Below are 104,426 nucleotides of genomic sequence, written 5' to 3'. Positions count from 1 at the left end.
CACTACGCCGCCAGGGACTCAAATCCTGCAGTGCCAGACGTGTCCCCTTGCTTAAGCCAGTACATGTCCAGGCCCGTCTGAAGTTTGCTAAAGAGCATTTGGATGATCCAAAAGAAGAAGATTGGGAGAATGTCATATGGTCAGATGAAACGAAAATATAACTTTTTGGTAAAAACTCAACTCGTCGTGTTTGGAGGACAACGAATGCTGAGTTGCATCCAAAGAACACCATACCTACTGTGAAGCATGGGGGTGGAATCATCATGCTTTGGGGCTGTTTTTCTGCAAAGGGACCAGGACGACTGATCTGTGTAAAGGAAAGAATGAATGGGGCCATGTATCGTGAGATTTTGAGTGAAAACCTCTTTCCATCAGCAAGGGCATTGAAGATGAAACGTGGCTGGGTCTTTCAGCATGACAATGATCCCAAACACACCGCCCGGGCAACAAAGGAGTGGCTTCGTAAGAAGCATTTCAAGGTCCTGGAGTGGCCTAGCCAGTCTCCAGATCTCAACCCCATAGAAAATCTTTGGAGGGAGTTGAAAGTCCGTGTTGCCCAGCAACAGCCCCAAAACATCACTGCTCTAGAGGAGATCTGCATGGAGGAATGGGCCAAAATACCAGCAACAGTGTGTGAAAACCTTGTGAAGACTTATAGAAAACGTTTGACCTCTGTCATTGCCAACAAAGGGTATATAACAAAGTATTGAGAAACTTTTGTTATTGACCAAATACTTATTTTCCACCATAATTTGCAAATAAATTAATAAAAAAATCATACAATGTGATTTTCTGGATTTTCCCCCCTCATTTTGTCTGTCATAGTTGAAGTGTACCTATGATGAAAATTACAGGCCTCTCTCATATTTTTAAGTGGGAGAACTTGCACAATTGGTGGCTGACTAAATACTTTTTTGCCCCACTGTATACGTTTGTTTTTGGGATTCATTTTTAAAATATAATTATAAAAAATATATATATATATTTTTGAGTGTACATATACCAGGCTTGAAACTTGGATGATTTTCACAAACAATTGTTTAATGTTAATCACCAGTATTAAGTACATAACCAGTGCTATTTACAGCATTCAGAACCCAGACACACACACAAGTACCTCCAAAATTGAAATGTCTGTATTTACCAGTGTTGGGGAGTAGTGAACTACACATAGTTCAACTAGTAATTTAACTACATTTTGCAGTATTACATATACTTATTCACAAAGTAGTGAACTACTTTTTCAAAGTAACTATAGTTTAATTATGGGTAACTTCAGTGTACCTTCTCCAGTGTGAAGTAATTGGTAGCTTGGTAAACTATATTTGAGTAGCTTCCCCAACACCGGTATTTACACAATTAGTGTAAAAAAGTGAAGGAAATGCCAGAAGGCAAGGCAGGTACAAAGTTCCGGTGTCCACCTCAAACACTTGCTCTTCCAAATAACATGCACTGTATTTGCTACAATCTCAAACATACTGTTCTTAATTTAATTATACACAATTTAAACACAGCCATAATGATTCACTCTTTTTAGTGATCCACTCCTCAAACTCTATTTTGCTAACCTGTTTCCAGATCTGTTTGTGCTGTCTTGCCAACACCTATGGTCTTGTGCAGAAATAAATCTGGGACCAGGCTATTGTTTTGCCACTGGCTCATCCACAATTATGATTGCAATACAAAGAATATGATTCGATCTGTACAAGTAAACCTGAATAATTTTTTTGATGAACAATGAACGTGAATTTAATAGTCTTAATATTACAGTCAATAAATCTTTCAATCTGTCATATAAACAACACGCCATCAAACTGATGTTGTACACCAAACCGCAACCGTAATGATGGCAACCATGTACTAGCTAAAACACCTGAATCTGGTCTGAAGCGGTATTAATCGATCTTCTATCAGTTTGTGGTGGCCTGGCCGGGCTCTGAACCAGGTCTGAGGCGAGCGGTCAATGGTGGCATAGGCCTTGGACCATCTGAAGTGGTCTTAAGCTGCCTTGTATCAGACAGTCTGTGTGGGCCTAAGTCTGAAGCAGTGTTCAGCCAAGCCTAGTCTGACCCTGAACTAGGTCTATCTCGGTTTGCCTCTCACAGCTTGGCCTTGGGGGTGCTCTCCAGCAGCATCCTCATGTCCAGCAAGGCCTGCTCCAGCCTCTCGGCCATGTGGGCCGCATTGGTCTCATTGCAGCTGTTGAACGCCGACACGGCAAAGTTGATGTGTTCTGCCATGGGGTTGTAGCACACGCCATAGCCGTCGGGTGCCACGGGTCCGAAGCACATCACACAGTCAGTCTTGGCTGGCACCTTTGGGGGAGGAGAAAGAAGGGGGGAGCGGGCAAGCTTACTTCTTACGGTATGAGCATTAGCTAGACCTCCTAAGTAGCCTCAGTAGCTAGACCCCCTAAGTAGCTAGACCCCCTAAGTAGCTAGACCCCCTCAGTAGCTAGACCCCCTAAGTAGCCTCAGTAGCTAGACCCCCTAAGTAGCCTCAGTAGCTAGACCCCCTAAGTAGCCTCAGTAGCTAGACCCCCTAAGTAGCCTCAGTAGCTAGACCCCCTAAGTAGCCTCAGTAGCTAGACCCCCTAAGTAGCCTCAGTAGCTAGACCCCCTAAGTAGCCTCAGTAGCTAGACCCCCTAAGTAGCCTCAGTAGCTAGACCCCCTAAGTAGCCTCAGTAGCTAGACCGCCTAAGTAGATTCAGTAGATAGTCATTAGAAGTTAGCTACATAGGGATCTAAGCTTGCTGGTGTAGGTATAAAAATGAGCAAACCAAGATGACACTTGGCTGACCCTAAGTGTCGGCCACTGACAACATTAGCTCAATAGCTAATTGTTAAGCTTGGCTACACCTGTCCCAATCGTGCAGGGCAGACAGACACGCAAGGAAAGAGTACTTCAGTACTATGGCACAGTGTTTTATCAACCAATTACGTCAGACTAGCAGTAATTCATCCAAAATGGTTTAATAAAAAACACTGTCACTGCATTGTCATATGGTTGTTCAGCCACCATATTGTGTTGCCAGATCGTAAAACAACAATGAGCGACAATGAAACGTCCCATAAGCTATTTACCTGGCTAGTGGAAAGGTTGTAGTGGTTGGCCACAGCGTACGAGGTGTCCATGAAGATCTCAGGCATGGAGGTCAGGTCTTCGATGGCCTGCAGCTTCAGCCCCAGAAGGTGTCGGTCTATGGCCTGGCCATGGATCGCCTGGACACAGCCAAACCATAGACATACATATTTATATCTAATATTCATACACATTGACGATGTGTTTAGGCTATATCATTGATCCAAACACACTGGGCAAACACACTTGACTTGTGCACTTCAAACCTTTTAATGTATTTTATTATAAGGGACTGCTAGTGTTCAATGAATAGTGATTTTTGAGGTTGGTTTGGTTCATAAAAAAATAATCACATTTTTTAATTTCGATTCGTAATTTAATATATATATATATATTTTTTACATTAAATGTACTATGCGGATTGAATGCTGTAACACAGAATAAAACAATGAATAAAATGGTAGTGACTGTCCATTACTGCGTATCACTTATTAACCATCATTTATTCACATTGAAACATCCTACTAAAGCAGTTGCGTATATTACATTGGTTTAATTTGATTACTTTATTATTTCATTCAGTCATCATCTTATCTCTCTCTATAGAGCTGCCTATGCTGTCTGACAACATCACTATTTTAGTAGTTCTTCAAAGTAAATACTAAAAGTAAATACTAACTATCAATCCCTTAGATCACGTCTTTTCAGGAAGAGATACCTCGAAGTAGCTGCTTTCTATACCTCTCGATCACACGTTCTCTGTGTCTGCTCCACACTACTGAGGTATAGCAATCTCCACACAGACCGGGCGAGTACGCGGGCACGCAATGGATTATGGTCATTGTAGTTAATTACCATGTTTTCTGTGCTAAACTATGTGGAATATTGGCCTCCCTACTACATTGCACAGTTCGGGCTCGATCTTATTTATCTCTAGAGAAACTACAGCGCAATGTGTGCATTGAGCTCACAAAAAACAAAAAAATACATTCAAATTATTAAACCGACGTTTGTCAATTAGATGTTTAAAAAAACTAAAACTAACTACAGTAACTAACTATGGGTTAATCGCTCAGCACTAGTGAGTGCAGTACTCTGTCACTGATGAAGGTTGAGTAAATAGGGTGCCATAGGGTTGGGGTCAATTCCATTACAATTATCCTTAGTGCTTTTCAATTAAGAACATTTGGAATATGGTTTAATTTCTGAATTGACTTGTTGGATTCAAACTTCTAACTTGTAATATCTACTGTGTGAGAAAGTTTCCATTCTGTCAACATGTTCTGGTTAAATCTCATGTATCCTATGGAGAGAAGGGCAACGTTCTGGTTTCAGTCAACAGATAAGGTAGGACAGCCGTGGATTAGGCAGGAGTGAGGAATGTGGGCCGAGGTCAGGTCAGATGAAGGGAGAAGGAACAGTCCTATGACATACACACATAGGAGGCAGGGCCATGACTACACCAAGGAGAGGCACCACTGAAGTTCCTGCCTAGCAACAGTTTCAAGCAGACCACCATAGTCCCTATGCCCAAGAACACTAAGGTAACCTGCCTAAATGACTACCGACCCGTAGCACTCACGTCCGTAGCCAGGAAGTGCTTTGAAAGTCTGGTCATGGCTCACATCAACACCATTATCCCAGAAACCCTAGATCCACTCCAATTTGCATACCGCCCAAACAGATCCACAGATGATGCAATCTCTATTACTCCACACTGCCTTTTCCCACCTGGACAAAAGGAATACCTACGTGAGAATGCTATTCATTGACTAAAGCTCAGCTAAGGATCCTGGGACTAAACACCTCCCTCTGCAACTGGATCCTGGACTTCCTGATGCGCCGCCCCCAGGTGGTGAGGGTAGGTAGCAAAACATCTGCCACGCTGATCCTCAACCCTGGAGCTCCACAGGGGTGCGTGCTCAGTCCCCTCCTGTACTTCCTGTTAATCCCACGACTGCATGACCAGGCACAATTCCAACACCATCATTAAGTTTGCAGACGACACAACAGTGGTAGGCCTGATCACCGACCACGACGAGACAGCCTATAGGGAGGAGGTCAGAGACCTGGCCGGTGGTGCCAGAAGAACAACCTATCCCTCAACGTAACCAAGACTAAGGAGATGATTGTGGACTACAGGCGAAGGAGGACCGAGCACGCCCCCATTCTCAACGACAGGGCTGTAGTGGAGCAGGTTGAGAGCTTCAGGTTCCTTGGTGTCCACATCAACAACAAAACTAGAATGGTCCAAACACACCAAGACAGTCGTGAAGAAGGCACGACAAAGCCTATTCCCCCTCAGGAAACTAAAAAGGTTTGGCATGGGTCCTCAGATCCTCAAAAGGTTCTACCGCTGCAACATCGAGAGCATCCTGACTGGTTGCATCACTGCCTGGTACGGCAATTGCTCGGCCTCCGACCGCAAGGCACTACAAATGGTGGTGTGTACGGCCCAGTACATCACTGGGACTAAGCAGCCTGCCATCCAGGACCTCTACACCAGGCAGTGTCAGAGGAAGGTCCTAAAAAATGTCAAAGACCCCAGCCACCCCAGTCATAGACTGTTCTCTCTACTACCGCATGGCAAGTGGTACCAGAGTGCTAAGTCTAGGACAAAAAGGCTTCTCAACAGTTTTTACCCCCAAGCCATAAGACTCCTGAACAGGTAATCAAATGGCTACCCGGACTATTTGCATTGTGTTCCCCCCCCATGAATTCCAAAAACAAACGTATACAGTGGGCCAAAAAAGTATTTAGTCAGCCACCAATTGTGCAAGTTCTCCCACTTAAAAAGATGAGAGGCTTGTAATTTTCATCATAGGTACACTTCAACTATGACAGACAAAATTTGATTTTTCTTCTTCAGAAAATCACATTGTAGGATTTTTAATGAATTTATTTGCAAATGATGGTGGAAAATAAGTATTTGGTCACCTAAAAACAAGCAAGATTTCTGGCTCTTACAGACCTGTAACTTCTTCTTTAAGAGGCTCCTCTGTCCTTCACTCATTACCTTTATTAATGGCACCTGTTTGAACTTGTTATCAGTATAAAAGACACCTGTCCACAACCTCAAACAGTCACACTCCAAACTCTACTATGGCCAAGACCAAAGAGCTGTCAAACGACACCAGAAACAAAATTGTAGACCTGCACCAGGCTGGGAAGACTGAATCTGCAATAGGTTAGCAGCTTGGTTTGAAGAAATCAACTGTGGGAGCAATTATTAGGAAGTGGAAGACATACAAGACCACTGATAATCTCCCTCGATCTGGGGCTCCACGCAAGATCTCACCCCGTGGGGTCAAAATGATCACAAGAACGGTGAGCAAAAATCCCAGAACCACACGGGGGGACCTAGTGAATGACCTGCAGAGAGCTGGGACCAAAGTAACAAAGCCTACCATCAGTAACACACTACGCCGCCAGGGACTCAAATCCTGCAGTGCCAGACGTGTCCCCCTGCTTAAGCCAGTACATGTCCAGGCCCATCTGAAGTTTGCTAGAGAGAATTTAGATGATCCAGAAGAAGATTGGGAGAATGTCATATGGTCAGATGAAACCCAAAATATAACTTTTTGGTAAACTCAACTCGTCGTGTTTGGAGGACAAAAAATGCTGAGTTGCATCCAAAGAACACCATACCTACTGTGAAGCATGGGGGTGAAAACATCATGCTTTGGGGCTGTTTTTCTGCAAAGGGACCAGGACGACTGATCTGTGTAAAGGAAAGAATGAATGGGGCCATGTATCGTGAGATTTTGAGTGAAAACCTCCTTCCATCAGCAAGGGCATTGAAGATGAAACGTGGCTGGGTCTTTCAGCATGACAATGATCCCAAACACACCGCCCGGGCAACAAAGGAGTGGCTTCGTAAGAAGCATTTCAAGGTCCTGGAGTGGCCTAACCAGTCTCCAGATCTCAACCCCATAGAAAATCTTTGGAGGGAGTTGAAAGTCCGTGTTGCCCAGCAACAGCCCCAAAACATCACTGCTCTAGAGGAGATCTGCATGGAGGAATGGGCCAAAATACCAGCAACAGTGTGTGAAAACCTTGTGAAGACTTACATAAAACGTTTGACGTTTGATTGCCAACAAAGGGTATATAACAAAGTATTGAGATAAACTTTTGTTATTGAGCAAATACTTATTTTCCACCATAATTTGCAAATAAATTCATAAAAAATCCTACAATGTGATTTTCTGGATTTTTCCCCCTCATTTTGTCTGTCATAGTTGAAGTGTACCTATGATGAAAATTACAGGCCTCTCATCTTTTTAAGTGGGAGAACTTGCACAATTGGTGGCTGACTAAATACTTTTTTTGCCTCACTGTACCTACTGTTCACCTAATACCTTTTTTGCACTGTTGGTTAGAGCCTGTAGGTAAGCATTTCACTGTAAGGTCTACCCCTGTTGTATTCGGTGCACTTGACAAATAAACTTTGATTTGATAGGTGTGCAAGGAGTTGACTCCGCCCAGTAGAGGGTATACATATGTACTTGTGTAAACATGTCATTGTCTTATGCAGCTGTGTGACCCAGTGGGTGAATAAACTTGGTTTGAGCTTTATTAGTCGTCCGTGAGTTTTTGTTTGTCAGACAGACCGGAATCGAAATGGAATTGACCCCAAGCCTGTTGTGTGGGTATCTATCCTTTCTATTAGACTGTGCAGCACTCACTCACCATGTCAGTGTATGCCCGGTGGGCTTTCACAGCCTTCTCCAGTAGGGTCACTTTTTCTATATTCTGTTTGGCTGGGTCGTCCATGGCCTTGACGAAATTAGCAGAGTCGATGGAGCAGGAGCGGATGGTGTCGGTGCGACCCAGCTTGAACATACGCAGAGACGCGCTCTCATAGGTGGCACAGCACCGCTGATACATCCTGAGAGAAAGAGATCCCAGTTATATCGCATTGGTACAGTTTAAGGCTGGTAGGAGTTAGGTTAGAGAATATTTTGCTCTCTGGTGCCCTCAACTGGTCATTGCCAAACAATGCAGGCCTAAAAAATCCCTAACCTAATCCCAGGCCTAAATCACATTTTATTTGTCACATGCGCCAAATACAACAGGTGTAGACCTTAGTGAAATGCTTACTTACAAGCCCTTAACCAACAATGCAGTTTAAAAAAAAAAAAGGTAAGAGATAAGAATAACAAATAATTAAAGGGGTATCATCTCATGCAAGACCAAGGGAGTAATCTCTCATCACCTGTTCATGTGGAAAAGCCCACAAACAAAAAGACAATTAAAACAACGCAGAGCTGAACCCCACAGCTCAATCAGGTGGAAGAACATTGACTATCCAGTAGCAGATCACTTTGTTGAAGCTAACCATCCAATCTCCTTCCTCAAATACACAGGCATTGAGCATGTTGCTCTACTAAGGAGAGGAGGTAACATGGAGATCCTACTACAACAAAATCTAATAACATTGCCATCTAGTGGTCTGAATATTGACATTTGATCTCAGGCCTTTCTTATGAACAATTCTCTATTTTATGAACAAGTCTTAGAAATTGATGTATTCTTTCTACAGCTTATTAGCGTAAACCCTGTTGATGATGCTTATTATGCATTAAGGTTGAACCAAAAGATTACATGAAACAAATATAAATGAAATAGGAAACAATTAAATATGTGAAATTTAATTCAACAATAATGTATGTTGATGCTAATATTATGTACCATACTCAATTATGTTTCCATATGATAACAATAGCCTAATATATTTAATATTGCACAAACTATTGTTTAACAGTTTCACACAATTCATTCTAATTAACTTAATCATTATGACACACCCCTCACTATTGTCATTGGTTGCACTGTTTGTCTTCATTACCTGGTTCAAGTATTCATGACATTACCCTGAAGAAGGCACAGTGATGCCGAAACGTTTGTGATTTACCCAATAAATTATTGGGAGTTTATATAGAGTGTGCGACTCTATTTCTATAGTTTATTCTCCGTTAGTCAGCACGTCCACACAAAAAAAAAATTCTGGGTGTGCGCCAGCTGATATTTTTATTTAACAATGCAGGCATGACATAGGTCTTGTATCCTTGTTGAAAACCAGTGTATCCTTGTTGAAAACCAGTGTATCCTTGTTGAAAACCAGGATTCACTAAATGTGAAGCCTGGGGAAGTTCATGGTAGAAAGTTGGCTAAATAGCGGTGGGAATCTGCTGTAAATCAAAGGTGCTTACTAGATTAGTGTCGTATGTGCAACAGTGTGTGAGGATGGCCGGGAAATCACTGATTAAATCACAAAATATGTTGATCAATGTCGATTGTGTGTAGAACACACTTTTGGCAAAACACAATTCAGCTTTTCCTTCAGGGTTTCTTCCATTTCCTGCACTGTTGTAAACTAGCATACTGAACAACTCCGCAAAATGTGTCCTACCTTTTCTAAAAACAGTGATGATAACATAACACGTAGCACCAGCAGTGAGCACCAAAGGCATGTGGGAGAGGGTTCTTGAAATGTAACATCCAATAAAAAAAGAGTTCCATTCAAACCGTTTTGACTAAAACACAATTCTCTAAAAGTCGAAGGGAGGCGTGACAATGTGATTTTGGAGGTGTGGCTACACGAGACTATTTGATGTGTAACTGAAATAAGAACGGAAACATAATTAGCATAGTGCGTATCCTCACCTGTAGTAGGCCAGCTGTAGTCCCATCTGGATGAAGGCATCGGGGCTCATCTTGTGGGTCTTGGGGACGTTCTTGCCAAAGTGGGAGAAAACAATGACTTTGACATCCAGGTCATGAACCATTCTGGGGGGTAGATGTCACAACGCAGAATATTACACGGAAGGCCTATACAAATATATTCATTCATAATTGAATACATCCAAACTATTTTTCTGAAATATATCCATAGGCCTGTATAATATTTAACTAAGGTCTGGAAAATAAGACTGGTTGATTCAGGTGTGTTAGCGCTGGGCTGGAAAAAAAGCCGGGACCCCCTGTAGCCCTCCAGGACCAAGGCATGTATGTAGCAGAGGAGGCTGGTGGGTGGAGATATAGAAGGATGGGCTCCTTGTAATGGCTAGAATGGTATTAATGGAACAGAGTCAAACGTGCGGTTTCCATATGTTTGATTACAGTGAGCCATTACTGTGAGCCCCCATCCTCCTATATCTCCCCCCACCAGCCTCCTCTGGTATGTAGCACGTAGCTAGCTCTCACACATAGAACTAGAACACACCTTTCTATGTATTGTATATACAGTTGAAGTCGGAAGTGTACATATACTGAGGTTGGAGTCATGAAAACTCGTTTTTCAACCACTCCACAAATTTCTTGTTAACAAACAATTGTTTAAACAATAAACAATTGTTTACAGACAGATTATTTTACTTATAATTCACTGCATCACAATTCCAGTGGGTCAGAAGTTTACATACACTAAGTTGACTGTTTCTTTAAACAGCTTGGAAAATTCCAGAACATTATGTGCTTCTTTGCTTGACATCAGGGAAAATCTAAAGAAATCAGCCAAGACCTCAGAAAAAAAAATTGTAGACCTCCACAAGTCTGGCTCATCCTTGGAAGCAATTTCCAAACGCCTGAAGGTACCACGTTCATCTGTACAAACAATAGTACGCAAGTATAAACACCATGGGACCACGCAGCTGTCATACCGCTCAGGAAGGAGATGCGTTCTGTCTCCTAGAGATTAACGTATTTTGGTGCGAAAAGTGCAAATCAATCCCAGAACAACAGCAAAGGACCTTGTGAAGATGCTGGAGGAAACATGTACAAAAAGTATCTATATCCACAGTAAAACAAGTCCTATATCGACATAACCTGAAAGGCCGCTCAGCAAGGAAGAAGCCACTGCTCCAAAACCGCCATAAAAAACAAACAGACTACGGTTTGCAACTGCACATGGGGACAAAGATCGTACTTTTTGGAAAAATGTTCTCTGGTCGGATGAAACAAAAATAGAACTGTTTGGCCATAATGACCATCGTTATGTTTGGAGGAAAAAGGGGGAGGCTTGCAAGCCGAAGAACACCATCCCAACCGTGAAGCACGAGGGTGGCAGCATCATTTTGTGGGGGTGCTTTGCTGCAGGAAGATCTGGTGCACTTCACAAAAAAGATGGCATCATGAGGTAGAAAAATTATGTGGATATATTGAAGAAACATCTCAAGACATCAGTCAGGAAGTTAAAGCTTGGTCTTTGGGTCTTTCAAATGGACAATGACCCCAAGCATACATCCAAAGTTGTGGCAAAATGCTTAAGGACAACAAAGTCAGGGTATTGGAGTGGCCATCACAAAGCCCTGACCTCAATCCTATAGAAAATTTGTGGGCAGAACTGAAAAAGCATTGTTCGAGCAAGGAGGCCTACAAACCTGACTCAGTTACAGCAGCTCTGTCAGGAGGAATGGGGCACAATTCACCCAACTTATTGTGGGGAGCTTGTGGAAGGCTATCAAAAACGTTTGACCCAAGTTAAACAATTTAAAAGGCAATGCTACCAAATACTAATTGAGTGTATGTAAACTTCTGACCCACTAGGAATGTGATGAAAGAAATAAATGCTGAAATAAATCAATACTATTATTCTGACATTTCACATTCTTAAAATAAAGTGGTGATACTAACTGACCTAAGAGAGGGAATTTTTACTCTGATTAAGTGTCAGGAATTGTGAAAAACTGAGTTTAAATGTATTTGGCTAAGGTGTCTGTAAACTTCCGACTTCAACTGTATCTACACTCTCACATGTTCATGTTCTGCTTGGCCTTCTCAATGTCCTTCTTGATCTCTGGCGTGATGTTAAAGCGTAGTTTCTGAGGCATCGGCAGGGGGACCATGGGGGTACGCACCATCTCAGACTTCTTCCTGGTAGATCACAAACATGACAGGAAACCCTCAGGTCATGGTACTTGTTAAGGGAATTAGACCTGCAGACACGATGGCGCAGATCAACATTTCCCACAAATCTTCCATTGAAGTCAATAAATGATTTTGCATGTCTGAAGTAGAGTTGGCCAAAGATTGACAGAAGATCTCCTTTGTTGCTGCTCTACACAAAGCCAGCACCACAGGGATGAGCGAGTGATTGAAGAGACTGTGTTTTGTAAATGAATGAGATGACCCAACAGTGTACTTACGTGTACTCGACGACGTGGTCAATCAAGGACACGATAGGCGGGCCTTCAGCAGGGGCGTGCTCATACATCAGACCACATGACCCGTCCTCTCCAATGATAAACTGGAAACGGGAAAGTCAGGAACACTTGACAACACAGACTCAGGGATTTCAGTCAAATAAGTTCAGTGTTTAAAAAATAAAATGCAGTACCAGTCAAAAGTTTGGATACAACTACTCATTCCAGGGTTTTTCTTTATTTTTACTATTTTCTACTTCAAGAAGAGGAAGATACATACAGTGTGTATGTGTGTGTGTATTCTGTGTGAGTTAATGTACATGTTGCCACTGTTCCAGCAACTGCCCCCACCGTGGAGCATCGGTGTGTGTGTGTGTAGCGTCACCTGCAAAGTCTTGTCGAACCAGCGGTTGCCACTGTTCCAGCGACTGCCCCCACCGTGGAGCATCTGGACAGCGGCTCGACTGCGGTAGAGGTCGTCTGAGACGCAGGGCATGGGAGCATCCAGACACACTGTGAAGATGCTCTTCTGGATGGCCCGCACAGAGTCTTTGTTCGTCTTATCTAAGTGGAGAAAAGGACGAACACCAACCTACTTGTTATTCACACTTACCCAAACCCAGTTGTAAACACAGTTCTAATCTAATTTGACTCCAGTTCTAAACCACTTCTCACCTCTGACCCAGTTCTTCCACATCAGCACAGTTGAAGTGAATGGATTGAAAGAGAGGAAACCACTATATTGAGACAGCCCCTTTCCCTGTGATGGGTTCTGACTTCTAAACTTGAAAAATTTAAATATCCTTATTTACATTTACATTTAAGTCATTTAGCAGACGCTCTTATCCAGAGCGACTTACAAATTGGTGCATTCTCCTTATATCCAGTGGAACAGCCACTTTACAATAGTGCATCTAATTCTTTTAAGGGGGGGGGGGGGGTAGAAGAATTTATTACTTTATCTTATCCTAGGTATTCCTTATTCCTTATTCATGTTACTGAGGGAGAGAGGGGAATGTAGAATGTTTACGTTCTGTCAGAACATGATCATGTTAGACATCAGATATCCTATGGAAAAGGGGAACGGGCCACAGTCTGGTACAAGTCAACAGGAAAGCCGTGAGTTGGGGAGGATTGAGGAATATGGGCCGAGGTCACGTCGAATGAAGAACAGATCTCACTAAAGTCCTGTCTAGCAACAGAGGTGTATTGGCTGTCCAGATGAGGAGGAGACTCAGCATAGGAGGAAGGTTTAAATACCAGTGCTTGTGTAAATAAGTCTTTGTCTGTTCAGCTGTCTGACCCATTGGGTGAATAAACTTGGTTTGAGCTTTCCTTAGTTGTCCATTAGGTGCTGACAAACTGAGTAAAAACTAACAGCTGCCTTTGCACCATCTCATCTACTTGTTTTCTCACCCTTGATGAGGTTGTTGTAGGCCTTGCCCCAGCTGTTGCGTTGGTTAGAGGTGAGGATGCCGATGGGCTCCTTGTTGGTCTGCAGGGACGAGCTCCAAACCTTCTCCAGTTGCATGTACAACTGGTCTACCGTCAGCGGGGTGCCATCACTGTTGTACACGTCAAGGACAAAGAACTGATGGAGTAGAGACAGGAGAGAGAGTGAGACAAAGTATGTATTCACAATTAACTTGTAGACAGAAGAAAATGCTCAACCTGGGTCATGAGCCAAACGGTCTGAAACAGGGTGAGACTACTTGGCCTTGTCCAATAAAAAAATGCTCAGTTTTCAGATGCCCGTTTCCTGTAGCGTACAATAATGACCACCACACTGATTTAGCAAGGTGTACAGTAGCTGTGATGTCTAAACAATCAACTGCATCAGAGTTAAAGAGTGTGCAGATGAATTATTTTCTTTGTAATTACACATTGACAAAGCGTGAAATAAACACCTTTGGACTACACTAAATTCCATAGGTCTTTCTTGGTTTACCTGGAAGTTGTGCACCACAGTGATGTGAGTGGGAGGCCTGGAGCGATGGGCATGGTTGACCGAGTCCCTCTTCAGGCCGGGGACGCGCCATGAGGACAGGATCTGATAGTACTGGTTCATACACAACTGCTTCCCACCCAGGTACTCCACTGGTAACGTCTCACTGTGGACCGAGCAATGAGAGGTGGATGGTCAAACATACATTTACGGACTCATTGAAGTTCTTCAACTATTAAGATAGAAATTTTCTTGAACATTCAGTCATAAGGCGTATATAATGATATCATAATTATGACAAACGGTAACGACAACTGATGTCAACTTGTGGCAATAAACTTAAAGATCAACTATGCAGGAATCACTCCTCCATTTCCTGGTTGCTAAAATTTCAATAGTTCACCTAATTTCAGTTTATGTGAGAAAACAAGCCAGTATGGTATAGAGAATCATTGTACCATCTAAACCGCTGTGAAATATATTTTTGTTATTGTATTTTCAGCTGGTGTACAAAACCCAAAGTAAAAGATTTAAAATAGGAAGCATAGAAATAGAGCACATGGAACAGATCTACTGCTTCTTAGACTTGCTGTCAATGAGATACAAATGTGAGTTAGAGACCTGTCAATGTGATTGTTTTTCTTAGGTCGCTCAAAAAGTTACATATTGCAGCTTTAACAGTGATTAAACTGTGATCTCTAAGTAAAGCTAGATAAAGCAGTCTGCTGCCAACCAGACATATCTCAAGTGTGTGTGCGCTGTTTATTTGAGACTAAATTGATTTTATTGATGTATTATATTAAGTTAAAATAAAAGTGTTTAATCAGTATTGTTGTAATTGTCATTATTACAAATATATGTAAATAAAAATCGTCCGATTAATCGGTATCAGCTTTTTTTGGTCCTCCAATCGGTATCGGCGTTTGAAAAATCATAATCAGTCGACCTCTATTTTGAACACTCAGTGTGTATTATAAAACAGTGAGGATGAATCAGATCATTTTTATTATATATATCTGTATAATATATTTGGCTATACTATATTTATAGCTATATATACCATGAGGAATATATATATATATATACATATATATATATATATATATATATGGTATAGTTATATAGTATAACCAAATACACTTAAAATAGTGTAAACAAATATATTATACAGATATATAATAAAAATGATCTGATTCATCCTCACTGTTTTATAATACACACTGAGTGTTCAAAATAGAGGTCGACTGATTATGATTTTTCAAACGCCGATATATATAAATAAATTAATAGAATATATATTTGTAATATTGACAAATACAACAATACTGATTGAACACTTTTATTTTAACTTAATATAATTCATCAATAAAATCTATTTAGTCTCAAATAAATAATGAAACATGTTCAATTTGGTTTAAATAATGCAAAAACAAAGTGTTGGAGAAGAAAGTAAAAGTGCAATATTTGCCATGTAAAAAAGCTAACGTTTAAGTTCCTTGCTCAGAACATATGAAGGCTGGTGGTTCCTTTTAACATGAGTTTTCAATATTCCCAGGTAAGAAGTTTTAGGTTGTAGTTATTATAGGAATTATAGGACTATTTCTCTCTATACCATTTGTATTTCATATACCATTGACTTTTTATAGGCACTATAGTATTGCCAGCCTAATCTCGGGAGTTGATAGGCTTGCGCAATGCTTGCGCAATGCTTGAATAAACAGCGCAATGCTTGAAGCACAGCGAAGAGCTGCTGGCAAATGCAGGTAAGTGCTGTTTGAATGAATGTTTACGAGCCTGCTGCTGCCTACCACCGCCCAGTCAGACTGTTCTATCGAATATCAAATCATAGACTTAATAATATAATAAATATAATAACACAGCCTTAGGTCATTACGAGCCTTAGGTCATTAATATGGTCAAATCCAGAAACTATAATTTCGAAAACAAAAAGTTTATTCTTTCCGTGAAATACGGAACCGTTACGTATTTTATCTAACAGGTGGCATCCATAAGTCTAAATGTTGCTGTTACATTGCACAACCTTCAAATGTTATGTCATAAATATGTACAATTCTGGCAAATTAATTACGGTCTTTGTTAGGAAGAAATGGTCTTCACATAGTTCGCAACAAGCCAGGCAGCCCAAACTGCTGCATATACCCTGACTCTGCTTGCACAGAACGCAAGAGAAGTGACAATTTCCCTAGCTAAAAGAAATTCACGTTAGAAAAAGATATACTTGTGTACTGATTTTAAGAAAGCAATTGATGTTTATGGTTAGGTACACATTGGTGCAACTACAGTGCTTTTTTCGCAAATGCGCTTGTTAAATCACCTGTTTGGCGAAGTAGGCTGTGATTCAATGATAAATTAACAGGCAACGCAGGTCAAGCTAGATAAACTAGTAATATCATCAACCATGTGTAGTTAACTGGTGATTATGTTAAGACTGATTGTTTTTTATAAGTTTAATGCTAGCTAGCAACTTACCTTGGCTCCGTGATGCACATGCGTAACAGGTAGTCAGCCTGCCACGCAGTCTCCTCGTGGAGGGCAATGTAATCGGCCATAAACGGTGTCCAAAAATGCCAATTACCGATTATGAAAATGTGAAAATCGGCCCTAATTAAATCGGCCATTCCGATTAATCGGTCGACCTCTAGTTCAAAACATTAAGAACACTATCCTAATTTCGAGTTGCACGCCCTTTTGCTCTCAGAACAGCCTCATTTCGTTGGGGCATGGACTCTACAAGGGGTCAAAAGCGTTCCACAGGGATGCTGGCCCATGTTGACTCCAATGCTTCCCACAGTTATGTTAAGTTGGCTGGATGTCCTTTGGGTGGTGGACCAGAATTTATACACACAGGAAACTGTGAAAAACCCAGCAGCATTGCAGCTCGACACAAACCGGTGAGCTTGGCACCTACTACCATACCCCGTTCAGAGGCAGTTAAATCTTTTGTCTTGCTCATTCACCCTCTGAATGGCACGCATACACAATCCATGTCTCCATTGTCTCAAGGCTTTAAAAAAATCTTTAACTTGTCTCCCCCCCCTCATCTACATTGATTGAAGTGGATTTAACAAGTGACATCAATAAGGGTTCATAGACTGACCAGGTGAAAGCTATGTCATGGAAAGAGCAGGTGTTCATAATGTTTTGCATTGTCAGCGTATAGGCACTATCAATGCTAACTTTCAAACACTAACTTCTTAGCATTCGTGGCAGAACTTCAATGCAAGTTAATGGTATTTATTTTTTTAAATTTTTGTAATCCATGTAAAAAATCATATATAAGTAACTTAATTGAGCCAGAAATGTTAAGTAAGCATTTAAAACAGTGACCAGCTAAATAAAACCAAAGCTTAGATTGCTGTCATACCTTACATACCGTGCCTTCGGAAAGTATTCAAACCCCGTTACTTTTTCAAAATGTTACGCTGCAGGCTTATTCTAAAATAGATTTAAAAAAAGAAAATCCTCAGCAATCTACACACAATACATAATGGCAAAGCGAAAAAAGTTTTGAAATTTTACCAAATGTATTCAAATAGAAAACAGAAATACCTTATTTACAAAAGTATTCAGACCCTTTGCTATGAGACTCGAAATTGAACTCAGGTGCATCCTGGTTCCGTTGATCATCCTTGAGATGTTTCTACAACTTGACTGGAGTCCACCTGTGGTAAATTCAATTGATTGGACATGATTTGGAAGGGCACACACAACTGTCTAGAAAAAGTCCCACAGTTGACGTCACAACAAAAGCCAAGCCATGAGGTCTAAAGAATTGTCCGAGAGCTCAATGACAGGATTGTGTCGAGGCACAGATCTGGGAAAGGGTATCAAAACACTTCTGCAGCATTGAAGGTCCCCAAGAACACAGTGCCCTCCATCATTCTTAAAATGGAAGAAGTTTGGAACCACCAAGACTCTTCCTAGAGCTGTCTGCCCGGCCAAACTGAGCAATCAGGGGAGAAGGGCCTTGGTCAGGGAGGTGACCAAGAACCCGATGGCCACTGACAGAGCTCTAGAGTTCTTCTGTGGAGATGGGACAACCATCTCTACAGCACTCCACCAAATCAGGCCTTTATGCTAGAGTGGCCAGACAGAAGCCACTCCCGCATGGAGTTTGCCAAAATGCACCCAAAGACTCTCAGGCCATGAGAAAGAAGATTCTCTGGTCTGATGAAACCAAGATTGAACTTTTTGGCATGAATGCCAAGTGTCACATCTAGAGGAAACCTGGCACCATCCCTACGGTGAAGCATAGTGGTGGCAGCATCATGCTGTGGAGATGTTTTTCAGCGGCAGGGACTGGGAGACTAGTCAGGATCAAGGGAAAGATGAATGGAGCAAAGTACAGAGAGATCCTTGATTAAAACCTGCTCCAGAGCACTCAGGACCTCACACTGGGGCGAAGGTTCACCTTCGAACGGGACAATGACCCTAAGCACACAGCCAAGACAATTCAGGAGTGGCTTCAGGACAAGTCTCTGAATGTGCTTGAGTGGCCCAGCCAGAGCCCGGACTTAAACCCGATCGAACATCTCTGGAGACCTGAAAACATCGACACCCCTCATCCAACCTGACAGAGCTTGAGAGGATCTGCAGAGAAGAATGTGAGAAAGTCCCCAAATACAGGTGTGCCAAGCTTGTAGTCTCATACCCAAGATGACACGATGCTGTAGTCGCTGGCAAAAGGTGCTTTTAGGGCCTGAATACTTATATAAATGTTATATTTTTTTATATAAATTAGCAAACATTTCTAAAAACCTGTTTTTACTTTGTTATTATGGATTATTGTGTGTAGATTGATCAGGGGGAAAAAAACATATAAATACCTTTTAGAATAAGGCTGTTACGTAACAAAATGCGTTAAATTCAAAGGTTCCGAATACTTTCCGAAGGCACTGTATATACAGTACCAGTCAAAAGTTTGCACACACCTACTCATTCCAGGGATTTTTAAAAACTTTTTAGTATTTTCTACATTGTAGAATAACAGTGTGGACATCAAAACTATGAAATAATATATGGAATCAGGTAGTAACCAAAAAAAGTGTTCAACAAATCTAAATATATTTTGTATTTGAGAGATTCTTCAAAGTAGCCACCCTTTGCCTTGATGACAGCTTTGCAAACGCTTGCACATTCTCTCAACCAGCTTCATGAGGTAGTCACTTGGAATGCACTTCAATTAATTTGTGTAATTTCTTTCCTTCTTAATGCGTTCGAGCCAATCACTTGTGTTGTGACAAGGTAGGGGTGGTATACAGAAGATAGCCCTATTTGGTAAAATAGCAAGTCCATATTAGAACAGCTCAATTAAGCAAAGAAAAATGACAGTCCATCATTACTTTAAGACATGAAGGTCAGTCAATCCGGAAAATGTCAAGAACTTTGAAAGTTTCTTCAAGTGCAGTTGCAAAAATCATCAAGCGCTATGATGAAACTAGCTCTCATGAGGACCACCACAGGAAAGGAAGACCCAGAGTTACCTCTGCTGCAGATGATAAGTTCATTAAAGTTTCCAGCCTCAAAAATTGCAGCCCAAATAAATGCATCAGAGTTCAAGTAACAGACACATCTCAATATCAACTGTTCAGAGGACACTGTGTGAATCAGGCCTTCATGGTTGAATTGCTGCAAAGAAACCACTACTAAAGGACACCAATAAGAGACTTGCTCGTGCCAAGAAACACAAGCAATGTACATTAGACCAGTGGAAATCTGTCCTTTGGTATGGGGGGTCCAAATTTTAAATTTTTGGTTTCAACGCAGTGTCTTTGTGAGACGCAGAGTAGGTGAAGCGATGATCTCTGCATGTGTGGTTCCCACCGTGAAGCATGGTTTGTGCTTAGTGGGACTATCATTTGTTTTTCAACAGGACAACGGCCCAACACACCTCCAGGTTGTGTAAGGGTTATTTGACAAAGAAGGAGCGTGATGGAGTGCTGGCCTCCACAATCACCCGACCTCAACCCAATTGAGATGGTTTGGGATGAGTTGGACCGCAGAGCGAAGGAAAAGCAGTATATGTTGGAACTCCTTCAAGATGATTGGAAAAGCATTCCAGGTGAAGCTGGTTGAGAGAATTCCAAGAGTGTGCAACGCTGTCATCAAGGCAAAGGGTGGCTACTTTGAAGAATCTCAAATACAATATATTTTGATTTGTTTAACACTTTTTTGGTTACTACATGATTCCATGTTTTTTCATAGTTTGATGTCTTCACTATTATTCTACAATGTAGAAAAGAGTAAAAATAAAGTTTTCCAAACTTTTGACTGGTACTGTATGTATGTATAAATAAAATAGTTCCTGGTTAGCCAGTTTGGCTAAATATAATCAGGGTTAGCAGGATTAGGGGCAGGATCCTGTCAGATCCTGTCCAGTCAGATCCTGGTACAATCTGAGTCAATTTGACATGGTTCTTTCCTTGCATTGAATTTTGCTCTCTGATTAAATCGTGTCGTTAAGACAAGACGAGGAGCACTGGCACTCACTTGTCAATCATTGTCTTGAAGTCCAAAACGCCAGCGATCAGCTTGGCAGCAAACCTGGGTGGAGAGATTTGAGCAAGATGATGTTATTAACAAGTTCAAATCAAACTTTATTTGTCATATGCTCCGAATATAACAAGTGTAGACTTTACCGTGAAATGCTTACTTACAAGCCCTTAACCAACAGTGCAGTTCAAGAAGAAAGTATTTACCAAGTAAGCTAAAATAAAAAGTAACACAATAACGAGGCTATATACAGGGGGCACCAGTACCGAGTCAGTGTGCAGGGTTACAGGCTAGTTGAGGTAATCTGCAAATGTAGGTGAGGGCGAAGTGACAATGCATAGGTAACAAATAAACATCGAGAAGCAGCAGTGTACAAAGGGGGGGGGGGGGGGGGGCGGGGGTGCAAATTGTCCAGTGGCGATTTTTATGAATTGTTCAGCAGTCTAATGGCTTGAAGTAGAAGCTGTTGAGGAGCCTTTTGGTCCTAGACTTGGCACTCTGGTACCGCTTGCTGTGTGGTAGCAGAAAAAATAGTCTATAACTTGGGTGACTGGAGTCTCTGACAATTTTATGGGCTTTCCTCTGACAATGCCTACTATATAGTTCCTGGATGGCAGGAAGCTTGGCCGCAGTGATGTACGGGGCCGTTCGCACTAACCTCTGTAGCGCCTTACGGTCAGATTCCGAGCAGTTGACGTTTGGTCAATGCATTTGACTGAATAGGTACGAAATTTGCTTCTAAAAATGCTATGGATAATTAATTGTTTGTTATTTTAATTCTCAAACACTATTATAGGACATTTGGGGCATAAGAAACAAAATGCGCAAAAATAGTTTGATGGATCTTTTGAATCGGACCTTATTGCTTTTATCTTAATAAAATAAGATAAAAGCTGACGTAAGAAAGGTATTGAAAAGTTCAGGAAAACATCAGGGATGATCATCAAACAATCTTTGTGAATGATCGTTTGTGGAGAATCAATTCATTTCCCTCAGTTATTCTGTGCAGATTCATCACTCACAGCTTGCATAATATGCTCAAAGCAGAAGACACGTACGTGTTCCTGAGAATCCTAGCTTTCAGGAAAGGTATTAGCTCCAACCATTGTAAATCTAGAGCAGAATTCGTAGTTAAGAAAATGATTTAAAGATGCGCCAGAAAAAGCTTTTACAGCTCCGTTAGTCCCAGCCACAGATATCAAAGGCTACTCAGGTAACCACGGTTCTATGAACTGAGCAGCAAATTCAGCTGACTGAGTAAAACAACGCATTCATTCGGGTTATTGCTGCGAGCCAACAATTAAATTGGCGAGAGATGCGCAATGACTACGCCTGGACTAAATCATAAAAAATATTGCAAGTGTGATATTCTGAACAGTGCACAACATAATTGCAGTGAGATATAATAACATAAAAAACCCTTATAAACTAGTAGAAATGACATAAAAGTTAGGCCCGACAAAATTGATTCACTGTTAAATGGATTTTCTCCCCAGAAAAGTGAGGTGAGTGGGAAAAAAATAAAAAGACATGAATTGGATAAGGAAAAACAGTAGGTTAGCACATTGTCCTAGGCTCTTGTGCAGGCTCTAGGACTAATGTGAGCTTCAAGAGTTATATTATTCCAGGTGAAAACTTACACTATTTGTCTTTTAAAAAATGCAGATGTTACAATGTTGTTATAACCATGAGAAATTAAACACAATGGGAAATATAACTTGTGACAGTTTCTTTATTCCTGAGAGAAAACAAAGTGCAATCCAAACTCAGAATGTAATGTTATGTATAGAGTAAGAGACCATTTAACATTTTTTTCTAATTCAAGAATAAATTACAAATAATAGTAATCAAATTAAGATGTATAATAATGAGTTCATTACCTGAATGCATCTCTATAGGCGTTAACAAAATATTCACACAAATATGACTAGGCCTCTCGTAGACTAGGCCTTGTAGAAAGAGGGTCAATCAAGTTAGGTCTGCTAAATTAATGTACCATTGGAAAAAATACATAAATCCAGCCATAGAGTATAGCCAACCATCAAAATATTTTTGTTTCGTTTATAACATGCACAATTAGAAGCATCAATCTATATTGATCAGGCGTGACTAAATTCCAGCCCACATCCTCCTTTGATTGTCTCGTCTAGCTGTCACAAAAAGCTCCCACCTTGGAGACAGTCGATCACATCATTGTGGATCTGCTGAAGTGTGTGCGTGCCACTGGCCATGTACTTTGCTGGACCTGCTAGCTGTTCTCGGCAGCGAATCACTTCAAACAAATTCAGTCTTGGTGTACCGGAAAAATGTAAGTGATGGATCGCAAATCACCATGCAGCTGACACACTTGATTTCATCAAACATTTTGACTTCAATTTGGTTGCTCAAAATACTACCAGCTTGCACTGTGTCTATGCTGATCAATGTCCTGATCTCTGGCCAGTCAATTGGTTAAATTACATTATTGTTTCGTCTATTAATCGTTTCTAATAGATCTGAAAATGATGCAATAACCATGAATTTGACCGACTGTTTGTTTATAATGAGGGACGTTCCACATTTAACCTGGACACATAAATTGTAGGAATTTGCACTGGCTTCAGTCATGACGGTGTGAGCGTGTGCGTTTCACTGTCCAATCCAAGGCTTGAACATGATCTGAGGCTGTTTGGTCTCTTGTGCATCAACTTGGGAAAGCCTCAAGAGAGAGCGGACAGTGCATTATAAACAAAGCGCTGCATATATTGCCCAAAAATAACAGGGGTGTGGAGAAAAGTAAGGCGGGGCATCCGTTAAACCGTGATTCAACTTTGTCCGGCCTAATACATTTGATAAAACCCCCTAGGGGATTATTAGCGTGATCAATGAGGTGAAAACAACATGGTCTTAGCTCAGACAACAAGCCATTTCTCTGCCATGTCAATAGGCCATCTAAATCCTTTACACATGTAACCTATGTCAACAGGGACCCATGTGCTGCAGTGCTTACTTCAGTGATCCGCTACTGCACTTTTATTTATATATATTTTCAGAGAGATTGAGAGAGGGGGGGGGGGGGGGGCAGTCTGAAGGGCAGTGTGTACAAAGGTCTTATGAATCTCAACTGACCCCATAGTGAAATGTCACCCAATTGGCAATATTGTACTGGAAAGGTGAATGGTAGCTTGAGTTCACATTAGCAGGTGAATGACACATGGCCCCGGTTTTGTGTCATGGTGACATGTCTGTTACATGAAATTACACACTCGAGTGATATGTGAGTAGAAATGGTGTTAGAGAAAGTGTAAAGGTTGTAACACAGGAGTAATGACTAGCAATGACTGCTAACACTAATACACGACAGCAGTGCAAGAGAGGACGGTATTTACATGACAGTAAGAGTGCGTTCGTTAATTCACTCTGGCTATCTACTCCGATTCCAGAGCACTCTCGTCTGTGTGTGCCAGAGCGCAGAATAACTGATGAATTTACGTAAGCTCAACACCAGTTGAATATGGCCGGTGTTATTAAACATTGGCAAAAAATAGTAATTAAATTGTTGCCAGTGTAACGGATGTGAAATGGCTAGCTAGTTAGCGGGTACGCGCTAATAGCATTTCAATCGGTTACGTCACTTGCTCTAAGACCTGAAGTAGGGTTTCCCCTTGCTCTGCAAGGGCCGCGGCTTTTGTGGAGCGATGGGTAACGACGCTTCGTGGGTGTCAGTTGTTGATGTGTGCAGAGGGTCCCTGGTTCGCGCCCGTGTCGGGGCGAGGGGACGGTTTAAAGTTATACTGTTACACCAGCAGCACAGATAATCAGCAACGCTCAAAATAACAAGAAAAACAGCCTAACCAGCTCTCTCATTTGTGTCTGGCAGTAGCTTGCAAGCCAGCCAACGTTAGCCAGTTAGCTTGGGTGCTTGACTGCCGTTGTGAGGCCAGAACGCTAGGATCAACCCTACTCCTCAACCAGAGCATCCAGTGTGCGCTCTGAACGCTCTGAGAGCGAAACGCTCTGAATTTACGAATGCCCAGAGGGCACTCTGACACTCCAGAGTGAATTTACAAACGCACCCTAAGTTACCTAAAGTATAGCTGCAGGAGACAGCATAAACACAACATAGTAATTGCTAGATTGTGACTATTGATAGATCAAATCAAATTTTATTAGTCACATGCGCTGAATACAACAGGTGTAGACCTTACAGTGAAATGCTTACTTACGAGCCCCTAACCGACAGTGCAGTTAAAAAAAATATGGATAAGAATAAGAGATAAAAGTAACAAGTAATTAAAGAGGAGCAGTAAAAAATAACAATATATAGAGGGGGGTGCCGGTACAGAGTCAATGTGCAGGGGCACCGGTTAGTTGAGGTACTATGTACATGTAGGTAGCGTTAATTAAAGTGACTATGCATAGATGACAAAAGAGAGTAGCAGTGGGGTGGAGAGGGTGGGGCAATGTGAATAGTCTGGGTAGCCATTTGACTAGATACAGTACATACAAGGATTCTGTAACAAAGGTGTTTCTAATGGTAAACATGGTAACGATGTAGCGGTAGTGGTGAGGAATTTGTACAAAGCTGAGTGTTATGTTTGTCCCTACTGGCGTCTATGTGGGGAGGGCTTGGTTCATCTCACCTCATCTGTCCCTGGCGGTCGCTGAACTCCAGGCGGGGTAAGACCACCCCGGGACTAGAGTGGACCACTACGGGCATCCGGTAGTCCAGATAGGCTGTAGTCAGCCACCAGTCTGACAGCTGGGGAGAGACGGAGAGAGAGAGAGAAAGAATGGCCAAATGAAGAGATGCATTACAAAAAATAGAAAATAAGAATGAACCACTCAACTTTGCCCTTGACACGTTTTTATTGTAATTCTGGTCTTGTCTAAAGAATGTTCCCGTTTAATAACAATGTATCTCTGTTCAGTTTGTGGAATTAATCCATGGTACAGGTTTCTAATCATAGATAAGTGGCATTCAATTTTATTTTAACAATAGCAGTCTCTGACACTATAACCATAGGCCACTTGTACAACAACACCAAATTGCTAGCCTTGCCTTTGAGTAGGGCTGGGCGATACGGCCAAACTATCCTATCACTGTATTTTAATACAGGGTTACAGTTTGATTTCAGCCAACTCACCCAGTTCTCAGTCTTGCGGGCCCTTCTCTCCAGGCCCTTCTGCAGCCTCTCCCCAACCCCCCCAGCCTTCTGGAACTCTGCCAACAGCTCCTTGGTGTGGTTCAACTCCTCCTCATCCACGATGGGCTCCAGGGTGGCCAGGTACCGCTCGCACGTCTGCTGGAGGGCGGGCACTGGGAGCTTGGGGAGGCCCTCCTGGTGGCTCAGGTAGCGCCCGGGGATGCGTGTGGGCGCCACAGGCCTAACCAGGCGGCCACAAGGTTTCACCTTGTACCATAGGTCCTTAGCCTGGGAAATAAAGAGGTAGGGGAAATACTGGTCAGAGCCTGAGGATCAATTACTGTAATGTAGTTAGTTATATTGTATTCTGTAGCCATGCAGACATGAAAACACGTTCTCTTTAGCCTGTAATACTGTATGACTAGTAGCTAGGTATTCTGCAGTAATTACATGTTGACTACCAAAGTTGGTATCAAAGAATTTAGCTCTGTGAAGACGATATGACTACCTACTGGTTGTTATAGGCAATATCCATTGGCTAATACACTCCCCAACAAACCAATGAAGGAAATAATGGTAAAAGGTGAAGAGAAAGTGATATGAAAAAAATAAAATTGTGACACGGTCACATGACATGTCAGAGCTGTCAGAGACATTCAACATATAAAAACAGCAAATTGCGAAAGGCTAGCTATAGCCAAGAATTAGGTAAACAAATGAATTAGCCAAATAAAATTGTTGCTGTGCTGTCAGATAGGGGTTGAAGCTATTATTGCATGAATCCAACCAATTGTTATTGGTTCATGGATCTTGTCTGTTTATTCTATGGTAATTACATTTTTTTTTTTATTTTTTTTACTTTCGCTATTTTAAATGAAATGTCATATGTGATCTGTTACAGAAAGATGGGATTATGACTAGGGTTGCAAAAGGTCGGAAACTTTCCATGGGAAATAAAGCCCGGGAATATTGGGAATTTTTCATCAAAAAACATTAGCTTATAACAGTGAACTTATATTTTGGTTAAACTATCCCCAATTCAATGGAATTGCAGCCCTCCGCATGCACAGTGCATTCTTCTATCACATGTACAGCTGATTCTCAAGATCTTGCACACTAATGAGATGCTATTGAGCTCACACTACTACACTGTCTGAGCCAAGGACTACATGCTTTCTGGTAAGTTTTGATTACAATACTGGGTGGGGTGAACATACTTCATATGACATATAGTTGAAGTCGAAAGTTTAGGTTGGAGTCATTAAAACTAATTTTTCAACCACTCCACAAATTTCTTGTTAACGAACTATAGTTTTGGCAAGTCGGTTAGGACATCTACTTTGTGCATGACACAATTTTTCCAACAATTGTTTACAGACAGATTATTTCACTGTATCACAATTCCAGTGGTTCAGAGGTTTACATACACTAAGTTGACTGTGCCTTTAAACAGCTTGGAAAATTCCAGAAAATTATGTCATGGCTTTAGAAGCTTCTGATAGACTAATTGACATAATTTGAGTCAATTGGGGGTGTACCTGTGGATGTAGTTCAAGGCATACCTTCAAACTCAGTGCCTCTTTGCTTGACATCATGGGAAAATCAAAAGAAATCAGCCAAGACCTCAGGAAAAAAAATTGTAGACCTCCACAAGTCTGGTTCCTCCTTGGGAGCAATTTCCAAAACGTCTGAACGTACCACGTTCATCTGTGCAAACAATAGTACGCAAGTATAAACACCATGGGATAACACGGCCGTCATACCACTCAGGAAGGAGACGCGTTCTGTCTCCTAGAGTTGAATGTATTTTGGTGCAAAAAGTACAAATCAATCTCAGAACAACAGCAAAGGACCTTGTGAAGATACTGGAGGAAACAGGTACAAAAGTATCTATATCCACAGTAAAACGAGTCCTAAATCGACATAACCTGAAAGGCCGCTCAGGAAGGAAGAGGCCACTGCTCCAAAATCGACATAAAAAAAGCCAGACTACGGTTTGCAACTGCACATGGGGACAAAGATCATAGTTTTTGGAGAAATGTCCTCTGGTCTGATGAAACAAAAATAGAACTGCTTGGCCATAATGATCATCGTTATGTTTGGAGGAAAAAGGGTGAGTCTTGCAAGCCGAAGAACACCATCCCAACCGTGAAGCACTGGGGGTAGCAGCATCATGTTGTGGGGGTGCTTTGCTGCAGGAGGGCTGGTGCCTTTCACAAAACAGATGGCAACATCAGTCAGGAAGTTAAAAACTTCTTACGGCTGAGATCCCGTTAACGTGATCAACTTGACAACAGCCAGAGAAAGTGCAGGGCGCCAAATTCAAACAGAAATCTCATAATTAAAATCCCTCAAACATACAAGTATTTTACACCAATTTAAAGATAAACTTGTTGTTAATCCCACCACAGTGTCCGATTTCAAAAAGGCTTTACGACGAAAGCACACCATCTGATTATGTTAGGTCCGTACCTAGTCACAGAAAAACACAGCCATTTTTCCAGCCAAAGAGAGGAGTCACAAAAAGCAGAAATAGAGATAAAATGAATCCCTAACCTTTGATGATCTTCATCAGATGACACTCATATGACTTCATATTACACAATACATGTATGTTTTGTTCGATAAAGTTCATATTTATATCCAAAAATCTTAGTTTACATTGGCGCGTTATGTTTAGTAATTTTTTGCCCCCAAAACATCCGGTGATTTTGCAGAGAGCCACATCAATTTACAGAAATACTCATAATAAACATTGATAAAAGATACAAGTGTTTTACATGGAACTTTAGATAAATTTCTCCTGAATGCAACCGCTGTGTCAGATTTATTTATTTATTTTAAATACGGAATTACAGACACAAAAACAAGCCATACAGGTCCCCGCCATGTTGTGGAGTCAACAGAAGTCAGAAATAGAATTATAAATATTCACTTACCTTTGATGATCTTCATAAGAATGCACTCCCAGGAATCACAGTTCCACAATAAATGTTTGTTTTGTTCGATAAAGTCCATAATTTATGTCCAAATACCTCCTTTTTGTTCACGCGTTTAGTTCCAAAATCCAAACTCGACGCGCAGGCCAGATGAAAAGTCAAAAAATTCCATTTCAGTTTGTAGAAACATGTCAAACGATGTATAGAATCAATCTTTAGGATGCTTTTAACATAAATCTTCAATAATGTTTCAACCGGAGAATTCCTTTGTCTGTAGAAATGCAATGGAACGCAGCTAACTCTCACGGGTGCGCGGCTGAGTGAGCTTGTGGCACTCTGCCAGACCCCTGACTCAATCAGCTCTTATTCCCCCCTCCTTCACAGTAGAAGCATCAAACAAGGTTCTAAAGAATGTTGACATCTGGTGGAAGCCTTAGGAAGTGCAATATGACCGCATAGACACTGTATATTAGATAGGCAAACCTACAAACCTCAGATTTCCCACTTCCTGGTTGCATTTTTTCTCAGCTTTTCGCCTGCCATATGAGTTCTGTTATACTCACAGACATCATTCAAACAGTTTTAGGAACTTCAGAGTGTTTTCTATCCAAATCTACTAGTAATATGCATATCTTAGCTTCTGGGCCTGAGTTGCGGGCAGTTTACTCTGGGCACCTTATTCATCCAAGCTACTCAATACTGCCCCCAGCCATAAGAAGTTAAAGCTTGGTTGCAAATGAGTCTTCCAAATGGACAATGACACCAAGCATACTTCCAAAGTTGTGCAAAATGGCTTAAGGACAACAAAGTCAATGTATTGGAGTGGCCATCACAAAGGAGGCCTATGAACCTGACTCAGTTACACCAGCTCTGTCAGGAGGAATGGGCCAACATTCACTCAACCTCACATCCCACCCATTGGCTGTGCTGCTCATGATTGAATCTGTTCCTCAAGGACATCATGGCACTGAAACCAATGGATACACTCTACAAGAGAGCCAAAGAAATGGTTAGGTATGTGAAGGGTCATCAAGTTATAGCAGCAATCTACCTCACCAAGCAAAGTGAGAAGAATAAGAGCATCACATTGAAGCTGCCCAGCAACACCTGTTGGGGTGGTGTTGTCATCATGTTTGACAGTCTCCTGGAGGGGAAGGATTCTCCAAGAAATGGCCATATCACAGACTGCCGATATGGACAGCCCCATCAAGAGGATCCTCCTGGATGATGCATTTTGGGAGAGAGTGGTAAGCAGCCTGAAACCTGTAGCAGTAGGCATTGCACGGATTGAGGGAGACAATGCCATCTTGTCTAATGTTCAGACTCTGCTTACAGATGTAAGAGAAATCCGTACTGCCCTGCCCACTTTACTGTTTCTCCAAGCAGAGGAAACTGCAGTTCTGAAATACATCAAAAAGCATGAAGACTTCTGCCTGCCCATAGACACCGCAGCGTACATGTTGTACCCCAAGTATGCTGGCAAGAGCATCCTGTCTGGTGCAGAGATCTACAAGGCCAATGGTGTCATTACTACCATGTCTCGCCACCTTGGCCAGGATGAGGGCAAGGTTCTTGGGAGTCTGGCGAAGTACACTTCCAAGCAAAGTCTTTGGGATGGAGATGCAATATGGCAGTTGTGCCAACATATCTCATCAGCCACCTGGTGGAAAGGACTTTGTGGATCTGAGACTCTTTCCCCTGTTGCCTCAATCCTCCAAATCCCGCCAACATCAGCCGCCTTAGAGCGCAACCGGTCCTTGTTTGGGAACACACACACCAAAGCACGCAACAGGCTGACCAATACAAGGGTTGAAAGATTGTTGGCCATCCAGGCAAATTTGAGGCTTTTTGTAGCGTGTCAACGAGCCATTCTCAACAAGGTTGGAAAGTGACAGTGAAGATGAGGCGTCAGAGTCTGATGAACAAGAGTTTTTTTCTCTTTTTTTTTCTTTTGGAAGGATTTAATCATTTGCAATTATATCTACTTATGATAAGGTAAAACGTTTGTTTGTCTCCATATGATATGGTGAATATATACAATGCAAAAAAATATCTACATTTAAATGGTATATTAAATTTGCATATATTTCCCACGGAAAGTTTCCACCAATATTCCCCAAAATGTGCAACCATACTTATGATGCGCGTCACCACTTCACAGGAGGCATGGTTGAGAGAATGCCAAGTGTGAAACGCTGTCATCAAGGCAAAGGGTGGCGACTTTGAAGAATCTCAAATATATTTTGGATTAGTTTAACACTTTTTTGGTTACTACATGATTCAATATGTGTTATTTCATAGTGTTGATGTCGTCTTCGCTATTATTCTACAATATAGAAAATAGTACAAATAAAATAAAAACTCTTGAATGAGTAGGTGTGTCCAAACGTTTGAATAGGTACTGTAGGTCTAGATATTGTTTTTACCTAAGCTTTAAATGGTGTTTTTCCTAATTATAGGCTTCTACCTTTAACTTACAGTGCTAAAGTATTTTATTGTTGAAATCTTTTCTTAGTTTTTTAAGCACTACGAAAGTCTCATGTGTTCCAATGTGAAAAATTCAAGAGATGGGCGGGTCTAAGGCTTTAGAGCAGGGGTCGGGAACCTATGGCTCCCGAGCCAGGTGTGGCTCTTTTGATGATTGCATCTGGCTCGCAGATAAAACAAAATATTCTCACTTTTTTTTTTTTTTTTTTTTTTTTTTTTAAATACATTTTCACCCCTTTTCTCCCCAATTTTCGTGGTATCCAATCGCAGTAATTACTATCTTGTCTCATCGCTACAACTCCTTGTTTTAATCCATACATCGATTTTTCACTGCTCATGTCCTGTTCAGGGCTGCAGGAGCAATTGTCCATTATTTTAATTAAATGATACTGGCGTACGTTGGCCGTTGCTAGGTAAAACAGGTAAACGCCTCCTTTTGAATCAGTCTGCTCGGTCATTAGCTCAAAGCTAACCCTTCGACGAAGAAGATGGCGAAAAGAAAAAAAGATGACGAGTATCGTACATTTCAGGACGAATGGACCGAAGAATTCGCCTTTGTGGAGAGAGCAGGTTCTGCGGTGTGTCTAATTTGCAATGACAAAATTACATCGATGAAACGGTCAAATGTAAAGCGGCACTTCGACACGCGCCATGCTACCTTTGCATCAAAATACCCTGCGGGAGACAGCAGAAAGAAAGCGTGCCAAGAGCTACTGAGCAGGGTGCAAGCTAGCCAGCAGCAACTCCGCGTATGGACCCGGCAAGGTGACTATAATTGCGCTAGCTTTGCTGGATCTTTAGCAATAGCGAGGAACGGAAAACCATTCACAGATGGCGAGTATGCTAAAACGTTCATGCTGGATGTAGCCAATGAACTTTTTGATGATCTTCCGAACAAAGACAAGATAATTAAACGGACACAAGACATGCCTCTGTCGGCAAGAACTGTTCATGATCGTACCATCGTGATGGCAAACAAAGTGGAGGAAACGCAAGTGAAGGACATAAATGCAGCGCCGTTCTTTTCCCTGGCTTTGGATGAGTCAACAGACGTGAGCCATTTGTCGCAGTTCAGCGTGATTGCAAGATATGCTGTTGGTGACACACTGCGCGAAGAAAGTCTTGCAGTTCTGCCATTAAAAGGGTCCACAAGAGGTGAGGATTTATTTAAGTCTTTCATGGAGTTTGGTCAAGAAAAAAATCTACCTATGGATAAACTTCTCTCAGTGTGTACTGATGGTGCTCCGTGTATGGTGGGGAATAAAAAAGGATTTGTGGCACTTCTCTGTGAACATGAAAATAGACCCATCCTAAGTTTCCATTGCATTCTACACCAGGAGGCACTTTGTGCTCAGATGTGTGACAGGCAGTTTGGGGAAGTGATGTCGCTGGTCATTCGTGTGATCAACTTTATTGTTGCTCGAGTCTTAAATGATCGCCAGTTTAAAACACTACTGGATGAAGTTGGAAATAACTATCCTGGTCTGCTTTTGCACAGCAATGTGCGCTGGTTGTCAAGAGGAAAGGTGCTTAGCCGTTTTGCGGCTTGCCTGAAAGAAATCCGGACTTTCCTTGAAATGAAAGGCATCGAGCATCCTGAGCTAGCCGAAACTGAGTGGCTCCTCAAGTTTTACTATCTCGTAGATATGACTGAACATCTGAACCAGCTCAACGTGAAAATGCAAGGCATTGGAAATATAGTGTTATCCCTTCAACAAGCTGTGTTTGCTTTTGAAAACAAGCTAGAACTTTTCATCATGGATCTTGAAACAGGTCGTTTACTACATTTTGAAAAACTGAGCCAATTTAAATATGCATGCACAGCAAGTGAGCCTATTCAAAACTTTGATCTCCACCAGCTAGCTCGCTGCACATCCAGTCTCCTACAGTCCTTCAAAGCACGCTTTGGAGAATTTCGTGAGCACACTCGTCTTTTTAAGTTCATCACCCTTCCAAACGAGTGTTCACTGAACACAGCCGACCTGAGTTACATTCCTGGTGTCTCCGTCAGATATTTTGAAGCAGAAGTGGCTGACCTGAAGGCCTCAGACATGTGGGTGAATAAGTTCAAGTCACTGAATGAAGATTTGGAAAGAATCACACGACAGAAAGCGGAGTTGGCGAGCAAACACATGTGGACAGAAATGAAAAAACTTCAACCCGAAGACCAGCTGATTCTCAAAACTTGGAACGCGCTTCCTGTCACATACCACACACTGCAGCCTGTGAGTATTGCTGTATTGACCATGTTTGGATCTACGTATGCATGTGAGCAGTCATTCTCACATCTTAAAAACATCAAGTCCAACCTACGATCACGTTTAACGGATGAAAGCCTCAACGCTTACATGAAGCTTAACCTCACCAAGTACCAACCAGACTACAAAGACTACAAAGACAGCAAATCCATGCAGCACCAGAAGTCGCATTAATGGTGAGTATTATAACAACATTATTTAAGAATAAATTCAGAGGCTTATTATACTGACATTTAGTTGAATTCACTTTTAAAATATATTATATGGCTCTCACTGAAATAAATTTCCAAATGTTTTGCTTACATGGCTCTCTTAGTCAAAAAGGTTCCCGACCCCTGCTTTAGAGGGTGTGAACGATGTTAAATGGGAGTAAACAAAGAACAGCATTGTAGCTGTTCAATGTGAAAGGTTATCTTTATTATACAACAATAGGCCATTTAATATTGTAAATGGTTTACCTAATGGGGTAACTTGGTGAGATAATGTTCAGATAATCCTTTTTGGCAATTTGGTGCAAGTATTCCTTTTCTAAATATGTTTCCCAAGGATTAATGTAGAGCAAGAGTGAAAATCACAGCAACATTTTTTGAATGCCCTTTTCTCCTAAATGGGATTATAAATGTATCAACTTTTAAAGCAGCATTACTTCCCCATGTTTCCTTAAACTACAGTGTATGACATGCCATTGTGAAGCTCGGAGTGGGTACCTTTATCCAATGTAAAGCATATGACTGAAAAGAGATGGTGGATCACATGTCTAAAATACTTCCTTAAATCTTCAATAGCTTCCACGCCATATCACTTGCATGAATACTAACAACTATTTTTGGTTCAGGGACCTTGTCTGCACAATGTACGGCAATTACTTTTGTATTTTTTGAGTCTTAATAAAAAATATTTAGTAATATGTAAAAAATACAGTGTCTTCAGAAAGTATTCACACCCCTTGACTTTCACTTTTTGTTTTGTTACCTTTGTTATGGCAAGCCTAAATAAGTTCAGGAGTAAACATCTGCTTAACAAGTCACATAAGTCACTCTGTGTGAAATAATAGAGTTTAACATGATTTTTGAATGACTACCTCATCTCTGTACCCCACACAGAGATAATTGTAAGGTCCCTCAGTCGAGTAGTGAATTTCAAACACAGATTCATCCACAAAGACAAGGGAGGTTTACCAGTGCCTCGCAAAGGAAGAAGAATAAAAAGGCAGACATTGAATATCCCTTTGATCATGGTGAAGTTGTGAATTACACTGTGTCAATACACCCAGTCAGTACAAAGATGCAGGCGTCATGCCTAATTTATTTGCCGGATAGGAAGGAAACTGCTCAGGGATTTCATCATGAGGCCAATGGTGACTTTAAAACAGTTGCAGAGTTTAATGGCTGTGATAGGAGAAAACTGAGGATGGAGGATGGATCAACAACATTTTAGTTACTCCACAATACTAAACTCAATCACACTCCCCACTGCCCTTTCCTAACTGGACAAAAGGAACACCAATGTGAGAATGCTGTTCATGGACAGCTCAGCATCCACCATAGTGCCCACAAAGCTCATCACTAAGCTAAGGATCCTGGGACTAAACACCTCCCTCTGCAACTGGATTCTGGACTTCCTGACGGGCCACCCCCAAGCGGTAAGGGTAGGTAACAACACATCTGCCACGCTGATCCTCAACATGGGGGCCTCTCAGGGGTGGGTGCTTAGCCCCCTCCTGTAGTCCCTGTTCACCCACGACTGCGTGGCCAAGCACGATTCCAACACCATCATTAAGTTTGCTGACGACAACAGTGGTAGACCTGATCACTGACAACAATGAGACGGCCTATAGGGAGGTCAGAGACATGGCAGTGTGGTGCCAGGACAACAACCTCTCCCTCAACGTGATCAAGACAAAGGAGCTGATCGTGGACTACAGGAAAATGTGGGCCGAACAGGCCCCCATTAATATCGTCGGGGCTGTAGTGGAGCAGGTAGAGAGTTAAGTTCCTTAGTGTCCACATCACCAACAAACTATCATGGTCCAAACACACCAAAAGAGTTGTGAAGAGGGCACAAAAACACCTATTCCACCTCAGGAGACTGAAAAGATATGGCATGGGTCCCCAGATCCTCAAAAAGTTCTACAGCTGCACCATCGAGAGCATCCTGACCAGTTGCATCACCGCCTGGTATGGCAACTGCTCGGCATCCAACCGTAAGGCGCTACAGAGGGTAGTGTGTACGGCCCAGTACATCACTGGTGCCAAGCCTCCTGCCATCCAGGACCTATATATTTTTTTTATTTATTTAACCTTTATTTAACCAGGTAGGCAAATTGAGAACACGTTCTCATTTACAATTGCGACCTGGCCAAGATAAAGCAAAGCAGTTCGACACATACAACAACACATAGTTACACATGGAGTAAAAACAAACATATAGTCAATAATACAGTGAAAAAAAAAAAAAAAAAAGTCTATATACAATGTGAGCAAGTGAGGTGAGATAAGGGAGGTGAAGGCAAACAGATATATGTATAAATAAATAAAAATATAAAAAGGCCATGGAGGCGAAGTGAGTACAACACAGCAAGTAAAATAAAAACTAAAAAAAACACTGGAATGGTTGGTTTGCATTGGAAGAAAGTGCAAAGTAGAGACAGAAATAATGGGGTGCAAAGGAGCAAAATAAATTAATAAATAAATACAGTAGGTAAAGAGGTATATATAGTAGGTGGTGTCAGAGGAAGGCTCCAAAAATGGTCAAAGACTTCAGCCACCCAAGTCATAGACTGTTCTCTCTGCTACCGCACGGCAAGCAAAGCAGTACTGGAGCGCCAAGTCTAGGTTAAAAAGGCTCCTTAACAGCTTCTACCGCCAAGCCATAAGACTGCTGAACAATTAATCAAATGGCCACCCGGACAATTTACATAGACCCCCCTTCCTTCCACTTGTTTTGTACACTGCTGCTACTCGCTGTTTATTATCTGTGCAGTCACTTTAAATCAAATCAAATGTATTTATATAGCCCTTCTTAAAACAGCTGATATCTCAAAGTGCTGTACAGAAACCCAGCCTAAAACCCCAAACAGCAAGCAATGCAGGTGTAGAAGCACGGTGGCTAGGGAAAAACTCCCTAGAAAGGCCAAAATCTAGGAAGAAACCTAGAGAGGAACCAGGCTATGGGGGGTGGCCAGTCCTCTTCTGGCTGTGCCGGGTGGAGATTATAACAGAACATGGCCAAGATGTTCAAATGTTCATAAATTACCAGCATGGTCAAATAATAATAATCACAGTAGTTGTCGAGGGTGCAGCAAGTCAGCACCTCAGGAGTAAATGTCAGTTTGCTTTTCATAGCCAATCATTAAGAGTATCTCTACTGCTCCTGCAGTCTCTAGAGAGTTGAAAACAGCAGGTCTGGGACAGGTAGCAGGTACCCCGACCTACATGTACAAATTACCTCGACTAACTTGTTCCCCCGTACATTGACTGGGTACCGGTACCCCCTGTATATAGCCTCATTGTTATTTTATTGTTACTTTAGTTTATTTAGTAAATATTTTCTTAACTCCATTTCTTGAACTGCATTGTTGGTTAAGGGCTTGTAAGTAAGCATTTCACAGTAAGGTCCAGTTGTACTCAGCGCATGTGACAAATAAAATGTGATTTGAAATGAGAGTGAAAAGGAGAGTATCGTTTCCCGAAACTTGGTTCCCGGGACCCACGTTTTGTTTGTCCTAGCACTAGACAGCTGATTTAAATAATCATCAAGCTTTGATTATTTGAATCAGCTATCTAGTGCCAGGGCAAACACAAAACGTGCACCCCTTGGGGTCCCAGGACCGAGTTTGGGAAATACTGCTGTACAGAATAAACATATTCCAAAACCTGTTTGCAACAAGACACTAAAGGAATACTGCAATAAATGTGGCAAAACGACAACTTTTTGTCCTGAATATAGTGTTATGTTTGCGGAAAATCCAACACAACACATTACTCCATATTTTCAGGCATAGTGGTGGCTGCATCATGTTACGGGTATGCTTGTAATCGTTAAGGACTGGGGAGTTTTTTAGCATGAAAATAAATGGAATGGCGCTAAGCACAGGCAAAATCCTAGATAAAAGATACTGCGAGATGAATTCACATTTCATCAGGACAATAACCTACAACACAAGGCCAAATCTACACTGGAGTTGCTTACCAAGAATACAGTGAATGTTCCTGAGTGGCCGAGTTACAGTTTTGACTTAAATCTACTTGAAAATCTATGGCAAGACCTGAAAATGCTTGTCCAGCAATGATCAACAACCAAATTGACAGATCTTGAAGAATTTTGAAAACAAGAAAAAAAAATGGGCAAATGTTGTACAATCCAGGTGTGGAACGCTCTTAGAGACTTACCCAGAGACCTCACGGCTGCAATCGCTGCCAATGGTGGGTGCATCGGCAAAGTATTGACTCAGGGTGTGAATACTTATTTAAAATCAGATATTTATGTATTTCATGTTCAATAAATTTGCAAAAATGTTTAAAAACACGTTTTCACTTTGTCATTGTGGGGTAGTGTGTGTAGATGGGTGAGAGAAACAAATATTTAAACAATTTTGAATTAAGGCCTTAACACAGAAAAATGTGGAATAAATCAAGTGGTATAAATAATTTTTGAAGGCACTGTACTTGGTTAAAACTTCAATAGCTTCCACCCCATATGACTTTCATGAATACAACCAACTAATATTGATTCGGGGACTTCTTCCCTCTAATCCACGGCAATTACTTTTGGCCGTTTTTGTATAGATTTTATACATTTCAATTTACTTTTTCCTTTCGCAAAAGCTGACCACGACTCCATTTTGTTGCTTCCAGCCTACAAACAGAAACTAAAACAAGAAGCTCCCGCGCTCAGGTCTGTTCAACGCTGGTCCGACCAATCGGATTCCACGCTTCAAGACTGCTCCGATCACGTGGATTGGGATATGTTCCGCATTGCGCCCAACAACAACATTGACGAATACGCTGATTCGGTGAGCGAGTTCATTAGAAAATGCATCTGCGACATTATACCCACAGCATTATACCCATTATACCCACACGGTTTATGGTTTGGGAAAAACATTCCCAAACCATAAACCGTGGATTGATGGCAGCATTCGCGCGAAACTGAAAGCTCGAACCACTGCTGTTAACCAGGGCAAGGTGACCGGAAACATGACCGAATACAAACAGTGTAGCTATTCTCTCCGCAAGGCAATCAAACAAGCTAAGTGCCAGTATAGAGACAAAGTAGAGTCGCAATTCAACAGCTCAGACACAAGAGGTATGTGGCAGGGTCTACAGTCAATCACGGATTACAAAAAGAAAAACAGCCCCGTGGCGGACCAGGATGTCTTGCTCCCAGACAGACTAAATAACTTTTTTTCTCGCTTTGAGGACAATACAGTGCCACTGACACGGCCCGCTACCAAAACCTGCGGGCTCTCCTTCACTGCAGCCAAGGTGAGTAAAACATTTAAACGTGTTAACCCTCGCAAGGCTGCAGGCCCAGACGGCATTCCCAGCCGCGTCCTCAGAGCATGCGCAGACCAACTGGCTGGTGTGTTTACGGACATATTCAATCAATCCTTATCCCAGTCTGCTGTTCCCACATGTTTCAAGAGGGCCACCATTGTTCCTGTTCCCAAGAAAGCTAAGGTAACTGAGCTAAACGACTACCGCCCCGTAGCACTCACTTCCGTCATCATGAAGTGCTTTGAGAGACTAGTCAAGGACCATATCACCTCCACCCTACCTGACACCCTAGACTCACTCCAATTTGCTTACCGACCCAATAGGTCCACAGACGACGCAATCGCAACCACACTGCACAAACCCACCTGGACAAGAGGAATACCTATGTGAGAATGCTGTTCATCGACTACAGCTCAGCATTTAACACCATAGTACTCTCCAAACTCGTCATCAAGCTCGAGACCCTGGGTCTCGACCCCGCCCTGTGCAACTGGGTACTGGACTTCCTGACGGGCCGCCCCCAGGTGGTGAGGGTAGATAACATCTCCACCCCGCTGATCCTCAACACTGGGGCCCCACAAGGGTGCGTTCTGAGCCCTCACCTGTACTCCCTGTTCACCCACGACTGCGTGGCCATGCACGCCTCCAACTCAATCATCAAGTTTGCGGACGACACTACAGTAATAGGCTTGATTACCAACAACGAAGAGACGGCCTACATGTAGGAGGTGAGGGCCCTCGGAGTGTGGTGTCAGGAAAATAACCTCACACTCAACGTCAACAAAACAAAGGAGATGATTGTGGACTTCAGGAAACAGCAGAGTGAGCACCACCCTATCCACATCGACGGGACAGTAGTGTAGAGGGTAGTAAGTTAAGTTCCTCGGTGTACACATCACGGACAAACTGAATTGGTCCACCCACACAGACAGCGTTGTGAAGAAGGCGCAGCAGCGCCTCTTCAACCTCAGGAGGCTGAAGAAATTTGGCTTGTCACCAAAAGCACTCACAAACTTCTACAGATGCACAATCGAGAGCATCCTGTCGGGCTGTATCACCGCCTGGTACGGCAACTGCTCCGCCCACAACCGTAAGGCTCTCCAGCGGGTAGTGAGGTCTGCACAACGCATCACCGGGGGCAAACTACCTGCCCTCCAGGACACCTACACCACCCGATGTCACAGGAAGGCCAGAAAGATCATCAAGGACAACAACCACCCGAGCCACTGCCTGTTCACCCCGCTATCATCCAGAAGGCGAGGTCAGTACAGGTGCATCAAAGCAGGGACCGAGAGACTGAAAAACAGCTTCTATCTCAAGGCCATCAGACTGTTAAACAGCCACCACTAACATTTAGTGGCTGCTGCCAACATACTGACTCAACTCCAGCCGCTTTAATAATGGGAATTGATGGAAATGTATGTAAAAATGTATCACTAGCCACTTTAAACAATGCCACCTAATATAATGTTTACATACCCTACATTACTCATCTCATATGTATATGTATATACTGTACTCTATATCATCTACTGCATCTTGCCATCTTTATGTAATACATGTATCACTAGCCACTTTAAACTATGCCACTTTATGTTTATATACCCTACATTACTCATCTCATATGTATATACTGTACTCTATACCATCTACTGCATCTTGCCTATGCCATTCTGTACCATCACTCATATATCTTTATGTACATATTCTTTATCCCTTTACACTTATGTGTGTATAAGGTAGTAGTTGTGGAATTGTTAGGTTAGATTACTCGTTGGTTATTACTGCATTGTCGGAACTAGAAGCACAAGCATTTCGCTACACTCGCATTAACATCTGCTAACCATGTGTATGTGACAAATAAAATTTGATTTGATTTAAGGGGCGCTCAGAGTCTGGGCAAGGGCAGCCAGACTGGGACAGGGGCAGGACCCCCTACCCTTAATGTTTGGACTTAGTCTCTGATGCTGTGACGGAGCGCGGCCACCAGATGCATGGCTGGACTTTACCTGCTGAGCAGTTTACCAGGTGCAGAGAACGGGTTTGGGTCACCAGGTGCCTGTAGTTCCTGGCAGCGGAGCTATAAAGGTCTGAGTGGCGGGGTTGGGGTTGGTTAAGTGCGGGTGCCCCGGTTTGCGAGGTTCTGGAGGTAGGTTAGCCCTGGCCAGGACGCTGTGATGGGTGATGCCCAGGGAGAGGGATGTTGCCTGGGTAGGGAGAGTAGGGAGTAAGTCTGGAGGCCTGGAGGTCCTGGGAGTAAGCTGGACCTCTCCCAAATGTCCCTGGTGGCAGAGAGCTGGCTGGACTGAGTGATGGCCCCTGGAGGCCGCAGGTCGGTCCCCTCTCCCTGGGTCGGCCTCAGCCCTCCTTGGCCCTCTCCCAAATGTCACAGGGGCAGAGAGCTGGCTGGACTGAGTGGTGGCCCCTGGAGGCCGCAGGTCGGTCCCCTCTCCCTGGGTCGGCCTCAGCCCTCCTTGGCCCTCTCCCAAATGTCACAGGGGCAGGGGGCTGGCTGGACTGAGTGGCGGCCCCTGGAGGCCGCAGGTTGGTCCCCTCTCCCTGGGTCGGACTCAGCCCTCCTTGGCCCTCTCCCAAATGTCACAGGGGCAGGGGGCTGGCTGGACTGAGTGGCGGCCCCTGGAGGCCGCAGGTTGGTCCCCTCTCCCTGGGCCGGCCTCAGGCCTTCCTAGCCCTCTCCCAAATGTCCCATGGGCAGGGGGCTGGCTGGATGGAGTGGGGCCATCTGGAACCCCAGCAATCCCTGGCCCTCCAGACCTCTATCACTCAATAAAGGGCTGATAGTCAAGGGCTGGCAGGAGTAACTATGACCCTAGATAGCCCTTAGATAGCCAAATGGTGACACACTGCTCTGAAACAGCCAGTGGAGCAAAAGCTGGACTGTAATTGTTTCATTAATTCAAGTCACATGGTGGAAGTAATTGAAGGAGTTATGTCATGTAAATACAATTAACATAGATTTTTTTTTTTATTAAGCCAAAATGCCCAAAAGTAATTTGCGGGAATAGGTCCCTCAACCAATAGTGGTTGGTTGTATTCATGAAAGTCATATGGGGTGGACGCTATTGAAGTTATGCAAGTTCAATTTAAATGAATTGAAAATGGTCAAATAAAAAAAATACAAAAGCATTCGCCTTATATTGTATTGACGAGGTCCCTGAACCAATAACAGTTGGTTGAATTCATGCAAGTGATAGGGGGTGGAAGCTATTGAAGTTAAAAACATTTTTTTAAATGTATTCATTGAAAAACAGCTAAAGTTATTTTTATAACTACTAAAGTAATTGCGAGGTCTCTGAAATAATCACGGTTGTTTGTATTCATGTAAGTCCTGTAAGGTGGAACCATTTCTCTGTAAAGAGAATTTAAAAATATATATAAAGTAAAATAACAAAAAAACAATCGCTAAACAATTTGCAGTGGATTCGAGAGAAGTCTCTGAACAATGTCAAATTGATTTGAGAGCGATATTTTACGTGGTTGTGAAGCTATAGACATGTTTTATTAACACGCAAAAAGTAGGCGTTGCAGTGTTAAGACGTCCGCCTTAACCGTCAGCGGAGGAGAGCAACGGTTTAGCTACATTTTGACTCCAAAAACAAAATACGAAACCGAAGTGCAAAAACAAGGGGTGTTCCTTGTTCGCTATAGTCAGCTGATTCCGAATGTCATTTATACCATTCTTGCACATTTAGTTTAATTGGTATTAAAGAGGGAAGTCTGAATATGTCATAATTTTAACTACACCGCAGCAACGATATCAATAAGGCAAATCTCCAGCTTGACTTTGCCCCGACCAGTTAACGTGTTACACATTGCTTGACACACACAGCGAGGTTGTAATTGCGTAACATTAGCTAGCTAACTACAGTTACTTGACTCAATGCCCATTGTTTTCGATATATAACTAGAGAACACACTCCACGAACACTTGTTTTTCCTTACTAAACCGTTTTGCGGGCTAAAAGGGAGCTATTCTAGCTTACATTGTTGATTGTGTACTCACCATCGTCCTGGCTAAAATGCTCAGCATTCTGGATGATTCGGAAAGATCCGCCCACAAATGCCCGGTGCTCAAAGTACAGGAATGAATCGGTTTCTCATTCCCAGCTGAACTCCAATGAACAGACCACAAAGCGTATTCAAGGGCGAATAGTTACTTCAGGAACACCCTTCAAAACAACAACCGTGCCACCGTTAAGACAGCTACGCCAAAGATAGTACTAGCTAGCGCAGTTACAGCTTCAATACGTTGACACCTTTTGGTAACATGATCTCCTCGCCGGTCCCAGTTCCGTTCACCAGGGGCGATAGCAAGTTTTTTTATTTTGCTCTTTTCATTTTGTGAAAGCAAGGAAGAGCTGTTTACTCTCGCTGGCATTGGCAGCGTGGTTAGCTAAACTTTTGTGAAATAATCAGATTTATAATTATAAACTAGCTCTCGTTCTTTAGCTCTTAAAGGGTAAAGGGTTAACTTTACTATTCAAAGCAAAGCATAACGTTAAATTTAGTAAAGTAATTAGTGTAATTACTTTGATAGAATACAACTGTATTACTTTGGATTGTGGCGCAGTTAGATCACACAAATCTAAACTGCAGTTGTTGCCTTTGAAAAGTTTAAGACAGAAATAGGACAAAGAACATGGGAATAAAAAGCAGGATAATGTGGGCAACACTGTTAGGAACAAACTGTATTACTTTGGATTGTGGCGCAGTTAGATCACACAAATATCTAAACTGCAGTTGTTGCCTTTGAAAAGTTTAAGACAGAAATAGGACAAAGAACATGGGAATAAAAAGCAGGATAATGTGGGCAACACTGTTAGGAACGCAAATGTAACAGTATAACTTTAAACCGTCCCCTCGCCCCGACACGGGCGCGAACCAGGGACCCTCTGCACACATCGACAACAGTCACCCACGAAGCAGCGTTACCCATCGCTCCACAAAAGCCACGGCTCTTGCAAAGCAAGGGGCAACACTACTTAAGTCTCAGAGCAAGTGACGTAACTGATTGAAATGCTACTAGCGCGTACCCGCTAACTAGCTAGCCATTTCACATCCGTTACACTCACCCCCCTTTCAACCTCCTCTTTTTCCGCAGCAACCAGTGATCCGGGTCAACAGCATCAATGTAACAGTATAACTTTAAACCGTCCCCTCGCCCCGACCCGGGCGCGAACCAGGGACCCTCTGCACACATCGACAACAGTCACCCACGAAGCAGCGTTACCCATCGCTCCACAAAAGCCACGGCTCTTGCAAAGCAAGGGGCAACACTACTTAAGTCTCAGAGCAAGTGACGTAACTGATTGAAATGCTACTAGCGCGTACCCGCTAACTAGCTAGCCATTTCACATCCGTTACACAAAGCTACCCTGAATCGTTCATGCTGTCGGTTTCAGATAAATAGATGCACGATTTACTTTTGTAAAATGTTCAATGTAAATTAAGTTATATTTTAGTTGAATGATGATGTCAGTCAGTCTCCTAGCCTGTTATGTCAATTCTCGTAGCCTATACACTGAGTGTATAAAACATTAGAAGCGCCTTCCTAATATTGAGTTACACCCCCATTTGCCCTCAAAACAGCCTCATTTAGTCTGGGCATGGACTCTACAAGGTGTCTAAAGCGTTTCACAGGGTTGCCGGCCCATGTTGACTCCAATGCTTCACACAGTTGTCAAATTGGCTGGATGTCCTTTGGGTGGTGGACCATTGATACACATGGGGAACTGTTGAGCGTAAAAAACCGAGCAGCGTTGTAGTTCTTGACACACAAACCGGGTGCCTGGCACCTACTACCCACCATACCCCGTTTTGTCTTGCCCATTCACCCTCTGAATGGCACACAATCATGTCTCAAGGCTTAAACATCATCATTTAACCTGTCTTCTCCCCATCATCTACAATGATTGAAGTGGATTTAAAAGGTGACATCAATAAGAGATCATAGATTTCACTTGGATTCACCTGGTCAGTCTATAGCTAGGTTTCCATCCATTTGGCGAAATATTTTCATGCGAAGGTTGTAAAATCCGCATAAAGAAAATATGCGCTTTTTCCAACCAGTGGTGTTTCCACCAAACTGACTTGTTGCAGATAGAAATCAGTGCGTGATGACCTAGTGCACACAATACTTACTTTTTCGCTCAAATTCAATGTGTTTCCATAGCATTTTAAATTCTTGTTTTTGCGTGAAATAGCAAATGTGCCTAATCAGGTCTTGCCAAGTGCGCTCTAGCCAACGGCTTGTAGATACAGTGCGGGTAGTCTAGAGTACATTATGAGATTATTATGGGTAAGAGTGACAATATTTGTATTTGTCAAGCATCGATCATCATGTCATGGAATAAGCATCAAGATCACCGTGTACTTTCACCACCCTGTGAATTTCATAATACCTTATTATTTAATATGTTAATAAACTGTTTCCCAAGTCGTAGTGGGAGGACCACGCACCATGTCATGGCGTGACTCCAAGTTTACTTCGATATGATAGTTGTTTTATCAATATTTGTGCATAAAGGCATTTCCACCGCCATTTCTCGCGTAATACATTTTACCAACACAAAAAAAGATCCCACCATGTCGAACTAATCTGTCGGCTTTTATACAATTGTACCGTAACGTGTTGTTTTATACAAAGCTGTAGTGATTTGTTTTATTATGACATTACTTCACTCGCATAAAAACTGGACGGAAACGTGGTTTATGCTCCCGAGTGGCTCAGATCAGACGTTGTGTAGATCAGATCAAAACACTAAGTGACAACACTGCCCCCATGCTGCGGAAGGAATGATACGGCGTGTCTCAATTTTCATGTAGTAAAAAAAATATATCGAATGCCGGAGCGTACTACAAGGAGCCGCCTATTTTGTGACGAAAAACGACATTACAACACTTCGAATCTTGCGTCTGCATCAAATATGCGTTAATAACAACTGCGTCCTAGGAAATCTCTGACTTCCGAGTTCAGTTCGTTCAAGACAATTAGGAACTCGGTGAAAACGAGCGCCGACTGGGAAGAATAGTTTTGAATGGTCATCGAACTCTGAATTCCAAGTCGGAAACTGGCGTCATTTTAGAGCTCCGACTTGAAGATCACTGATGTCATGATTTTACCTTTTTTTCCGGAGTTGCAAGTTGTCTTGAAAGCACCAAGAGTTTGTAGAAACTTACGCTACCATTTGTAAATAAATAAAATGTTAACCTTTATTTAACTAGGCAAGTCAGTTAAGAACAAATTCTTATTTACAATGACGGCCTAACCCGGACGACGTCTGGCCAATTGTTCGCCGCCCTATGGGACTCCCAATCACGGCCGGTTGTGATACAGCCTGGATTCAAACTAGGGTCTGTAGTGACACCTCTAGGACTGAGATGCAGTGCCTTAGACCGCTGCCCCACTCAGGAGCCCAATAAAGGCCTCTAGTGGCCAAATGGCCAATGTAGCATGTGTAGGGCCGTTGAGGGCTTCCACCATGCTTCTGCCATTTTTAAAGTAGTCAACTGGGTGGGGATTCCTATAGGTTGCAGCTTCAATGGCGCTGCCCATGCTGGCACAGATGCTATAATGGCACAGATATAAATGTAACGGATGTGAAATGGCTAGCTAGTTAGCGGTGGTGCGCGCTAATAGCATTTCAATTGGTTACATTACTCGCTCTGAGACTTGAAGTAGTGGTACCCCTTGCTCTGCAAGGGCCGCGGCTTTTGTTGAGCAATGGGTAACGATGCTTCGTGGGTGTCAGTTGTTGATGTGTGCAGAGGGTCCCTGGTTCGCGCCCGGGGCGAGGGGACAATCTAAAGTTATACTGTTACATTGGTGCCGTGACCCGGATCACTGGTTGCTGCAGAAAAGGGGGAGGTCGAAAGGGGGGGTGAATGTAACCGATGTGAAATGGCTAGCTAGGTAGCGGTGGTGCGCGCTAGCAGCCTTTCAGTCGGTGACGTCACTTGCTCTGAGACTTGAAGTAGTGATTCCCCTTGCTCTGCAAGGGCCGAGGCTTTTGTGGAGCGATGGGTAACGATGCTTCGTGGGTGACTGTTGTTGATGTGTGCAGAGGGTCCCTGGTTCGCGCCCGGGTATGGGCGAGGGGACGGACGTAAAGTTATACTGTTACATTGGTGCCGTGACCCGGATCACTGGTTGCTGCGGAAAAGGAGGAGGTCGAAAGGGGGGTGAGTGTAACGGATGTGAAATGGCTAGCTAGTTAGCGGTGGTGCGCGCTAATAGCGTTTAAATCGGTTACGTCACTCGCTCTGAGTCTTGAAGTAGTGGTTTCCCTTGCTCTGCAAGGGCCGTGGCTTTTGTGGAGCGATGGGTAACGACGCTTCGTGGGTGTCAGTTGTTGATGTGTGCAGAGGGTCCCTGGGTCGGGGCGAGGGGACGGTCTAAAGTTATACTGTTACATAAAGACGAGTCTGCTGCTATTTTCTATCCTGATTGCCTAGACATATTTTCTTAGTTTTTAACTCCGCATTGTTGGGAAAGTTCTCATAAGTAAGCAGTTCACTGTAAAGACTGCACCTGTTATATTCGATACATGTGACAAATAAAGGACTCAAATCCGATTCTAACTACATCTATGGTGCCTACGCACTAGTCTCTGCAGTGCCCCAAAACAACGCACGAGGGCGCGCTGCAAAAAACGCTCGAGACTAGGGTGAAAGTTGAAAGGTGACTGATGTTGTCAAAACCTCAACCAAAGATTTGTATAACTACCCCAAGATAGACAACAGCGTGTCGTTTCCAACGGGAGCAAATTAATCATAGTGGGGAGAACAAGCAAGGAGGTGGGCGGAGCCAAGCAAGAGCTAGCGAGATCCTATTGGCGCGTTCTGGCATGTATTTACATATATCCGTTATGGAACGCCTACTATGTGAAGTGCGCGTGCGCAAATCTCCCCTTCTAAACAAAGCAATTAAAAAAAAAACTTTGCCAAAGGATAGTTTACAAAACGTAGTCTGAGTCTATTTTTGGAAACAGAAAACTGTATTGAGATTAAATGTTTCATCGATGAGAAAATTTGCAGAACGTCAGCCAAAATCAATCTCGCGCCATCTTCTCCATTGGCTTCCTCTCATCATCATATTTGGTATTGAGTGGAAACGCCAAACGGATGCTTCACATTTATACATCCGGTGAGATATCTGTCTGTACCGCAAATCTTGTAAACATGGCGGAGACTGAACATCATTCAGGTAGCTGATTTCATCATTTAATGCTGAATTTTCTGGAATATAAAAATGAATGCAATGGTTTCTCATAAGAAATAAGTAGAAGGAGATTCCCCATGTGGAACAATGCTGCTCGTAACTTTTCGTGAGACAATGAATGGGTCCTGGTTAGCAATGTAGCTAGCTAGACTATTTGTTCGTGGTTAAGTAGCTATCTAATTCGAGGCGCTAGCTACTAGTGAGCAAATTACAGAACCTTGTATCATCTATTGCATGATATAGATGATAGCTAACTAAATTAATTTTGTACAATCAGCATGAGTTAATTAATGGCTAATGACTATGTTACACTAGCAATGTAACTTGCTAACCTAGCTAGAAGCTATTGGTAGAATGTGCTAATGTACTGCCACTAGATAACCATTTGGGCATAAAGGCAATATTGTCCCCGCCTTTCGATATCAGGCTGTGTCATACATGGTGCCATAGTTTATACAGGGCACACTGACATTAGTTAGACTATATCAATGTGTTCATGTGCTGCTCAGTAATGACTGTTTTCATAATTTATAAAACGGGTGGGTCTAATGCTGATTGGTTAAAACCGCATTCCAGCTGGTGTCTGTTCCACAAATTACCACCGGAGACAGTGGACTGCACAGTAAAATGGAACAGATTAAATAGACATTTAACGTCATAGATTTGGTAGGTGGTCATTTGTGGAATAGTCACCGCCAGGAATGCGGTTTTAACCAATCAGCATTCAAGATTATAACCACCCGTGGTATAATTAAGTGATAATGCCCGAGAAGCCAGTCTTTGGAGGTTATATTACCATGGGTGTTGTTTGGCCCGACACATCTAGGGTTGCTACCCAAGCAGGCTGGTCTATCAGTTCGGTTGCTAGAGACGCGACCTAGTCTCTATGGATTCGACGTTCTAAATGTTCTATTGTCATACTGGCTGGCAACGTTCTTATCCCTTGCTTGGTAGCTAGCCAACTACGGCTAATTTACAGTCACGTCAAAAAATGCACCCAGAATAACAACAAAGTATTTGCATTTGTTGAAGCTGTTTTCTGGTGACACTTATTTGGATACATCATAACAATGAGCTAATGAGGCGCGATTTTGCCTGGTATAGAAAATGTACTCACTCGTCAGGACACTGTTGTTCAGAGGAGCGAGCCAACAACACAGCTAACACAATCAGGGCACCCGACTGGCGCAGCGGTCAAAGGCACTGCATCGCAGTGTTAGAGCCGTTGACCCTGGTACAGACCCTGGTTCGATTCCAGCCTGAATCACAACCGGCCGTGATTGGGAGTCCCATAGAGCGGCGCACAGTTGGCCCAGAGTCGTTAGTGGTTGGCCGGGGTAGGCCATCATTATAAATAATAATTAGTTCTTGCCTTGCTGACTTGCCTAGTTAAATAAATCACTCAAACTGAAAGTTTGCAAAATATCTGCACTTAATTTCGTTGTAGCTTTTTTCAATTGACATTTGTTGTATATATCCATAAAAATTATGCCAGCTGATTCGGGATTTCGACTAGCTGAGACACTGCCTGTCTGTCTTGTCCCAACTCCCGACACATTCATTACAATGGGACAGCTGTAGATCGAATTTGAATATTGAAACAATGTTGCAAATGTCAGCGACAGACGGCAAGGTTTATATAAATCTCTGCTGTTGAAAACCTAATGTTAGTCTAAAAGAAATGTGAGATAATGTCCAGATGCTTTTTATAGTGGAGATCAAGTTTATAAAGTGCCTGGCTGGGCTGATGATCCAGCGGATTGCACAGTCAGATGGAACAGAGTAAATAGGAATTTTAACGTTGTATATTTAGCTGGTGGTAATTTGTGGAATAGACACCGGCTGGAATGGGGTTTTAACCAATCAGGATTAGACCCACCCGTTGTATAATGCATGATATAGATGATTGCTAGCTACTTTCATTTTGTACAATCAGCGTGAGCCAATTAATGACAAATGACTGTTACACTAGCTAGCTAGCTATTGGTAGAATGTGCTAATGCACTGCCACTAGATAGCCATTTGGGCATGAAGTCAATGGATGGAAAAAGGCAATATTGTCCCCGCCTTTCCCTTTCGTTGTCAGTCTGTGTCATACATGGTGCCATAGCTTTATACAGGGCACACTGGCATTAGTTAGACTATATCAATGTTTTCATGTGCTGCTCAGTGATGACAAAAACAAATCTGTATGGATGGCGTGCCAATGCTTGATGAGTATCCCATATATAGGCTGCATGGTGTAGGTGTGTCACTGTAGGCCTTAAGTCCTTAATTTTTTGTGTGTGTATTTGGTTGGAACTGGAAAACTCCCCTGCACTCTACAATGTTAGATTGTTTATTTTGCCCTGTCACTTTGCTGAGTGGACCAAAGACAGGTGGAAAAAACAAGCTTGTTATGCCTTAAGTTAGAAACCCAGAATATTAAATAATTTAAAGTGTGTGTGTATTGTGTGTTATGTATTTTTGTGTGTGGTTATTCTTATATATTTATTCCAGAGGGATTACTCAAACAGGATTTTTTTGGGGGTGCTGAAGGTGACAGTATTGTATTATGTCTCAGAATCAGGCCTCTAGCAGAAGTTGCTCCTACAGAAACAGGGTCAGAGTTTGGATATGGTAATCCCACCGTTTGGTTAAAGGGATAGTGCAAGATTTTGGCAATTAAGTGCAGTTTGAAGTACAGTTTGAAGGAAGTTGACGGTAATTTCACAAGCCATTGCTAATTAGTGCAATGACTGGAACAGCTAGCATGTGTAACGGATGTGAAATGGCTAGCTAGTCAGCGGTGGTGCGCGCTAGCAGCCTTTCAGTCGGTTACATCACTTGCTCTGAAACCTAGAAGTAGTGGTTCCCCTTGCTCTGCAAGGGCCGCGGCTTTTGTGGGGCGATGGGTAACGACGCTTCGTGGGTGACTGTTGTTGATGTGTGCAGAGGGTCCCTGGTTCGCGTCGGGACGACTGGACGGTCTAAAGTTATACTGTTACACATGCAACTCAAGCTATTGGGACAGCTGACATGCTGTGTCAGCTGACTAGTTTCCCCTTCTACTCTGTGTCCCTATGATGGTTTAGGCTCCTCTCCCGAAGATGACACACCACCGATCCCTGTCTGTCAGAACTTCATGGTGCCCAAAAAGGAGATCAGCATGTTTCCTGATATGGGGAAGTGGAAACGTTCCCAGGTACGCCACACCTATGATGGTTTAGAATTGAACCTATCTATAGCCCAGAGGGTTTAAACACCCACTACATGGAAATGGAAACACTCCAGGGGCCTGTTCATTAGGCACTAAATGGAAGAAAATTGACTTAAAACGGGGAGGGACTACTGGGACAAACTCTTTAGTTTTCCATTGTAAAAGCTTTTAAAAAGTATTCTGTGGTGTAGTCTAATGAACACAACCCAGGTAGTCGGCATGCCTCAACCCAGATAGTCGGCATGCCTCAACCCAGATAGTCGGCATGCCTCAACCCAGATAGTCGGCATGCCTCAACCCAGATAGTCGGCATGCCTCAACCCAGATAGTCGGCATGCCTCAACCCAGATAGTCGGCATGCCTCAACCCAGATAGTCGGCATGCCTCAACCCAGATAGTCGGCATGCCTCAACCCAGATAGTCGGCATGCCTCAACCCAGATAGTCGGCATGCCTCAACCCAGATAGTCGGCATGCCTCAACCCAGATAGTCGGCATGCCTCAACCCAGATAGTCGGCATGCCTCAACCCAGATAGTCGGCATGCCTCAACCCAGATAGTCGGCATGCCTCAACCCAGATAGTCATGTTCAAGTAGATTAGTCTTTATTATCCCAACCGAATATACAAAGGGTATATGAGACCTGTTATGACAGAATTGGAGAACTAGAAGAGTCAGGTCCTCCATTCAGAGTACTAACCATCTCTATACCCTTCTTTCTCTTCCTCAAAGGCGTATGCTGATTACATGGGATTCATTCTGACGCTGAACGAGGGAGTGAAGGGGAAGAAACTCACATGTGAATACAAAGTGTCTGAGGCATGTAGCACCCTTTAACACTAGTAACTCATGATGTAGTGACATATCTTCAGATGGAAACAATGTTTCTTATTACACATCGTTCATTTAAAGCCCGCATGCAGTCTGTTTAAATCATCACTGTGTCTAAATCCCGGTGTTTATTAAGTGAAAATAACTATGTTCTATAAACTATTTCTTTGTATATACATTGCCTTTGGAAAGTATTCAGACCCCTTGACTTTTTCTACATTTTGTTACATTACAGCCTTATTCTAAAATTGAAGGAATAGTTTTTTTTCTCCTTGTCAATTTACACATACACTACCTCATAATGACAAAGCAAAAACAAGGGACATTTCTTGGGGGGATAATTTATAGAAGAAAAAAAATCTGTAATTACATTTACATTAGTATTCAGATCCTGTACTCGGTACCTTGTTGAAGCACCTTTTGCAGTGATTTCAGCCTTGATTTTTCTTGGGTATGACACACTAAGCTTGGCACACCTGTATTTGGGGAGTTTGTCCCATTTTTCTCTGCAAATCCTCTCAAGCTCTGTCAGGTTGGATGGGGAGACTTGTCCCCAAAGCCAAGACAACGCAGGACTGGCTATGTGCTTAGGGTCTTAGGGTCATTGTCCTGTTGGAAGGTGAACCGTCACCCTAGTCTGAGGTCCTGAGCGCTCTGGAGCAGGTTTTCATCAAAGATCTTTCTGTACTTTGCTCCTTTCATCTTTCCCTCGACCCTGACTAGTTTCCCAATCCCAGCCGCTGAAAAACATCCCCACAGCATGATGCTGCGATTGTCCTACCAGGGCTGGCAACTCTGGATCACTGTTATACTAACTTCCGCGACGCATATAAGGCCCTCCCCCGCCCCCCTTTCGGAAAAGCTGACCACGACAACAAAATGTAGATTCCAGCCTACAAACAGAAATTAAAACAACAAGCTCCCGCACTCAGGTCTGTTCAACGCTGGTCCGACCAATCTGATTCCACGCTTCAAGACTGCTTCGATCACGCGGATTGGAATATGTTCCGCATTGCGTCCAACAACAACATTGAAGAATATGCTGATTCGGTGAGCGAGTTCATTAGGAAGTGCATTGACGATGTCGTACCCACAGCAACAATTAAAACATTCCCAAACCAGAAATCGTGGATTGACGGCAGCATTCGCGTGAAACTGAAAGCGCGAACCACTGCTTTTAACCAGGGCAAGGTGACCGGAAACATGACCGAATACACACAGTGTAGCTATTCTCTCCGCAAGGCTATCAAACAGGCAAAGTCCCAGTACAGAGACAAAATAGAATCGCAATTCAACAGCTCAGACACAAGAGGTATGTGGCAGGGTCTACAGTCTATCACGGATTACAAAAAGAAAACCAGCCCCGTCGCGGACCAGGATGTCTTGCTCCCAGACAGGCTAAATATCTTTTTTGCCCGCTTTGAGGACAATACAGTGCCACTGACACGGCCCGCTACCAAAACCTGCGGGCTCTCCTTCACTGCAGCCGAGGTGAGTAAAACATTTAAACGTGTTAACCCTCGCAAGGCTGCAGGCCCAGACGGCATTCCCAGCCGCGTCCTCAGAGCATGCGCAGACCAGCTGGCTGGTGTGTTTACGGACATATTCAATCAATCCTTATCTCAGTCTGCTGTTCCCACATGCTTCAAGAGGGCCACCATTGTTCCTGTTCCCAAGAAAGCTAAGGTAACTGAGCTAAACGACTACCGCCCCGTAGCACTCACTTCCGTCATCATGAAGTGCTTTGAGAGACTAGTCAAGGACCATATCACCTCCACCCTACCGGACACCCTAGACCCACTCCAATTTGCTTACCGACCCAATAGGTCCACAGACGACGCAATCGCAACCACACTGCACACTGCCCTAACCCATCTGGACAAGAGGAATACCTATGTGAGAATGCTGTTCATCGACTACAGCTCAGCATTTAACATCATAGTACCCTCCAAACTCGTCATCAAGCTCGAGACCCTGGGTCTCGACCCCGCCCTGTGCAACTGGGTCCTGGACTTCCTGACGGGCCGCCCCCAGGTGGTGAGGGTAGGTAACAACATCTCCACCCCGCTGATCCTCAACACTGGGGCCCCACAAGGGTGCGTTCTGAGCCCTCTCCTGTACTCCCTGTTCACCCACGACTGCGTGGCCATGCACGCCTCCAACTCAATCATCAAGTTTGCGGACGACACTACAGTGGTAGGCTTGATTACCAACAACGACGAGACGGCCTACAGGGAGGAGGTGAGGGCCCTCGGAGTGTGGTGTCAGGAAAATAACCTCACACTCAACGTCAACAAAACAAAGGAGATGATTGTGGACTTCAGGAAACAGCAGAGGGAGCACCCCCCTATCCACATCGACGGGTCAGTAGTGGAGAAGGTGGAAAGTTTTAAGTTCCTCGGTGTACACATCACGGACAAACTGAATTGGTCCACCCACACAGACAGCGTTGTGAAGAAGGCGCAGCAGCGCCTCTTCAACCTCAGGAGGCTGAAGAAATTCGGCTTGTCACCAAAAGCACTCACAAACTTCTACAGATGCACAATCGAGAGCATCCTGTCGGGCTGTATCACCGCCTGGTACGGCAACTGCTCCGCACACAACCGTAAGGCTCTCCAGAGGGTAGTGAGGTCTGCAGAACGCATCACCCGGGGCAAACTACCTGCCCTCCAGGACACCTACACCACCCGATGTCACAGGAAGGCCATAAAGATCATCAAGGACAACAACCACCCAAGCCACTGCCTGTTCACCCCGCTATCATCCAGAAGGCGAGGTCAGTACAGGTGCATCAAAGCAGGGACCGGGAGACTGAAAAACAGGTTCTATCTCAAGGCCATCAGACTGTTAAACAGCCACCACTAACATTTAGCGGCCGCTGCCAACATACTGACTCAACTCCAGCCACTTTAAAAATGGGAATTGATGGAAATTATGTAAAAACGTACCACCAGCCACTTTAAACAATGCCACCTAATATAATGTTTACATACCCTACATTACTCATCTCTTATGTATATGTATATACTGTACTCTATATCATCTACTGCATCTTGCCATCTTATGTAATACATGGACCACTAGCCACTTTATACTATGCCACTTTATGTTTACATACCCTACAGTACTCATCTCATAGTATATACCGTACTCTATACCATGTACTGCATCTTGCCTATGCCGTTCTGTACCATCACTCATTCATATATCTTTATGTACATATTCTTTATCCCTTTACACTTGCGTGTATAAGGTAGTAGTTGTGGAATTGTTAGGTTAGATTACTTGTTGTTATTACTGCATTGTCGGAACTAGAAGCACAAGCATTTCGCTACACTCGCATTAACATCTGCTAACCATGTGTATGTGACTAATAAAATTTGATTTGATTTTGATTTGATTTGCTTCACCGTAGGGATAGTGCCAGGTTTCCTTTGACGTGACGCTTGGCATTCAGGCCAAAAAGTTCAATCTTGGTTTCATCAGACCAGAGAATCTTGTTTCTCATGGTCTGAGAGTCTTTAGGCGCCTTTTGGGAAACTCCAAGCGGGCTCTCGTGCTTTTTACTGAGGAGTGGCTTCTGTCTGGCCACTCTAACACAAAGGCCTGGTTGTCCTTCTGGAAGGTTCTCCCATCTCCAGAGAGCAACTCTAGAGCTCTGTCAGTGACCATCGGGTTCTGGGTCACCTCTCTGACCAAGGCCCTGCTCCCCTGATTGCTCCGTTTTGCCGGGCGACCAGCTCCAGGAAGAGTCTTGGTGGTTCCAAGCTTCTTCCATTTAAGAATGATGGAGGCCATTGTGTTCTTGGGGACCTTCAATGCTGCAGAAATGTTTTCGTACCCTTCCTTAGATCTGTGCCTCGACACAATCCTGTCATGGAGCTCTACGGACATTTCCTTCGACCTCATGGCTTGGTCTTTGGAAACAGGATGCACCTGTGCTCAATTTCGAGTCTCAAAGCAAAGTGTCTGAATACTTGTAATTAAGGTATTTCCATTTTTATTTGTAATAAATTTGCCAAAATTACTACCCTGTTTTTGCTTTGTCATTATGTGTAGATTGCTGAGGATTCTTTTTATTTAATACATTTTAGAGTAAGGCTGTAACGTAACAAAATGTGGAAAAATTCAAGGGGTCTGAATGCTGTATATTTTAAATAATTTGTTTCCCTTTGAGCCTCCTTTAGCCATTAAAATGCTCAATCTGATCGTGTGGGTGTGTTGATACAAATTTAAATATATTTACATACACGGCCCAGATTGGTAGATAGGATCGTCTAGACACTAAGGGAAGGAAAAGGGGATACCTAGTCAGTTGCAAAACTGAATGCATTCAACCGAAATGTGGCTTCCGCATTTAACCCAAAACCTCTGAATCAGAGAGGTGCGAGGGGCTGCCTTAATCGATGTCCACGTCATCTGCGCCCGGGGAGCAGTTGTTGTTGGAGGTTAACTGCCTTGCTCAAGGGCAGAACGGCACATTTTACCACCTTGTCAGCTCAGGGATTCATTCAGCGTCCTTTTGGTTTAATGGCCCAACGCTCTTAACCGCTAGGCTATCTGCTACCCCGTTCTCTAGAGCCTACCCCGCTTATCCCTACAAAGTAGGAAGATGCATATGAAAATAAAAGATGACTGGTCGTTGGTCAGACTATTCAGATCAGATTGTGATGTTATGCTGTCGGTCAAAAACTCCATCCCACCCGAACAGGCTGTAATTCCATGTGTAAAAAATACATGTAAATCCATTATATTGTATTCTTGCCTTTGGTAGCATCACATACATGGACTACTACTGTCCCTCCTTTTCATGAATTATGGAGTAGTTTGGGAGGTGAAGGGGGAGGGCCATCTACAGCCATAGCGAAGCTGGCTGTCAGTCAGTGTGAAAGATGGGCAACCCCCCCCCCCCCCCCTCCATAATGGGTCTCGGGAGGCAACTTTTTTCTTTCTATCATCAGGAAGACAGAGAGGGACACAGGGAGAATGGGGTCATATCAAGCCACAATGCCTTGGGCTGTTGTTGGTACACAAACCAAAACTATTTACCCCTTTTGTATTCTTTTCACGTTTATTTCCCTTAGAGCCTTGGGAAGTAACAATTGATGGCAAATGTATGAATGAATTTGAAATCGAAACATATCTTGATGATATTGAAGTATACCGCCAACCCTAGTCAATACATGGTGGAAGCACCTTAGGCAACCATTACAGTTTTGAGTCTTTTTGTATAGGTCTTCACTAACTTTGCATGTCACCTGATTAATAATGAACTATCCTTCTTGGCAAAATTGCTGAAGTGCTAATAAGAATCAAATGTATCCAAATAACTGTTAAATATGTTAGCAGGGTTTTTGTGAATGTTTCAGTGTGTCTGTTCTCATTCCAGACCATAGAGAAGCTTCTGGTTCTGTTGGGGACTCTGGACCGCTGGATAGATGAGACCCCTCCTGAAGACCAGCCCTCTCGCTTCGGCAACAAGGCCTACAGGACTTGGTACGCCAAGCTCGACCAGGTAAACACTCACACACACAAAGGGTGTATACTATTCACAAGTGTTTTAATAAAATAGAAAGAATTGAAATTGTGTGTGAAAGGTTTTGTTGTGATATGCAGTTGCTCTGAGTTTCTGCTAAATGACACAAATGGAAAAAAAATGGTGTGTAGGAAGCAGAGGGCCTGGTTGCAGCAGTCATCCCAGAAGACAAGGCAGCTGCGGCTCCAGAGATAGCTGTGTATTTGAAGGAGGCGGTGGGCAACTCCACCAGGATAGACTATGGAACAGGTAACACACCCAGACAGACCTCGTCCTTAACGTGTGTCCCTGTTTCATATGCCCACTAGAGGGCACTGTTGAAACACAAATCCCGTTCTTTCCCTCTTCAGAACGCTGTCCTTTACAAATATATTCTGCCTTTGACTTTGGTATTGCCCACTACAACTCTATTAGTAACAATATGAGATACTTATATGTATCACATCTGCGTGTGTGACTGTCCATGAATGACACGGGTTGTTGTTGTCAGGTCACGAGGCTGCCTTTGCCATCTTCCTCTGCTGTCTCTGCAAGATCGGAGCTCTCAGGGTAGATGACCAGTTGGCCATCATTTTCAAGGTGTTTGACAGGTGAGACAGGCACTGTTTTGTGTGTGCATGTGTGCACAATCTGTAAACGATTGTATGTGCCTCGTATGGACTATAAATGAAACTACAACTTTCTTTTTAAAACCCCAACAGGTATCTGGTGGTCATGCGCAAGCTTCAGAAAACCTACAGAATGGAGCCTGCTGGCAGCCAGGGGGTCTGGGGGTTGGATGATTTCCAATTTCTACCTTTCATATGGGGCAGCTCCCAGTTTGTAGGTAAGAGGCCTACTCCACTAGCCCAGGCAAAGCCTACTTCACCCATGCACAGCGGAACTATTTGAAAATATGTGTCATGCATATTTGATAGTTATAAAGGCTATACTGCAGTGTGGCAAGGGAAAGAGTGACACCAAGTGGTCGGTGTGTCTAATTACATTTTTTTTCTTTTTTGTCCTCCACTTCCTACTCCCTTTGTCCCAGACCACCCCACGTTGGAGCCCAAGCACTTTGTCGATGAGAAAGTGGTCAACGAGAATCACCACGACTACATGTTTCTGGAGTGCATCAAATTCATTAATGAGGTGAGGGACATTTAGGCAGAAGGAAAAACAGAAAATTGGTGTTCTGCAGAGTTCAGTGTCCATGCCACCGCAGTTCAGTTCCTACACACAATGAATTGTGTGTGATGCGGGTCGTGAATTGATATTTTCTCCCTATTGCATTCTATGGGGATTTCTAATGTGTTAATTGAATCACTGATTTGAATTGAGTTGACTGAATTTTGGTTCACAAAAGTATTTTTACATAAATCTTTTTTTAATACATTTTAGTCATTTAGCAGAGCGACTTACAGTTAGTACATTCATCTTAAGGTAGCTAGGTACGACAACCACATCTCAGTCATAGTGACTAAAGCAGCTATAAGCAAATTCAGTGTTGCATCATAAGGCCAGTGTTAATGCAAGAAAAGTAAGGACTGATTTGTGTAAGCCATTCCACCGACAAGATACACACACACACACACACAGTACCCCATATCCATCTTTACATCAGTGAGCCAGGAAACCTGACCAGAAGAGGGTGTGTTGGGGAATGTGATTTTGAGACGGGCAGAAAAGGAGGGGAAGGGAGGAGGTGTTGCTATGTCCTGTTCTTCCCCCGAACGGCAAAAAGCTGCTGCAGCTGCGGGGGGCCTCCCTCCCTCTCCCTCTCTTTCTCTCTCTCTTTCACTTTTTCTCTCAATTCAATTCAAATGGCTTTATTGGCATTGTAAACTTATGTTTACATTGTCAAAGCAAGTGAAATAGATAATAAACAAGGCAAAATTAACAGTAAACATTACACTTACAATATTTTCAAAGGACTAGAGACATTTCAAATGTCATATTATGCATATATACAGTGTTATAACGATATGCAAAGAGTTAAAGTACAAAAGGGAAAAGAAATAAACATAAATATGGGTTGTATTTACAATGGTGTTTGTTCTTCACTGGTTGACCTTTTCTCGTGGCAACAGGTCACAAATCTTGCTGCTGTGATGGCACACTGTGGTATTTCACCCAGTAGATATGGGAGTTTATCAAAATTGGGTTTGTTTTCTAATTCCTTTTTGGGTCTGTGTAATCTGAGGGAAATGTGTCTCTAATATGGTCATACATTGGGCAGGATGTTAGGAAGTACAGCTCAGTTTCTACCTCATTTTGTGGGCAGTGTGCTTATAGCCTGTCTTCTCTTGAGAGCCAGGTCTGTTTTCGGCTGCCTTTCTCAATAGCAAGGCTATGCTCACTGAGTCTGTAAACAGTTCAAGCTTTCCTTAAGTTTGGGTCAGTCACAGTGGTCAGGTATTCTGCCACAGTGTACTCTCTGTTTAGGGCCAAATAGCGTTCTAGTTTGCTCAATTAATTAATAAAAAAATAAAAATCCCCAATGTGTCAAGTAATTATCTTTTTGTTTGGTTGGGTCTAATTGTGTTGCTGTCCTGGGGGTCTGTTTGTGTTTGTGAACAGAGCCCCAGGACCAGCTTGCTTAGGGGACTCTTCCCTAGGTTAATCTCTCTGTGGGCGATGGCTTTGTTAAGGAAGGTTTGGGAATTGCTTCCTTTTAGGTGGTTGTTGAAGTTAACACCGCTTTTCTTGATTTGATCATTAGCGCGTATCGGCCTAATTCTGTTCTGCGTGCATTATTTGGTGTTTTACGTTGTACACTGAGGATGTTTTTACAGAATTCTGCATGCAGTCTCAATTTAGTGTTTGTCCCGTTTTGTGAATTCTTGGTTGGTGAATGGACCCCAGAGCTCACAACCATAAAGGGCAATGAGTTCTATAACTGATTCAAGTATTTTTAGACAGATCCTAATTGGTATGTTGAATTTTATGTTCCTTTTCATGGCATAGAAGGCCCTTCTTGCCTTGTCTCTCAGCTCGTTCACAGCTTTGTGGAAGTTACCTGTGGTGCTGATGTTTAGGCCGAGGTTGGTATAGTTTTTTTGTGTGGTCTAGGTCAACGGTGTCTAGATGGAATTTGTATTTGTGGTCCTGGAAACTGGACCTTTTTTGGAACACCATTATTTTTGTCTTACTGAGATTTACTGTCAGGGCCCAGATCTGACAGAATCTGTGCAGAATATCTAGGTGCTGCTGTATGCCCTCCTTGGTTGGGGAGAAAAGCACAAGATCATCAGCAAACAGTAGACATTTGACTTCAGTTTCTAGTAGGGTGAGGCCGGTTGCTGCAGACTGTTCTAGTGCCCTCGCCAATTCGTTGATATATATGTTGAACAGGGTGGGGCTCAAGCTGCATCCCTGCCTTGTGGAAAGAAATCTGTGTCTTTATTGCCAATTTTAACTGCACACTTGTTGTTTGTGAACATTGATTTTATAATGTCGTATGTTTTTTCCCCCAATATCACTTTCCATCAATTTGTATAGCAGACCTTCATGCCAAATTGAGTCAAAAGCTTTTTTGAAATCAACAAAGCATGAGAAGACGTTGCCTTTGGTTTGGTTTGTCATATGGTAATTTGTTAAAGCCAATTTGACATTTGCTCAGTACATTGTTTTCACTGAGGAAATGTACAAGTCTGCTGTTAATGATAATTCAGAGGATTTCCCCAAGGTTGCTGTTGACGCATATCTAGTTATTGGGGTCAAATTTGTCTCCACTCTTGTGGATTGGGGTGATCACTCCTTGGTTCCAAATATTGGGTAAGATGCCAGAGCTGAGGAGGATGTTTAAGTTTAGTCAATTGAAATTTGTGGTCTGTATATTTTATCATTTAATTTCATTGAGGATACCATCAACACCACAAGCCTTTTTGGGTTGGAGGGTTGTATTATGTCATTTAATTCATTCAATGTAATTGGATAATCCAGTGGGTTCTGGTAGTCTTTAATAGCTGAGTCTAAGATTTGTAATTGATCATGTTTTTGTTCTTTGTTATAGAGCCAAAAAGATTGGGGAAGTGGTTTATTCGTACATCTCCGTTTTGGATAGATAACTGTGGTTGGATTATATGGGTTCTTCAATGTAATTGAGCTGACGTGCTATTCCTTCTTTTTCCGTAGTGTATTTCTGTATTGTTTTAGTGTTTCACCATAGTGAAGACAGAGACCTAGAAAACCTGAGCCTATGTTTTTGGTTGGATAGGCTTTTTACTGCGAAGTTTACACTTTCACTATTACACTGAAATGTTTTGCCCAGGAAGTTGTCTCGGTTGGTAGGTCTTCATTTATTGCATTTCTTAATATTGTGTCGTTTGACACCTCATGATTTGAGTATTGCTCTGTTCAAGTAGACTGTGAATGCTCTCAGAGACTCTGGGTACACAGTACTACTGCCAAGGGATGAGCTGTAGGTGTACCTACCATATGAGTCTCCTCAAAGCTTACAGACCCAGCGTGCGACATATCTGCAGGAGTTTTTGTTGGTTGTTTTGTCTTGGAGGGCATATTTGGGAGGGAATACAGTCACCTCCAGATAAGTGTTTGTCCCCCTGGAGGAGGGAGGGGGTATATATGCAGGTTTCTTTTGTGTATGGATGTGTGCCTTTTTTAAGCACATCTCCCTCTACTGTTTGTGTGTGTGTTGTATGGTCTCTCAGACAAACTGTTGTTCTGCTTGCATATTTCCTCTCTCTCTCACGTGCAAACGCTCACATGCTGACGCACAAAATGTGCATATATATACACAGTCTCCGCCTCTCTGGGAGGTTGTGTGTAGTGTACAAAACTCACCAGAGTCATTTCCTTCCCCACATGCTGTTGTGAATCACTTCTTCCTTCAGGGTATCCTCACTAAAGCCCACCCCCATCCCTCTCTGGTGGAGGCCCGGGGGAAGCCAGGGGCTAGGGTTGGGTTCCTGCCCCGGTCACAATCCGTCCTCTGGGTTTTGGTGGGGGGGAGGTGCTATGGAGGGAGACAGTGTCCAAACACTACCACTACATTCATTCATTCAGGGCCCCTCTAGCTCTCTTTGTCTCTGTCTGTCTCTTTTTCTTCCCTTGGGGTAAATATAAGGGCATACACACACACACACAAAGAAAGAAATGCACTCTCCTCACTGGCACCCCAAAAAGTATGAGCTGGACAGTGGGACAACTGTTGACCTGCCTGTCATTATGTCTTGTAATGTCTTAGGCTTATATATTCCTTATTGGCTGGTTAGCTAATGGACGAATTAAACATATATTTCACGCTCTCCTCCTTTCATTCTGTCTCTCCTCCTTTCTCTTTCTCTCCCCCCTCCCCCCCTCTCTTTCTGTATTACCCCCCCCACCCCCACCCCACACTCTCTCTCCCCTCCCCCCAGATGAAAACTGGTCCGTTTGCTGAGCACTCCAATCAGCTGTGGAACATCAGTGCTGTCCCCACCTGGTCCAAAGTCAACCAGGGCCTGATCCGAATGTACAAGGCAGAGGTAAGAGGAGACACACCCCACAGAGTGAGAACAATCTAAATCTACACTTAAAAGTGTATGATGAACCTTGACAGTGGATCCCCCTAAAATAAAAGGTAAACGATAAAGAAAATGTGTCCCATAACATTAACAGTTAAATTGTACTTGGTTTCTAACCCGTTTTGAAGATGTATATCTTTTAGTTAACACAGTATCCTATGGCAACCAAGATATAAACAGTGGAGTCATAAGTCAGTCAGGTTACAAGGTAGTTGTACTTATCCCATTAAGATATTTATGAGTCATACTCTCCCAAATCAAGGGGTAAATGTCATTAGTTGAAATCAGATGGCGCTTTTTAAAGGTGAATTCTGTCACCTGGATTTCCTCAGTGGCAGTTTGAGGTACTACAGATTAGGGATTCAATTTCATGTCAGGGGTAATGAAGTAGTTTAATCATTAATGTTTACACAAGGTCATTCAAACAGAAGTGTAGTCCTCCCAAGTGGAACGGAAGAAAGAGACTTATAAATAAAAATCTTGTTTATTAATACTCAAATATAACTTAGCGTTATGTCATGTCCTATCTTGAAGTGTGATTCTAACTGTAAATGTGTTCTGAAGAGCGAGTAGGCTAATGATTCTATTGAGGAGTTAGAGGCAGGAAAGGGTTAAACAAGAGAGGAACTGAGAGAGCGGAACAGTGTCAGTATGTGTGTGAGAGTATCGCTGGCCCCACCCCCTTTCCTGCCTGAGCCCACATCCTGTGTTTTCAAGAGTGGGCCTGCTAGTCTTCCCAGAGCTGAGGGGCCAAGCTGTCTGCTAACACCCCCCCACCCCCCCACCCATCCTTCCCAGGCTCACATTCCACTCTCCCTCCCCCGGCCCCACATAGGGAATCAGCTCTGTCTCTCCCTCTTTTCTCTGGTTCTCTCTACCGCTGCCCTGCCTCTAGCCTGCTGCTTGCTTCCCTCCTCAGCCCTTTCGCAATTTCTCCACTTCTGCTAGGGCACAACAACAAAATATGCAACTCTCAGACAAGACGTTCTGTTCAAATGTTTATCCTGACCCTGGTGGACTTTTTTGGGGGTGTTAATTTACAGACGTTATAAAGTCAATTGACAAAGACTGAACAAATGCGGATTGAAGAAGTATTTAACTTTTTTAGAGACCTCTGATACTTGATACCAGTGTAGTATGTCAAGGTGCCTGTTGTATGAACCACAAATCAACTAAAATAGTTATTATTGGGTATTGTTATGCTATTACCATGTAATGCCTTTGAGTATTGAAGTAGATAGGTAGTGCTGAGTGATTAGTGCTTTTTGAGGTTGTTTGAGTACAAAAAATAACAGTTAATTTGATGATTTTTTACTGCTTTTCACTTAACCATTATTTATTCACATTACTTAATCAAATATTTCAGTTGTGTATATTACATTTGTTTGATGGCTTTTATTTCATTCCAACTCATATCATCTCTATTTTTTATTTATTTAACCTTTATTTAACTAGGCCTATGCTGTCTGACAAAATCACTGTTTTAGTAGCTCTTCAAAGTAAATAAGGCATACTTTTATGACTTCTGAATACTAACTATCGATCACTTAGATCATGCATTTCCAGGTAGAGATACATCGGGAAGCAACTGCTCTCTATCCCTCTTGATCCCCTGTTCTGCTCTGTCTCTGCCCCATACAGACCGAACAAGTAGGCACGCAATGGATTATGGTCATTGTAGTTAGTTTAGCACAGAAAATGTGGTAATTATGTTTAATATTGGGCTTTTGGAAACTACAACTCCCTACTACATTGCATAGTTCGGGCTTGATTTACTGCTAGAGAAACTGCAGTGAGAAAATGAGCATGGAGCTCACAGAAAAATCTAACTGGAATTCTAATAATTGAACCGACTTCAGTCAATTACAGTTAATCGGCGAGCACTAATACTAGGTAAATACTGTAAAATAAAGTGTTGCGCAATAATAATTTTGACTCCACACATCTAAATCTTTAGCATTTGCTGTGGATTCACATTGTTTATTACTTTGAGCCACTGAACTACCGTATATCTGTCATTTCCAATGGACGGAGGCACAAGGAGACATTGAATCATTTCACTCTTGGCGGCTAGAGATGTCGTGTATAAAAAGAAAAAAAGTCACACTGTATATGTTTCCAACATTTTAATGGTAAATGGCACACTTCGGCACACTGCATTCTTCAGGGCTGAAAATTATCAGCGACGCAACATTGCGTTAACAATCAGCGGAGGGAAGCTCTCGCTAGCAAGCTTTGACACATTGCTTGATAGACTAGTTTTAGACCAGTTTTACAGGCTGTTCCGAAGATACACCCACAGAGGTTTTGGCAATGTGGTACTACAAAGTAGTAAGCAGAAGCAATGTTAGTCAATTGTTAGAGGTCAAGGTGTTTCTTTATATATATATATATATATATATATATATATATATATATATATATATATATATATATATATATATATATATATATTATTTATTTATTTATTTATTTTAACTAGGGACTAGTGGTCAATTTGGAACTGGGCAACTCAATCACCCCAACACCTTTAGGAGTGTGAACTACCTGCCAGGTGAAAGCCGTCTCCATTTAATTGTTTTCAGTGGCGATCACACGATTGTAGAAACAGCCATGGATTTGAGGCCAAAAATGACTGTACTCAAAAACTCCCATTTTATTTATCAAAGTTTCACATGCCAGCGATCTGAGTGCGAAGTTAGCTGGTTCACTGCTGCCAAACGGCACGCCCACTAGCGTTTCTTCTCCACAATGAGTCTGGATTAGTTTTCCTACCTGATGCCTTGTAGAATGCAAACACATTCTGACCCTTCTAATTGGCCCCAGGTTCCGATGCGTTGTGCCAGAGCCGTCATTGGCTTTGATACTCTGATTGGTTAGAGACGATCCAATGGTACATTTGTTTCGTACAACAGCCCTCATTTTGAGATGTCCATGGAGAGTATAAATAGCAATGTCGGGTCTGGAAGTGGCTAGCTAGCCACACGAAAGTCAGATACAACTCTCAATGGTTAGACGAATGTAAATGTGACCAAATTGTCACAGCCAGAGGTAACTGAGCCAGGACTGGCAGCTGTGGATGAGATGAAAGATGACCTGATAAGGGTTAATGCTAGCTGTCCTGTGGTAGCTCCAGTCTCTGAAGCTCCCCTTGTATTATCCTAGAGCTGGGAAAGTTTAACATGTATGCAAATTATTAGCGATGCAAATTTGCGATAACGATCAGTGATTGGAAGCTCTTGCTAGCAAGCTTTGACACCTTGCTGGATAACAAATCCACCAACTAGCTTTTTTAGAGGCTGTTTGGAAGAAACACCCATGAGTGGAGATTTCTGCTTTATTTCAGGACATAGACCACCTTATGTGAATTGCACGAAGTTGCTTGTTCTAGACAAGTCCATAGCTTTGGCTTTGGTTGGTGTGTATGGATGATGCTAAACCAAGTTTGCACTAGATGAAGTAAAGCAGTGTCAAATTGTACCATTTCTGTTCTTCACCACAGGTCCTCTATTCGCTTTATGTATTTCTCATAGGGTAAACAAATATCTCAAATGTCTCATCTCTGATACCCAATCTCTTTCTTTCCTGTCTCCCTCTTTCTTTTTAACCCCCCCATTTCTCTTTCTTATCTTTCCCTCTCTTTGACCTTCTTCTTTTTATCTCTTCATCCATGTAAATTCCCTCCCTTCTCTCTTTCTCCTTGTCTACTCCTAGTGCTTGGAGAAGTTCCCTGTTATTCAGCACTTCAAGTTTGGCAGTCTCATCTCCATCCAGCCTGTGAAGCCCTGACGGCTATCCAAAGAAACCATGTGTGTGACGGAGAGACCAAACTCCCAACATCCCTTGAGGATGAACGCCCGATCCTCACCCAAGAAAGATCGCCAAATTCATCCCTAATATTAGCACAGACACCAACCCCAAAATCTGTCTCTTTAGACAACAAATACCCTCCCCAAATTGCCAATGACGGCACCACGATCATCAGTGACTCAATTCGGTTTTGTTTTGTTGTCTTTCTGTCCCCCTGAAGATTGAAGCGTTTTTGTGTGTGTGTCTCTGTCTCTGTGTGTGTGTGTGTAAGTGTGTTATGGAAAGCTGTCAGTCATTCTCAATCCAATATTGAGAGTGTGTGCACCTTTACTAGTGTCTATTTATTTCTATAAATGTACGAATGCTGACCAGGGTCGTGTTCATTAGGCACCAAATGGAAGAAAATGACTGAAAGAGGGGACTACCTGATGTCCAATAAGTAACACATTTTTTTGTTTTCTGTTGCGTAATATTTTGGAACGTTTTCCATTGTGTGCTCTAATGAACACGCCCCTAGTGTAGCAGGGATAGGATAGCCTTGTTGGATAAACATTGCCGAGACAAGAGCTTGGCTTTACTGTGAGTGGCCTGATGTGTATAGCTCCTACCCCATACTGGACACTTGAGTCCTTGATACAGAGCTGTTTTTTTTTTTTTTTTTTTTGGTTCTTCATTACAAGGGTTGTGATATAAATGTGTTTCTCTGATTTATTTGAGATATTCTAATTTCTTTAGCAGTTCTGATTTTTGTTTTGAGTGTCCACTGATGTTTTGGCCAACTGTTTTCAGTTTTGTTGCATAATGTGTCTGTCATTATTGCCTGTATGATCATCCAAGTTGTAAGTCATATTATAATAATTTGTTAATTTTGGTGTTCGGTCATTATTTCGTTGAAGCTGGTGGTTGGTTTTGAAAATGTCAATGTGGTTCTCAAAGAACTTATTCAAATGAAATAGGGTTAGAAATTAAACATAAAAATGTGAATATACCCTTTTGACACTATTGTACCAACCTGACCTGTACCGTGCTGGCTTGGTCATCTTTCTTTCACATAGGCCTTGTCTTTTCCAACACAGTTCCAGCAACCATGGTGGATGTGTAACCATGCCAGAGCAGTACAGCTCCTCTCAGCTTGGGTCTGGGTCTGCTCAGTATTGTGAAAAGGGTTATCATCATACCACTGATGGTACACAATTATCAACCAGACTTTGGTATATTGGGGCTCAGCATGTCACCAGTAACAACACACATGATTGATAAGTTAAGAAGAGGTGAATTTGAACACACAGATCTGGAGTACTGGTTCTTTTTCTTCCTGGTAGTGGAGAATAACCGGAAATGTACACCTTGTGGAGCACATTTTACATAAGGTGAAATCCTGTCGTCAGTTTGCTGATAGGAAGAGCTTAGTTTGTAAACCCAACCTTTTGTACCTGTGGACGGCCAGGTACCACAACGGATCTCCAGTTGAAGTCAGAAGTTTACATACACCTTAGCCAAATACATTTAAACTCAGTTTTCACAATTCCTGACATTTAATCCTAGTAAAAATTCCCTGTTTTAGGTAAGTTAGGCTCACCACCATATTTTAAGAATGTGAAATGTCAGAATAATAGTAGAGAATGATTTATTTAAACTTTTATTTCTTTCATCACATTCCCAGTGGGTCAGAAGTTTACGTACACTCGATTAGTATTTGGTAGCATTGGCTTTAAATTGTTTACCCTGGGTCAAATGTTTCGGGTAGCCTTCCACAAGCGTCCCACAATAAGTTGGGTAAATTTTGGCCCATTCCTCCTGACAGAGCTGGTGTAACTGAGTCAGGTTTGTAGGCCTCCTTGCGCGCACACGCTTTTCCAGTTCTGTCCACAAATTGTCTATGAGATTGAGATCAGGGCTTTGTGATGGCCACTCCAATACCTTGACTTTGTTGTCCTTAAAGCCATTTTGCCACAACTTTGGAAGTATGCTTGGGGTCATTGTCGATTTGGAAGACCCATTTGCGACCAAGCTTTAACTTCCTGACTGATGTCTTGAGATGTTGCTTCAATATATCCTCATAATTTTCCATCCACATAATTTTCCTACCTCATGATGCCATCTATTTTGTGAAGTTCACCAGTCCCTCCTGCAGCAAAGCACCCCCACAACATGATGCCGCCACCCACGTGCTTCACAGTTGGGATGGTGTTCTTCGGCTTGCAAGCTTCCCCCTTTTTCCTCCAAACATAACGATTGTCATTATGGCCAAACAGTTCTATTTTTGTTTCATCAGACCAGAGGACATTTCTCCAAAAAGTATGATCTTTGTCCCCACGTGCAGTTGCAAACCGTAGTCTGGCTATTTTATGGCTGTTTTGGAGCAGTGGCTTCCTTGCTGAGCGGCCTTTCAGGTTATGTCGATTATAGGACTCGTTTTACTGTGGATATAGATACTTTTGTACCTGTTTCATCCAGCATGTTCACAAGGTCCTTTGCTGTTGTTCTGGGATTGATTTGCACTTTTCACACCAAAGTACATTCATCTCTAGGAGACAGAACGCATCTCTTTCCTGGGCGGTATGACGGTTGCGTGGTCCCATGGTATTTTACTTGCTTACTATTGTTTGTACAGATGAACGTGGTACCTTCAGGCGTTTGGAAATTTCTCCCAAGGATGAGCCAGACTTGTGGAGGTCTACAATTTTTTTTCTGAAGTCTTGGCTTATTTCTTTTGATTTTCCCATGATGTCAATCAAAGAGGCACTGAGTAGGCCTTGAAAAACATCCACAGGTACACTTCCAATTGACTCAAATGATGTCAATTAGTCTATCATAAGGTTCTAAAGCCATGACATTTTCTGGAATTTTCCAAGCTTTTTATTAAAGGGACAGTCATTTTTGTGTATGTAAGCTTCTGACCCATTGGAATTGTGATTCAGCGAATTATAAGTGAAAAAATCTGTCTGTAAACAATTACTTGTGTCATGCACAAAGTAGATGTCCTAACCGACTTGCCAAAGCTATAGTTTAACAAGACATTTGTGGAGTGGTTGAAAAACGAGTTTTAATGACTCCAACCTAAGTGTATGTAAACTTCCGACTTCAACTGTATAGGCCTATCAATAGATAGATCCAGGCATTCATAATGTCATAGTTAAATGTAAACACTCATAGGGCTCTGTCTCTCGCTCTCTCTGCAGTAGATCCGAATTCACCACGCAAATTCCATTCTTAATTTCTGCCTCGTCACTGTCGGTAATGCGCGTTCCAAAAAAAAGTGGCCCCTGAAAGTGCTGCTTGCTGCTGCCTAATTAAAGGGAGGAAAGGAGACTGACTGAGCGTATCGTTCGGAATCACCCTATATTCATCCCAGCCCCCCACCTATTTAAATGGGTGGAGTGACTGCTGTGCTGTGATCATCAACCGCTGGCGACGCAGATGGGGATGGTGGAGGGGCCTTTAGACCATGCGCGCGGGTAAAGCAACCTTCTGTCACTCCAATGGGTTAAAAGAAACTAGACGCATACCCTTGTTGATGATAGGCTATAAACTTCTCAAAACGAACGAACCCGCCTGAAGAGGCACTTGCGTGTATGACAGGAGCAACTGCTCAACATTTTGCCGAGGGCCAGTGCACACAACGTACGTTACACATTTTTCAATGTGTTTGTTATACGGCTATTGTAGTAAAGCCAGTTGTCACTATAAATGAGTCTTGTTACAAAATTGTAACGTGAAACCACATTCTCCGGACTGCACCAGTCTTTGGAATTATTTGTGAGACCGATGCTATTCATTTCATATCCACGCGGAGGAGCTCGCTCTACACCACTAAACGAACCATAATCCACAACATTTGTCACAGTGGGAGGAGAACGCTCTCATTTTAAAGCTTTATATAAAAATATTTTCTAGATCGCTTTTTGGAGATGAAACCCCTTTACCACGACCAAATGATCCAAATAATAATCGAATTAGAGAGAGAATTAAAAAAGCACAATCAGATCTCCATTACCCGTTTGGCTAAAATGGCTACATTAATTGTAACCTATTATAAAACGCATTCTGATCTTTATTAGTCGTAGTATCCTAAAATCATGCTAAACAGTAGTCTAATCTAATAAAACTGACGCGCATAGTGATGCTTTGTACTTACGACCTACCTATACCAAATTATTATGCACAACGGCAAATGGAAAACAGTGCCGGCAACCGAGACTTGAAAGAGTAGCCTAGGCTAAAGGTATAGCTGCGTTTATGTGTTGGACGTAGCCTACTGCGCTATCTCAAATTGAGAGGAGTCGAGAGGTTTCGGGTTGGAATAAAAACGAGGGAGACAGGGAGAGAGGAGGGATGGGAAGCGGAATGAATGAGGAGGGATGAGGTTGGGGAGGGTGGCGAGGGGGAGCAGCGAAGCCGAGGTCAGCCTGAGGTGCCGCTACATAGGCTTTCTAATACCTTCATTCATTGATTTTGAAGAACACCACCAAGTGGCATATAGCGGAGATAACACGACTGCAAGTTTGGGGGGGATGCCTGGCAAAAAAGCTCAGAGCGCACAGCAAAATCCCAGTCAGCCAGAGCGTGCACTGCAACCAAGCACACGTAGACAGTCATATGTGAGTTTGGACTAGAAATTAACCACTGCCTTTTCTCAAGTGGACCAGTTTTAAACACAATCTCTATTAGATACAAAATATATCCTGCATTCTTACAATGCTGCACTCCACACGATTCTAACAACCAATTCGTTAAAACTGTATCAAAACTCACAGGCTACTTTTGTTTTAGAATTACACCGTTTTTTCCCCCATTTATCAATAACCTGAATGTTAATAGCCTAGTCAATAATAGACTAGTCCAAAAAGCAGAGGCCTCGTCGACGTAGTCTTTAGACTACGAGGCTCATGAAATGAAGTAGCCCAAAATACATTATACATGTCATGGATGTCTTTGTGTTGATAACCAGGTTTTTCTGATCTAGCGGAAGTGTTAAAAATTGCCGTTGATACATCTGCATATCGATTAAGTTACCCACAGGGATATTAGGAGAGGAACTGAATGTTGTATGCAACATAAGAATGAAGGCCCCCAATCCTCTTTTGTAACACTGGTTACAGAATAGGCCTTACATCTCTCCCTTATTGCAGCATGTGATTGACTGTCTCAATAGGGACAGAATCCCTCAAACTTCAGGTGATTATGGCGCTGACTGTAGTTTAAGGGAATAATAAACATATGAGACAAAATATGACTTCAACACAGTTTGAGCAGCATGCCATTCAAACAATAAATCAAGGAGGGAGTGGATTTGTTTTAAAATTTTTATTAAGATTATAAATTCTTAACAAATATGTTCTAAAACAGTTTTACCCGGTGATATACAATTTAATATGCACAAAAATACAAGAATAGCAACAAAATATGGAGAGGACGTGTGAAAGACATCTTTATTTCAGTACACATAGTGCTTATAATGTGTGGATGTATGACAAAATTATGAGCTTGCCTTTTTAGAACAAAAGGTCTTACATTTTTTGAAAATAAAACAAAACTCACAAAACCAAGCCATGTTGGCATCATGAATTACTGTGAAGGCTTGATCAGTAACTTTTTGTTATAGGTTCAGGGGGAACGCTCAACAGATCGAACTGTCAAAAAAATACCTGGATTGATTCGATTACACGTGCATTCTGGGATTTGGAGGAATTAATGGTTCTGATCAGAGATGAGGTGGGAAGTTGGGTAGCCTACAACAAGTACATCAATAGAGAGAGACGCATCAAGCTGGTTCAGAGTTAATGCACCCACGAGTTTGAGAGGGAAATTTAAGTCTGAGCCATTGCGCCTTCACCTGTCAATTTATGTGTGGTCAGAATGTGCCATGTAGTTTCCATGTAACAGCCTACTACTGGTGTCCGACTCTTTAGAATATGAGTTTCGATATCCAAGGTTTAAATATCAACCCAGAAATACAAGATATTAAACCAAGTACAACACAACAGTACTTGTGTAGCATATGTTTAACTTTTTGTTAGTTGTTTACCGTATTAAACCACTACGCACAACAAAAGCATGTTGCAAAGCCATCCATGGGCACACTTTTCTATTTAGCCTGGAGCTGAGGCTACATTAAATGCTTGCTATTCCGTCACAATACTTGTGTAGCGTCTTAAAAACGATACATTGTGTTCAAACGTGTTCTGTAGGAGAGATCAAATCAAAACAATCCGCGAGCGAGACATTCAACCACTTTCAATGTTTGCAACAATAGCTAGCAGTAGTATGCGTTGGGTTTAAGGCAACGAAATCAACTTCGTTAGATAAAATTCACAACTACCATGTAAAAATGTGTTATGTAGACATGTTCGGTTTAAAAGGAAACGCCTGCACATCATGTGGCACAACCATCTCTCCGTAAAAACGAGTTAACAAACAAAAACTGTTCAATGTTTAAATAGCATTTCTTGCAAAAATAAAGTCAATTTGATTTAGACTTTGTACAATTTCATAAAGTGTTTGATTCTAGTTGACCATGGAGTCAAAAAGCTACAATAGCTCTAGTCCATGCCCCTAGGCTCGCTAGGGCTTGTTTGCTACAGAACTGTCCGTTCAAGGCTTGCTCAAAGTCCGCCTGTCTGCTCACCAGCCCCGAAAACCCCGAGCCGAAAATCGAGATCAGATTGGAAATGTTTGATGTGTCCAAGTGTTCCGAATTTGCGTAGGAACAGTCCTCGAATTTCGCCCTTTTACATGGCGTAAAATCCGGTACTTCCTCAATATCGGATATATAATATTCAAAGTCAACCTTGCGTTTCTTGGCTGGGGACTGTGCGCCCTGGCAGCACTGTTGGAACGACGCGCAGCAGTCCTGGTGAAGGTACCCATTCTCCACAGTGGTCACTACGTGCGTGTCCAGATCGAGCACTGTCGTTTTGTTGCAGTGTAGGTTGTTGTTCACCGTGGAAAAGTCACAATTCGATACAGGGTAAGCCTCCGCACAACAGCTCCGATAGAACGAGGGCTCTGTCTCCTTGCAGACCTCGTCGCTTTGGAGAGAGAGAGGCGCGGAGCAGGCGGATGGGGCTTGGATATGCGCTGACTGCACTGCTGTTAGGTGGCTTACTGGCAGCAGCGCACAGCAGAGACTCGCCGGTTCGCTCACCCCGTCGTTGCCGCAGCAATCCCCGCTCTGCTCCTCGCAGTCCTCGGCCAAATCCAGCGGGTTTAACTCCTGGATCTCGTTGCAGACGGTCATCACCTCCTCGTACTGCTGCATCCTGTAGATCTCCGCGTACTTCTCGTTCATGTAAACCTGTCTGGCGTTCCTCAGTACATAGGAGACCAGGAGGTTTTTGTGCAGCTTGATGCCTCCTCTCTGCGTCCTGGAGTTGTGAATCTTCCGTAAGGAAATTGAGATTAGACTTTGTGCATCCACTGCACACTCCATCGTGTTGATCATGGTGGTGATATTGTCGTTTCCGCTCCTCTCCGACTCAGAAAAGCGACTTTCTCTCAGTGGAAGTCACGATATTTCGTTCGGGGGCGAAGGCTTAAGTCAGCTCGGTAGTGAAACATTGAACACGGCTGTCCGCTTCCCTCTGTATGCGAGCAAGCAATCATTTGCTAGGGGTACTTAGCCAGAGTATATATATTTCGAGGAGGAGTCGGCCCATCTCCGCTTGCGCCAATGAGGACCCGGCCTCCCTATTGATTGACATGCAAACTCCACCCATGTGTGCTGCTCAGGGCCAATCAGACAGAGGCGGTTCTTCTGTGCTATTCAAATTCCAAACTGACTACCAAACTGGAATGCTCTCATGAGACTCACTGGGCTAGAGCCCCTGTTTAAATAGTAGCCTACGTGTGTGTCTCTGTGACAAGCCTACATGAGAATTAAACTTTTCTCATAGATTTATCTAAATAAAAAAATGCCAGTAATATTTAGTACATGAATCTTAAATCCTGAATTCGTTTCGGATCTTAATTCTGCCACAAACAAAGAATAAAGGCTAGGCAACTTAACATGAGTGTTTAGAATAATAAAATACTTAATTTCTAATCTGATTGATTAATTCATTGTTAAATTATCTGTTTTCATTTTTATTATGACTTTGTTTTTCCCTATGCATGTGATTCTGCATCTCTATTAGAATGTTCTAATATCAATAAGGCCCATAGCCGTGGTATATTGGCCATATATCACAAACCCCCGAGGTGCCTTATTGCTATTATAAACTGGTTAGCAATGTAATTGGAGCAGTAAAAATGCATGTTTTGTCATACCCGTGGTATACAGTCTGATATACCACGGCTTTCAGCCAATCAGCATTCAGGGCTCGAACCACCCAGCTTATAATAAATAATGGTACATGCCGTTGAAATGGCTTTTATAAAATTTGTATGAATATTATAATGTTGCAAGCCACCTCTGTGCATTTTTTTTAATAACAAGCCAATAAAGATTCAGACAACCGCAGACTGAGACAGCCTACATTCAATTTCTACTTATTTATTATATTATTAATTGTGTACCATCTCAGTTTATATATTGACATGTATTAAGAATAGTTCTATCAGAGGGAAGTACAAAGTAGAGTTGTTCCATTCTATGTTATTATATTATTTTCTATACTGTAATATTCTATACTTTTCTATTTTATAGAATCAGAATCTTTTCTCAGTCTTCGGCTATCTCTACATTAATAAAATATGTGTAGTAAGATCTGCCTCTCTTCAATATCAAATATATAACTTTTCTGTTTACACTATCCTTACACTATCCTTACACTATCCTTACACTATCCTTACACTATCCTTGCACTATCGTTACACTAGCCTTACACTATCCTTACACTATCCTTACACTAGCCTTGCACTATCCTTACACTAGCCTTACACTATCCTTACACTATCCTTACACTATCCTTGCACTATCGTTACACTAGCCTTACACTATCCTTACACTATCCTTACACTAGCCTTACACTAGCCTTACACTAGCCTTGCACTATCCTTACACTATCCTTACACTAGCCTTACACTATCCTTACACTAGCCTTACACTATCCTTACACTATCCTTACACTATCCTTACACTAGCCTTGCACTATCCTTACACTATCCTTACACTATCCTCACACTAGCCTTGCACTATCCTTACACTAGCCTTACACTATCCTTACACTATCCTTACACTATCCTTGCACTATCGTTACACTAGCCTTACACTAGCCTTACACTAGCCTTACACTATCTTTACACTATCCTTACACTATCCTTACACTAGCCTCACACTAGCCTTGCACTATCCTTACACTATCCTTACACTAGCCTTACACTATCCTTACACTAGCCTTACACTATCCTTACACTATCCTTGCACTATCCTTACACTATCCTTACATTATCCTTGCACTATCCTTACACTATCCTTACACTAGCCTTACACTATCCTTACACTATCCTTACACTATCCTTACACTATCCTTGCACTATCCTTACACTATCCTTACACTAGCCTTGGATGTGGTGTGACCTTAATTATCTCTGTGTCTCATGCATGTCTGGCCAATGTATCTCGTGTTAAAACATGCATGCGATGTAGTGCACGTCTATCCAATGAAGTGCATGTCTGATTATCAAACCAGAAAGCTGTATATTATGTATTAGATCCCATTCATGTCAAACATATTTATTTCAAGGGTTTTCCATTTGAACAGTGGGCATTTAAAAAGGCCTATACCCCACCTGGACAATGCATAGGGTCATGACCCACATTTTTTTGTCTAAAGGCTTTCATAGCTTATTAATGACGATATCAAACAGTGACACCTGTAACATAGTGTTACCAAATATCAGAAATCCATTCAAAATGACCAACCTTATTCACACCTCAGACACCTACACTCTCTCTCTCTCTCTCTCTCTCTCTCTCTCTCTCTCTCTCTCTCTCTCTCTCTCTCTCTCTCTCTCTCTCTCTCTCTCTCTCTGTCTCAAACACACACAAAGCACCTCCCCCTACCCCCCTAGACACACCTCACCCAGCTACCTCTTAACTCTCCCCCTCCCTTTCTTCCCTCCCTCCCTCCCCACCTCAGCTTGGAAGTGGCGTGGAAGGGCAGAGGGAGTGATGGGGGAATCATGCAGATACAGCAGATCTATTGCAGCGCTGCCTCCGATGGTGCTGCTTGCTCGGCTCCTCCTCCTCAGACAGAGAGAGTAACGCCACTGCATCTTAACAATGCTTGAGAACCCAGGGCCTTTCTTTTCTCTTAGCTATGCATTGAGATAGGGGTGGGAGGGAAGAAATCAATAACTGCATGTGTAACTAAGACAGACTACCAAATTGGAATGGTGATAAGCCTACCAACCACAATGGGATGGGGTATGTGTGGTGAGTGTGTGTGTGGGAGAGAGAGAGAGTGTATGTGTGGGGGGGAGAGAGAGAGAGAGACTGTGTGTGTGTGTGTGTGTGTGTGTGTGTGTGTGTGTGTGTGTGTGTGTGTGTGTGTGTGTGTGTGTGTGTGTCTGTGTGTGTGTGTGTGTGGGGGAGAGAGAGAGTGTGTGGAGGAGAGAGTGTATGTGTGGGGGGGAGAGAGAGTGTGTGTGTGTGGGAGGGAGAGAGAGAAAGAGAGAGAGAGCATGTGTGTGTGGGGGGAGAGAGACAGAGTGTGTGTGTGTGTGTGTTGGAGGGGAGACAGAGAGAGTGTGTGTGTTGGGGAGAGAGAGAGAGTGTGTGTGTGTGTGTGGCGGGGAGACAGAGAGATTGTGTGTGTTGGGGAGAGAGAGAGAGTGTGTGTGTGTGTTGGGGAGAGAGAGAGAGTGTGTTGGGGAGAGAGAGAGAGCGTGTGTGGGGGGGGGTTAGAGAGAGACAGCGTGTTGTGTGGGGGAGAGAGAGCATGTGTGGGGGGGGGAGAGAGACAGAGTGTGTGTGTGGGGGGAGAGAGCGTGAGTGGGGGAGCGTGTGTGTGGGGGGAGAGATAGAGACAGAGTGTGTGTAGGGGAGAGAGAGAGAGAGAGCACGTGTGTGGGAGGAGAGATAGAGACAGAGTGTGTGTAGGGGAGAGAGAGAGCGAGAGACAGTGTGTGGGGGGAGAGAGAGAGAGAGACAGTGTGTGGGGGGAGAGAGAGAGAGACAGTGTGTGGGGGGAGAGAGAGAGAGAGCGCGCGTGTGTGGGGGGAGAGATAGAGACAGAGTGTGTGTGGGGAGAGAGAGCATGTGTGGGGGGAGAGAGCGTGTGTGGGGGGAGAGAGCGTGTGTGGGGGGAGAGAGCGTGAGTGGGGGAGCGCGTGTGTAGGGGGAGAGATAGAGACAGAGTGTGTGCGTGTGGGGGGAGAGAGAGTGTGTGTGTGTGTGGGGGAGAGAGAGAGAGCACGTGTGAGGGGAGAGAGAGACAGAGTGTGGGGGAGAGAGAGAGAGCGTGTGTGGGGGGAAGAAAGAGAGCACGTGTGAGGGGAGAGAGAGACAGAGTGTGTGTGGGAGAGAGAGACAGAGTGTGTGTGGGGGAGAGAAAGCGTGTGTGGGGGGGAGAGAGAGACAGAGTGTTTGTGGGGAGAGAGAGAGACAGAGTGGGTGTGTGTGGGGGGAGAGAGAGCGTGTGTAGGGGGAGAGAGAGGGAGAGACAGTGTGTGTGATTGGGGAGAGAGAGAGCGTGTGTGGGAGAGAGAGAGCGTGTGTGGGGGGAGAGAGCGTGAGTGGGGGAGCGCGTGTGTGGGGGGAGAGATAGAGACAGAGTGTGTGCGTGTGGGGGGACAGAGAGAGCGTGTGTGGGGGAGAGAGAGAGAGCGTGTGTGGGGGGAGAGAGAGCTTGAGTGGGGGGGAGAGAGAGAGCACGTGTGTAGGGGGAGAGATAGAGACAGAGTGTGTGTGGGGGGAGAGAGAGAGCGCGTGTAGGGGGAGAGATAGAGACAGAGTGTGTGTGTGGGGGGAGAGAGAGGGCGTGTGTAGGGGGAGAGAGAGGGAGAGACAGTGTGTGTGATTGGGGAGAGAGAGAGCGTGTGTGGGGGAGAGAGAGCGTGTGTGGGGGGAGAGAGCGTGAGTGGGGGAGCGCGTGTGTGGGGGGAGAGATAGAGACAGAGTGTGTGCGTGTGGGGGGAGAGAGAGCTTGAGTGGGGGGGAGAGAGAGAGCACGTGTGTAGGGGGAGAGATAGAGACAGAGTGTGTGTGGGGGGAGAGAGAGAGCGCGTGTAGGGGGAGAGATAGAGACAGAGTGTGTGTGGGGGGAGAGAGAGAGCGCGTGTAGGGGGAGAGATAGAGACAGAGTGTGTGTGTGGGGGGAGAGAGAGGGCGTGTGTAGGGGGAGAGAGAGGGAGAGACAGTGTGTGTGATTGGGGAGAGAGAGAGCGTGTGTGGGGGAGAGAGAGCGTGTGTGGGGGGAGAGAGCGTGAGTGGGGGAGCGCGTGTGTGGGGGGAGAGATAGAGACAGAGTGTGTGCGTGTGGGGGGAGAGAGAGAGCGTGTGTGGGGGAGAGAGAGAGAGCGTGTGTGGGGGGAGAGAGAGCTTGAGTGGGGGGGAGAGAGAGAGCACGTGTGTAGGGGGAGAGATAGAGACAGAGTGTGTGTGGGGGGAGAGAGAGAGCGCGTGTGTGGGGGGAGAGATAGAGACAGAGTGTGTGCGTGTGGGGGGAGAGAGAGAGTGTGTGTGTGGGGGAGAGAGAGAGAGCACGTGTGAGGGGAGAGAGAGACAGAGTGTGTGTGGGGGAGAGAGAGAGTGTGTGTGTTGGGGAGAGAGAGCGAGAGAGAGAGAGAGAGAGAGCGTGTGTGGGGGGGAGAGAGAGACAGAGTGTTTGTGGGGAGAGAGAGAGACAGAGTGGGTGTGTGTGGGGGGAGAGAGAGAGTGTGTGTAGGGGGAGAGAGAGGGAGAGACAGTGTGTGTGATTGGGGAGAGAGAGAGCGTGTGTGGGGGAGAGGGAGCGTGAGTGGGGGGGGGGGAGAGAGAGTGTTTGTGGGGAGAGAGAGAGACAGAGTGTGTGTGGGGAGAGAGAGAGACAGAGTGTGTGTGTTTGGGGAAGAGAGAGAGAGACAGAGTGTGTGTGTGTGGGGGAGAGAGAGAGACAGAAGTTGTGGGGGAGAGAGAGAGAGACAGAGTGGGTGTGTGTGGGGGGAGAGAGAGAGTGTGTGTAGGGGGAGAGAGAGGGAGAGACAGTGTGTGTGATTGGGGAGAGAGAGAGCGTGTGTGGGGGAGAGGGAGCGTGAGTGGGGGGGGGGGGGAGAGAGAGTGTTTGTGGGGAGAGAGAGAGACAGAGTGTGTGTGGGGAGAGAGAGAGACAGAGTGTGTGTGTTTGGGGAAGAGAGAGAGAGACAGAGTGTGTGTGTGTGGGGGAGAGAGAGAGACAGAAGTTGTGGGGGAGAGAGAGAGAGACAGAGAGTGTGGGGGGAGACAGAGTGTGTTTGGGGGAGAGAGAGAGACAGAGAGTGTGGGGGGAGACAGAGTGTGTGTGTGGGGGGGGGTGGGGGGGTGGGGGGTGTGGGGGAGAGAGAGAGAGCGTGTGTGGGGGGAGAGAGAGCTTGAGTGGGGGGGAGAGAGAGAGCACGTGTGTAGGGGGAGAGATAGAGACAGAGTGTGTGTGGGGGGAGAGAGAGAGCGCGTGTGTGGGGGGAGAGATAGAGACAGAGTGTGTGCGTGTGGGGGGAGAGAGAGAGTGTGTGTGTGGGGGAGAGAGAGAGAGCACGTGTGAGGGGAGAGAGAGACAGAGTGTGTGTGGGGGAGAGAGAGAGTGTGTGTGTTGGGGAGAGAGAGCGAGAGAGAGAGAGAGAGAGAGCGTGTGTGGGGGGGAGAGAGAGACAGAGTGTTTGTGGGGAGAGAGAGAGACAGAGTGGGTGTGTGTGGGGGGAGAGAGAGAGTGTGTGTAGGGGGAGAGAGAGGGAGAGACAGTGTGTGTGATTGGGGAGAGAGAGAGCGTGTGTGGGGGAGAGGGAGCGTGAGTGGGGGGGGGGGGGAGAGTGTTTGTGGGGAGAGAGAGAGACAGAGTGTGTGTGGGGAGAGAGAGAGACAGAGTGTGTGTGTTTGGGGAAGAGAGAGAGAGACAGAGTGTGTGTGTGTGGGGGAGAGAGAGAGACAGAAGTTGTGGGGGAGAGAGAGAGAGACAGAGAGTGTGGGGGGAGACAGAGTGTGTTTGGGGGAGAGAGAGAGACAGAGAGTGTGGGGGGAGACAGAGTGTGTGTGTGTGGGGAGGGGGGGGGGGGGGGGTGAAGCATTTCCCTGCTGGCCCTTAGTGAGCAAGGTATGTGTTGTGAAAGGTGTGTTTTCGATACGGAATCCATCACAGAAAGTGTACAATTATCACACCTTGCCAACACTTCTCTACACAACACCACTACACTGACCCAATACACACACACACACAGACAGACACACACATCAATGCATTTCTGGTGATTATTTGAGGTGTTGTAATAACTGATATCATAGCTTTTTGTTGGCAGTGTTGCAGCTCAATAACGTGATCCTTAGGGAAATAATCAGTAACACTTTACTTATAAGAGGTATAATGGGTATAAGGCACTATGATATGTTATAAGCATCTATAATGTCTTGTGACTCAGTCAAAATGGCTACTATTTAGTCAGGAGCATTATGAGATCATAATATGACATTATAAGCTCACGACAATGTTACAAAGTGTTGCCAAAGCATCTTCATCTTCAAATAATATAAATTATCAGGATTATGATACTTTTAATTTATGGTGGTTCAAGTTTATCAAGTTTATAAATTGCCTGGCTGGGCTGATGAGACAGTGGATTGCGCAGTCAGGTGGAACAGAGTAAATAGGTGGTAACTTGTGGAATAGACACCGTGTGGAATGGGGTTTTAAGCAATCAGCATTCAGGATTAGACCCACGCTGTATAAGGAGAAACAACCCATATCCCTAGCCCCTGCACCACAGGTACTCCATGTAGATCTGAAAGAATTGGATCGGTGTAAGCATTATGGATGTAGCTCCACTTTGCTCTCTGATAGGCCAAATACTATTTTGCCTTGATGTTCCCACACCTATCCAATCTAAAGGAGTAGTGGTCGGCCTTGTTTCTGGACATGGCCAAAGTCTATTTGCTTTAGACTTTTGCAACAAAACTTTAATTACATTTTGTTACTTGTGTAATTACATTGTTACTACACAGGTATAATTAAGCAATAAGGTCTGAGGAGGTGTGGTATATGGCCAATATACCACGGCTAAGGGCTATTCTTAGGCACGACGCAACGTTGTGTTTTGTCATATCCATAGTATACAGTCTGATTTAACACGGCTTTCAGCCAATCAGCATTCAGGGCTCGAACCACCCAGTTTATAATAGCAACTTAATGTATAGTGTTAGATAAACCGTACCACTTTACTGTAGGTGTTCTAATAAGGCCTAATGAATGTATATGAAAGAGACCTAGTGTCATCCTTTACTGTCAAGGTTAACAGGCTACATTGATAAGATACCATATTTGAAAACAACAAATAGTAACCTGCCATATGACTGTCAGTTATTTGGAAACATGAAGATAGTCACTGCTTTCTTGTTGCTATGAAATATTCATTTTTAAATTGCTCCAAACTATTCCCTTCGGAAGAGTGCATGAGATAAGTTGAAAAAGTAAGTTGTTTCAGATATCTGCACCTTTCACAAATCTATGAATTGTACTGTTGAAACTAATTGGTGGCACCCTTGAGTTTGATTATAACAACCTTGCATTCCAAATGGCACCCCTTTAACTATTAGTGCACTACTTTTTGACCAGAGCCCTATGGGCCTAGTGCACTACCCCATGGGCCCTGGTCAAATGTAGTGCACTAAATAGGGAATAGGGTGCCATTTGGGACGCACACCTCTGCACAACAACACTGTTCTCTCCTGTCTACGTCACCTTCTATTTCTGTCTGTTCTGAATAACTCCACCGTACTATAATGCTATTTTTCTGAGGTAAATAAGACATGATTACATTTCTCTCTGAAATGTCTAAATATTTGTCAACCAACCAAGTGAGTCAAATGTTATACATTCATTGTTCTGTTTTGTGTTTGGAACACACTAATCTGAATAATTCTGATTGCCAACCATTTCATCATCAATTCCTTGGTGCTGCTCACAGGAAATAGCTCTATTTGTCTACCTATCTTCTTCTACAATTGTATTAAATGTTTTTACCCCATTTGTGCAACCTTCATGCAACCTTTTCCACTTTGGACAGTGGACTGCTTTGCGTGATGTATTGTTGTCTCTACCTTCTTGCCCTTTGTGCTGTTGTCCCTGCCCAATAATGTTTATATCATGATTTGTGCTGCTGCCATGTTGTGTTGATACCATGTTGTTGTCATGTTGTGTCGCTACCATGCTGTGTTTTCATGTGTTGCTGCCATGCTATGTTGTTGTCTATAGGTCTCTCTTTATGTAGTGTTGTGGTGTCTCTCTTGTCATGTTTTGTTCTCAATAAAGTATTTTTTTGTATTTTATTTTTAAAATCATTTTTAATCCCAGCCCCCGTCCCCGCAGGAGGCCTTTTGACTTTTGGTAGACTGTCATTGTCAATAAGAATTTGATGTTAAAAAAATTATAATGAATGTCACATTTATTTCATCCAGCTCTCACTTTCTCACGTCAAAATAAGACGTTCATCCATGCTTCTCAAACATCAAATTTCGATGTTGTTCAAAACGTCAAATTTTTAAGTGTTTAAGGTTACGTTTAAGGCTAGTATTAAGTTCAGGAATTAACTCTGAATTCTTAAGGTTAGACATGAACTCCGAATGGTTAAGGTAAGGGATAGGTTTAAAGCAAAAATATCAAAAACTTCCTGTCGCTGGATTCAAACTTGCAATCTTTGGAATCAGAGGCAGATGACTATGCCCGTCCACCATCCCCTTGTTGAAGGTAACAGTACTCACTCTTGCCCCCAGTGGCCGGTTTCCACGTAATCTCCTGATGTCCTCGGACAAGGATAGACGTCGAATACTGACTTGTATCACGGGTGACCATCCTGAATATTTGTACAGATCTTAATTTGATCTCCCTGTTGCAGGAAAACGTTCCTATAATGCAGGAAATGTAAAACGTGTAGTATATTTGAAGTTTAATAAGGCTTCTAAAGTTGTAATTTCCACTTTAAAATTTCAGACTTGATTTTACCTTACGAAAAATGAATCAACCCCTAAAAAATATCCATTAATTATAATCCAAACAATAATTCACATTTCCTGTTGCTGCAGGATCATTTTCTTGCTGTAGCAAACTAGCTCAAATTAAGTCAACATAACACCTATAAACACATGATCTCATGTACTCTTGGCACAGCATCAATCAACCCAGTCCTGTAATTCATGGAACTTTAGTCTTTTTGGTTAGTTGCATATAAATAGTCTAGAAATTGTCAATGTATTTGTGATCCCCCATGCATGTTAACTGTGAATTTCGGTTGAAATATAAATCTATTTCAGAGACATTCTAAATTATTGTGGGACTAGCTTACTATGAGTTGACTTGCCTGGATTTAGAATGTGCAATGGACTTTTTGACATGCGTCTTTATGCATCACGTCAGTCGATTGTTTATTGACAATACAGCAGCCATGTTTTCACACGTGTCTTTCATACATGACACCTGTCTTGCAAGAATGTAGTCTTAAACATTTTTATGACTATAACATATTACTCAACGTAAGGTTTTCATGCACAAATCATGCACAACTGTGCAGATAAACTGTTTGGAGGTAACATGGAGCTAAATACTGTTCATTGATTTCATAATGAAATATTATGAAATGCTTTTATATAAGATGAACTACTTATAGAATTCCTGCATCATATGCATGCTTGTTTTTTAACCATAACTCCAGACATAACTCATGCGCTGAAATAACATAACGCGTGAACTCAAACTCTTGCAAGTGACGCAACATGGAATATTAGTGTGATATGACGCCTCATTCGTCAAAAGCCCCCAAAATGAACAGTCAGAAAACTACAAGTCCCGCTTTATGGTCGGTACATTTTTAGGAAACCTCACATGAAAGCATTGTGGGAATTGAAGTTGTGAATTGTCTTACCCTGGACACTCGCAGGCACTCCGATGGCAGGATGACTTCAAGGTAAAATATCAGGGGCGGTGCTTGGCAGATAGATGTTTTCTGAACTTAAAGGCAAAGTAATCAACTTAAATATAAATCGGCAGTTGCTGGTTCATAGTGCCGTCAGCCTCCGTTCAGTTTATTTCGGGTCATTTTTGACAGGAAACGCTCCACAGGGCGAACCGTGTCTGCAGAGAAGAAGCCTATTTTCCCTCGACCTGTATCTGGTATCTGTGACTGATTTTGGATAGGCCAGATAAAAGTCACGTTATTGACCCAAGTAGCATAGTTCTTTGATTGTTTTTGGTTAGATGTAGATAGCCTTTAGCCGATGCGTCGTAGCCTATGACGACGATGTGTTGTAACCTTACGGTAAGGTTCTATCCTCTCTCTTAATCGATCAATTCATGTTTTATTGCAAGAGTCTTCTAGATAAATAAATATATGTTGTGCAATGTATATCCTCGTCTTGTGATTTCTGAATTTAAAAGTCTTCCAACGAGCTCTTTTGTTAGCGTATATGATATGATGCGTTATGCTGGTTGATGGATAAGGCTTTGCCTTGTACAATCACAGCTGTGACATATTCCCGATTTATCACATGCATTAATATACTTTGAATATGCTACCTAGGTGTATGATTTAAAAAAATACCCACAACATGATCAAGGAAAAATAATAACCTTATATTGCCCCTTTTCAATGGATTATTGGGAAAGATACTTTGTGTAGGGAGCTAAACTACAGCATACATAGCTTGAAAGGGGTTTATTCTTACATTATTTTAGTCCATGCAAACTCCATAAAACAACCAATAGGAACCATTAAAGGAACTACACCGACTTTAATAGTTGTGCTTGGTGAAGTGGCACAGAGTCACGAATTTAATGGGCGCGTTTGAGCAGATCACTTTTGTCAAGTCGTTGACCATCGTTGGTCACTGCCTATTAAAGATGCGCTATGCAGAAATTGCTCCACCGTTTCCTGGTTGCTAAAATGCTAATAGTTTGCCTAATTTCAGTTTATGTGACAAAACAAGCAAGCATAGTGGAGATAATCATTGTACCATCTAAACCTCTGTGAATTATATTTTCCATAACCAACAAATATTGTTGTTTCAGCTGTTTGAAGCTGGTGTACAAAACCCAAAGTAAAAGATGCAAAGACAAAATGTAAGAATGGGAAGCATAGACATAATGCACATAGAACAGATCTACTGCTTCTTAGACTTGCTTTCAATGATGATGACAGATCTATAACTCACATTTCTGTGTGAATATGGTCACGTAGGCCAAAAAGTTACATATTGCAGCTTAAAGCGTGTTGCATTCTGAGGATAAAAATGGTTTGACTTGCACCTACATGTCAACTACAATTTGAAAAAAAGTATTTGAACAAAGGTCATGAAGTTTTGACTGCAAGTTTCTGCACTTGCTCTTTACCAACTTCATCCTGCAGCCATCGCCTGCATTGTGGGAGGCTCTATTGTCAATCAATCAGGAACCAATTAGCCTCGATTTATGTGTACAGTGGACATATACAAATGAATGTGATATTTGAGGCTCTCTCTCACTAAGTGATTGTACAATGTACACCAGGGTTGGGCTCAGGAAGCAAATTGAAATTCCAATTCAATGATTGATAAAAGGGCATCTATTTTCAATGACTTCTCAGTAAACTGAAAAGGAGAAGCGGTTTATGTAAAATGTTTTTTAAATTTTGGGATTTTAAATTGAAATCCCTTCTTGAATTGATTGACTTCATTAAAATGTCAGTTAGTGAGTGTGTGGTATGGGGGTTAGGATACCTCTTTATTTCAACATTGATCTGAGCCTTGCTGTTGAAAACCGCATTAGTGTCTGACTTTCGCTGTCGCAGATGCAACTCCACTCCTCGACTTTTCATCTACAGTCGGTTGCTTTAGCTTTACCACTCAAACGCGCCCAATGAATTGGATATAGGATTGTCTCTCCTTTCCCCTTTAAGAGCTGGAGACCCTGTCATGGAGGAGGTGTCAAGCCTAGAGGCAGAATTCCAGCCTATTAAAAAAACTGCCCCCCCCCCCCCCCCCCATGAGCGCCAGTCAGGGAAAGGGCGGGCTCAAGGCTTGAGCTATGTGCACAGTTTCCAAGGAAACAGCACGTCTTGACCTCTCCATATCCCTCCACATCCCCTCCACCCCCCCTCCGGCAATGGATTAGTTTCCATGGAGATGTCTCTAGCCGCAAACATGTTCCCATTCCCGTAAAGTGGGTCTAGGAGGCAATGGTCAGAAATACGTTTTCTCCGACCATTATCCGAATGGGACTCCCTTTAAAAACACGCCACTTCGATACAGCTACATCTGGAAGTGACTTTTCGTAGCGGGTTAGGAGAGCATTTCCGCTCACCCTTTTCCTAACCTTGTGCATAGTACTATTGTAACCCAATTGGATGTGCATAGTACAGCTATGCTATAGATGGATGTTATCATTACTCTAAACTGGATAGTAGCTGTCTAGCAGTGAACAACATATATACACTTTAATTGTGTGTGTTTGTGTGTGTGTGTGACTTCTCTGTTTTATATTGTATATCCATGTGTGTGTCCGTGTGTATGCATATATCGCTTTGTAATTTGTGTGTGTGTGTGTGTGTATATGTGTTTATGTTTGTGTGTATGTTTGTGTGTGTGTGTATGTGTGTGTGTGTGTGTTTATTTCTTTGTTCTCGTGTAGTGTTAGTGTCGTGCTCCACAGTGCTCTCCTGTGTTCGCTACTTTCCCAGGCAGGCAGGCAGGCAGCGGCCAGGATGGAATGTGGATTTATTTTCCTGTGACCTGTTCAGACTCATGTACATGCCTGCCTGTTCGTGTATGTGATGGTCTGTCGGTCTGTCTGTCTGTCTGTCTGCCTGTCTGTCTGCCTGCCTGCCTGCCTGCCTGTCTGTCTGTCTGTCTGTCTGTCTGCCTGTCTGTCTGTCTGTCTGTCTGTCTGTCTGCAACTGGGGGTGTGTTGTAGGCCAGCGGCCCGCCCACAACTGCAAATCAGCCAGAGAAGGGGGGGGTAGAGAAAGCAGGAGGATAAGTGAATGAGTGAGTGGGTGAGGGTTGTGGGAGTGAGGGAAATAGAGAGAGGGGGGGGGGGGTGTAAATTCATCTGGTGTATATACCTGTAGATTGCATTTGGATTACTGTTACAGTGCTAATTGTTTATGTTAATTGGATTCATTACGACATTTCTTGATTTCTTGTTTATATTTTCTTGTATTTTTTAAAATGATTTTTGTATGCATTGCCATTTTACTACATTGTTAGGAGCTAGTAGCATAAGCATATTGCTGCACCCGCTACAACATCTGCTGAACTGTGACCAAAAAACTTTGATTTGATTTGATTTAGAGAGGTAGAAAAATGTGGATTGGCTGCTTGTTTGTTCTCTCTCACTCTCTCGCTCTCTCACGCGCACGCGCACACACACACAATGTGTGCACTGCATGTCTGTTAATATGCCCTCTAGAGTCGATTGACGCACCAGTGCGTCACATGGTGACATCATTTTGAATATTGAATAGCTCCCCTTGTGTTTATACTAGAGACCTATCGTGTCTTGTAGTGGTTGCAGCTCAAACCCCTCTTTCCGCCTATTTAATGACATGGGGCTTGTGAAAGCGGCCTTTTTCTACACATGATAGGATCCGGACAAGAAATTAGTCACGCAATCATCTGCCAAATTCAATGTTTCATAAAATAAATGTTAGATTTTTCTTATTTTTATACCTACTGGGTCCTAAAATTCTAATTCAAATGGCTAAATGATACATTTAATGACCATCTTAAAACAATTTCATATGTTAGCTTAGTAGACGTGATCTAAGGGCTTAGACTTCCAGTATGAATTGGAGGAAAAACACTAACCTGCCATGTATTGTCATTTAGGGAATGAAGGAGAGTGGAAATGGCACATGCAGACTACTGTATTCAGCCTTAAACCAGTGTAACAGCATTTTTATAACCATTGTATTGTGAGCACTCAACATTCACGTTTGTCAGCCTTACTAATGCAAAATTGCTTCTGATACTTAACTGATTTTTAATAGCACTGTGCTTGTTTGCTGGCAGTGCAAACTTTTTTTAAGGTTTTACCTGCAATGATCATGATAACGTGTTCAGCCTGTTTCATTTAAATGTACTTATTGTACATCCCTCTGGAATGTAAACACATGCAAAGTAACCTATATAGTACCCAGTAACTGGTCAGTAAGTGCAGTAATGGAGTACTTCAACAGTTTTTATTTATTTATCTTTATAAGAGATTATGGTATGACACATGTTGTCCTTTCTCCAAAAGAGCACTAGTGTTGCCCCAATATAAAGACGGTTCTGGGAAACAAACTCACGGTGGAGTTAGTTGATCTCTTTATCTTGAGCATCTTTAATGTAAGCATGCGCAGGCCGCCCATGTCAACACTACACACAGTGACAGCAGAGAACACGGGTTGCGTTCGCCACGCAAGCTGTTTTTTTTCTGCTGAGAAGTAGGGCTGAACTGGGAGAAAGTAGCTCCATACACTACTGTTGCACAACCTTTCCAAGCCAACGAACGAGACAGTGCAGAAATGCAGAGTAAACTCAGTATCTTGTATGTTTCTTCTCAGTCATAAGAACACCGTCAATTACCAAGGACTAACTTATTTTGATCTTAAATTATACAGTATATTTGGAAAAGTATTCAGAACCCTTGACTTTGTCCATATTCTGTTACGTTACAGCCTTATTTTAAAATGGATGAAATACATGTTTTTCTTCATCAATCTACACACAACACTCCATAATGGCAAAGCGAAAACAGGTTTTTATACATTTTTGCAAATGTATTAAACATAAAAAACAGATACTTTACTTACATAAGTATTTAGACCCTTTGCTATGAGACTCGAAATTGAGCTCAGGTGCATCCTGTTTCTATTGATAATCCTTGAGATGTTTCTACAACTTGATTGGAGTCCACCTGTGGTAAACACACCTGTCTATATAAGGTCCCACAGTTGACAGTGCATGTCAGAGTAAAAACCAAGCCATGAGGTCGAAGGAATTGTCCGTAGTGCTCTGAGACAGGATTGTGTCGAGGCACAGATCTGGGGAAGGGCACCAAAACATTTCTGCAGCATTGAAGGTCCCCAAGAAAACAGTGGCCTGAACAATCGGGGGAGAAAATGAACAATCGGGGGAGAAGGGCCTTGGTCAGGGAGGTGACCAAGAACCCGATGGTCACTTTGACAGAGCTCCAGAGTTCCTCTGTGGAGATGGGTCAACCTTCCAGAAGCACAAGCATCTCTGCAGCACTCCACCAATTAGGCCTTTATGGAAGAGTGGTCAGACAGAAGCCACTCCTCAGTAAACGGCACATGTCAGCCCGCTTGGAGTTTGCCAAAAGGCACTTTAAGGACTCAGACCATGAGAAACAAGATTCTCTGGCCTGATGAAACCAAGATTGAACTCTTTGGCCTGAATGCCAAGCGTCACGTCTGGAGGAAACCTGGCACCATCCCTATGGTGAAGCATGGTGGTGGCAGCATCATGCTATGGGGATGTTTTTCAGCGGCAGGGTCTGGGAGACTAGTCAGGATTGAGGTAAAGATGAACGGAGAAAAGTACAGATAGATCTTTGATGCAAACCTGCTCCAGAGCGCTCAGGACCTCAGACTGGGGTGAAGGTTCACCTTCCAACAGGACAATGACCCTAAGCACACAGTCAAGACAATGCAGGATTGGCTTCGGGACAAGTCTCTAAATGTCCTTGAGTGGCCCAGGCAGAGCCCAGACTTGAACCCGATCGAACATCTCTGGAGAGACCTGAAAATAGCTGTGCAGCGATGCTCCCCATCCAACCTGACAGAGCTTGAGAGGATCTGCAGAGAAGAATGGGAGAAACTCCCCAAATACAGTTGTGCCAAGCTTGTAGCGTCACACCCAAGAAGTCTTGAGGCTGTAATCGCTGCCAAAGGTGCTTCCACAAAGTGCTGAGTAAAGGGTCTGAATTTGCAAAAATATCTAAAAACCAGTTTTTGCTTGTCATTATGGGGTATTGTGTGTAGATTGATGAGGGATTTAAAAAATAAATCAATTTTAGAATAAGGCTGTAACGTAAACAAAAAGTGGAAAAAGTCAAGGGGTCTGAATAGTTTCCGAATGCACTGTATGTAACTGTGATAATTAGTACTGTACCTACAAGCATCAACCATCTGAAGTGTTTTTTTCACTCTTCCTGCTTGTTCTTCTTGGTGATGTGTCAACAGTGGGTCATATGCTGCTTTCTGATTGGCTCCCCAGATGTGGTGCATAAACTAGTTAGGTGACTATGAAAGGAAGTGGAGAAAAGAGTAAACATGTGCTGATGTCAATATACTTTTTCAAATTCCAAATACATTGTTGCCCAACATCTACAATTTAATACATGTTTTACTATTTAATAACTAATATTTTTGTGTGATTACAAACCTGTATGTGACTGAAGGTTTTGTGAATAAATGTATCTTTTTCAAGTACACTGTGAGGGTAAATTCCTAAAACCTGCACCCAACTTTATATCTCATGCTTATTTAGTTCAATTGCTACTTCTATAGATTAGGGTTTTATCTAGAAACATTTCTTTGGTGTATTGTACATAACGGTTTTATCTAGCAACATTTCTTTGGTATATTGTACATAACGTGATCTTGGTTTGCTACAGATTTTGGACAAATACTATGTGTCATACCTGTGTCTGAATCGCCAGATGTGAGGTATAGAGACCTACACGTTAGGTAAGCAATACAGATTATTGCAGATAAAAATTGTTCGTACAGGATTGCACACAATTCTCTAGACCACATATCCTGGAATCATGTCAATTCTACACATACCATCTCTATTTGAACCATTTTCAATATCTCACCTGATTTCATGCCTCCTATGTCTCTTAAAGTGAACCTGCCCTAGTCTGTAAATGAATGTCGCTCATTCAGGTTAGCATCTAAGCTAAAGACAACCTCTGGCGCTCATTGAGTGGAAAACCCTCACGTTTAGCACGATGCTATCATATGTCCCAAGCACTCTAGCAACCCGTTAGGGGGTGTTTAATCATCTTAATGAAATCACTTTGTCTAATTATGACCAAGAACGATAGAACTTAGCCGCAGAAGGTTCTGACCTTCTGACTAATGGCTAACTCCAATGTACACTCTTAGAAAAAAAGGTGCTATCTAGAACCTAAACGGTTCTACGGCTGTCCCCATAGGAGAACCCTTTGAATAACTATTTTTGTTTCCAGGTCAAAGATTTTTCGGTTCCATGCAAAACCGTTTCCACAGAGGGTTGTACATGGAACCCAAAAGAGTTCTACGTGGAACCAAAAAGGGTTCTCTTATGGGGACAGCCGAAGAAACCTTTTGGAACCCTTTTTTCTGTACTGCTAATTCGCTACGTGTTGGTGAATAATGGCTCTTTCTCAATCCGTCTTTCCTTTTCTTTGCCTCCTTCTCAAAACACATTGGATACAAAGGTCTGAGGGGAGATACCTTGGACCTTCTCCTCCAATATGGTTCAGAAGGGGGCGAGGAGATAAGCGGCGAGGAGATAGGAGGCGAGGCCTGGGCCTGGGATTTCCCATGCACAGAAAGGACGTATTCCGAGCTGTCAAGGAAGGCTTTCAGATAGCACATTGATGACACCCGAGAGACAGTCTAACCTTTTCGACTAGATTAAAGTGGGTTGGTGTGTTTTTATTCCTCAGTCGTGGTGTTATTGATAGGTCTAATGAAAGCAAAATTTTTATGTTTTATTGAACCTTTATTTAACTAGGCAAGTTAGTTAAGAACAAATTATTATTTACAATGAAAGCAACAGAGTAAAACAATTTCCCCACAAACATGGTCAGTAATTGTCTTAAGAATTGTTAGTTCGGGTTCTTATAGAATCACATTATTCTTTTGAAACTGTTAGAGATTCATAATTTTTTGGAAACAGTCCTGATATGGCCACCCTCTTAAGTGTGTGGTCATATTGGGCCTCAGTGATTTCGACCACCTTTATGTACCTCAGTAGTTACTCTATAACTACTGAGGTAACTGGAATGAAGTCAATGTACAGTTATTTCAGATAACGTACATAGAATCATTAATACATGGTAATAAACGGAAATGAATCAAATTCTGTTTCAAATGAGTTACTTGTATAACTGGTGTCAATTCAATGTAATGTAATGCAATGTAAAGTGACCTACAAGTAAACCTTGCGTAGGAAACATATCCTGATTAGAATTGCAGGGGTTACACTTTCAATAGCAAACACATTCGAAGTGTTAGGCATCGTCTGGCATACAAGATCAAACCCACACAGTCAACAGCAGGGTGAACAAGGTTAAAAGTAGTTCAGCAACATTCAGGAACTTAGCAACCAAGCAACCAATAGGATGGCGTCCTACTTCTGGTTCTAAAGTCAGGACCAGACTCATTATGAAACAACTTATCTCATATCAGGAAGAAAACACTTTTCTTAGACCAGATTGGAGTACAGGCACAGCCCAAAAACTGCTATATTTATAACAAGTAATCTATCTATATCGCTGTAGCAATTGAGAGGGAACACTGTCAATCACCACATCGGTTACACATCAGTTACACATTGGTTACACTTTACATGAGTGCTGTTCTTGCGTGTAATTATTCCTGGGAGCACATTGTTATAACTATTGTAATATTGCGTTGTTACAATATATTAACAGCAGTACTGCTATCCCTGGATTGGCCTGGCCCTAAACCAAAGTAGACCTGTAAGTATAGTAACAATGAGTTATTAAAATACACTTCAATTGCATGACAAATTACACTGTAATGTAAAGTGTGACCTAGGTTTCTGTACAGGATTGTTACATATATGTTCCAAAAGGGTGTGTTCCTTGAGGAACTTCATCTAAAAAGTGAATGCAACATTACAGTCACATGCTTCATGCCCACCTCATCCCACTCCCTACTCAGCAGAACGTGATATCACAGCAGAACGTGATCTCACAGTAGAACGTGATCATAAAATAGAACGTGATCTCACAATAGAACGTGATCTCACAGTAGAACGTGATCACACAGCAGAATGGGGTCACACATTAAAATGTGATGTCACAGCAGAACGTCATCACACAGCAGAACGTAATCAAACAGCAGAACGTGATCAAACAGCAGAACGTGATCTCACAGCAGAACGTGATCAAACAGCAGAACGTGATCAAACAGCAGAACGTGAACACACAGCAGAACGTGATCTCACAGCAGAACGTGATCAAACAGCAGAACGTGATCAAACAGCAAAACGTGATCACACAGCAGAACGTGAACACACAGCAGAACGTGATCTCATAGCAGAACGTGATCACACAGCAGAACGGGATCTCACATATTAAACCACAGTTCCTGAAAGCAGCACACTCATTTGATGACCATGAATTGACCAAACTGACAGCGTATTTGTACATATGAATGACTGCATATAGGTCCATATACACATGCATGCAGAACACACAGACACACACGCGTGCACAAACACACACATACACACATACTTTTTGCGTGCATGTGTGAATATGTACACACATTTTCTATCATAGTGACTTCAATCTATATCATTGAAGTGACAGTAAATGTAGAGAAGTCTGTTTGACGAGATATGCCACATTTCTGGATAGATATCTACAGTACATGGCACAGGTCTCTAGATACAAGCAGCACGTCGAATCTCTGCCCCCTTCATATTCACTATGTCGGCATTGGAGGAAGAGTCTCTGCTTGTAGTTGTGTGGCCCCTGAAGTCTTGTCAGAGAAGCAGGAAAGAGAGACCCAGGAGATTGAGAACACTCTTTCCCAACAAGCACTTCTCCTTGTACCCTCTCTAAGAAATCACCCTACCATGCTGCTTGAGAACCTCCACAGCCCTTGCTGTGCAATGTAGGTCCTTGTAGTTCCAATGCTTCCCCATATCTCCTTCATATTAAACAGTAACTGTAGGGCCTGTGTGTGAGATAGAGAGAGAGCGGGATAGGGGGAGGGAGAGACAGAGAGAGAGAAAGATAGAGGGAGAGAAAGAAGGTGGAGTGAGTGTGTGTGAGTGTGAGTGTGAGTGAGGAGAGTGCGAGTGAGAGAGTGTCTGTGTGTGGGTGTGTGTGTTTGTGTGTGTGTGTGTGTGTGTGTGTGTGTGTGTGTGTGTGTGTGTGTGTGTGTGTGTGAGACAGAGAGGGAGAGAGAGAGAAAGATGGTGGGAGGGAGGGAGCGAGGGAAGGAAGGAAGGAAGGAAGGAAGGAAGGAAGGAGGGAGGGAGGGAAGGAAGGAAGGAGGGAGGGAGGGAGGGAGGATAGAGAAAGATGGAGGGAGGGAGGGAGGGAGGGAGGGAGGGAGGGAGGGAGGGAGGGAGGGAGGGAGAGAGAGAGAGAGAGAGAGAGGAAGATAGAGAAAGATGGAGGGAGACAGAGAGAATGGTGGAGGGAGGCAGGTAGGGAGGGAAGGAGACTGTTCTTACTGTGTTTACCTAGATCCCGGAGAACCAGTTTAAGCACATGGTTGTGACTCACAACTTTGTTCCAGCGGAGCTAGTTGTAGTTTGAGGAGTGAGACAGAGTAATGTTTCCCATAGCTTGAGAGGGTTGTGGAAGGCCACAGAGGCCCAAAAGACCCCAGCCTCGCCTAGCCATCTCTCTCATAGAGGAGAACTGAATCCTTGGCCCTGCGCGGCTTTCTGCTCTTGCACCAAGCTTGGGGTCCTCTCTTTTGTTCAGCACTAGTCAGTGATTTTTTTATTACATAATATAGCATCAGATTACATCTATAGTTTTGTAGTTTGGAAGATTGTATTCTCTTCAGAGTTTTACGCATCAAGCACCTGATTTCATTGGCCTTATGGCTTCATTTCATGCAGGCATGTTAAGTTAATTGCCATAAGACATCACAGTAAAATGGAGGGATGTATTGCAAAAGGAAATAGAAACATTTTATTATACTGGGAAAGATGTGGACATCAGCATAAAAAAATGGGGATTAGAAATAATACAAACAGTTAAATTGATAGAACCCCATTTCTAGTTGCAATATTAAAGCTCTTGCTCTTATCTAAACTGAAAAGACACCTGGACCATGTTCATTAAGCACCAAGACCTGGACCATGTTCATTAGGCACTAAGTCCTGGACCATGTTCATTAAGCACCAAGTCCTGGACCATGTTCATTAAGCACCAAGTCCTGGACCATGTTCATTAAGCACTAAGTCCTGGACCATGTTCATTAGGCACTAAGTCCTGGACCATGTTCATTAGGCACTAAGTCCTGGACCATGTTCATTAAGCACCAAGTCCTGGACCATGTTCATTAGGATCTAAGTCCTGGACCATGTTCATTAAGCACTAAGTCCTGGACCATGTTCATTAGGCACTAAGTCCTGGACCATGTTCATTAAGCACTAAGTCCTGGACCATGTTCATTAGGCACTAAGTCCTGGACTATGTTCATTAGGCACTAAGTCCTGGACCATGTTCATTAAGCACCAAGTCCTGGACCATGTTCATTAAGCACCAAGTCCTGGACCATGTTCATTAAGCACCAAGTCCTGGACCATGTTCATTAGGCACTAAGTCCTGGACCATGTTCATTAGGCACTAAGTCCTGGTCCATGTTCATTAAGCACTAAGTCCTGGACCATGTCCATTAAGCACTAAGTCCTGGTCCATGTTCATTAAGCACTAAGTCCTGGTCCATGTTCATTAAGCACTAAGTCCTGGACTATGTTCATTAGGCACTAAGTCCTGGTCCATGTTCATTAGGCACTAAGTCCTGGTCCATGTTCATTAGGCACTAAGTCCTGGTCCATGTTCATTAAGCACTAAGTCCTGGACTATGTTCATTAGGCACTAAGTCCTGGTCCATGTTCTTTAGGCACTAAGTCCTGGTCCATGTTCATTAAGCACTAAGTCCTGGACCATGTTCATTAGGCACTAAGTCCTGGTCCATGTTCATTAGGCACTAAGTCCTGGACCATGTTCATTAAGCACCAAGTCCTGGACCATGTTCATTAGGCACTAAGTCCTGGACCATGTTCACTAGGCACTAAGTCCTGGACCATGTTCATTAAGCACTAAGTCCTGGACCATGTTCATTAGGCACTAAGTCCTGGACTATGTTCATTAGGCACTATGTCCTGGACCATGTTCACTAGGCACTAAGTCCTGGACCATGTTCATTAAGCACTAAGTCCTGGACCATGTTCATTAGGCACTAAGTCCTGGACTATGTTCATTAGGCACTAAGTCCTGGACCATGTTCATTAAGCACCAAGTCCTGGACCATGTTCATTAAGCACCAAGTCCTGGACCATGTTCATTAAGCACCAAGTCCTGGACCATGTTCATTAGGCACCAAGTCCTGGACCATGTTCATTAGGCACTAAGTCCTGGACCATGTTCATTAGGCACTAAGTCCTGGTCCATGTTCATTAAGCACTAAGTCCTGGACCATGTTCATTAGGCACTAAGTCCTGGTCCATGTTCATTAGGCACTAAGTCCTGGACCATGTTCATTAAGCACCAAGTCCTGGACCATGTTCATTAGGCACTAAGTCCTGGACCATGTTCATTAGGCACTAAGTCCTGGACCATGTTCATTAAGCACCAAGTCCTGGACCATGTTCATTAGGATCTAAGTCCTGGACCATGTTCATTAAGCACTAAGTCCTGGACCATGTTCATTAGGCACTAAGTCCTGGACCATGTTCACTAGGCACTAAGTCCTGGACCATGTTCATTAAGCACTGTCACGATCGTTCTCCTCCTCTTCGTCTGAAGAGGAGAAGCATGGGTCGGACCAATACGCGTCAAGGTATGCAGTCATAATGAATTTATTTAAATGAAAGACGAACACTTAATACAAACTATACAAAATAACAAAACGACCGTGAAGCTACAAACGTTGTGCATAGACAGACAGGCTACAAACGTTCTGACATAGACAACGCTAGACATATACACTCAACACAAAACCATATACTCCACCCCATAACCCCTTTACCAAATAAACACCCAAAACCAACAAAACATAAACATTACCCATGTCACACCCTGACCTAACTAAAATAATAAAGAAAACCAATAATACTAAGGCCAGGGCGTGACATAACCCCCCCCTTGAGGCGCGAACTCCGGGCGCACCATACACAGTCTAGGGGAGGGTCTGGGTGGGCTTCCATCCACGGTGGCGGCTCCGGCTCTGGTCGCGGTCCCCACGTCACCACAGTACCTAAACACCTCCTAGGCTTCCTCCAAACGACCCCCCTCCACCTTAACCCCATTGCATTCAGGGGCAGTTCCGGACTAAGGGGCAGTACCAGGGTAAGAGGCAGTACCAGGGTCAGGGGCAGTACTAGGGTCAGGGACAGTACCAGGGTCAGGGGCAGTACCAGGGTCAGGGGCAGTACCAGGGTAAGGGGCAGCACCAGGGTAAGGGGCAGCACCAGGGTAAGGGGCAGCTCCGGACTGAGGAATGGCAGCTCCGGACTGAGGGACTGCAGCTCCGGACTGAGGGACTGCAGCTCCGGACTGAGGGATGGCCCATGGCTGGCTGACGGATCTGGCTGCTCATGGCTAGCTGACGGATCTGGCTGCTCATGGCTAGCTGACGGATCTGGCTGCTCATGGCTAGCTGACGGATCTGGCTGCTCATGGCTAGCTGATGGATCTGGCTGCTCATGGCTAGCTGACGGATCTGGCTGCTCATGGCTAGCTGACGGATCTGGCTGCTCATGGCTGGCTGACGGATCTGGCTGCTCATGGCTAGCTGACGGATCTGGCTGCTCATGGCTGGCTGACTGATCTGGCTGCTCCTGTCTGGTTGGCGGCTCTGGCAGATCCTGTCTGGTTGGCGGCTCTGGCAGATCCTGTCTGGTTGGCGGCTCTGGCAGATCCTGTCTGACGGACGGCTCTAGCGGCTCCTGTCTGGCTGGCGGCTCTAGCGGCTCCTGTCTGGCGGACGGCTCAGTGGGCTCATGGCAGACGGGCGGCTTTGCAGGCTCATGGCAGACGGGCGGCTTTGCAGGCTCATTGCAGACGGATGGCTCAGATGGCGCTGGGGAGACGGATGGCTCAGATGGCGCTGGGGAGACGGATGGCTCAGATGGCGCTTGGCAGAAGGGCAGTTCAGTCATTGCAGTGCAGACGGCAGACTCCTGCCGGCTGAGGCGCACTGTAGGCCTGGTGCGTGGTGCCGGGACTGGTGGCACCGGGCTGGGGACACGCATCTCAGGGCTAGTGCGGGGAGCAGGAACAGGGCATACTGGACCCTGGGGACGCACATTAGGCCTAGTGCGTGGGGCCGGAACTGGTGGTACCGGACTGGGGACACGCATCTCAGGGCTAATGCGGGGAGCAGCAACAGGATGCACAGGACTCTGGAGACGCACAAAAGGCTTAGTGCGTGGTGCCGGAATTGGTGATACCGGGCTGGAGACACGCACCATAAGGCTAGTGCGTGGAGGAGGCACTGGTGGTACTGGGTTGGGGCGGGGAGGTGGCGCCGGAAATACCGGACCGTGCAGGCGTACTGGCTCTCTTGAGCATTGAGCCTGCCCAACCTTACCTGGTTGAATGCTCCCTGTCGCCCAACCAGTGCGGGGAGGTGGAATAACCCGCACCGGGCTATGTAGGCGAACCGGGGAAACCATGCGTAAGGCAGGTGCCATGTATGCCGGCCCGAGGAGACGCACTGGAGACCAGACGCGTTGAGCCGGCCTCATGACACCTGGCTCAATGCCCAATCTAGCCCTACCAGTGCGGGGAGGTGGAATAACCCGCACCGGACTATGCACACGTACAGGAGACACCGTGCGCTCTACTGCGTAACACGGTGTCTGCCCGTACTCCCGCTCTCCACGGTTAGCCTGGGAAGTGGGCGCAGGTCTCCTACCTGCCCTTGGCCCACAACCCCTTAGCCCCCCCCCAAGAAATTTTTGGGAGTTACTCACGGGCTTTTCGGGCTTCCGTGCAAGACGTGTCCCCTCATAATTCCGGTTTCGAGCTTGATTCTCCGGCTTCCATCCACGTCTCCTAGCTGCCTCCTTAAACCACCTCTCCTGGGCTGTGGCTGCCTCACCTTTCACACGAGAGCAGCGATATTCTCCAGTTTGCGCCCAGGGTCCTTTTCCCTCTAATATCTCCTCCCAAGTCCATGATTCCTGTGTAGCTAGGTCCTGTTGCCGCTGGTCATGCCGCTTGGTCCTATGGTGGGTAATTCTGTCACGATCGTTCTCCTCCTCTTCGTCTGAAGAGGAGAAGCATGGGTCGGACCAATACGCGTCAAGGTATGCAGTTATAATGAATTTATTTAAATGAAAGACGAACACTTAATACAAACTATACAAAATAACAAAACGACCGTGAAGCTACAAACGTTGTGCATAGACAGACAGGCTACAAACGTTCTGACATAGACAACGCTAGACATATACACTCAACACAAAACCATATACTCCACCCCATAACCCCTTTACCAAATAAACACCCAAAACCAACAAAACATAAACATTACCCATGTCACACCCTGACCTAACTAAAATAATAAAGAAAACCAATAATACTAAGGCCAGGGCGTGACAAGCACTAAGTCCTGGACCATGTTCATTAGGCACTAAGTCCTGGACCATGTTCATTAGGCACTAAGTCCTGGTCCATGTTCATTAGGCACTAAGTCCTGGTCCATGTTCATTAGGCACTAAGTCCTGGACCATGTTCATTAGGCACTAAGTCCTGGTCCATGTTCATTAAGCACTAAGTCCTGGACTATGTTCATTAGGCACTAAGTCCTGGTCCATGTTCATTAGGCACTAAGTCCTGGTCCATGTTCATTAGGCACTAAGTCCTGGTCCATGTTCATTAAGCACTAAGTCCTGGACTATGTTCATTAGGCACTAAGTCCTGGTCCATGTTCATTAGGCACTAAGTCCTGGTCCATGTTCATTAAGCACTAAGTCCTGGACTATGTTCATTAGGCACTAAGTCCTGGTCCATGTTCATTAAGCACTAAGTCCTGGACCATGTTCATTAGGCACTAAGTCCTGGTCCATGTTCATTAGGCACTAAGTCCTGGACCATGTTCATTAAGCACCAAGTCCTGGACCATGTTCATTAGGCACTAAGTCCTGGACCATGTTCATTAAGCACTAAGTCCTTGACCATGTTCATTTGGCACTAAGTCCTGGACCATGTTCATTAAGCACTAAGTCCTGGACCATGTTCATTAAGCACTAAGTCCTGGTCCATGTTCATTAGGCACTAAGTCCTGGTCCATGTTCATTAAGCACCAAGTCCTGGACTATGTTCATTAAGCACTAAGTCCTGGACCATGTTCATTAAGCACTAAGTCCTGGACCATGTTCATTAAGCACTAAGTCCTGGACCATGTTCATTAAGCACTAAGTCCTGGACCATGTTCATTAAGCACTAAGTCCTGGACCATGTTCATTAAGCACTAAGTCCTGGTCCATGTTCATTAGGCACTAAGTCCTGGACCATGTTCATTAAGCACTAAGTCCTGGACCATGTTCATTAAGCACTAAGTCCTGGACCATGTTCATTAGGCACTAAGTCCTGGTCCATGTTCATTAGGCACTAAGTCCTGGACCATGTTCATTAAGCACCAAGTCCTGGACCATGTTCATTAAGCACCAAGTCCTGGACCATGTTCATTAGGCACTAAGTCCTGGACCATGTTCATTAGGCACCAAGTCCTGGACCATGTTCATTAAGCACCAAGTCCTGGACCATGTTCATTAAGCACTAAGTCCTGGACCATGTTCATTAGGCACTAAGTCCTGGACCATGTTCATTAGGCACTAAGTCCTGGACCATGTTCATTAGGCACTAAGTCCTGGACCATGTTCATTAGGCACTAAGTCCTGGACCATGTTCATTAGGCACTAAGTCCTGGACCATGTTCATTAAGCACGAAGTCCTGGATCATGTTCATTAAGCACCAAGTCCTGGACCATGTTCATTAAGCACTAAGTCTTGGACCATGTTCATTAAGCACTAAGTCTTGGACCATGTTCATTAAGCACCAAGTCCTGGACCATGTTCATTAGGCACCAAGTTGAACATTTTTACTGAAACAGAGAGGGACTCATTTTAATTTCTGTTGCAAAAGGTTGTATTACGTTTTCTATTGTGTGACCCATATATGATAAACACACATATATGACGGAAATAGTACTGCTTTCAACCAACAGAGGCTGACATTACAGTCGGTTCAGAGCTCCATGTGTATGTGTGTGTATATGTTTGTGCGCAGCCAGGTCACCCGAGATACATGTCAATATTCGACATCCATGCATGCCTGAGGACGTCGGGAGATGCCGTGGAAACCAGCCACTATGGGCAACAGTGAGCGTTGTTACATTCAAGTAGGTTTTGGTTTTGCTATGGGGTTGTGGACAGGTTGACGGATGGTTGTAAGCCTCTAATTCCAAAGGTTGAAAGTTTGAATCCAGCTATAGAAAGACATTTTTTATCATTTTTATAAGACTATCCCAAATCTTAGCCTTTACCTTAACCATTCGGAGTTAATGGCTAAGCTTAAAGTTTCAGAGTTAATGCCTAAACTTAACTTTAAACACTTTGACATTTGGAACAACTTCGAAATTTGACGTTTGAGAAACATGGATCAACGTATAATTCTGAAGTGAGACTGTGAGAGCAAGTTGTTTGTGTGTGCGTGTGAATGTGTGTATGGATAATCATGAATGAATCATGAATAATGATGAGTGAGAAAGTTACAGAGGAGCAAAGATCATTCCCCAAGACATGCTAACCTCCTTCAAATGGGGGGTCTAGATAAATAAAGTGCTTTCATTTCTAAAGGGCAAAACAGATATGTATGAAAATACCCTCAAATTAAAGGTGACATTCTGGAATATAGAGACACATGTTCACATGTTTGCTTCACCGTCCAAACAAATATGGAGGGAGTGTAATACTTGTTTCTACTTCTCATCCCTTGACTCAAATCTCAAGTAATACAGTTATCCTGTTGAACTCGAAAAGGGATTTTCTAACTTGTACGTTTAGAGAACCAGAATTCCTGAGACGGCGAGCGAGCGAATGAGTCCTCCATAAACAAATACTTAGAGCCAACCTTAATCGAACACACATGTCCCTTCACTGCAGAAACACCAGGCAGGCACTGAGAGAAAGAGGAGGTGGTGGTAGGGTTGGGTTGGAGGTGTGGGGGGATGGGGGGAGAGGCATATTTTCGCAGTCCCTCCGAGGAATATTCCTAGGAGGGAGTTTGCACGTTCCGTAGGTCAAGGATCAAGGGCTAAGCCATAGAGTACAGCGTTATGTGTAACAGAAGAGTTTATTTCCAAAATGCTATGCCCACACATTTAGTTTTTTCGTCAGAAATGATTGCTTATGAGTACCTTCATTTGACAGTGTAAAATCTAGCAGTACTACTTATTTATCTGAGGGGGAGGTGGATATGTAGTATTTAGTAAAAAACATAATTATTTGTCTCAATGAAGTGAAACCATCAAGATTTTAAACAAATCCATGTCTGTCATTGAACAACCCCATACCATGATTATATAGTGAAAAAACACACCCATCTCTTTTAAAATATATTTAAAAATTAAAGCTAATTACAACGTTTCAAAAAAATTGAGATATAGCGTTTTGGAATGAAACCCTTAATACGTAAAGTGCATTCGGCAAGTATTCAGACACCTTGACTTTTTCCGCATTTTGTTACGTTACTGCTTTATTCCAAAATAGATTGTATATATTTATTTTTCTCATAATGATTTTTCGCAAATGTATAAAAAATTCAAAACTGGTCTATCACATTTTCATACAGTAACAGTAAAATGTTTGTACACACCTACTAATTCAAGGGTTTTTCTTTATTTATACTATTTTCTACATTGTGGAATAATAGTGAAGACATCAAAACTATGAAATAACACATATGTAGTAACCGAAGTGTTAAACAAATCCAAATATATTTTATATTTGAGATTCTTCAAAGTAGCCACCCTTTGCCTTGTTGACAGCTTTGCACACTCTTGGCATTCTCTCAACCAGCTTCATGAGGTAGTCACCTGGAATGCATTTCAATTAACAGGTGTGCTTTGTAAAAAATGTATTTGTGGAATTTATTTCCTTCTTAATGCGATTGAGCAAATCTGTTGTGTTGGGACAAGGTAGGGGTGGTATACAGAAGATAGCCCTATTTGGTA

General features: G+C 43.3%; 3 protein-coding genes across 3 annotated transcripts; 1 reads left to right on the top strand and 2 right to left on the bottom strand.

Moving 5' to 3' along the window:
• Positions 1–1,020: 1,020 nt before the first annotated feature.
• On the bottom strand, positions 1,021–43,305 carry crata (carnitine O-acetyltransferase a). Its single transcript, XM_055875323.1, has 13 exons — positions 43,016–43,305; positions 25,810–26,097; positions 25,306–25,424; positions 20,681–20,734; positions 14,174–14,336; positions 13,642–13,816; positions 12,611–12,789; positions 12,229–12,329; positions 11,837–11,956; positions 9,749–9,871; positions 7,772–7,970; positions 3,085–3,222; positions 1,021–2,315 (listed from the first exon to the last, which is right to left on the bottom strand). The coding sequence occupies exons 1-13, from the start codon at positions 43,040–43,042 to the stop codon at positions 2,100–2,102; spliced, it is 1,902 nt and encodes a 633-aa protein (XP_055731298.1). The 5' UTR covers positions 43,043–43,305; the 3' UTR covers positions 1,021–2,099.
• A 4,805-nt stretch (positions 43,306–48,110) lies between these two features.
• ptpa (protein phosphatase 2 phosphatase activator) lies at positions 48,111–67,980 on the top strand. Its single transcript, XM_055875324.1, has 10 exons — positions 48,111–48,217; positions 51,307–51,416; positions 52,163–52,249; positions 57,651–57,776; positions 57,929–58,046; positions 58,288–58,387; positions 58,499–58,623; positions 58,828–58,928; positions 63,158–63,265; positions 67,019–67,980. The coding sequence occupies exons 1-10, from the start codon at positions 48,136–48,138 to the stop codon at positions 67,091–67,093; spliced, it is 1,032 nt and encodes a 343-aa protein (XP_055731299.1). The 5' UTR covers positions 48,111–48,135; the 3' UTR covers positions 67,094–67,980.
• Positions 67,981–72,406: 4,426 nt separating this feature from the next.
• On the bottom strand, positions 72,407–74,730 carry ier5l (immediate early response 5-like). The gene has a single exon (XM_055875325.1). It carries the CDS (start codon positions 74,556–74,558, stop codon positions 73,638–73,640), a length of 921 nt encoding a protein of 306 aa, XP_055731300.1. The 5' UTR covers positions 74,559–74,730; the 3' UTR covers positions 72,407–73,637.
• Positions 74,731–104,426: the final 29,696 nt, after the last annotated feature.

Source organism: Salvelinus fontinalis, chromosome 21 (assembly GCF_029448725.1).
Source record: "Salvelinus fontinalis isolate EN_2023a chromosome 21, ASM2944872v1, whole genome shotgun sequence".
NCBI lineage: Eukaryota > Metazoa > Chordata > Actinopteri > Salmoniformes > Salmonidae > Salvelinus > Salvelinus fontinalis.
Note: the sequence above shows the minus strand (reverse complement) of the source record. Positions and strands in the feature narration are given on the sequence as shown.

Excerpts from the sequence above, each read along its gene's own strand:
- crata (XM_055875323.1), bottom strand. The coding sequence starts at position 43,042 with ATGCTGAGCATTTTAGCCAGGACGATG. Across the intron at positions 25,425-25,809 it reads CCCGCAAGACTGAGAACTGG|CTGTCAGACTGGTGGCTGAC; the intron begins GTGAGTTGGCTG and ends GTCTCTCCCCAG. Across the intron at positions 13,817-14,173 it reads CTGTGGTGCACAACTTCCAG|TTCTTTGTCCTTGACGTGTA; the intron begins GTAAACCAAGAA and ends CTACTCCATCAG.
- ptpa (XM_055875324.1), top strand. The coding sequence starts at position 48,136 with ATGCTTCACATTTATACATCCGGTGAGATATCTGTCTGTACCGCAAAT. Across the intron at positions 58,047-58,287 it reads CAGGATAGACTATGGAACAG|GTCACGAGGCTGCCTTTGCC; the intron begins GTAACACACCCA and ends TGTTGTTGTCAG. Across the intron at positions 63,266-67,018 it reads TCCGAATGTACAAGGCAGAG|TGCTTGGAGAAGTTCCCTGT; the intron begins GTAAGAGGAGAC and ends GTCTACTCCTAG.
- ier5l (XM_055875325.1), bottom strand. The coding sequence starts at position 74,558 with ATGATCAACACGATGGAGTGTGCAGTGGATGCACAAAGTCTAATCTCA.